The sequence below is a fragment of the Astyanax mexicanus genome, chromosome 2, assembly GCF_023375975.1.
Source record: "Astyanax mexicanus isolate ESR-SI-001 chromosome 2, AstMex3_surface, whole genome shotgun sequence".
Taxonomy (NCBI): Eukaryota; Metazoa; Chordata; class Actinopteri; order Characiformes; family Acestrorhamphidae; genus Astyanax; species Astyanax mexicanus.
Genome location: NC_064409.1, coordinates 37,910,337 through 38,040,664, shown reverse-complemented (window position 1 = coordinate 38,040,664; position 130,328 = coordinate 37,910,337). Strand labels below are relative to the sequence as shown.

At 38.1% G+C, this 130,328-nt stretch overlaps 4 protein-coding genes across 5 annotated transcripts; 1 reads left to right on the top strand and 3 right to left on the bottom strand.

Moving 5' to 3' along the window:
- Nucleotides 1-66,647: 66,647 nt before the first annotated feature.
- On the bottom strand, nt 66,648-69,024 carry LOC125799152 (uncharacterized). Its single transcript, XM_049475210.1, has 2 exons — nt 67,388-69,024; nt 66,648-67,246 (listed from the first exon to the last, which is right to left on the bottom strand). The coding sequence occupies exons 1-2, from the start codon at nt 67,970-67,972 to the stop codon at nt 67,070-67,072; spliced, it is 762 nt and encodes a 253-aa protein (XP_049331167.1). The 5' UTR covers nt 67,973-69,024; the 3' UTR covers nt 66,648-67,069.
- Nucleotides 69,025-70,780: 1,756 nt separating this feature from the next.
- Nucleotides 70,781-113,001, bottom strand: gas2l3 (growth arrest-specific 2 like 3). 2 transcript variants are annotated; one of them, XM_022671705.2, is made up of 9 exons: nt 112,829-113,001; nt 97,572-97,627; nt 88,051-88,228; nt 84,239-84,357; nt 84,006-84,144; nt 80,804-80,867; nt 79,561-79,699; nt 78,286-78,393; nt 70,781-74,068 (listed from the first exon to the last, which is right to left on the bottom strand). In XM_022671705.2, exons 2-9 carry the CDS (start codon nt 97,593-97,595, stop codon nt 72,758-72,760), a joined length of 2,082 nt encoding a protein of 693 aa, XP_022527426.2. In that variant the 5' UTR covers nt 97,596-97,627; nt 112,829-113,001; the 3' UTR covers nt 70,781-72,757. The 2 variants fall into 2 exon arrangements, with proteins under 2 accessions (XP_022527426.2, XP_022527427.2); XM_022671706.2 differs by lacking the exon at nt 112,829-113,001 and adding an exon at nt 99,153-99,383.
- A 6,475-nt stretch (nt 113,002-119,476) lies between these two features.
- Nucleotides 119,477-125,316, top strand: fgfr1op2 (FGFR1 oncogene partner 2). Its single transcript, XM_007233678.4, has 6 exons — nt 119,477-119,585; nt 119,965-120,101; nt 121,811-121,928; nt 122,484-122,626; nt 123,113-123,226; nt 124,381-125,316. The coding sequence occupies exons 2-6, from the start codon at nt 119,967-119,969 to the stop codon at nt 124,516-124,518; spliced, it is 648 nt and encodes a 215-aa protein (XP_007233740.1). The 5' UTR covers nt 119,477-119,585; nt 119,965-119,966; the 3' UTR covers nt 124,519-125,316.
- Nucleotides 125,317-126,414: 1,098 nt separating this feature from the next.
- LOC103032172 (fibrous sheath-interacting protein 2) lies at nt 126,415-129,847 on the bottom strand. Its single transcript, XM_049475054.1, has 9 exons — nt 129,757-129,847; nt 129,324-129,448; nt 128,991-129,137; nt 128,761-128,847; nt 128,323-128,565; nt 127,972-128,088; nt 127,624-127,764; nt 126,992-127,081; nt 126,415-126,546 (listed from the first exon to the last, which is right to left on the bottom strand). Exons 1-9 carry the CDS (start codon nt 129,761-129,763, stop codon nt 126,415-126,417), a joined length of 1,089 nt encoding a protein of 362 aa, XP_049331011.1. The 5' UTR covers nt 129,764-129,847.
- Nucleotides 129,848-130,328: the final 481 nt, after the last annotated feature.

The following is a 130,328-nucleotide window of genomic DNA, read 5'->3' as shown; positions in this document are numbered from 1 at the left end:
CTCTGGGTTGTGAATGTGTTGATCTATCGAGATTTTATTACACTGTGTTGACTCATTGATGTACTTTTACTCTTTTCTAATATACATCTATTAATTTTTGTTCATTTTATATATCTGTAATGCTGAAACTATTTTTCAAGTAAACTTTAATATATTTTTAATTCTAAGCTCTGACTCATTGGTCATCATTTCATGTTCTGAGATTTCTCACATCCGAGTTTTATCTAAGTCATGCTGTGGTAAATTACTCTACAGCTTTTGGTGTTTCCGCCCGGTTGTGATTTAAAAAAAAAATGCTGCTTTGGGCCTGAAATTTATGGACCTTCATGACCAACTGCTGTGTAAGGTAGGTTACATTTAATTAAGTAATATCTAGGGGTGTCACGATTCTCTAAATCCTCGATTCGATTTCATTTTCGATTTGAGGGTCACGATTCGATTCGATTCTCGATTTTCTTGTTTTTTAGGGTTCAAGCACCGAAGGTGCGTAGAACCCTATTGTTTTTGCTAAGATTTTTCTTATTATTATTATTAGGGGTTCGAGCACGTAGTGCTAGAAACCCTATTGTAATTGTTCTGATTATTATTAGGGGTTCGAGCACGTAGTGCTAGAAACCCTATTGTAATTGTTCTGATTATTATTATTATTATTATTAGGGGTTCGAGCACGTAGTGCTAGAAACCCTATTGTAATTGTTCTGATTATTAGGGGTTCGAGCACGTAGTGCTAGAAACCCTATTGTAATTGTTCTGATTATTATTATTATTATTATTATTATTATTATAGTTCTTATTCTTTTTCTGCCATAGAAGTGATTGGGCAGAAGAAACCGTAAGGCCTACAGGGCTGAGACTTGGTCATATGGTAGTACTTCTCACCGCTACTCAGATTCAAAAGATGAGCCCGATCGGCCTCAAGGGGGCGCTATGGCGAAGGTCAACGCGTTTGGCCTCGTAACTCCTACGCCCTGATAACTAGAGCAAAAATTCTTGCATTATATGATTCCTTGGTTAATGGCAAATCAAAAAGGTCAATAGAACCACTAAGCTCCGCCCACTTAGATTTTTTGCTATTTAGCATAATATGCAAAACCTACTTTTGAGAACTTGTCCTAGGGTCATTGACCAATCCTGTCACATTTGGTGTCAAACAACTCAGCAGAGTCCCAACCTCAATAATTATCGAAAAAATTGTGAAATTTGTAAACAATATGGCCGCCATATGCAAATTAATCTTACCGTGGCACACCCAAATTTACTCTAACAGCTGTAACTTTTGAATGCTTAAACCGACACTAATGCCACTTTAGACCTATGATGCCAACATGATTCTGAGGTAGCCCGTCAATCTATGTAGACATACGCCCCCAGGGGGCGGAGCCAAAGCTAAAAATCTGTTTCTCAGGAATCGTACAAGCTATGAAGCTCTCCTTTGGCATGTATCATCTGTGGCCTATGTCCTAATGTTTTACAGAAGGAAAATTTGATATGCAAATTTTTGCGATCGTTATTAGCCAATCAGATTCCAGAAAGCTTTTGACATGCTAAACAATGACCAATCCGGTCGATACTTATACCCTACATGTATCTCAGGGCCTTCTATCATCCATTAAAATATGGCGTTGATTGGCCTCAAGGGGGCGCTATAGCAGAAAATCAGTTATATCTAAAGGTACAAGTGGCCTAGGCTTGTTATTATTTTTTATTTGTATACTTTGCTGTAGCCTTTACAACTTTGTAATTACATGTTTTTATCAAAAATGCAAAGATTTTCATCAGTGGCCAAAAGAGTAAAAATGGCTCTTTTCGAACTTGTCTTTAAGTCCTCAATCAATCAAAACAAATTTGGTCTTGATGCGATCTTGAGACCCTGTAGGTAAATAATTATCGAACACATCTTGACATTTACACTATTTGAGGCCCATTAACCTTGAAGAAACATGTACGTGAAAGCCTTTTCAGAGTTATTTGGCCAAAACTCTGTCAAAATTTAAAACATGCCAAAACTGTTGAAGCTACTAATTAACAATGACATTTGAAGCACATTTGCCAAGTATGAGCCAAATAAGTCTTCAGTAGGCTCTACAGTGATAAAATAACTATTTTCAATTTATTCTATTTATCGCTATTTTCCAACCTAAATGGACAGAAGACAGGAACCTTTCACCCTATCAACACACAAATTTATACACATATATAGACTGATAATCTGATCTTGATTGCAAATTTTCAGCCAAATCGGACATGTTTTGCCTCTACAACGGCTGGAAAACTACAGCGATTTTGTAGGCCTCAAGCCTGTATTATCGCTTTTTTCAAATCTAAATGGAGAGAAGTCAGGAACCTTTGACCCTATCGACACAGAAATTGACATACATATATAGACTGATATTGTGATCTTGATTGCAAATTTTGAGCCAAATCAGATATTTTTTGCCTCTAATATGGCCAAAGAGCAATAGCCATTTTGTAGGCCTTAAGCCTGTATTATCACTTTTTTCAAACCTAAATGGTCAGAAGTCAGGAACCTTTGACCCTATCAACACACAAATTTACATACATGTATATACAGACCACTTGACCATGAGTACCAATTTGGAGCCCAATCGGACTTTTCTTCTCTTTTTAATAAATAGAAACACACTGATAGGGAATGTTCTGTCTTTCTGATAGAGTGATAGATTTCCAGCAGGTTATATGTGGTCTCTTGCTGCGCTCTGGTGGTCATTTGGTGAAACAGCTACAGGTGAATTATTCTAAATTAAAGCTCTGCTGAACTTACTCAATCTTGCTTGTCTTGCTTGATTGAACATATTTATCCTTCTTGTTCATGCTGGTCAGCCGCCTGGGTCATTCTTGTTTATGCTCCACCCACTTAATATTTTTTTTAAATTTGCATAATATGCAAAACCTACTTTTGAGATCTTGTCCTTGGATCCTTGACCAATCATGACATGTTTGGTGTCAAACAGTTCAGCAGAGCTTACTACTCAATAATTATTTAAAAAATCTTTACATTTATAAACAATATGGCCGCCATATGCAAATGAGTTCTACCATGGTGCAGTAAAATGTCTTTAACACTTATAACTTTTGAATGCTTAACCTGACACTAATACCACTTCAGTCCTTTGATCATTACATGATTCTCAGATACCCTGTCAGTATAAGTAGACATACACCCCCCCCAGGGGGCGGGGCCAATGCTCGATAGCTGTTTCTCTAGAACCATACAAGCTATCAAGGTCATCCTAGCCAATTATCATCTATGGCCCATGCACTAATGGTACACCAAATGAAAATTTGATATGGACACTTTTGTGGTCACTATTAGCCAATCACATTCCAGCAAGCTTTTAACAGGCGGAATGTTAATCAGGTCAAAACTTATATACTATATACGGGTTATTTATATGCCCTTTTTATGCCTTGTGTTTTTTCAATTTAAGAACTGAATTTGTTTCACCAAATGCCCACTAGGGTGCAGTAAGACACCACATAAAACCTGATGAACACTACAGCTCAATTTATCAATGCTTTTCAACTAGTTTACTCACACCACTCATCTAGCATTGCCATTATGGTCTTTATGGTCACGCTGGTCACCCAGCTTGGTTATGCTGGCCATCCAGCTTGGTCATGCTGGCCATTCACATTGGTCATTATGGTCCTGCTGGTCATTCAGCTTTGTCCTCATAGTAATGGTGGTCTTCCAGCTTGGTCATACTGGCCAACCACCTTTGCCATGCTGGTCATCCAGTTTGGTCATTATGGTCTTCCAGCTTGGTCAATATGGTCAACAAGTTTGTCATCCAGATTAGTCATGCTGGTAATCTAGCTTGGTCTTCACGGTCATGCTGGTCATCCTCATCCAGTTTGGCGATGCCGGTCAACCGGCAACATGTTTTAAGCCTAACTGGCCTCCAGGGGTCTCTTTGCCTGTAACGCTCGAACCCCGTAAATCGCCGCTTGCGGCTATATTTATTATTATTATTATAGTTCTTATTCTTTTTCTGCCATAGAAGTGATTGGGCAGAAGAAACCGTAAGGCCTACAGGGCTGAGACTTGGTCATATGGTAGTACTTCTCACCGCTACTCAGATTCAAAAGATGAGCCCGATCGGCCTCAAGGGGGCGCTATGGCGAAGGTCAACGCGTTTGGCCTCGTTACTCCTACGCCCTGATAGCTAGAGCAAAAATTCTTGCATTATATGATTCCTTGGTTAATGGCAAATCAAAAAGGTCAATAGAACCACTAAGCTCCGCCCACTTAGATTTTTTGCTATTTAGCATAATATGCAAAACCTACTTTTGAGAACTTGTCCTAGGGTCATTGACCAATCCTGTCATATTTGGTGTCAAACAACTCAGCAGAGTCCCAACCTCAATAATTATCGAAAAAATTGAGAAATTTTTAAACAATATGGCTGCCATATGCAAATTAATCTTACCGTGGCACACCCAAATTTACTCTAACAGCTGTAACTTTTGAATGCTTAAACCTACACTAATGCCACTTTACAACTTTGATGCCAACATGATTCTGAGGTAGCCCGTCAATCTGTGTAGACATACGCCCCCAGGGGGCGGAGCCAAAGCTAAAAATCGGTTTCTCAGGAACCGTACAAGCTATGAAGCTCTCCTTTGGCATGTATCATCTATGGCCTATGTCCTAATGTTTTACAGAAGGAAAATTTGATATGCAAATTTTTGCGATGGTTATTAGCCAATCAGATTCCAGCAAGCTTTTGACAGGCTAAACAATGACCAATCAGGACGATACTTATACCCTACATGTATCTCAGGGCCTTCTATCATCCATTAAAATATGGCGTTGATTGGCCTCAAGGGGGCGCTATAGCAGAAAATCAGTTATATCTAAAGGTACAAGTGGCCTAGGCTTGTTATTCTTTTTTAGTTGTATACTTTGCTGTAGCCTTTACAACTTTGTAATTACATATTTTTACCAAAAATGCAAAGATTTTCATCAGTGGCCAAAAGAGTAAAAATTGCTCTTTTCGAACTTGTCTTTAAGTCTTTAATCAATCAAAACAAATTTGGTCTTGATGCAATCTTGAGACCCTGTAGGTAAATAATTATCAAAAAAATCTTGACATTTTAACTATTTGAGGCCCATAAACCTTGATCAAACATGTACGTGAAAGCCTTTTCAGAGTTATTTGGCCAAAACTCTGTCAAAGTTTAAAACATGCCAAAACTGTTGAAGCTACTAATTAACAACGACATTTGAAGTACATGTGCCAAGTATGAGCCAAATAAGTCTTCAGTAGGCTCTACAGTGCAAAAATAACTATTTTCAATATATTCTATTTATCGCTATTTTCCAACCTAAATGGACAGAAGACAGGAACCTTTCACCCTATCAACACACAAATTTATAGACATATATAGACTGATAATCTGATCTTGATTGCAAATTTTCAGCCAAATCGGACTTGTTTTGCCTCTACAACGGCTGGAAAACTACAGCGATTTTGTAGGCCTCAAGCCTGTATTATCGCTTTTTTCAAATCTAAATGGACAGAAGTCAGGTACCTTTGACCCTATTGACACAGAAATTGACATACATATATAGACTGATATTGTGATCCTGATTGCAAATTTTGAGCCAAATCAGATATTTTTTGCCTCTAATATGGCCAAAGAGCAACAGCCATTTTGTAGGTCATAAGCCTGTATTATCACTTTTTTCAAACCTAAATGGTCAGAAGTCAGGCACCTTTGACCCTATCAACACACAAATTTACATACATGTATATACAGACCACTTGATCATGAGTACCAATTTGGAGCCAAATCAGATATTTTTTGCCTCTAATATGGCCAAAGAGCAACAGCCATTTTGTAGGCCATAAGCCTGTATTATCACTTTTTTCAAACCTAAATGGTCAGAAGTCAGTAACCTTTGACCCTATCAACACACAAATTTACATACATGTATATACAGACCACTTGATCATGAGTACCAATTTGGAGCCCAATCGGACTTTTCTTCTCTTTTTAATAAATAGAAACACACTGATAGGGAATGTTCTGTCTTACTTATAGAGTGATAGATTTCCAGCAGGTTATATGTGGTCTCTTGCTGCGCTCTGGTGGTCATTTGGTGAAACAGCTACAGGTGAATTATTCTAAATTAAAGCTCTGCTGAACTTATTCAATCTTGCTTGTCTTGCTTAATTGAACATATTTATCCTTCTTGTTCATGATGGTCAGCCACCTGGGTCATTCTTGTTTATGCTCCACCCACTTAATTTTTTTTTAAATTTGCATAATATGCAAAACCTACTTTTGAGATCTTGTCCTTGGATCCTTGACCAATCATGACATGTTTGGTGTCAAACAGTTCAGCAGAGCTTACTCCTCAATAATTATTAAAAAAATCTTTACATTTATAAACAATATGGCCGCCATATGCAAATGAGTTCTACCATGGTGCAGTAAAATGTCTTTAACACTTATAACTTTTGAATGCTTAACCTGACACTAATACCACTTCAGTCCTTAGATCATTACATGATTCTCAGATACCCTGTCAGTTTAAGTAGACATACACCCCCAGGGGGCGGGGCCAATGCTCGATAGCTGTTTCTCTAGAAGCATACAAGCTATCAAGGTCATCCTAGCCAATTATCATCTATGGCCCATGCACTAATGGTACACCAAATGAAAATTTGATATGGACACTTTTGTGGTCACTATTAGCCAATCACATTCCAGCAAGCTTTTAACAGGCGGAATGTTAATCAGGTCAAAACTTATATACTATATACGGGTTATTTATATGCCCTTTTTATGCCTTGTGTTTTTTCAATTTAAGAACTGAATTTGTTTCACCAAATGCCCACTAGAGTGCAGTAAGACACCACATAAAACCTGATGAACACTACAGCTCAATTTATCAATGCTTTTCAACTAGTTTACTCACACCACTCATCTAGCATTGCCATTATGGTCTTTATGGTCACGCTGGTCACCCAGCTTGGTTATGCTGGCCATCCAGCTTGGTCATGCTGGCCATTCACATTGGTCATTATGGTCCTGCTGGTCATTCAGCTTTGTCCTCATAGTAATGGTGGTCTTCCAGCTTGGTCATACTGGCCAACCACCTTTGCCATGCTGGTCATCCAGTTTGGTCATTATGGTCTTCCAGCTTGGTCAATATGGTCAACAAGTTTGTCATCCAGATTAGTCATGCTGGTAATCTAGCTTGGTCTTCACGGTCATGCTGGTCATCCTCATCCAGTTTGGCGATGCCGGTCAACCGGCAACATGTTTTAAGCCTAACTGGCCTCCAGGGGTCTCTTTGCCTGTAACGCTCGAACCCCGTAAATCGCCGCTTGCGGCTATATTTAGGGGTTCGAGCACGTAGTGCTAGAAACCCTATTGTAATTGTTCTGATTATTATTATTATTATTATTATTATTATTATTATTCTTATTCTTTTTCTGCCATAGAAGTGATCGGGCAGAAGAAACCGTAAGGCCTACAGGGCTGAGACTTGGTCATATGGTAGTACTTCTCACCGCTACTCAGATTCAAAAGATGAGCCCGATCGGCCTCAAGGGGGCGCTATGGCGAAGGTCAACGCGTTAGGCCTCGTAACTGCCACGCCCTGATAGCTAGAGCAAAAATTCTTGCATTATATGATTCCTTGGTTAATGGCAAATCAAAAAGGTCAATAGAACCACTAAGCTCCGCCCACTTAGATTTTTTGCTATTTAGCATAATATGCAAAACCTACTTTTGAGAACTTGTCCTAGGGTCATTGACCAATCCTGTCATATTTGGTGTCAAACAACTCAGCAGAGTCCCAACCTCAATAATTATCAAAAAAATTGTGAAATTTGTAAACAATATGGCCGCCATATGCAAATTAATCTTACCGTGGCACACCCAAATTTACTCTAACAGCTGTAACTTTTGAATGCTTAAACCTACACTAATGCCACTTTACAACTTTGATGCCAACATGATTCTGAGGTAGCCCGTCAATCTGTGTAGACATACGCCCCCAGGGGGCGGAGCCAAAGCTAAAAATCTGTTTCTCAGGAACCGTACAAGCTATGAAGCTCTCCTTTGGCATGTATCATCTATGGCCTATGTCCTAATGTTTTACAGAAGGAAAATTTGATATGCAAATTTTTGCGATCGTTATTAGCCAATCAGTTTCCAGCAAGCTTTTGACATGCTAAACAATGACCAATCAGGACGATACTTATACCCTACATGTATCTCAGGGCCTTCTATCATCCATTAAAATATGGCGTTGATTGGCCTCAAGGGGGCGCTATAGCAGAAAATCAGTTATATCTAAAGGTACAAGTGGCCTAAGCTTGTTATTCTTTTTTAGTTGTATACTTTGCTGTAGCCTTTACAACTTTGTAATTACATGTATTTACCAAAAATGGAAAGATTTTCATCAGTGGCCAAAAGAGTAAAAATTGCTCTTTTCGAACTTGTCTTTAAGTCCTTAATCAATCAAAACAAATTTGGTCTTGATGCAATCTTGAGACCCTGTAGGTAAATAATTATCAAAAAAATCTTGACATTTTAACTATTTGAGGCCCATAAACCTTGATCAAACATGTACGTGAAAGCCTTTTCAGAGTTATTTGGCCAAAACTCTGTCAAAGTTTAAAACATGCCAAAACTGTTGAAGCTACTAATTAACAATGACATTTGAAGCACATTTGCCAAGTATGAGCCAAATAAGTCTTCAGTAGGCTCTACAGTGAAAAAATAACTATTTTCAATTTATTCTATTTATCGCTATTTTCCAACCTAAATGGACAGAAGACAGGAACCTTTCACCCTATCAACACACAAATTTATACACATATATAGACTGATAATCTGATCTTGATTGCAAATTTTCAGCCAAATCGGACATGTTTTGCCTCTACAACGGCTGGAAAACTACAGCGATTTTGTAGGCCTCAAGCCTGTATTATCGCTTTTTTCAAACCTAAATGGACATAAGTCAGGAACCTTTGACCCTATCGACACAGAAATTGACATACATATATAGACTGATATTGTGATCTTGATTGCAAATTTTGAGCCAAAACAGATATTTTTTGCCTCTAATATGGCCAAAGAGCAACAGCCATTTTGTAGGCCATAAGCCTGTATTATCGCTTTTTTCAAACCTAAATGGACAGAAGTCAGGAACCTTTGACCCTATCAACACACAAATTTACACACATATATATGCAGACCACTTAATCATGAGTACCAATTTGGAGCCCAATCGGACTTTTCTTCTCTTTTTAATAAATAGAAACACACTGATAGGGAATGTTCTGTCTTACTTATAGAGTGATAGATTTCCAGCAGGTTATATGTGGTCTCTTGCTGCGCTCTGGTGGTCATTTGGTGAAACAGCTACATTTGAATTATTCTAAATTAAAGCTCTGCTGAACTTATTTAATCATTTTTGTCTTGCTTAATTGAACATATTTATCCTTCTTGGTCATGCTAGTCAGCCACCTGGGTCATTCTTATTTATGCTCCACCCACTTAATTTTTTTTTAATTTGCATAATATGCAAAACCTACTTTTGAGATCTTGTCTTTGCCTCCTTGACCAATCATGACATGTTTGGAGTCAAACAGTTCAGCAGAGCTTACTCCTCAATAATTATAAAAAAAATCTTTACATTTATAAACAATATGGCCGCCATATGCAAATTAGTTTTACCATGGTGCAGTAAAATGTCTTTAACACTTATAACTTTTGAATGCTTAACCTGACACTAATACCACTTCAGTCCTTTGATCATTACATGATTCTCAGATACCCTGTGAGTTTAAGTAGACATACACACCCCCAGGGGGCGGGGCCAATGCTCGATAGCTGTTTCTCTACAACCATACAAGCTATCAAGGTCATCCTTGCCAATTATCATCTATGGCCCATGCACTAATGGTACACCAAATGAAAATTTGATATGGACACTTTTGTGGTCACTATTAGCCAAACACATTCCAGGAAGCTTTTAACAGGCGGAATGTTAATCAGGTCAAAACTTATATACTATATACGGGTTATTTATATGCCCTTTTTATGCCTTGTGATTTTTCAATTGAAGAACTGAATTTGTTTCACCAAATGCCCACTAGAGTGCAGTAAGACACCACATAAAACCTGATGAACACTACAGCTCAATTTATCAATGCTTTTCAACTAGTTTACTCACACCACTCATCTAGCATTGCCATTATGGTCTTTATGGTCATGCTGGTCACCCAGCTTGGTTATGCTGGCCATCCAGCTTGGTCATGCTGGCCATTCACATTGGTCATTATGGTCCTGCTGGTCATTCAGCTTTGTCCTCATAGTAATGGTGGTCTTCCAGCTTGGTCATACTGGCCAACCACCTTTGCCATGCTGGTCATCCAGTTTGGTCATTATGGTCTTCCAGCTTGGTCAATATGGTCAACAAGTTTGTCATCCAGATTAGTCATGCTGGGAATCTAGCTTGGTCTTCACGGTCATGCTGGTCATCCTCATCCAGTTTGGCGATGCCGGTCAACCGGCAACATGTTTTAAGCCTAACTGGCCTCCAGGGGTCTCTTTGCCTGTAACGCTCGAACCCCGTAAATCGCCGCTTGCGGCTATATTTAGGGGTTCGAGCACGTAGTGCTAGAAACCCTATTGTAATTGTTCTGATTATTATTATTATTATTATTATTATTATTATTATTCTTATTCTTTTTCTGCCATAGAAGTGATTGGGCAGAAGAAACCGTAAGGCCTACAGGGCTGAGACTTGGTCATATGGTAGTACTTCTCACCGCTACTCAGATTCAAAAGATGAGCCCGATCGGCCTCAAGGGGGCGCTATGGCGAAGGTCAACGCGTTTGGCCTCGTAACTCCCACACTCTGATAGCTAGAGCAAAAATTCTTGCATTATATGATTCCTTGGTTAATGGCAAATCAAAAAGGTCAATAGAACCACTAAGCTCCGCCCACTTAGATTTTTTGCTATTTAGCATAATATGCAAAACCTACTTTTGAGAACTTGTCCTAGGGTCATTGACCAATCCTGCCATATTTGGTGTCAAACAACTCAGCAGAGTCCCAACCTTAATAATTATCGAAAAAATTGTGAAATTTGTAAACAATATGGCCGCCATATGCAAATTAATCTTACCGTAGCACACCCAAATTTACTCTAACAGCTGTAACTTTTGAATGCTTAAACCTACACTAATGCCACTTTAGACCTTTGATGTCAACATGATTGTGAGGTAGTGTGTCAATCTGTGTAGACATACGCCTCCAGGGGGCGGAGCCAAAGCTAAAAATCTGTTTCTCAGGAACCGTACAAGCTACGAAGCTCTCCTTTGGCATGTATCATCTATGGCCTATGTTCTAATGTTTCACAGAAGGAAAATTTGATATGCAAATGTTTGCGATCGCTATTAGCCAATCAGCTTCCAGCAAGCTTTTGACAGGCTAAACAATCACCAATCAGGACGATACTTATACCCTACATGTATATGAGGGCCTTCTATCATCCATTAAAATATGGCGTTGATTGGCCTCAAGGGGGCGCAATAGCAGAAAACCAGTTATATCTAAAGGTACAAGTGGCCTAGGCTTGTTATTCTTTTTGAATTGTATACTTTGCTTTAGCCTTTACAACTTTGTAATTACATGTATTTACCAAAAATGCAAAGATTTTCATCAGTGGCCAAAAGAGTAAAAATTGCTCTTTTCGAACTTGTCTTTAAGTCCTTAATCAATCAAAACAAATTTGGTCTTGATGCAATCTTGAGACCCTGTAGGTAAATAATTATCAAAAAAATCTTGACATTTTAACTATTTGAGGCCCATAAACCTTGATGAAACATGTACGTGAAAGCCTTTTCAGAGTTATTTGGCCAAAACTCTGTCAAAGTTTAAAACATGCCAAAACTGTTGAAGCTACTAATTAACAATGACATTTGAAGCACATGTGCCAAGTATGAGCCAAATAAGTCTTCAGTAGGCTCTACAGTGAAAAAATAACTATTTTCAGTTTATTCTATTTATCGCTATTTTCCAACCTAAATGGACAGAAGACAGGAACCTTTCACCCTATCAACACACAAATTTATACACATATATAGACTGATAATCTGATCTTGATTGCAAATTTTCAGCCAAATCGGACATGTTTTGCCTCTACAACGGCTGGAAAACTACAGCAATTTTGTAGGCCTCAAGCCTGTATTATCGCTTTTTTCAAATCTAAATGGACAGAAGTCAGGAACCTTTGACCCTATTGACACAGAAATTGACATACATATATAGACTGATATTGTGATCCTGATTGCAAATTTTGAGCCAAATCAGATATTTTTTGCCTCTAATATGGCCAAAGAGCAACAGCCATTTTGTAGGCCATAAGCCTGTATTATCACTTTTTTCAAACCTAAATGGTCAGAAGTCAGGAACCTTTGACCCTATCAACACACAAATTTACATACATGTATATACAGACCACTTGATCATGAGTACCAATTTGGAGCCCAATCGGACTTTTCTTCTCTTTTTAATAAATAGAAACACACTGATAGGGAATGTTCTGTCTTACTTATAGAGTGATAGATTTCCAGCAGGTTATATGTGGTCTCTTGCTGCGCTCTGGTGGTCATTTGGTGAAACAGTTACAGTTGAATTATTCTAAATAAAAGCTCTGCTGAACTTATTTAATCTTGCTTGTCTTGCTTAATTGAACATATTTATCCTTCTTGTTCATGCTGGTCAGCTGCCTGGGTCATTCTTGTTTATGCTCCACCCAATTAATTTTTTTTTAAATTTGCATAATATGCAAAACCTACTTTTGAGATCTTGTCCTTGGATCCTTGTCCAATCATGACATGTTTGGTGTCAAACAGTTCAGCAGAGCTTACTCCTCAATAATTATTAAAAAAATCTTTACATTTATAAACAATATGGCCGCCATATGCAAATGAGTTCTACCATGGTGCAGTAAAATGTCTTTAACACTTATAACTTTTGAATGCTTAACCTGACACTAATACCACTTCAGTCCTTTGATCATTACATGATTCTCAGATACCCTGTCAGTTTAAGTAGACATACACCCCCCCCAGGGGGCAGGGCCAATGCTCGATAGCTGTTTCTCTAGAACCATACAAGCTATCAAGGTCATCCTAGCCAATTATCATCTATGGCCCATGCACTAATGGTACACCAAATGAAAATTTGATATGGACACTTTTGTGGTCACTATTAGCCAATCACATTCCAGCAAGCTTTTAACAGGCGGAATGTTAATCAGGTCAAAACCTATATACTATATACGGGTTATTTATATGCCCTTTTTATGCCTTGTGTTTTTTGAATTTAAGAACTGAATTTGTTTCACCAAATGCGCACTAGAGTGCAGTAAGACACCACATAAAACCTGATGAACACTACAGCTCAATTTATCAATGCTTTTCAACTAGTTTACTCACACCACTCATCTAGCATTGCCATTATGGTCTTTATGGTCACGCTGGTCACCCAGCTTGGTTATGCTGGCCATCCAGCTTGGTCATGCTGGCCATTCACATTGGTCATTATGGTCCTGCTGGTCATTCAGCTTTGTCCTCATAGTAATGGTGGTCTTCCAGCTTGGTCATACTGGCCAACCACCTTTGCCATGCTGGTCATCCAGTTTGGTCATTATGGTCTTCCAGCTTGGTCAATATGGTCAACAAGTTTGTCATCCAGATTAGTCATGCTGGTAATCTAGCTTTGTCTTCACTGTCATGCTGGTCATCCTCATCCAGTTTGGCGATGCCGGTCAACCGGCAACATGTTTTAAGCCTAACTGGCCTCCAGGGGTCTCTTTGCCTGTAACGCTCGAACCCCGTAAATCGCCGCTTGCGGCTATATTTATTATTATTCTTATTCTTTTTCTGCCATAGAAGTGATCGGGCAGAAGAAACCGTAAGGCCTACAGGGCTGAGACTTGGTCATATGGTAGTACTTCTCACCGCTACTCAGATTCAAAAGATGAGCCCGATCGGCCTCAAGGGGGCGCTATGGCGAAGGTCAACGCGTTAGGCCTCGTAACTGCCACGCCCTGATAGCTAGAGCAAAAATTCTTGCATTATATGATTCCTTGGTTAATGGCAAATCAAAAAGGTCAATAGAACCACTAAGCTCCGCCCACTTAGATTTTTTGCTATTTAGCATAATATGCAAAACCTACTTTTGAGAACTTGTCCTAGGGTCATTGACCAATCCTGTCATATTTGGTGTCAAACAACTCAGCAGAGTCCCAACCTCAATAATTATCAAAAAAATTGTGAAATTTGTAAACAATATGGCCGCCATATGCAAATTAATCTTACCGTGGCACACCCAAATTTACTCTAACAGCTGTAACTTTTGAATGCTTAAACCTACACTAATGCCACTTTAGACCTTTGATGCCAACATGATTCTGAGGTAGCCCGTCAATCTGTGTAGACATACGCCCCCAGGGGGCGGAGCCAAAGCTAAAAATCTGTTTCTCAGGAACCGTACAAGCTATGAAGCTCTCCTTTGGCATGTATCATCTATGGCCTATGTCCTAATGTTTTACAGAAGGAAAATTTGATATGCAAATTTTTGCGATCGTTATTAGCCAATCAGTTTCCAGCAAGCTTTTGACATGCTAAACAATGACCAATCAGGACGATACTTATACCCTACATGTATCTCAGGGCCTTCTATCATCCATTAAAATATGGCGTTGATTGGCCTCAAGGGGGCGCTATAGCAGAAAATCAGTTATATCTAAAGGTACAAGTGGCCTAGGCTTGTTATTCTTTTTTAGTTGTATACTTTGCTGTAGCCTTTACAACTTTGTAATTACATGTATTTACCAAAAATGCAAAGATTTTCATCAGTGGCCAAAAGAGTAAAAATTGCTCTTTTCGAACTTGTCTTTAAGTCCTTAATCAATCAAAATAACTTTGGTCTTGATGCAATCTTGAGACCCTGTAGGTAAATAATTATCAAAAAAATCTTGACATTTTAACTATTTGAGGCCCATAAACCTTGATCAAACATGTACGTGAAAGCCTTTTCAGAGTTATTTGGCCAAAACTCTGTCAAAGTTTAAAACATGCCAAAACTGTTGAAGCTACTAATTAACAATGACATTTGAAGCACATTTGCCAAGTATGAGCCAAATAAGTCTTCAGTAGGCTCTACAGTGAAAAAATAACTATTTTCAATTTATTCTATTTATCGCTATTTTCCAACCTAAATGGACAGAAGACAGGAACCTTTCACCCTATCAACACACAAATTTATACACATATATAGGCTGATAATCTGATCTTGATTGCAAATTTTCAGCCAAATCGGACATGTTTTGCCTCTACAACGGCTGGAAAACTACAGCGATTTTGTAGGCCTCAAGCCTGTATTATCGCTTTTTTCAAACCTAAATGGACATAAGTCTGGAACCTTTGACCCTATCGACACAGAAATTGACATACATATAAAGACTGATATTGTGATCTTGATTGCAAATTTTGAGCCAAATCAGATATTTTTTGCCTCTAATATGGCCAAAGAGCAACAGCCATTTTGTAGGCCATAAGCCTGTATTATCGCTTTTTTCAAACCTAAATGGTCAGAAGTCAGGAACCTTTGACCCTATCAACACACAAATTTACACACATATATATGCAGACCACTTGATCATGAGTACCAATTTGGAGCCCAATCGGACTTTTCTTCTCTTTTTAATAAATAGAAACACACTGATAGGGAATGTTCTGTCTTTCTGATAGAGTGATAGATTTCCAGCAGGTTATATGTGGTCTCTTGCTGCGCTCTGGTGGTCATTTGGTGAAACAGCTACAGGTGAATTATTCTAAATTAAAGCTCTGCTGAACTTATTCAATCTTGCTTGTCTTGCTTAATTGAACATATTTATCCTTCTTGTTCATGCTGCTCAGCCGCCTGGGTCATTCTTGTTTATGCTCCACCCACTTAATTTTTTTTTAAATTTGCATAATATGCAAAACCTACTTTTGAGATCTTGTCCTTTGATCCTTGACCAATCATGACATGTTTGGTGTCAAACAGTTCAGCAGAGCTTACTCCTCAATAATTATTAAAAAAATATTTACATTTATAAACAATATGGCCGCCATATGCAAATGAGTTCTACCATGGTGCAGTAAAATGTCTTTAACACTTATAACTTTTGAATGCTTAACCTGACACTAATACCACTTCAGTCCTTTGATCATTACATGATTCTCAGATACCCTGTCAGTTTAAGTAGACATACACCCCCCCAGGGGGCGGGGCCAATGCTCGATAGCTGTTTCTCTAGAACCATACAAGCTATCAAGGTCATCCTAGCCAATTATCATCTATGGCCCATGCACTAATGGTACACCAAATGAAAATTTGATATGGACACTTTTGTGGTCACTATTAGCCAATCACATTCCAGCAAGCTTTTAACAGGCGGAATGTTAATCAGGTCAAAACTTATATACTATATACGGGTTATTTATATGCCCTTTTTATGCCTTGTGTTTTTTCAATTTAAGAACTGAATTTGTTTCACCAAATGCCCACTAGAGTGCAGTAAGAGACCACATAAAACCTGATGAACACTACAGCTCAATTTATCAATGCTTTTCAACTAGTTTACTCACACCACTCATCTAGCATTGCCATTATGGTCTTTATGGTCACGCTGGTCACCCAGCTTGGTTATGCTGGCCATCCAGCTTGGTCATGCTGGCCATTCACATTGGTCATTATGGTCCTGCTGGTCATTCAGCTTTGTCCTCATAGTGATGGTGGTCTTCCAGCTTGGTCATACTGGCCAACCACCTTTGCCATGCTGGTCATCCAGTTTGGTCATTATGGTCTTCCAGCTTGGTCAATATGGTCAACAAGTTTGTCATTCAGATTAGTCATGCTGGTAATCTAGTTTAGTCTTCACGGTCATGCTGGTCAACCGGCAACATGTTTTAAGCCTAACTGGCCTCCAGGGGTCTCTTTGCCTGTAACGCTCGAACCCCGTAAATCGCAGCTTGCGGCTATATTGGTATTTATAATCGCTTCCCCTGCTTTTTCTGACCTAGAAGTGATTGCACAGATCAAACCGTAAGGCCTAGAGAGCTGAGACTTGATCATATGGTAGTACTTTAGACCCCTACTCAGCCGAATGACATGAGTCCCGATCGGCCTCAAGGGGGCGCTATGGCGAAGGTCAACGCGTTAGGCCTTGTAACTACCACGCCCTGATAGCTAGAGAAAAATTTTTTGCACTATATGATTCCTTGGTTAATTGCAAATCAAAAAGGTCAATAGAACCACTAAGCTCCGCCCACTTAGATTTTTTGCTATTTAGCATAATATGCAAAACCTACTTTTGAGAACTTGTCCTAGGGTCATTGACCAATCCTATCATATTTGGTGTCAAACAACTCAGCAGAGTCCCAACCTCAATAATTATCGAAAAAATTGTGAAATTTGTAAACAATATGGCCGCCATATGCAAATTAAGCTTACCGTGGCACACCCAAATTTACTCTAACAGCTGTAACTTTTGAATGCTTTAACCTACACTAATACCACTTTAGACCTTTGATGTCAACATGATTCTGAGGTAGACCGTCAATCTGTGTAGACATACGCCCCCAGGGGGCGGAGCCAAAGCTAAAAATCAGTTTCTCAGGAACCGTACAAGCTATGAAGCTCTCCTTTGGCATGTATCATCTATGGCCTATGTCCTAATGTTTTACAGAAGGAAAATTTGATATGCAAATTTTTGCGATCGTTATTAGCCAATCAGTTTCCAGCAAGCTTTTGACAGGCTAAACAATGACCAATCAGGACGATACTTATACCCTACATGTATCTCAGGGCCTTCTATCATCCATTAAAATATGGCGTTGATTGGCCTCAAGGGGGCGCTATAGCAGAAAATCAGTTATATCTAAAGGTACAAGTGGCCTAAGCTTGTTATTCTTTTTTAGTTGTATACATTGCTATAGCCTTTACAACTTTGTAATTACATATGTTTACCAAAAATGCAAAGATTTTCATCAGTGGCCAAAAGAGTAAAAATTGCTCTTTTCGAACTTGTCTTTAAGTCCTTAATCAATCAAAACAAATTTGGTCTTGATGCAATCTTGAGACCCTGTAGGTAAATAATTATCAAAAAAATCTTGACATTTTAACTATTTGAGGCCCATAAACCTTGATCAAACATGTACGTGAAAGCCTTTTCAGAGTTATTTGGCCAAAACTCTGTCAAAGTTTAAAACATGCCAAAACTGTTGAAGCTACTAATTAACAATGACATTTGAAGTACATGTGTCAAGTATGAGCCAAATAAGTCTTCAGTAGGCTCTACAGTGAAAAAATAACTATTTTCAATTTATTCTATTTATCGCTATTTTCCAACCTAAATGGACAGAAGACTGGAAACTTTCACCCTATCAACACACAAATTTATACACATATATAGACTGATAATCTGATCTTGATTTCAAATTTTCAGCCAAATCGGACATGTTTTGCCTCTACAACGGCTGGAAAACTACAGCGATTTTGTAGGCCTCAAGCCTGTATTATCGCTTTTTTCAAATCTAAATGGACAGAAGTCAGGAACCTTTGACCCTATCAACACACAAATTTACATACATGTATATACAGACCACTTGATCATGAGTACCAATTTGGAGCCCAATCTGACTTTTCTTCTCTTTTTAATAAATAGAAACACACTGATAGGGAATGTTCTGTCTTACTTATAGAGTGATAGATTTCCAGCAGGTTATATATGGTCTCTTGCTGCGCTCTGGTGGTCATTTGGTGAAACAGCTACAGGTGAATTATTCTAAATTAAAGCTCTGCTGAACTTATTCAATCTTGCTTGTCTTGCTTAATTGAACATATTTATCCTTCTTGTTCATGCTGGTCAGCCGCCTGGGTCATTCTTGTTTATGCTCCACCCACTTAATTTTTTTAAATTTGCATAATATGCAAAACCTACTTTTGAGATCTTGTCCTTGGATCCTTGACCAATCATGAAATGTTTGGTGTCAAACAGTTCAGCAGAGCTTACTCCTCAATAATTATAAAAAAAATCTTTACATTTATAAACAATATGGCCGCCATATGCAAATGAGTTCTACCATGGTGCAGTAAAATGTCTTTAACACTTATAACTTTTGAATGCTTAACCTGACACTAATACCATTTCAGTAATTTGATCATTACATGATTCTCAGATACCCTGTCAGTTCAAGTAGACATACACCCCCCAGGGGGCGGGGCCAATGCTCGATAGCTGTTTCTCTAGAAGCATACAAGCTATCAAGGTCATCCTAGCCAATTATCATCTATGGCCCATGCACTAATGGTACACCAAATGAAAATTTGATATGGACACTTTTGTGGTCACTATTAGCCAATCACATTCCAGCAAGCTTTTAACAGGCGGAATGTTAATCAGGTCAAAACTTATATACTATATACGGGTTATTTATATGCCCTTTTTATGCCTTGTGTTTTTTCAATTTAAGAACTGAATTTGTTTCACCAAATGCCCACTAGAGTGCAGTAAGACACCACATAAAACCTGATGAACACTACAGCTCAATTTATCAATGCTTTTCAACTAGTTTACTCACACCACTCATCTAGCATTGCCATTATGGTCTTTATGGTCACGCTGGTCACCCAGCTTGGTTATGCTGGCCATCCAGCTTGGTCATGCTGGCCATTCACATTGGTCATTATGGTCCTGCTGGTCATTCAGCTTTGTCCTCATAGTAATGGTGGTCTTCCAGCTTGGTCATACTGGCCAACCACCTTTGCCATGCTGGTCATCCAGTTTGGTCATTATGGTCTTCCAGCTTGGTCAATATGGTCAACAAGTTTGTCATCCAGATTAGTCATGCTGGTAATCTAGCTTGGTCTTCACGGTCATGCTGGTCATCCTCATCCAGTTTGGCGATGCCGGTCAACCGGCAACATGTTTTAAGCCTAACTGGCCTCCAGGGGTCTCTTTGCCTGTAACGCTCGAACCCCGTAAATCGCCGCTTGCGGCTATATTTATTAGGGGTTCGAGCACGTAGTGCTAGAAACCCTATTGTAATTGTTCTGATTATTATTATTATTATTATTATTATTATTATTATTCTTATTCTTTTTCTGCCATAGAAGTGATTGGGCAGAAGAAACCGTAAGGCCTACAGGGCTGAGACTTGGTCATATGGTAGTACTTCTCACCGCTACTCAGATTCAAAAGATGAGCCCGATCGGCCTCAAGGGGGCGCTATGGCGAAGGTCAACGCGTTTGGCCTCGTAACTCCCACACTCTGATAGCTAGAGCAAAAATTCTTGCATTATATGATTCCTTGGTTAATGGCAAATCAAAAAGGTCAATAGAACCACTAAGCTCCGCCCACTTAGATTTTTTGCTATTTAGCATAATATGCAAAACCTACTTTTGAGAACTTGTCCTAGGGTCATTGACCAATCCTGCCATATTTGGTGTCAAACAACTCAGCAGAGTCCCAACCTTAATAATTATCGAAAAAATTGTGAAATTTGTAAACAATATGGCCGCCATATGCAAATTAATCTTACCGTAGCACACCCAAATTTACTCTAACAGCTGTAACTTTTGAATGCTTAAACCTACACTAATGCCACTTTAGACCTTTGATGTCAACATGATTGTGAGGTAGTGTGTCAATCTGTGTAGACATACGCCTCCAGGGGGCGGAGCCAAAGCTAAAAATCTGTTTCTCAGGAACCGTACAAGCTACGAAGCTCTCCTTTGGCATGTATCATCTATGGCCTATGTTCTAATGTTTCACAGAAGGAAAATTTGATATGCAAATGTTTGCGATCGCTATTAGCCAATCAGCTTCCAGCAAGCTTTTGACAGGCTAAACAATCACCAATCAGGACGATACTTATACCCTACATGTATATGAGGGCCTTCTATCATCCATTAAAATATGGCGTTGATTGGCCTCAAGGGGGCGCAATAGCAGAAAACCAGTTATATCTAAAGGTACAAGTGGCCTAGGCTTGTTATTCTTTTTGAATTGTATACTTTGCTTTAGCCTTTACAACTTTGTAATTACATGTATTTACCAAAAATGCAAAGATTTTCATCAGTGGCCAAAAGAGTAAAAATTGCTCTTTTCGAACTTGTCTTTAAGTCCTTAATCAATCAAAACAAATTTGGTCTTGATGCAATCTTGAGACCCTGTAGGTAAATAATTATCAAAAAAATCTTGACATTTTAACTATTTGAGGCCCATAAACCTTGATGAAACATGTACGTGAAAGCCTTTTCAGAGTTATTTGGCCAAAACTCTGTCAAAGTTTAAAACATGCCAAAACTGTTGAAGCTACTAATTAACAATGACATTTGAAGCACATGTGCCAAGTATGAGCCAAATAAGTCTTCAGTAGGCTCTACAGTGAAAAAATAACTATTTTCAGTTTATTCTATTTATCGCTATTTTCCAACCTAAATGGACAGAAGACAGGAACCTTTCACCCTATCAACACACAAATTTATACACATATATAGACTGATAATCTGATCTTGATTGCAAATTTTCAGCCAAATCGGACATGTTTTGCCTCTACAACGGCTGGAAAACTACAGCAATTTTGTAGGCCTCAAGCCTGTATTATCGCTTTTTTCAAATCTAAATGGACAGAAGTCAGGAACCTTTGACCCTATTGACACAGAAATTGACATACATATATAGACTGATATTGTGATCCTGATTGCAAATTTTGAGCCAAATCAGATATTTTTTGCCTCTAATATGGCCAAAGAGCAACAGCCATTTTGTAGGCCATAAGCCTGTATTATCACTTTTTTCAAACCTAAATGGTCAGAAGTCAGGAACCTTTGACCCTATCAACACACAAATTTACATACATGTATATACAGACCACTTGATCATGAGTACCAATTTGGAGCCCAATCGGACTTTTCTTCTCTTTTTAATAAATAGAAACACACTGATAGGGAATGTTCTGTCTTACTTATAGAGTGATAGATTTCCAGCAGGTTATATGTGGTCTCTTGCTGCGCTCTGGTGGTCATTTGGTGAAACAGTTACAGTTGAATTATTCTAAATAAAAGCTCTGCTGAACTTATTTAATCTTGCTTGTCTTGCTTAATTGAACATATTTATCCTTCTTGTTCATGCTGGTCAGCTGCCTGGGTCATTCTTGTTTATGCTCCACCCAATTAATTTTTTTTTAAATTTGCATAATATGCAAAACCTACTTTTGAGATCTTGTCCTTGGATCCTTGTCCAATCATGACATGTTTGGTGTCAAACAGTTCAGCAGAGCTTACTCCTCAATAATTATTAAAAAAATCTTTACATTTATAAACAATATGGCCGCCATATGCAAATGAGTTCTACCATGGTGCAGTAAAATGTCTTTAACACTTATAACTTTTGAATGCTTAACCTGACACTAATACCACTTCAGTCCTTTGATCATTACATGATTCTCAGATACCCTGTCAGTTTAAGTAGACATACACCCCCCCCAGGGGGCAGGGCCAATGCTCGATAGCTGTTTCTCTAGAACCATACAAGCTATCAAGGTCATCCTAGCCAATTATCATCTATGGCCCATGCACTAATGGTACACCAAATGAAAATTTGATATGGACACTTTTGTGGTCACTATTAGCCAATCACATTCCAGCAAGCTTTTAACAGGCGGAATGTTAATCAGGTCAAAACCTATATACTATATACGGGTTATTTATATGCCCTTTTTATGCCTTGTGTTTTTTGAATTTAAGAACTGAATTTGTTTCACCAAATGCGCACTAGAGTGCAGTAAGACACCACATAAAACCTGATGAACACTACAGCTCAATTTATCAATGCTTTTCAACTAGTTTACTCACACCACTCATCTAGCATTGCCATTATGGTCTTTATGGTCACGCTGGTCACCCAGCTTGGTTATGCTGGCCATCCAGCTTGGTCATGCTGGCCATTCACATTGGTCATTATGGTCCTGCTGGTCATTCAGCTTTGTCCTCATAGTAATGGTGGTCTTCCAGCTTGGTCATACTGGCCAACCACCTTTGCCATGCTGGTCATCCAGTTTGGTCATTATGGTCTTCCAGCTTGGTCAATATGGTCAACAAGTTTGTCATCCAGATTAGTCATGCTGGTAATCTAGCTTTGTCTTCACTGTCATGCTGGTCATCCTCATCCAGTTTGGCGATGCCGGTCAACCGGCAACATGTTTTAAGCCTAACTGGCCTCCAGGGGTCTCTTTGCCTGTAACGCTCGAACCCCGTAAATCGCCGCTTGCGGCTATATTTATTATTATTCTTATTCTTTTTCTGCCATAGAAGTGATCGGGCAGAAGAAACCGTAAGGCCTACAGGGCTGAGACTTGGTCATATGGTAGTACTTCTCACCGCTACTCAGATTCAAAAGATGAGCCCGATCGGCCTCAAGGGGGCGCTATGGCGAAGGTCAACGCGTTAGGCCTCGTAACTGCCACGCCCTGATAGCTAGAGCAAAAATTCTTGCATTATATGATTCCTTGGTTAATGGCAAATCAAAAAGGTCAATAGAACCACTAAGCTCCGCCCACTTAGATTTTTTGCTATTTAGCATAATATGCAAAACCTACTTTTGAGAACTTGTCCTAGGGTCATTGACCAATCCTGTCATATTTGGTGTCAAACAACTCAGCAGAGTCCCAACCTCAATAATTATCAAAAAAATTGTGAAATTTGTAAACAATATGGCCGCCATATGCAAATTAATCTTACCGTGGCACACCCAAATTTACTCTAACAGCTGTAACTTTTGAATGCTTAAACCTACACTAATGCCACTTTAGACCTTTGATGCCAACATGATTCTGAGGTAGCCCGTCAATCTGTGTAGACATACGCCCCCAGGGGGCGGAGCCAAAGCTAAAAATCTGTTTCTCAGGAACCGTACAAGCTATGAAGCTCTCCTTTGGCATGTATCATCTATGGCCTATGTCCTAATGTTTTACAGAAGGAAAATTTGATATGCAAATTTTTGCGATCGTTATTAGCCAATCAGTTTCCAGCAAGCTTTTGACATGCTAAACAATGACCAATCAGGACGATACTTATACCCTACATGTATCTCAGGGCCTTCTATCATCCATTAAAATATGGCGTTGATTGGCCTCAAGGGGGCGCTATAGCAGAAAATCAGTTATATCTAAAGGTACAAGTGGCCTAGGCTTGTTATTCTTTTTTAGTTGTATACTTTGCTGTAGCCTTTACAACTTTGTAATTACATGTATTTACCAAAAATGCAAAGATTTTCATCAGTGGCCAAAAGAGTAAAAATTGCTCTTTTCGAACTTGTCTTTAAGTCCTTAATCAATCAAAATAACTTTGGTCTTGATGCAATCTTGAGACCCTGTAGGTAAATAATTATCAAAAAAATCTTGACATTTTAACTATTTGAGGCCCATAAACCTTGATCAAACATGTACGTGAAAGCCTTTTCAGAGTTATTTGGCCAAAACTCTGTCAAAGTTTAAAACATGCCAAAACTGTTGAAGCTACTAATTAACAATGACATTTGAAGCACATTTGCCAAGTATGAGCCAAATAAGTCTTCAGTAGGCTCTACAGTGAAAAAATAACTATTTTCAATTTATTCTATTTATCGCTATTTTCCAACCTAAATGGACAGAAGACAGGAACCTTTCACCCTATCAACACACAAATTTATACACATATATAGGCTGATAATCTGATCTTGATTGCAAATTTTCAGCCAAATCGGACATGTTTTGCCTCTACAACGGCTGGAAAACTACAGCGATTTTGTAGGCCTCAAGCCTGTATTATCGCTTTTTTCAAACCTAAATGGACATAAGTCTGGAACCTTTGACCCTATCGACACAGAAATTGACATACATATAAAGACTGATATTGTGATCTTGATTGCAAATTTTGAGCCAAATCAGATATTTTTTGCCTCTAATATGGCCAAAGAGCAACAGCCATTTTGTAGGCCATAAGCCTGTATTATCGCTTTTTTCAAACCTAAATGGTCAGAAGTCAGGAACCTTTGACCCTATCAACACACAAATTTACACACATATATATGCAGACCACTTGATCATGAGTACCAATTTGGAGCCCAATCGGACTTTTCTTCTCTTTTTAATAAATAGAAACACACTGATAGGGAATGTTCTGTCTTTCTGATAGAGTGATAGATTTCCAGCAGGTTATATGTGGTCTCTTGCTGCGCTCTGGTGGTCATTTGGTGAAACAGCTACAGGTGAATTATTCTAAATTAAAGCTCTGCTGAACTTATTCAATCTTGCTTGTCTTGCTTAATTGAACATATTTATCCTTCTTGTTCATGCTGCTCAGCCGCCTGGGTCATTCTTGTTTATGCTCCACCCACTTAATTTTTTTTTAAATTTGCATAATATGCAAAACCTACTTTTGAGATCTTGTCCTTTGATCCTTGACCAATCATGACATGTTTGGTGTCAAACAGTTCAGCAGAGCTTACTCCTCAATAATTATTAAAAAAATATTTACATTTATAAACAATATGGCCGCCATATGCAAATGAGTTCTACCATGGTGCAGTAAAATGTCTTTAACACTTATAACTTTTGAATGCTTAACCTGACACTAATACCACTTCAGTCCTTTGATCATTACATGATTCTCAGATACCCTGTCAGTTTAAGTAGACATACACCCCCCCAGGGGGCGGGGCCAATGCTCGATAGCTGTTTCTCTAGAACCATACAAGCTATCAAGGTCATCCTAGCCAATTATCATCTATGGCCCATGCACTAATGGTACACCAAATGAAAATTTGATATGGACACTTTTGTGGTCACTATTAGCCAATCACATTCCAGCAAGCTTTTAACAGGCGGAATGTTAATCAGGTCAAAACTTATATACTATATACGGGTTATTTATATGCCCTTTTTATGCCTTGTGTTTTTTCAATTTAAGAACTGAATTTGTTTCACCAAATGCCCACTAGAGTGCAGTAAGAGACCACATAAAACCTGATGAACACTACAGCTCAATTTATCAATGCTTTTCAACTAGTTTACTCACACCACTCATCTAGCATTGCCATTATGGTCTTTATGGTCACGCTGGTCACCCAGCTTGGTTATGCTGGCCATCCAGCTTGGTCATGCTGGCCATTCACATTGGTCATTATGGTCCTGCTGGTCATTCAGCTTTGTCCTCATAGTGATGGTGGTCTTCCAGCTTGGTCATACTGGCCAACCACCTTTGCCATGCTGGTCATCCAGTTTGGTCATTATGGTCTTCCAGCTTGGTCAATATGGTCAACAAGTTTGTCATTCAGATTAGTCATGCTGGTAATCTAGTTTAGTCTTCACGGTCATGCTGGTCAACCGGCAACATGTTTTAAGCCTAACTGGCCTCCAGGGGTCTCTTTGCCTGTAACGCTCGAACCCCGTAAATCGCAGCTTGCGGCTATATTTAGGGGTTCGAGCACGTAGTGCTAGAAACCCTATTGTAATTGTTCTGATTATTATTATTATTAGGGGTTCGAGCACGTAGTGCTAGAAACCCTATTGTAATTGTTCTGATTATTATTATTATTATTATTATTATTATTATTATTAGGGGTTCGAGCACGTAGTGCTAGAAACCCTATTGTAATTGTTCTGATTATTATTATTATTATTATTATTATTATTATTATTATTAGGGGTTCGAGCACGTAGTGCTAGAAACCCTATTGTAATTGTTCTGATTATTAGGGGTTCGAGCACGTAGTGCTAGAAACCCTATTGTAATTGTTCTGATTATTATTAGGGGTTCGAGCACGTAGTGCTAGAAACCCTATTGTAATTGTTCTGATTATTATTATTATTATTATTATTATTATTATTATTCTTATTCTTTTTCTGCCATAGAAGTGATCGGGCAGAAGAAACCGTAAGGCCTACAGGGCTGAGACTTGGTCATATGGTAGTACTTCTCACCGCTACTCAGATTCAAAAGATGAGCCCGATCGGCCTCAAGGGGGCGCTATGGCGAAGGTCAACGCGTTAGGCCTCGTAACTGCCACGCCCTGATAGCTAGAGCAAAAATTCTTGCATTATATGATTCCTTGGTTAATGGCAAATCAAAAAGGTCAATAGAACCACTAAGCTCCGCCCACTTAGATTTTTTGCTATTTAGCATAATATGCAAAACCTACTTTTGAGAACTTGTCCTAGGGTCATTGACCAATCCTGTCATATTTGGTGTCAAACAACTCAGCAGAGTCCCAACCTCAATAATTATCAAAAAAATTGTGAAATTTGTAAACAATATGGCCGCCATATGCAAATTAATCTTACCGTGGCACACCCAAATTTACTCTAACAGCTGTAACTTTTGAATGCTTAAACCTACACTAATGCCACTTTAGACCGTTGATGCCAACATGATTCTGAGGTAGCCCGTCAATCTGTGTAGACATACGCCCCCAGGGGGCGGAGCCAAAGCTAAAAATCTGTTTCTCAGGAACCGTACAAGCTATGAAGCTCTCCTTTGGCATGTATCATCTATGGCCTATGTCCTAATGTTTTACAGAAGGAAAATTTGATATGCAAATTTTTGCGATCGTTATTAGCCAATAAGTTTCCAGCAAGCTTTTGACATGCTAACCAATGACCAATCAGGACGATACTTATACCCTACATGTATCTCAGGGCCTTCTATCATCCATTAAAATATGGCGTTGATTGGCCTCAAGGGGGCTCTATAGCAGAAAATCAGTTATATCTAAAGGTACAAGTGGCCTAGGCTTGTTATTCTTTTTTAGTTGTATACTTTGCTGTAGCCTTTACAACTTTGTAATTACATATGTTTACCAAAAATGCAAAGATTTTCATCAGTGGCCAAAAGAGTAAAAATTGCTCTTTTCGAACTTGTCTTTAAGTCCTTAATCAATCAAAACAAATTTGGTCTTGATGCAATCTTGAGACCCTGTAGGTAAATAATTATCAAAAAAATCTTGACATTTTAACTATTTGAGGCCCATAAACCTTGATCAAACATGTACGTGAAAGCCTTTTCAGAGTTATTTGGCCAAAACTCTGTCAAAGTTTAAAACATGCCAAAACTGTTGAAGCTACTAATTAACAATGACATTTGAAGCACATGTGCCAAGTATGAGCCAAATAAGTCTTCAGTAGGCTCTACAGAGACAAATTAACTATTTTCAATTTATTCTATTTATCGCTATTTTCCAACCTAAATGGACAGAAGACAGGAACCTTTCACCCTATCAACACACAAATTTATACACATATATAGACTGATAATCTGATCTTGATTGCAAATTTTCAGCCAAATCGGACATGTTTTGCTTCTACAACGGCTGGAAAACTACAGCGATTTTGTAGGCCTCAAGCCTGTATTATCGCTTTTTTCAAACCTAAATGGACAGAAGTCAGGAACCTTTGACCCTATTGACACAGAAATTGACATACATATATAGACTGATATTGTGATCTTGATTGCAAATTTTGAGCCAAATCAGATATTTTTTGCCTCTAATATGGCCAAAGAGCAACAGCCATTTTGTAGGCCATAAGCCTGTATTATCGCTTTTTTCAAGCCTAAATGGACAGAAGTCAGGAACCTTTGACCCTATCAACACACAAATTTACACACATATATATACAGACCACTTGATCATGAGAACCAATTTTGAGCCCAATCAGACTTTTCCTCTCTTTGTAATAAATAGAAACACACTGATAGGGAATGTTCTGTCTTACTTATAGAGTGATAGATTTCCAGCAGGTTATATGTGGTCTCTTGCTGCGCTCTGGTGGTCATTTGGTGAAACAGCTACAGGTGAATTATTCTAAATTAAAGCTCTGCTGAACTTATTTAATCTTGCTTGTCTTGCTTAATTGAACATATTTATCCTTCTTGGTCATGCTACTCAGCCACCTGGGTCATTCTTGTTTATGTTCCACCCACTTAATTTTTTTTTTATTTGCATAATATGCAAAACTTACTTTTGAGATCTTGTCCTTGGATCCTTGACCAATCATGACATGTTTGGTGTCAAACAGTTCAGCAGAGCTTACTCCTCAATAATTATTAAAAAAATCTTTACATTTTCAAACAATATGGCCGCCATATGCAAATGAGTTCTACCATGGTGCAGTAAAATGTCTTTAACACTTATAACTTTTGAATGCTTAACCTGACACTAATACCACTTCAGTCCTTTGATCATTACATGATTCTCAGATACCCTGTCAGTTTAAGTAGACATACACCCCTACGGGGCGGGGCCGATGCTCGATAGCTGTTTCTCTAGAACCATACAAGCTATCAAGGTCATCCTAGCCAATTATCATCTATGGCCCATGCACTAATGGTACACCAAATGAAAATTTGATATGGACACTTTTGTGGTCACTATTAGCCAATCACATTCCAGCAAGCTTTTAACAGGCGGAATGTTAATCAGGTCAAAACTTATATACTATATACGGGTTATTTATATGCCCTTTTTATGCCTTGTGTTTTTTCAATTTAAGAACTGAATTTGTTTCACCAAATGCGCACTAGAGTGCAGTAAGACACCACATAAAACCTGATGAACACTACAGCTCAATTTATCAATGCTTTTCAACTAGTTTACTCACACCACTCATCTAGCATTGCCATTATGGTCTTTATGGTCACGCTGGTCACCCAGCTTGGTTATGCTGGCCATCCAGCTTGGTCATGCTGGCCATTCACATTGGTCATTATGGTCCTGCTGGTCATTCAGCTTTGTCCTCATAGTAATGGTGGTCTTCCAGCTTGGTCATACTGGCCAACCACCTTTGCCATGCTGGTCATCAGTTTGGTCATTATGGTCTTCCAGCTTGGTCAATATGGTCAACAAGTTTGTCATCCAGATTAGTCATGCTGGTAATCTAGCTTGGTCTTCACGGTCATGCTGGTCATCCTCACCCAGTTTGGCGATGCCGGTCAACCGGCAACATGTTTTAAGCCTAACTGGCCTCCAGGGGTCTCTTTGCCTGTAACGCTCGAACCCTGTAAATCGCCGCTTGCGGCTATATTTATTATTATTATTATAGTTCTTATTCTTTTTCTGCCATAGAAGTGATTGGGCAGAAGAAACCGTAAGGCCTACAGGGCTGAGATTTGGTCATATGGTAGTACTTCTCACCGCTACTCAGATTCAAAAGATGAGCCCGATCGGCCTCAAGGGGGCGCTATGGCGAAGGTCAACGCGTTTGGCCTCGTAACTCCTACGCCCTGATAGCTAGAGCAAACATTCTTGCATTATATGATTCCTTGGTTAATGGCAAATCAAAAAGGTCAATAGAACCACTAAGCTCCGCCCACTTAGATTTTTTGCTATTTAGCATAATATGCAAAACCTACTTTTGAGAACTTGTCCTAGGGTCATTGACCAATCCTGTCATATTTGGTGTCAAACAACTCAGCAGAGTCCCAAGCTCAATAATTATCGAAACAATTGAGAATTTTTTAAACAATATGGCCGCCATATGCAAATTAATCTTACCGTGGCACACCCAAATTTACTCTAACAGCTGTAACTTTTGAATGCTTAAACCTACACTAATGCCACTTTACAACTTTGATGCCAACATGATTCTGAGGTAGCCCGTCAATCTGTGTAGACATACGCCCCCAGGGGGCGGAGCCAAAGCTAAAAATCTGTTTCTCAGGAACCGTACAAGCTATGAAGCTCTCCTTTGGCATGTATCATCTATGGCCTATGTCCTAATGTTTTACAAAAGGAAAATGTGATATGCAAATTTTTGCGATCGTTATTAGCCAATCAGTTTCCAGCAAGCTTTTGACATGCTAAACAATGACCAATCAGGACGATACTTATACCCTACATGTATCTCAGGGCCTTCTATCATCCGTTAAAATATGGCGTTGATTGGCCTCAAGGGGGCGCTATAGCAGAAAATCAGTTATATCTAAAGGTACAAGTGGCCTAGGCTTGTTATTCTTTTTTATTTGTATACTTTGCTGTAGCCTTTACAACTTTGTAATTACATGTATTTACCAAAAATGCAAAGATTTTCATCAGTGGCCAAAAGAGTAAAAATTGCTCTTTTCGAACTTGTCTTTAAGTCCTTAATCAATCAAAATAACTTTGGTCTTGATGCAATCTTGAGACCCTGTAGGTAAATAATTATCAAAAAAATCTTGACATTTTAACTATTTGAGGCCCATAAACCTTGATCAAACATGTACGTGAAAGCCTTTTCAGAGTTATTTGGCCAAAACTCTGTCAAAGTTTAAAACATGCCAAAACTGTTGAAGCTACTAATTAACAATGACATTTGAAGCACATTTGCCAAGTATGAGCCAAATAAGTCTTCAGTAGGCTCTACAGTGAAAAAATAACTATTTTCAATTTATTCTATTTATCGCTATTTTCCAACCTAAATGGACAGAAGACAGGAACCTTTCACCCTATCAACACACACATTTATACACATATATAGACTGATAATCTGATCTTGATTGCAAATTTTCAGCCAAATCGGACATGTTTTCCCTCTACAACGGCTGGAAAACTACAGCGATTTTGTAGGCCTCAAGCCTGTATTATCGCTTTTTTCAAACCTAAATGGACATAAGTCAGGAACCTTTGACCCTATCGACACAGAAATTGACATACATATATAGACTGATATTGTGATCTTGATTGCAAATTTTGAGCCAAATCAGATATTTTTTGCCTCTAATATGGCCAAAGAGCAACAGCCATTTTGTAGGCCATAAGCCTGTATTATCGCTTTTTTCAAACCTAAATGGACAGAAGTCAGGAATCTTTGACCCTATCAACACACAAATTTACACACATATATATGCAGACCACTTGATCATGAGTACCAATTTGGAGCCCAATCGGACTTTTCTTCTCTTTTTAATAAATAGAAACACACTGATAGGGAATGTTCTGTCTTACTTATAGAGTGATAGATTTCCAGCAGGTTATATGTGGTCTCTTGCTGCGCTCTGGTGGTCATTTGGTGAAACAGCTACATTTGAATTATTCTAAATTAAAGCTCTGCTGAACTTATTTAATCGTTTTTGTTTTACTTAATTGAACATATTTATCCTTCTTGGTCATGCTAGTCAGCCACCTGAGTCATTCTTATTTATGCTCCATCCACTTAATTTTTTTTTAATTTGCATAATATGCAAAACCTACTTTTGAGATCTTGTCTTTGCCTCCTTGACCAATCATGACATGTTTGGTGTCAAACAGTTCAGCAGAGCTTACTCCTCAATAATTATTAAAAAAACCTTTACATTTATAAACAATATGGCCGCCATATGCAAATGAGTTCTACCATGGTGCAGTAAAATGTCTTTAACACTTATAACTTTTGAATGCTTAACCTGACACTAATACCACTTCAGTCCTTTGATCATTACATGATTCTCAGATACCCTGTGAGTTTAAGTAGACATACACCCCCCCAGGGGGCGGGGCCAATGCTCGATAGCTGTTTCTCTAGAACCATACAAGCTATCAAGGTCGTCCTTGCCAATTATCATCTATGGCCCATGCACTAATGGTACACCAAATGAAAATTTGATATGGACACTTTTGTGGTCACTATTAGCCAATCGCATTCCACCAAGCTTTTAACAGGCAGAATGTTAATCAGGTCAAAACTTATATACTATATACGGGTTATTTATATGCCCTTTTTATGCCTTGTGTTTTTTCAATTTAAGAACTGAATTTGTTTCACCAAATGCCCACTAGAGTGCAGTAAGAGACCACATAAAACCTGATGAACACTACAGCTCAATTTATCAATGCTTTTCAACTAGTTTACTCACACCACTCATCTAGCATTGCCATTATGGTCTTTATGGTCACGCTGGTCACCCAGCTTGGTTATGCTGGCCATCCAGCTTGGTCATGCTGGCCATTCACATTGGTCATTATGGTCCTGCTGGTCATTCAGCTTTGTCCTCATAGTAATGGTGGTCTTCCAGCTTGGTCATACTGGCCAACCACCTTTGCCATGCTGATCATCCAGTTTGGTCATTATGGTCTTCCAGCTTGGTCAATATGGTCAACAAGTTTGTCATCCAGATTAGTCATGCTGGTAATCTATCTTGGTCTTCACGGTCATGCTGGTCATCCTCATCCAGTTTGGCGATGCCGGTCAAGCGGCAACATGTTTTAAGCCTAACTGGCCTCCAGGGGTCTCTTTGCCTGTAACGCTCGAACCCCGTAAATCGCCGCTTGCGGCTATATTTATTATTATTATTATAGTTCTTATTCTTTTTCTGCCATAGAAGTGATTGGGCAGAAGAAACCGTAAGGCCTACAGGGCTGAGACTTGGTCATATGGTAGTACTTCTCACCGCTACTCAGATTCAAAAGATGAGCCCGATCGGCCTCAAGGGGGCGTTATGGCGAAGGTCAACGCGTTTGGCCTCGTAACTCCCACGCCCTGATAGCTAGAGCAAAAATTCTTGCATTATATGATTCCTTGGTTAATGGCAAATCAAAAAGGTCAATAGAACCACTAAGCTCCGCCCACTTAGATTTTTTGCTATTTAGCATAATATGCAAAACCTACTTTTGAGAACTTGTCCTAGGGTCATTGACCAATCCTGTCATGTTTAGTGTCAAACAACTCAGCAGAGTCCCAACCTCAATAATTATCGAAAAAATTGTGAAATTTGTAAACAATATGGCCGCCATATGCAAATTAATCTTACCGTGGCACACCCAAATTTACTTTAACAGCTGTAACTTTTGAATGCTTAAACCGACACTAATGCCACTTTAGACCTATGATGCCAACATGATTCTGAGGAAGCATGTCAATCTGTGTAGACATACGCCCCCAGGGGGCGGAGCCAAAGCTAAAAATATGTTTCTCAGGAACCGTACAAGCTATGAAGCTCTCCTTTGGCAAGTATCATCTATGGCCTATGTCCTAATGTTTTACAGAAGGAAAATTTGATATGCAAATTTTTGCGATCGTTATTAGCCAATCAGATTCAATCAAGCTTTTGACATGCTAAACAATGACCAATGAGGACGATACTTATACCCTACATGTATCTCAGGGCCTTCTATCATCCATTAAAATATGGCGTTGATTGGCCTCAAGGGGGCGCTATAGCAGAAAATCAGTTATATCTAAAGGTACAAGTGGCCTGGGCTTGTTATTCTTTTTTAGTTGTATACTTTGCTGTAGCCTTTACAACTTTGTAATTACATGTGTTTACCAAAAATGCAAAGATTTTCATCAGTGGCCAAAAGAGTAAAAATTGCTCTTTTCGAACTTGTCTTTAAGTCCTTAATCAATCAAAACAAATTTGGTCTTCATGCAATCTTTAGACCCTGTAGGTAAATAATTATCAAAAAAATCTTGACATTTTAACTATTTGAGGCCCATAAACCTTGATCAAACATGTACGTGAAAGCCTTTTCAGAGTTATTTGGCAAAAACTCTGTCAAAGTTTAAAACATGCCAAAACTGTTGAAGCTACTAATTAACAATGACATTTGAAGCACATGTGCCAAGTATGAGCCAAATAAGTCTTCAGTAGGCTCTACAGTGAAAAAATAACTATTTTCAATTTATTCTATTTATCGCTATTTTCCAACCTAAATGGACAGAAGACAGGAACCTTTCACCGTATCAACACACAAATTTATACACATATATAGACTGATAATCTGATCTTGATTGCAAATTTTCAGCCAAATCGGACATGTTTTGCCTCTACAACGGCTGGAAAACTACAGCGATTTTGTAGGCCTCAAGCCTGTATTATCGCTTTTTTTCAAATCTAAATGGACAGAAGTCAGGAACCTTTGATCCTATCGACACAGAAATTGACATACATATATAGACTGATATTGTGATCTTGATTGCAAATTTTGAGCCAAATCAGATATTGTTTGCCTCTAATATGGCCAAAGAGCAACAGCCATTTTGTAGGCCATAAGCCTGTATTATCGCTTTATTCAAGCCTAAATGGACAGAAGTCAGGAACCTTTGACCCTATCAACACACAAATTTACACACATATATATGCAGACCACTTGATCATGAGTACCAATTTGGAGCCCAATCGGTCTTTTCTTCTCTTTTTAATAAATAAAAAAACACACTGATAGGGAATGTTCTGTCTTTCTGATAGAGTGATAGATTTCCAGCAGGTTATATGTGGTCTCTTGCTGCGCTCTGGTGGTCATTTGGTGAAACAGCTACAGGTGAATTATTCTAAATTAAAGCTCTGCTGAACTTATTCAATCTTGCTTGTCTTGCTTAATTGAACATATTTATCCTTCTTGTTCATGCTGGTCAGCCGCCTGGGTCATTCTTGTTTATGCTCCACCCACTTAATTTTTTTTTAAATTTGCATAATATGCAAAACCTACTTTTGAGATCTTGTCCTTGGATCCTTGACCAATCATGACATGTTTGGTGTCAAACAGTTCAGCAGAGCTTACTCCTCAATAATTATTAAAAAAATCTTTACATTTATAAACAATATGGCCACCATATGCAAATGAGTTCTACCATGGTGCAGTAAAATGTCTTTAACACTTATAACTTTTGAATGCTTAACCTGACACTAAGACCACTTCAGTCCTTTGATCATTACATGATTCTCAGATACCCTGTCACTTTAAGTAGACATACACCCCCCCAGGGGGCGGGGCCAATGCTCGATAGCTGTTTCTCTAGAACCATACAAGCTATCAAGGTCATCCTAGCCAATTATCATCTATGGCCCATGCACTAATGGTACACCAAATGAAAATTTGATATGGACACTTTTGTGGTCACTATTAGCCAATCACATTCCAGCAAGCTTTTAACAGGCGGAATGTTAATCAGGTCAAAACTTATATACTATATACGGGTTATTTATATGCCCTTTTTATGCCTTGTGTTTTTTCAATTTAAGAACTGAATTTGTTTCACCAAATGCGCACTAGAGTGCAGTAAGACACCACATAAAACCTGATGAACACTACAGCTCAATTTATCAATGCTTTTCAACTAGTTTACTCACACCACTCATCTAGCATTGCCATTATGGTCTTTATGGTCACGCTGGTCACCCAGCTTGGTTATGCTGGCCATCCAGCTTGGTCATGCTGGCCATTCACATTGGTCATTATGGTCCTGCTGGTCATTCAGCTTTGTCCTCATAGTAATGGTGGTCTTCCAGCTTGGTCATACTGGCCAACCACCTTTGCCATGCTGGTCATCAGTTTGGTCATTATGGTCTTCCAGCTTGGTCAATATGGTCAACAAGTTTGTCATCCAGATTAGTCATGCTGGTAATCTAGCTTGGTCTTCACGGTCATGCTGGTCATCCTCACCCAGTTTGGCGATGCCGGTCAACCGGCAACATGTTTTAAGCCTAACTGGCCTCCAGGGGTCTCTTTGCCTGTAACGCTCGAACCCCGTAAATCGCCGCTTGCGGCTATATTTATTATTATTATTATTATTATTATAGTTCTTATTCTTTTTCTGCCATAGAAGTGATTGGGCAGAAGAAACCGTAAGGCCTACAGGGCTGAGACTTGGTCATATGGTAGTACTTCTCACCGCTACTCAGATTCAAAAGATGAGCCCGATCGGCCTCAAGGGGGCGCTATGGCGAAGGTCAACGCGTTTTGCCTCGTAACTCCTACGCCCTGATAGCTAGAGCAAAAATTCTTGCATTATATGATTCCTTGGTTAATGGCAAATCAAAAAGGTTAATAGAACCACTAAGCTCCGCCCACTTAGATTTTTTGCTATTTAGCATAATATGCAAAACCTACTTTTGAGAACTTGTCCTAGGGTCATTGACCAATCCTGTCATATTTGGTGTCAAACAACTCATCAGAGTCCCAAGCTCAATAATTATCGAAAAAATTGAGAATTTTTTAAACAATATGGCCGCCATATGCAAATTAATCTTACCGTGGCACACCCAAATTTACTTTAACAGCTGTAACTTTTGAATGCTTAAACCGACACTAATGCCACTTTAGTCCTATGATGCCAACATGATTCTGAGGTAGCCCGTCAATCTGTGTAGACATACGCCCCCAGGGGGCGGAGCCAAAGCTAAAAATCTGTTTCTCAGGAACCGTACAAGCTATGAAGCTCTCCTTTGGCATGTATCATCTATGGCCTATGTCCTAATGTTTTACAGAAGGAAAATTTGATATGCAAATTTTTGCAATCGTTATTAGCCAATCAGATTCCAGCAAGCTTTTGACAGGCTAAACAATGACCAATCAGGACGATACTTATACCCTACATGTATCTCAGGGCCTTCTATCATCCATTAAAATATGGCGTTGATTGGCCTCAAGGGGGCGCTATAGCAGAAAATCAGTTATATCTAAAGGTACAAGTGGCCTAGGCTTGTTATTCTTTTTTATTTGTATACTTTGCTGTAGCCTTTACAACTTTGTAATTACATATGTTTACCAAAAATGCAAAGAATTTCATCAGTGGCCAAAAGAGTAAAAATTGCTCTTTTCGAACTTGTCTTTAAGTCCTTAATCAATCAAAACAAATTTGATCTTGATGCAATCGTGAGACCCTGTAGGTAAATAATTATCAAAAAAATCTTGACATTTTAACTATTTGAGGCCCATAAACCTTGATCAAACATGTACGTGAAAGCCTTTTCAGAGTTATTTGGCCAAAACTCTGTCAAAGTTTAAAACATGCCAAAACTGTTGAAGATACTAATTAACAATGACATTTGAAGTACATGTGCCAAGTATGAGCCAAATAAGTCTTCAGTAGGCTCTACAGTGAAAAAATAACTATTTTCAATTTATTCTATTTATCGCTATTTTCCAACCTAAATGGACAGAAGACAGGAACCTTTCACCCTATCAACACACAAATTTATACACATATATAGACTGATAATCTGATCTTGATTGCAAATTTTCAGCCAAATCGGACATGTTTTGCCTCTACAACGGCTGGAAAACTACAGCGATTTTGTAGGCCTCAAGCCTGTATTATCGCTTTTTTCAAATCTAAATGGATAGAAGTCAGGAACCTTTGACCCTATTGACACAGAAATTGACATACATATATAGACTGATATTGTGATCCTGATTGCAAATTTTGAGCCAAATCAGATATTTTTGGCCTCTAATATGGCCAAAGAGCAACAGCCATTTTGTAGGCCATAAGCCTGTATCATCACTTTTTTCAAACCTAAATGGTCAGAAGTCAGGAACCTTTGACCCTATCAACACACAAATTTACATACATGTATATACAGACCACTTGATCATGAGTACCAATTTGGAGCCCAATCGGACTTTTCTTCTCTTTTTAATAAATAGAAACACACTGATAGGGAATGTTCTGTCTTTCTGATAGAGTGATAGATTTCCAGCAGGTTATATGTGGTCTCTTGCTGCGCTCTGGTGGTCATTTGGTGAAACAGCTACAGGTGAATTATTCTAAATTAAAGCTCTGCTGAACTTATTCAATCTTGCTTGTCTTGCTTAATTGAACATATTTATCCTTCTTGTTCATGCTGGTCAGCCGCCTGGGTCATTCTTGTTTATGCTCCACCCACTTAATTTTTTTTAAAATTTGCATAATATGCAAAACCTACTTTTGAGATCTTGTCCTTGGATCCTTGACCAATCATGACATGTTTGGTGTCAAACAGTTCAGCAGAGCTTACTCCTCAATAATTATTAAAAAAATCTTTACATTTATAAACAATATGGCCGCCATATGCAAATGAGTTCTACCATGGTGCAGTAAAATGCCTTTAACACTTATAACTTTTGAATGCTTAACCTGACACTAATACCACTTCAGTCCTTTGATCATTACATGATTCTCAGATACCCTGTCAGTTTAAGTAGACATACACCCCCCCAGGGGGCGGGGCCAATGCTCGATAGCTGTTTCTCTAGAACCATACAAGCTATCAAGGTCATCCTAGCCAATTATCATCTATGGCCCATGCACTAATGGTACACCAAATGAAAATTTGATATGGACACTTTTGTGGTCACTATTAGCCAATCACATTCCAGCAAGCTTTTAACAGGCGGAATGTTAATCAGGTCAAAACTTATATACTATATACGGGTTATTTATATGCCCTTTTTATGCCTTGTGTTTTTTCAATTTAAGAACTGAATTTGTTTCACCAAATGCCCACTAGAGTGCAGTAAGACACCACATAAAACCTGATGAACACTACAGCTCAATTTATCAATGCTTTTCAACTAGTTTACTCACACCACTCATCTAGCATTGCCGTTATGGTCTTTATGGTCACGCTGGTCACCCAGCTTGGTTATGCTGGCCATCCAGCTTGGTCATGCTGGCCATTCACATTGGTCATTATGGTCCTGCTGGTCATTCAGCTTTGTCCTCATAGTAATGGTGGTCTTCCAGCTTGGTCATACTGGCCAACCACCTTTGCCATGCTGGTCATCCAGTTTGGTCATTATGGTCTTCCAGCTTGGTCAATATGGTCAACAAGTTTGTCATCCAGATTAGTCATGCTGGTAATCTAGCTTGGTCTTCACGGTCATGCTGGTCATCCTCATCCAGTTTGGCGATGCCGGTCAACCGGCAACATGTTTTAAGCCTAACTGGCCTCCAGGGGTCTCTTTGCCTGTAACGCTCGAACCCCGTAAATCGCCGCTTGCGGCTATATTTATTATTAGGGGTTCGAGCACGTAGTGCTAGAAACCCTATTGTAATTGTTCTGATTATTATTATTATTATTATTATTATTATTATAGTTCTTATTCTTTTTCTGCCATAGAAGTGATTGGGCAGAAGAAACCGTAAGGCCTACAGGGCTGAGACTTGGTCATATGGTAGTACTTCTCACCGCTACTCAGATTCAAAAGATGAGCCCGATCGGCCTCAAGGGGGCGCTATGGCAAAGGTCAACGCGTTTGGCCTCGTAACTCCTACGCCCTGATAGCTAGAGCAAAAATTCTTGCATTATATGATTCCTTGGTTAATGGCAAATCAAAAAGGTCAATAGAACCACTAAGCTCCGCCCACTTAGATTTTTTGCTATTTAGCATAATATGCAAAACCTACTTTTGAGAACTTGTCCTAGGGTCATTGACCAATCCTGTCATATTTGGTGTCAAACAACTCAGCAGAGTCCCAACCTCAATAATTATCGAAAAAATTGTGAAATTTGTAAACAATATGGCCGCCATATGCAAATTAATCTTACCGTGGCACACCCAAATTTACTCTAACAGCTGTAACTTTTGAATGCTTAAACCTACACTAATGCCACTTTACAAGTTTGATGCCAACATGATTCTGAGGTAGCCCGTCAATCTGTGTAGACATACGCCCCCAGGGGGCGGAGCCAAAGCTAAAAATCTGTTTCTCAGGAACCCTACAAGCTATGAAGCTCTCCTTTGGCATGTATCATCTATGGCCTATGTCCTAATGTTTTACAGAAGGAAAATTTGATATGCAAATTTTTGCGATCGTTATTAGCCAATCAAATTCCAGCAAGCTTTTGACAGGCTAAACAATGACCAATCAGGACGATACTTATACCCTACATGTATCTCAGGGCCTTCTATCATCCATTAAAATATGGCGTTGATTGGCCTCAAGGGGGCGCTATAGCAGAAAATCAGTTATATCTAAAGGTACAAGTGGCCTAGGCTTGTTATTCTTTTTTAGTTGTATACGATGCTGTAGCCTTTACAACTTTGTAATTACATATGTTTACCAAAAATGCAAATATTTTCATCAGTGGCCAAAAGAGTAAAAATTGCTCTTTTCGAACTTGTCTTTAAGTCCTTAATCAATCAAAACAAATTTGGTCTTGATGCAATCTTGAGACCCTGTAGGTAAATAATTATCAAAAAAATCTTGACATTTTAACTATTTGAGGCCCATAAACCTTGATCATACATGTACGTGAAAGCCTTTTCAGAGTTATTTGGCCAAAACTCTGTCAAAGTTTAAAACATGCCAAAACTGTTGAAGCTACTAATTAACAATGACATTTGAAGCACATGTACCAAGTATGAGCCAAATACGTCTTCAGTAGGCTCTACAGTGAAAAAATAACTATTTTCAATTTATTCTATTTATCGCTATTTTCCAACCTAAATGGACAGAAGACAGGAACCTTTCACCCTATCAACACACAAATTTATACACGTATATAGACTGATAATCTGATCTTGATTGCAAATTTTCAGCCAAATCGGACATGTTCTGCCTCTACAACGGCTGGAAAACTACAGCGATTTTGTAGGCCTCAAGCCTGTATTATCGCTTTTTTCAAATCTAAATGGACAGAAGTCAGGAACCTTTGACCCTATCGACACAGAAATTGACATACATATATAGACTGATATTGTGATCCTGATTGCAAATTTTGAGCCAAATCAGATATTTTTTGCCTCTAATATGGACAAAGAGCAACAGCCATTTTGTAGGCCATAAGCCTGTATTATCGCTTTTTTCAAGCCTAAATGGACAGAAGTCAGGAACCTTTGACCCTATCAACACACAAATTTACAAACATATATATACAGACCACTTGATCATGAGTACCAATTTGGAGCCCAATCGGACTTTTCTTCTCTTTTTAATAAATAGAAACACACTGATAGGGAATGTTCTGTCTTACTTATAGAGTGATAGATTTCCAGCAGGTTATATGTGGTCTCTTGCTGCGCTCTGGTGGTCATTTGGTGAAACAGTTACAGTTGAATTATTCTAAATAAAAGCTCTGCTGAACTTATTTAATCTTGCTTGTCTTGCTTAATTGAACATCTGTATCCTTCTTGGTCATGCTGGTCAGCCACCTGGGTCATTCTTGTTTATGCTCCACCCAATTTTTTATTTTTTATTTGCATAATATGCAAAACCTACTTTTGAGAACTTGTCTTTGCCTCCTTGTCCAATCATGACATGTTTGGTGTCAAACAGTTCAGCAGAGCTTACTCCTCAATAATTATTAAACAAAATCTTTACATTTATAAACAATATGGCCGCCATATGCAAATTAGTTTTTCCATGGTGCAGTAAAATGTCTTTAACACTTATAACTTTTGAATGCTTAACCTGACACTAATACCACTTCAGTCCTTTGATCATTACATGACTCTCAGATACCCTGTCAGTGTAAGTAGACATACACCCCCAGGGGGCGGAGCCAATGCTCGATAGCTGTTTCTCTAGAACCATACAAGCTATCAAGGTCATCCTTGCCAATTATCATCTATGGCCCATGCACTAATGGTACACCAAAGGAAATGTTGATACATTTTTGTGGTCACTATTAGCCAATCACTTCCAGCAAGCTTTTGACAGGCTGAATGTTAATCAGGTAAAAACGTATACACCATATGTGAGTTATTTATATGTGGCCTTTTCATGCCTCACCACTAGGCTCCCATCAGGATTAATGTGGTTTGTATTTTTCAATTTAAGAACTGATGTTGTTTCACCAAATGCCCACTAGAGTGCAGTAAGACACCACATAAAACCTGATGAACACTACAGCTCAATTTATCAATGCTTTTCAACTAGTTTACTCACACCACTCATCTAGCCTTGCCATTATGGTCTTTATGCTCACGCTGGTCACCCAGCTTGGTTATGCTGGCCATCCAGCTTGGTCATGCTGGCCATTCACATTGGTCATTATGGTCCTGCTGGTCATTCAGCTTTGTCCTCATAGTAATGGTGGTCTTCCAGCTTGGTCATACTGGCCAACCACCTTTGCCATGTTGGTCATCCAGTTTGGTCATTATGGTCTTCCAGCTTGGTCAATATGGTCAACAAGTTTGTCATCCAGATTAGTCATGCTGGGAATCTAGCTTGGTCTTCACGGTCATGCTGGTCATCCTCATCCAGTTTGGCGATGCCGGTCAACCGGCAACATGTTTTAAGCCTAACTGGCCTCCAGAGGTCTCTTTGCCTGTAACGCTCGAACCCCGTAAATCGCCGCTTGCGGCTATATTTATTATTATAGTTCTTATTCTTTTTCTGCCATAGAAGTGATTGGGCAGAAGAAACCGTAAGGCCTACAGGGCTGAGACTTGGTCATATGGTAGTACTTCTCACCGCTACTCAGATTCAAAAGATGAGCCCGATCGGCCTCAAGGGGGCGCTATGGCGAAGGTCAACGCGTTTGGCCTCGTAACTCCTACGCCTTGATAGCTAGACCAAAAATTCTTGCATTATATGATTCCGTGGTTAATGGCAAATCAAAAAGGTCAATAGAACCACTAAGCTCCGCCCACTTAGATTTTTTGCTATTTAGCATAATATGCAAAACCTACTTTTGAGAACTTGTCCTAGGGTCATTGACCAATCCTGTCATATTTGGTGTCAAACAACTCAGCAGAGTCCCAACCTCAATAATTATCGAAAAAATTGAGAAATTTTTAAACAATATGGCCGCCATATGCAAATTAATCTTACCGTGGCACACCCAAATTTACTCTAACAGCTGTAACTTTTGAATGCTTAAACCTACACTAATGCCACTTTACAACGTTGATGCCAACATGATTCTGAGGTACCCCGTCAATCTGTGTAGACATACGCCCCCAGGGGGCGGAGCCAAAGCTAAAAATCTGTTTCTCAGGAACCGTACAAGCTATGAAGCTTTCCTTTGGCATGTATCATCTATGGCCTATGTCCTAATGTTTTACAGAAGGAAAATTTGATATGCAAATTTTTGCGATGGTTATTAGCCAATCAGATTCCAGCAAGCTTTTGACAGGCTAAACAATGACCAATCAGGACGATACTTATACCCTACATGTATCTCAGGGCCTTCTATCATCCATTAAAATATGGCGTTGATTGGCCTCAAGGGGGCGCTATAGCAGAAAATCAGTTATATCTAAAGGTACAAGTGGCCTAGGCTTGTTATTCTTTTTTAGTTGTATACTTTGCTGTAGCCTTTACAACTTTGTAATTACATATTTTTACCAAAAATGCAAAGATTTTCATCAGTGGCCAAAAGAGTAAAAATTGCTCTTTTCGAACTTGTCTTTAAGTCTTTAATCAATCAAAACAAATTTGGTCTTGATGCAATCTTGAGACGCTGTAGGTAAATAATTATCAAAAAAATCTTGACATTTTAACTATTTGAGGCCCATAAACCTTGATCAAACATGTACGTGAAAGCCTTTTCAGAGTTATTTGGCCAAAACTCTGTCAAAGTTTAAAACATGCCAAAACTGTTGAAGCTACTAATTAACAATGACATTTGAAGCACATGTGCCAAGTATGAGCCAAATAAGTCTTCAGTAGGCTCTACAGTGAAAAAATAACTATTTTCAATTTATTCTATTTATCGCTATTTTCCAACCTAAATGGACAGAAGACAGGAACCTTTCACCCTATCAACACACAAATGTATACACATATATAGACTGATAATCTGATCTTGATTGCAAATTTTCAGCCAAATCGGACTTGTTTTGCCTCTACAACGGCTGGAAAACTACAGCGATTTTGTAGGCCTCAAGCCTGTATTATCGCTTTTTTCAAATCTAAATGGACAGAAGTCAGGAACCTTTGACCCTATCGACACAGAAATTGACATACATATATAGACTGATATTGTGATCCTGATTGCAAATTTTGAGCCAAAACAGATATTTTTTGCCTCTAATATGGCCAAAGAGCAACAGCCATTTTGTAGGCCATAAGCCTGTATTATCGCTTTTTTCAAACCTAAATGGACAGAAGTCAGGAACCTTTGACCCTATCAACACACAAATTTACACACATATATATGCAGACCACTTGATCATGAGTACCAATTTGGAGCCCAATCGGACTTTTCTTCTCTTTTTAATAAATAGAAACACACTGATAGGGAATGTTCTGTCTTCCTGATAGAGTGATAGATTTCCAGCAGGTTATATGTGGTCTCTTGCTGCACTCTGGTGGTCATTTGGTGAAACAGCTACAGGTGAATTATTCTAAATTAAAGCTCTGCTGAACTTATTCAATCTTGCTTGTCTTGCTTAATTGAACATATTTATCCTTCTTGTTCATGCTGGTCAGCCGCCTGGGTCATTCTTGTTTATGTTCCACCCACTTAATTTTTTTTTTATTTGCATAATATGCAAAACTTACTTTTGAGATCTTGTCCTTGGCTCCTTGACCAATCATGACATGTTTGGTATCAAACAGTTCAGCAGAGCTTACTCCTCAATAATTATTAAAAAAGTCTTTACATTTATAAACAATATGGCCATATGCAAATGAGTTCTACCATGGTGCAGTAAAATGTCTTTAACACTTATAACTTTTGAATGCTTAACCTGACACTAATACCACTTCAGTCCTTTGATCATTACATGATTCTCAGATAACCTGTCAGTTTAAGTAGACATACACCCCCCCCAGGGGGCGGAGCCAATGCTCGATAGCTGTTTCTCTAGAACCATACAAGCTATCAAGGTCATCCTAGCCAATTATCATCTATGGCCCATGCAATAATGGTACACCAAATGAAAATTTGATATGGACACTTTTGTGGTCACTATTAGCCAATCACATTCCAGCAAGCTTTTAACAGGCGGAATGTTAATCAGGTCAAAACTTATATACTATATACGGGTTATTTATATGCCCTTTTTATGCCTTGTGTTTTTTCAATTTAAGAACTGAATTTGTTTCACCAAATGCGCACTAGAGTGCAGTAAGACACCACATAAAACCTGATGAACACTACAGCTCAATTTATCAATGCTTTTCAACTAGTTTACTCACACCACTCATCTAGCATTGCCATTATGGTCTTTATGGTCACGCTGGTCACCCAGCTTGGTTATCCAGTTTGGTGATGACGGTCAACCAGCAACAGGTTTTAAGCCTAACTGGCCTCCAGGGGCCTCTTTGCCTGTGACGCTCGAACCCCGTAAATCGCCGCTTGCGGCTATATTGGTATTTATAATCGCTTCCCCTTCTTTTTCTGACCTAGAAGTGATTGCACAGACCAAACCGTAAGGCCTAGAGAGCTGAGACTTGGTCATATGGTAGTAGTTTAGACCCCTACTCAGAAGCATGCTATGAGTCCCGATCGGCCTCAAGGGGGCGATATGGCGGAGGTCAACGCGTTAGGCCTCGTAACTCCCACGCCCTGATAGCTAGAGCAAAAATTCTTTCGTTATATGATTCCTTGGTTAATGGCAAATCAAAAAGGTCAATAGAATCACTAAGCTCCGCCCACTTAGATTTTTTGCTATTTAGCATAATATGCAAAACCTACTTTTGAGAACTTGTCCTAAATTCATTGACCAATTCTGACATGTTTGGTGTCAAACAACTCAGCAGAGTCCCATCCTCAATAATTATCGAAAAAAATGTGAAATTTTTAAACAATATGGCCGCCATATGCAAATTGATCTTACCGTGGCACACCTAAATTTACTTTAACAGCTGTAACTTTTGAATGCTTAAACCGACACTAATGCCACTTTAGATTTTTGATGCCAACATGATTCTGAGGTAACCTGTCAATCTGTGTAGACATACGCCCCCAGGGGGCGGAGCCAAAGCTAAAAATCTGTTTCTCAGGAACCGTACAAGCTATGAAGCTCTCCTTTGGCATGTATCATCTATGGTCTATGTCCTAGTGTGTCACCCAAGGAAAATTTGATATGCAAATTTTTGTGATCGCTATTAGCCAATCAGTTTCCAGCAAGCTTTTGACAGGCTAAACAATGATCAATCAGGACGATACTTGTACACTACATGTATCTGAGGGCCTTATATCATCTATTAAAATATGGCGTTAATTAGCCTCAAGGGGGCGCTATAGCAGAAAATCAGTTATATCTAAAGGTACAAGTGGCCTAGGCTTGTTATTCTTTTTGATTTGTATACTTTGCTGTAGCCTTTACAACTTTGTGATTACATGTGTTTACCAAAAATGCAAAGATTTTCATCAGTGGCCAAAAGAGTAAAAATGGCTCTTTTCGAACTTGTCTTTAAGTCTTCAATCAATCAAAACAAATTTGGTCTTGATGCAATCTTGAGACCCTTTAGGTAAATAATTATCGAAAAAATCTTGACATTTTAACTATTTCAGGCCCATAAACCTTGAACAAACATCTACGTGAAAGCCTTTTCAGAGTTATTTGGCCAAAGCTCTGTCAAAGTTTTAAACATGCCAAAACTGTTGAAGCTACTAATTAACAATGACATTTCAAGCACATGTGCCAAGTATGAGCCAAATAAGTCTTCAGTAGGCTCTACAGTGACAAATTAACTATTTTCAATTTATTCTATTTATCGCTATTTTCAAACCTAAATGGACAGAAGACAGGAACCTTTCACCCTATCAACACACAAATTTATACTCATATATAGACTGATAATCTGATCTTGATTGCAAATTTTCAGCCAAATCGGACATGTTTTGCCTCTACAACGGCAGGAAAACTACAGCGATTTTGTAGGCCTCAAGCCTGTATTATCGCTTTTTTCAAACCTAAATGGACAGAAGACAGGAACCTTTGACCCTATCAACACAGAAATTTACATACATGTATAGACTGATATTGTGATCTTGATTGCAAATTTTGAGCCAAATCGGATATAATTTGCCACTGACATGGCGAAATAGCAACAGAGATTTTGCAGGCCTCAAGCCTGTATTATCGCTTTTTTCAAACCTAAATGGTCAGAAGTCAGGAACCTTTGACCCTATCAACACACACATTTACACACATATATATACAGACCACTTGATCATGACTACCAATTTATCAATGCATTTCAACTAGTTTAATCACACCACTCATCTAGCATTGTAATTATGATCTTTATGGTCAGTCTGGTCACCTAGCTTGGTTGTGCTGCTCATCCAGCTAGGTCATTCTGGTCATTCACATTGGTCATTATGGTCCTGCTGGTCATTCAGCTCTGTCATCATAGCAATGCTGGTCATCCAGCTTGGTCATACTGGCAAACCACCTTTGCCATGCTGGTCATCCAGTTTGGTGATGCCGGTCAACCGGCAACATGTTTTAAGCCTAACTGGCCTCCAGGGGCCTCTTTGCCTGTGACGCTCGAACCCCGTAAATCGCCGCTTGCGGCTATATTTATTATTATTATTATTATTATTATTATAGTTCTTATTCTTTTTCTGCCATAGAAGTGATTGGGCAGAAGAAACCGTAAGGCCTACAGGGCTGAGACTTGGTCATATGGTAGTACTTCTCACCGCTACTCAGATTCAAAAGATGAGCCCGATCGGCCTCTAGGGGGCGCTATGGCGAAGGTCAACGCGTTTGTCCCCGTAACTCCTACGCCCTGATAGCTAGACCAAAAATTCTTGCATTATATGATTCCTTGGTTAATAGCAAATCAAAAAGGTCAATAGAACCACTAAGCTCCGCCCACTTAGATTTTTTGCTATTTAGCATAATATGCAAAACCTACTTTTGAGAACTTGTCCTAGGGTCATTGACCAATCCTGTCATATTTGGTGTCAAACAACTCAGCAGAGTCCCAACCTCAATAATTATCGAAAAAATTGTGAAATTTATAAACAATATGGCCGCCATATGCAAATTAATCTTACCGTGGCACACCCAAATTTACTCTAACAGCTGTAACTTTTGAATGCTTAAACCTACACTAATGCCACTTTACAACTTTGATGCCAACATGATTCTGAGGTAGCCCGTCAATCTGTGTAGACATACGCCCCCAGGGGGCGGAGCCAAAGCTAAAAATCTGTTTCTCAGGAACCGTACAAGCTATGAAGCTCTCCTTCGGCATGTATCATCGATGGCCTATGTCCTAATGTTTTACAGAAGGAAAATTTGATATGCAAATTTTTGCGATAGTTATTAGCCAATCAGATTCCAGCAAGCTTTTGACATGCTAAACAATGACCAATCAGGACGATACTTATACCCTACATGTATCTCAGGGCCTTCTATCATCCCTTAAAATATGGCGTTGATTGGCCTCAAGGGGGCGCTATTACAGAAAATCAGTTATATCTAAAGGTACCAGTGGCCTAGGCTTGTTAGTCTTTTTTAATTGTATACTTTGCTGTATCCTTTACAACTTTGTAATTACATGTGTTTACCAAAAAATGCAAAGATTTTCATCAGTGGCCAAAAGAGTAAAAATTGCTCTTTTCGAACTTGTCTTTAAGTCCTCAATCAATCAAAACAAATTTGGTCTTGATGCAATCTTGAGACCCTGTAGGTAAATAATTATCAAAAAAATCTTGACATTTTAACTATTTGAGGCCCATAAACCTTGATCAAACATGTACGTGAAAGCCTTTTCAGAGTTATTTGGCCAAAACTCTGTCAAAGTTTAAAACATGCCAAAACTGTTGAAGCTACTAATTAACAATGACAATTGAAGTACATGTGCCAAGTATGAGCCAAATAAGTCTTCAGTAGGCTCTACAGTGAAAAAATAACTATTTTCAATTTATTCTATTTATCGCTATTTTCCAACCTAAATGGACAGAAGACAGGAACCTTTCACCCTATCAACAGACAAATTTATACACATATATAGACTGATAATCTGAGCTTGATTGCAAATTTTCAGCCAAATCGGACATGTTTTGCCTCTACAACGGCTGGAAAACTACAGCGATTTTGTAGGCCTCAAGCCTGTATTATCGCTTTTTTCAAATCTAAATGGACAGAAGTCAGGAACCTTTGACCCTATTGACACAGAAATTGACATACATATATAGACTGATATTGTGATCCTGACTGCAAATTTTGAGCCAAATCAGATATTTTTTGCCTCTAATATGGCCAAAGAGCAACAGCCATTTTGTAGGCCATAAGCCTGTATTATCACTTTTTTCAAACCTAAATGGTCAGAAGTCAGGAACCTTTGACCCTATCAACACACAAATTTACATACATGTATATACAGACCACTTGATCATGAGTACCAATTTGGAGCCCAATCGGACTTTTCTTCTCTTTTTAATAAATAGAAACACACTGATAGGGAATGTTCTGTCTTTCTGATAGAGTGATAGATTTCCAGCAGGTTATATGTGGTCTCTTGCTGCGCTCTGGTGGTCATTTGGTGAAACAGCTACAGGTGAATTATTCTAAATTAAAGCTCTGCTGAACTTATTCAATCTTGCTTGTCTTGCTTAATTGAACATATTTATCCTTCTTGTTCATGCTGGTCAGCCGCCAGGGTCATTCTTGTTTATGCTCCACCCACTTAATTTTTTTTAAAATTTGCATAATATGCAAAACCTACTTTTGAGATCTTGTCCTTGGATCCTTGACCAATCATGACATGTTTGGTGTCAAACAGTGCAGCAGAGCTTACTCCTCAATAATTATTAAAAAAATCTTTACATTTATAAACAATATGGCCGCCATATGCAAATGAGTTCTACCACAGTGCAGTAAAATGTCTTTAACACTTATAACTTTTGAATGCTTAACCTGACACTAATACCACTTCAGTCCTTTGATCATTACATGATTCTCAGATACCCTGTCAGTTTAAGTAGACATACACCCCCCCCAGGGGGCGGAGCCAATGCTCGATAGCTGTTTCTCTAGAACCATACAAGCTATTAAGGTCGTCCTTGCCAATTATCATCTATGGCCCATGCACTAATGGTACACCAAATGAAAATTTGATATGGACACTTTTGTAGTCACTATTAGCCAATCACATTCCAGCAAGCTTTTAACAGGCTGAATGTTAATCAGGTCAAAACTTATGTACTATTATTGATATTATTGGTTATTAATATGTGCCCTTGTCATGCCTCACTGCTAGGCTCTCCGAATGCCCACTAGAGTGCAGCAAGAGACCCCATAAAACCTGCTGAACACTACAGCTCAATTTATCAATGCATTTCAACTAGTTTTCTCACACCACTCATCTAGCATTGTCATTATGGTCTTTATGGTCACGCTGGTCACCTAGCTTGGTTATGCTGCCCATCCAGCTAGGTCATTCTGGTCATTCACATTGGTCATTATGGTCCTGCTGGTCATTCAGCTTTGTCATCATAGCAATGCTGGTCATCCAGCTTGGTCATACTGGCCAAACACCTTTGCCATGCTGGTCATCCAGTTTGGTGATGCCAGTCAACCAGCAACATGTTTTAAGCCTAACTGGCCTCCAGGGGCCTCTTTGTCTGTAACGCTCGAACCCCGTAAATCGCCGCTTGCGGCTATATTTATTATTATTATAGTTCTTATTCTTTTTCTGCCATAGAAGTGATTGGGCAGAAGAAACCGTAAGGCCTACAGGGCTGAGACTTGGTCATATGGTAGTACTTCTCACCGCTACTCAGATTCAAAAGATGAGCCCGATCGGCCTCAAGGGGGCGCTATGGCGAAGGTCAACGCGTTTGGCCTCGTTACTCCTACGCCCTGATAGCTAGAGCAAAAATTCTTGCATTATATGATTCCTTGGTTAATGGCAAATCAAAAAGGTCAATAGAACCACTAAGCTCCGCCCACTTAGATTTTTTGCTATTTAGCATAATATGCAAAACCTACTTTTGAGAACTTGTCCTAGGGTCATTGACCAATCCTGTCATATTTGGTGTCAAACAACTCAGCAGAGTCCCAACCTCAATAATTATCGAAAAAATTTAGAAATTTTTAAACAATATGGCTGCCATATGCAAATTAATCTTACCGTGGCACACCCAAATTTACTCTAACAGCTGTAACTTTTTAATGCTTAAACCTACACTAATGCCACTTTACAACTTTGATGCCAACATGATTCTGAGGTAGTCCGTCAATCTGTGTAGACATACGCCCCCAGGGGGCGGAGCCAAAGCTAAAAATCTGTTTCTCAGGAACCGTACAAGCTATGAAGCTCTCCTTTGGCATGTATCATCTATGGCCTATGTCCTAATGTTTTACAGAAGGAAAATTTGATATGCAAATTTTTGCGATGGTTATTAGCCAATCAGATTCCAGCAAGCTTTTGACAGGCTAAACAATGACCAATCAGGACGATACTTATACCCTACATGTATCTCAGGGCCTTCTATCATCCATTAAAATATGGCGTTGATTGGCCTCAAGGGGGCGCTATAGCAGAAAATCAGTTATATCTAAAGGTACAAGTGGCCTAGGCTTGTTATTCTTTTTTAGTTGTATACTTTGCTGTAGCCTTTACAACTTTGTAATTACAAATTTTTACCAAAAATGCAAAGATTTTCATCAGTGGCCAAAAGAGTAAAAATTGCTCTTTTCGAACTTGTCTTTAAGTCTTTAATCAATCAAAACAAATTTGGTCTTGATGCAATCTTGAGACCCTGTAGGTAAATAATTATCAAAAAAATCTTGACATTTTAACTATTTGAGGCCCATAAACCTTGATCAAACATGTACGTGAAAGCCTTTTCAGAGTTATTTGGCCAAAACTCTGTCAAAGTTTAAAACATGCCAAAACTGTTGAAGCTACTAATTAACAATGACATTTGAAGTACATGTGCCAAGTATGAGCCAAATAAGTCTTCAGTAGGCTCTACAGTGCAAAAATAACTATTTTCAATATATTCTATTTATCGCTATTTTCCAACCTAAATGGACAGAAGACAGGAACCTTTCACCCTATCAACACACAAATTTATAGACATATATAGACTGATAATCTGATCTTGATTGCAAATTTTCAGCCAAATCGGACTTGTTTTGCCTCTACAACGGCTGGAAAACTACAGCGATTTTGTAGGCCTCAAGCCTGTATTATCGCTTTTTTCAAATCTAAATGGACAGAAGTCAGGAACCTTTGACCCTATTGACACAGAAATTGACATACATATATAGACTGATATTGTGATCCTGATTGCAAATTTTGAGCCAAATCAGATATTGTTTGCCTCTAATATGGCCAAAGAGCAACAGCCATTTTGTAGGCCATAAGCCTGTATTATCACTTTTTTCAAACCTAAATGGTCAGAAGTCAGGAACCTTTGACCCTATCAACACACACACATACATGTATATACAGACCACTTGATCATGAGTACCAATTTGGAGCCCAATCAGACTTTTCGTCTCTTTTTAATAAATAGAAACACACTGATAGGGAATGTTCTGTCTTTCTGATAGAGTGATAGATTTCCAGCAGGTTATATGTGGTCTCTTGCTGCGCTCTGGTGGTCATTTGGTGAAACAGCTACAGGTGAATTATTCTAAATTAAAGCTCTGCTGAACTTATTCAATCTTGCTTGTCTTGCTTAATTGAACATATTTATCCTTCTTGTTCATGCTGGTCAGCCGCCTGGGTCATTCTTGTTTATGCTCTACCCACTTATTTTTTTTTAAATTTGCATAATATGCAAAACCTACTTTTGAGATCTTGTCCTTGGATCCTTGACCAATCATGACATGTTTGGTGTCAAACAGTTCAGCAGAGCTTACTCCTCAATAATTATTTAAAAAATCTTTACATTTATAAACAATATGGCCGCCATATGCAAATGAGTTCTACCATGGTGCAGTAAAATGTCTTTAACACTTATAACTTTTGAATGCTTAACCTGACACTAATACCACTTCAGTCCTTTGATCATTACATGATTCTCAGATACCCTGTCAGTTTAAGTAGACATACACCCCCCCAGGGGGCGGGGCCAATGCTCGATAGCTGTTTCTCTAGAACCATACAAGCTATCAAGGTCATCCTAGCCAATTATCATCTATGGCCCATGCACTAATGGTACACCAAATGAAAATTTGATATGGACACTTTTGTGGTCACTATTAGCCAATCACATTCCAGCAAGCTTTTAACAGGCGGAATGTTAATCAGGTCAAAACTTATTCACTATATACGGGTTATTTATATGCCCTTTTTATGCCTTGTGTTTTTTCAATTTAAGAACTGAATTTATTTCACCAAATGCCCACTAGAGTGCAGTAAGACACCACATAAAACCTGATGAACACTACAGCTCGATTTATCAATGCTTTTCAACTAGTTTACTCACACCACTCATCTAGCATTGCCATTATGGTCTTTATGGTCACGCTGGTCACCCAGCTTGGTTATGCTGGCCATCCAGCTTGGTCATGCTGGCCATTCACATTGGTCATTATGGTCCTGCTGGTCATTCAGCTTTGTCCTCATAGTAATGGTGGTCTTCCAGCTTGGTCATACTGGCCAACCACCTTTGCCATGCTGGTCATCCAGTTTGGTCATTATGGTCTTCCAGCTTGGTCAATATGGTCAACAAGTTTGTCATCCAGATTAGTCATGCTGGTAATCTAGCTTGGTCTTCACGGTCATGCTGGTCATCCTCATCCAGTTTGGCGATGCCGGTCAACCGGCAACATGTTTTAAGCCTAACTGGCCTCCAGGGGTCTCTTTGCCTGTAACGCTCGAACCCCGTAAATCGCCGCTTGCGGCTATATTTATTATTATTATTATTCTTTTTCTCCTGAAAAAACAGTTGTGCAGCCTAAACCGTAAGTCATAGAGAAATGAAACTTGGTAGGTAGATGTAGGATCAGTGCATCTCGGTGGACAACAAAAATGGCACCGATTGGTCAAGTGGTGGCGCTATAAACAAGGAAATTCATTTTTCATAATTTTCTCAATAACTCAAAAACCATAAGACCTACATTCAAAATTCTTTTTTTGATGGATTCCTTGGGTCAATACCAACAACTTTCCAATTTGGACCATGCACTTCCGTCTATATAGATTTTTTGCTAATTTGCATAATATGCAAAACCTACTTTTGCAAACTAGTCCTAGGAATTTTGACCAATCCTGGCATGTTTGGTATCAAAACACTCGTGAGAGCATGTGCTTCAATATTCATTAAGAAAAAGTTGAAATATGTCAACAATATGGCCGCCATATGCAAATTAGTCCTTCCAGATATATGCCCCATTCACTTCAAGAGGTAAATTTGGAGCACTGTTTCTCAGCAACCGTGCAACCTAGCAAGTTGAAACTTTGCATGCAGAATCTATCATACAGCCTCTAAAGGATGTTCAAAGGGCAACTTAATCAATCAACATGGCTGAACACCATCAGCCAATCAGCATTCAGCAGACATTTTGGCAGGCTGAATGTTGCCCAATCTGGATGATATTTGGCAGTTATGTTCAGGTGGAGACACTGTAGTGACCTGCAAAGTGCTGAAACAATCCGCCCACTGGGGGGCGCTGTTCCAAAAAAACGAGTATATGTCAATCATGCTGTACTATTTTGACATCTAATTGTTTTTGCCATATTTAGTACAGTGGCTCTGACAAATTTCTCAATACAACTATGTTTAAAAAGTGCTTTGTTCATTCATAATTGCTAATTGTTTGAAAATAGCTATATTGAAACTACTCTCTGGATATTTGGCCTATCACCTCCATTTCAGTCTTGCTGCACACTGTAGAGTCTCTAGGTAAATGTTCATTAAAAACATTTGTGAAAATTTCACATACAATACTCTCCAGGCATCAAGCAATCTGTGCGTCCTTGGAATTTCTAACCTAAATTGCTGTAACTCTGCAGTATTTGCTGTAATCTCACAATGTTAAAGACCTCTGTACAATATCACTCTGATGAAGCGCCATTTAATACAGAACTAGATTAAGAATAACTTGACATTACATGTCATATCAGAACATTCACTCCTTTGTGCCTCTTCTCAACATTAATAACAGGTGAAAGACTTTTGATCATTTCTAAATGTGACAGAATGTCTCCAATTGTGTTAGACCTTCTTACACATCACCATCCTATGCTCTAGTAGGCACCATTGTGCTAGTTGGTGCTTGATGAAGCGCCATTTAATTCAGAACTAGATTTATAATAACTTCGTAATTACATGTCATATCAGAACATTCACTCCTTTGTGTTAATTTAAACTTGTTTGGTCAAACATTTCAGCTTGTTCTGCAAAGGTTCAGAGGTCAATCTGAATACCACTTTGTGAACATTCTGGTTGAAGCCACCTGATCAATACCAATAACTTGTAGACACCTTTTGACTAGTTCTAACTCACTTAATGAATATCCTACAAAGTTCACTAGATTTACATGTGAATTTAAGCACTGATCAGGTTGAAAGGCCTCTGCTCAACATTAATAACAGGTGAAAAACTTGATAATTTCTAAATGTGACAGGGCATCTCCAATCATATTAGACCTTCTTACACATCACCATTCAATGCTCCAGTAGGCACCATTGTGCAAGTTGGTGCTTGAACCCGATGATTGCCGCTTGCGGCTATATTTTTATTTGTTTCTTATTAAGCCATGCCCATGACTATCTTATCTAATTCCCATACGTGATTAAATCACACACATGGCTTAATTATTTTATTTCTGCTTCTTACTATATCATGGTCACAACTTATTTTATTGACAAATGCCATAATGTAGCAGTTTACCTTTAACTAACAGCTTTGAAACCATTGTCTCTTTTTAAAACTGAATGTGGAGCTGACTTCATGCTTTGCTCCCTACACTGTCTCACTTCATGATGAAGTGAATTAAAATGCTTCAGTACTTCCTGATGTCCCTTTCTCACCGCTATGAGAGTTTGTTTATATTTCCATCAAAATTTTCACCCAATATAATAGGAGGCTAGATTCCTATAGTTTTGATTCTGACAGGACTGGTCCCTTCCTGCCTCAGAATCCTGTCTGAGTACATTTTTTAAGTTTCAAACATTGCCATTTTTGATACTACATTGACATGTAATAAATGAATAGCACCATCATCATTGCCACTCTGGACATGAAGTGCCGGCTACTGCACTTTGCTACTCAGGAGAAGTTGGCAGTATAGCGCATGTAAAAACTCAAGTCATATTTTTGTATACAGTGGATTGCGTTGCAAGTATTTATACCGCTTGAACTTTTTACATTTTGTGACCTTATAATCAGTGTTGGACACGTTAATTTGAAAAAGTAATTAGTTATAGTTACTCGTGACTTCTCCAAAAAAGTAACTGAGTTACTAACGGAGTTAACTGCGGTCAAGCCAGCCCCCACTTCAAAACGCTTGGTCAAACTAGCCCCCACGCTGTTTCTCAGAGCGCGCATACACTGAACATTGCGGTAAGCGTGAGAAGGAACACGTTTCAAAATAAAAGTCCCCCCCCTAATATCAAGACATTATGCTGTGGAGTGGTATTAAAATGAATCCACATGATATCACATGTTATGTCTGATATCACATGTCAATTTCATGTAGTCCTGGTAGTACACAAAATAAAAGCCCTGTAAATTATAACAATTGTTATTTTAATAATAATAATAATAATAATAATAATAATAAAAATACTTGTATGTGTCACTCACTTAATAACAGGGCATTATAATGTGTCATTTCAAAATAAAGGCCATTTAAATTATAACAATCTTTTATTTTACCACAATGTTTAGACTGTTATTAAAAGAAATCTGTCTGATATCACAGGTCAATTCCATATAGTCCTGATAGTACACCACTTGTATGTTTCACTCACTTAATATCAGAACATTTTGATGTGTTTTGATGTGTTTACGTGACAGTGCCGCGAGACAGTGTCACGTGGACCCCCTAGTGGTGCAGGCCAGTTACTGCAGTGGCATGCTGTGTCACGGGACAGTGTACTGTGCTGTGACGTTTTACGTGACAGTGCCGCGAGACAGTGTCACGTGCACCCCCTAGTGGTGCAGGCCAGTTACTGCAGTGGCATACTTTACATAGCAGTCAGACAGTGACAGTGGGACCTGACAGCGTTATTTACACTTGCAGCGCGTAAAAAAGTGTTGTGAAGTGGAAACGGCTCTGTACCTAGCTGAGCCAGGCTGTTACTTCTGATTTCAAATCAAGGACGGCTGCTGTGCTTTTGACTGTTAATATTGCGAGTTAAATCAGCTGCTTAAATCGCATGACAATATGTGAAGTTCATAGGATATTCATTCAGACAGTCATACTATAATAGCAGCTGTACTTGACCATTTGCTCTTAAGAGTTCTAAAAGTTCAAATGTATCTTATTCATTTATAGTATACTATTACATTATTGTGCTATTTAAACTACTAATCACTACTCATTATTTAATAACTACTTGTATTTACTGTACTGTTTTATTCAGTTTAAACTGCATATACTATAGTATTCTTAATTGATTTTTAAATTACTCAAATTTACATTTGAGTACATGCGCCACTAGAGGACTTTTAAGATAAAAGCATGTCTGCCGTTTCTGGCACATGACAGCATTAATTAATCAGAGAGCATGTAATAATAGTATATATATATTTTTTATGAACTGAAACACTTATATATGTATCATGTATATTTACATGTAAACTCACATGTGCTACATCATTATGTCATTGTCATAAGTTTATAAGATATTATTAAGTTATTATTTTAGAAAAGAAAAAATCAGAGCATGTAATACATCCGAATGAAATGTACAGGACAATTATTATTACATTATTTAAATTGTATAACACCCATTGCAGAATAAAAATGGTTAATATAAAGTATTTATCATTCTACTGCAAAATTAATGCTCTCTATTTATTTACACGTAGCACCGTCACATCCATGTAAAGTATGCCACTGCAGTAACTGGCGTGCACCACTAGGGGGTGCACGTGACACTGTCTCGCGGCACTGTCATGTAAAACGTCACAGCACAGTACACTGTCCTGTGACACAGCATGCCACTGCAGTAACTGGCCTGCACCACTAGGGGGTGCACGTGACACTGTCTCGCGGCACTGTCACGTAAAACGTCACGGTACAGTACAATGAAGGCTGTAACCCCCCCTCCAAACGCGGAGGCGTTCACGTGCGCCCAGAGCTAGGTGATTACATTTTTCATTTTTATTATAGTTTAATTTTATTTATTTATTTATTTTTTCTGTTCAGTAAGTTTTTAGGATGGGCTTGCTAGTTTTTATTAGTTTTCACACATCTCATCAGAGAGATCAATCTAAGAAACGTGAGAGAGAAAGAGAGAGAGAGAGATTTGCCTGTTCTGGTATGAGCTACTCACAGGTAAAGGTTCTCACACACTGTATCTCCTGTTTCTCTTTCATCTGCCTCACACGCATATTGTAATCCCATAATTCTGCAGTTTCTCAGTGTTTTCTGTCGTATTTTGCGCGAGCGCTTTACACAAGAACTAACGGACCACGAGGTGCCGCGCGCTCGGCACAACACCGCCCGATGTACAACTCCGCTGTACAACAGCGCTTATAAATAAATTAAACACGCAAATTAGGGTATTCTATCAGTAATTTCAGTTCGTTTAAGTTATGTTTTTTTCCTTTTAATTACCATTTTTATTAGATTCAGTTAACACAAATGTTTTCGCTATTTTGTTCGCTTTAGTGAACAATAATAATTGATTACTTAGCAACATTGTGATTATCACACCAGAGCTTTATATAAAATAAAAATAGGAGCCCGATTTCGGGTCGGTCCTCGGGTCAGGTCAGGTTCTGGCAGAGAATCTAAGCTCTAAAAGAGAAAGCAGCAGCACCACAAGAACCGGAGCAGCTAAAAAGAGCTTAATGTCCTTAATTCGGAGCTTGGGCTGTCCACGGCAATCACTGAATTTATTAGAGCACGCAAATCGTCACAATTGTGCCTCACTTCACCACGCCAACACACAGGCACAGCGGCCAGAAGCTCAAGTTCACCGGACAGAGGAAGGGTTAACCAGGGCAAAGCAAAGTTAAAAAAAAAAAAAAAAAAAAGTTAATAGAGCGGCTAAAGTAACGTGCAGTAACGGGGTGTCGGAAATGGTAACGGCGTTATAGTTACAGTCAGAGTAATTAGTTAGATTACTCGTTACTGAAAAAAGTAACGGCGTTAGTAACGCCGTTAGTTTTAACGCCGTTACTCCCAACACTGCTTATAACCACAAACTTAAATATGTTTTATTGAAATATTCTGTGATAGACCATCACAATGTGTCACATAATTGTGAAGTGGATTGAAAATGATACACGTTTTTTAAACTTTTAATAGAATAAAAATCTGAAAATTGTGATGCACAAAAGTATTCAGCCCGTCCATATCAATACCTAGTAGAGCCAACTTTTGCTGCAATTGCTGCAAGCAGTGTTACTTTTCTGCACATATCACCTTGCATTTAGGTCAAAAATTTCAAATTTGGTCTCATCTAACGACAGAACCTTCTTTCACATGTTTGCTGACTCCTACATGGCTTGTGGCAAACTGCTTATGGCACATGCTCTCCTTGCTGGATCTGCTAGTTTGGGTGGGCCGCTATGTCTTGGTATGTTTGCAGTTGTAGAGCACTTTTTTCATTTTTGGATGATGGATTGAACAGTGCTTCTTGGGATGCTTTATCTCTGACCTGTCTGGTGAATTTCTTGGTCATTATGATGCTGTTTGTTCACTAGTGTGCTCTAACAAACCGCTGAGGTCTTCACAGAACAGCTGTATTTATACTGAAACTAAATTACACACAGCTGAAGGCAATGGATTGCACTGGATTTTAGTTGCGGATTTCAGAGTTACACTTTTCATATTTTTATTTGATAAAAATGTATCATGTTTAATTTCTGTTCCACTTCACAATTATGTGCTACTTTTTTGTTGGTCTATCACTTCAAATCTCAATAAAACACATTCAAGTATGGTGACAAAATATTAAAATGTTGAAGGGGTATGAATACATTTGCAAGTCATTGTATAGTAATACACCATATCAGTCCACATGTTCCTTTTATTTTCAGTGCTGGTCTCCAAGCTTATCCAGAAATGTCTAGGAATAAAAGAAACATCAGTTTTTGCATGATGGATGTTGCCCTAAACTTGCTAAGCTAAGTTACAATAATCACATATTGTCACTGAACACATGAATTTATCCTAATGGTAATATTATTTGTGTGTGTGTGTGTGTGTGTGTGTTTTAATGCTTATTTAAAAAGCACTGAACCTTGGGGAAATATGATGCTTCTAATTATAACTACAGTTGGGAATTTTAATCCAATATTATACCCATATATACATCTCACTACGGTGGCCGAGAAAGCCCAGCGCAGTGCAAATTGAAAAGCGCTGCAAAAGCACAAAACACATCCATCAAAATTACAACACAGGCGCAGCAAATAGAAAAACGCGCTGCAAAAAGAAAAACGCGCTGCAAATAGAACCACAATACAACGGAAGTGAGTCACAACACAACGGAATTTTCCCGGGGGACCTTAAAAGATGCTGTACCAGCTGTATACAAAGGACAATAAGTGGCAAACAAGCTTCTGAAAAGTAAGTTATGTTTATTACCTGTGATTACCACGGTTGTGTGCATATTATTAAAAGTTCTGCTTCACAAAACGCCTTGTTTGCCACTTATTGTCCTTTGTACACATAGTGAAGTCCGAGACGTTACTGAAGACGCAGCTTAGCTGGTACAGCATCTTTTAAGGTCCCCCGGGAAAATTCCGTTGTGTTGTGACTCACTTCCGTTGTGTTGTGGTTCTATTTGCAGCGCGTTTTTCTATTTGCTGCGCCTGTGTTGTAATTTTGATGGATGTGTTTTGTGCTTTTGCAGCGCTTTTCAATTTGCACTGCGTTGGGCTTTCTCGGCCACCGTATCTCACAATACAATGATATCACAATACTGTGATTCCCCAATACTCAATATACATCAAGATAATTCTCTACAGTATTTCATGTAATCTGTATTACTGAAAATGATAAAATATTTATTAACTTATTAATTATTAATAAGCAAATACCAAGAATTATGGATTTATTGGTGTCAGTTTTACACAATTTGACAACCAATATTCTTCACCGCAAGTTTAACCTCTTCATCTGATTAGCGCCACCTCCTGGAGTAATGAAGCAGTAACTTTTCTAAATCAAACCGAGGGAGCGGGTATAGTTGGTTTTTACGGTCTGGAGAGTGTAATAATACATTTTTAAAAAAGATTTACTCTGAAATTACACGTTATTACAAATATTGAGGAACATTAATCTTTTTTTTGTCATGTCTACAAGACGCTTGCTGCATGTTCATTAATTATTAAAATAATTTCACTTAATACAGTCCATATTTAGAGGTAAAGCGTAACCTATCCAACTGTTAAAATAACAAGGTGAATAAAGTAATTTTAGAAAAAACAAAATGTATCTTTTTCAACAGAACACCATAAACAATTTGAAATGTTCGCAACTCTAGATCAACCGAATGCCAGCTTTCACCTAAATCGTCCACGCTGTCACTGTCAACCCTGTCATGCAGCTTGCCATGAGAATGTGGACACACATGCAAGTAAAATATTGAGTGATTAAGCTGTTAAAATATAATTCTTGTTTACCTTAAAGTCTTATAAAAATGATACCAAAAAACGTATTTGAAAGTGGTCAAAGAAAGACACACTATTCTGATAATCAGTTTATTGAGAAGTCATATTGCAGATGAGTCACTAGGTGGCAGTGTTGTATTAAAATCTATTAAGAGAAAGAACATTCACTTACAGCTGGTAGTTTTGGCCACTGCTGCCGGGTAAATAATGTTTGGTTGATTTTAATAGTGAAAATAATTAAACAAATCCAGTCGATCTCAGCTGTTCATTTGCTTCATTTTATACACATACAAAATAAACGTTAATATAACATGCATAAAGTATGGCAAATCTTATTACTTTTCTCAATGTGTGAAATTCAGCAAATAAATGGATTAAATAAATGTCATATATAGAAGTGTTAAATATTTATTAACTTACGTTTAACTTTAAATCACAACCCAAATCAGAAACACAGTGTTTCTCACATTATATTGTTAATTTTGTTTGATTGCAAACAGTATTCACCCCAGTATTTTATGTTTTGTCGGCTCAACTATTTGAACACTCTGCGACTTTGCAAATTCTCCCACTTAGAAATCATAGAGGGGTCTAAAATTTTGATCCTAGGTGCATGTCTGCTCTAAGAGACATAGCCTAGCAGCAGGAATTTTTTCTCCCATTTCTCCACACAGATCTTCTACAGATTAGCCGGGTTTCTGGGCTGTTGCTGAGAAACATGGAGTATGAGCTTTCTCCAAAGATTTTCTATATGGGTTTAGGTCTGGGGACTGGCTAGGCCACTTCAGAACCTTGATATACCTCATATGGAGCCACTCCTTGGTTATCCTGGCTTTGCTTTGGGTCATTGTCATGTTGGAAGACCCAGCCTTGACCCATCTTTAAGCTCCTTGGCAATTGCCCCGTAGCCATTTCCAGCCATGTGGAGGTCTACAATTTACATCTACATCTCGCGGCACTGTCATGTAAAACGTCACAGCACAGTACACTGTCCTGTGACACAGCATGCCACTGCAGTAACTGGCCTGCACCACTAGGGGGTGCACGTGACACTGTCTCGCGGCACTGTCACGTAAAACGTCACGGTACAGTACAATGAAGAGCCACTCCTTGGTTATCCTGGCTTTGCTTTGGGTCATTGTCATGTTGGAAGACCCAGCCTTGACCCATCTTTAAGCTCCTTGGCAATTGCCCCGTAGCCATTTCCAGCCATGTGGAGGTCTACAATTTACATCTACATTGTGATTTCCAGATGTTTTTTTTTTTAGATTATGTCTGTCACAGTGGACATGCACCTAAGATAAACATTTCAGACCCCTCCATTATTTCAAATTTGGAGAACTTGCAAAGTCGCGGGGTGTGCAAACACTTGTTTTCCATTCCTTCATTTCAGGCCTTTCCAAAAAAAAAGAAAAAAAAAGAAAGTTGGGACGGTAAAGCATTTACCACATCTACCGATCTTGCCATTCCTTCTCACAGCAGTTAAAAGTTCATTGTCCTGTTAAAAAACCATACCCTATACTGGTGAACTAGCTGGTAAACCATCCACCTTTACCAACATAATATGCAGATTGCATTTGAGGTTGGCCACCCAGCTTGATGATGTTGGTCACACTGGTAGACAAGACTGGTCTTGCTGGTCAACCAATATGGACCAGCTTAGTTTATACAATGCTGGAAAACAGTTCATTTAGCTGAACCAAATGGATCAGCCTGAGTAAGCCACAAGTTGGTATTAACTGGGTGGGCAGGTGGTGTTAAAGATATGGCTAATGAGTGTTAGTTGTTCATTTACTACTCAAGGAACCATAGACAGAATAATAACAGACATTTTATTAATTATTTATTCTTACTTTAAAATCACACTAAAAGCCACAGCACTTAATAAATCCGGTGTAAAATGTGTTGCTTAAAATATCTTTATAATATTCATGCATTTCATGCATCCATGGAATTAATTTAGCAGGCGGTTCCCCGATTCTGTCAAATTATTGACTTAATTCCAAGATGGTGGAACCTGAAGAACTATCTGAATAACTGTGTATAAACAGTCCTTTAAAATATACTATCTTTGTACTTTTACTGCCTTGTTTTGAATGTCTGGGTTCCTTAACTCTAGCATTGTAAGGCTGTACACTGTAAAAAATGTGAACAGTGTTTACTTAAAAAAATTATGGCAACAAAGTGACATGTAATATAATTGAGTAGATTTTAATTAGTCAAACTTAAAAAATATTGAATAAATTAACTAAATTTAAGCAAAAAAAAATAAGCAAAGGCTAATAAAAGCAGCAGAATAAAATGTGTTGGATTTAGTAATAGCATGGCAATTTTTGAGTTAATGTAACTCAAAAATATTTATTAAACCCAAACTAATTAATTATGGAAAGTATATTAATATTTATTAAGAAGCTGGAGAAAATTAATTTATATTTACTCAGTATCTGTAGAAAATTGATTAACATTTACTAATGATCTGTGTGAAATTGATATAAGCTTACTAAATGCCTGAGTATAAATTATTTGGATTTACTAAATAAAATAAAATAATTTATACTTTTACTTACTATACTTTTTATAATTATTTATTTAGACACATATACACTGCAAATCATATTCCTCTGTACATTAAGTAAATTTTTATTCTAGATCTACTCAGATTTACCAAAAATCTACCAAAAATCATGTCTTGTTGGTGCCATGGCTTAATTAATTATATTAACAGGTTATCATGGAATAAAACTGTAGATATACAACAGCACTGTAACATAGACTGACAATCTGTGTCCTTCATGTTGATAAGGGTTCACTTGGAATGTTACAAATAAGGCCCAATAAAAATTTAACAACTGCTCTCTCCACATCACTTGTGGTTAAAACTTCCTCGTAAGATTTTTTATAGTTTTTTTTTCTATGTTTGCAAGTTCTGATCCTGTTGGGGCAAAAAAACCCAATATTTTTAGATTTCAAAGCATTTTTATTTCTTACAAAACTCGTAATACAATCACTGATTGAAAACTGCAGAGCCATGCCAGTAAAAGACAACTAAAAATCAGACCATTTATCGTTCTTCTTTTTTACCTTGCTAAAATTGGATTATTCACAATGTACAGCTGTCCGTACCAAAATTAAATAAAAAACAAAGACTCTTCCCGCAAATGTGTATGATTATTTGGACTGCAAGAAACATCTGAGATTAACTAAGCAAGCTGGCAAATTGAACAATGAAGCTTGAATTTAACAAAAACGTGTGCATTTAACAAAGCTTTAGTTTTAAGTTTTGAGAGACACAAAAATTCTTCCACTCGGTAAGTATCCCTTTTCTTAAGCTATTCGATTTTTCTTGAGGCTAATCACTTTTTGAGAGTCTTGTTCACACAATGCTATCACAACGCTTATGAACATTTGTCTGTGCCAATATAAAATCAAAAACATGAAGCCTCATTAGTATGGTTATTTGGACTACAAGGAACATGTGATTAACTAAGGAATTAATTAAACATAACAGTCAAACATGTAACAATGTAAAGAAAAGTAGTGACTCTCAAAACTTTTACACCCTACACATCCCTTTTCTTAAGCTAGTAGCTGGTAGCTCTTCAAGTCCACTTTCTTAAGCTAGTAGCTTATTCTTGAGGCTATTCACTTTTGGAGAGAGCTTTAAACAGTCCAGTTCAAGGAGGAGTTTTTGAAAGACTTCGAATGTGTACCTGAGCTCCTTGGGATAAGTAAGATCCACTGCATATGCAAATCCAACAAGCATGGAGCAAGCCCTTGCAAAGTTACCCAGAGCAGTCAGAACTTTCACACCATCTACCACAAAACCAAAGTCTGCAGTACCCTCTGTTTCCGTCTTGATTTTGTAGATTTTCATCTTTTGTACTGCAAGGTCCTGTGACACACTGTCTCCATCAGCATCCTGAAACAGCCAAAGCAGAAGGTCCCATTTCTGAACATCCCTGGGCCTCAAGTTGCTAATTTCTGAGTTTGGACATTTTTATAATTCTTAATAATGGCACGTATATCAATTACAAATTTAGAACTAAATAGTTCAATAGTAAAAAAAAATAAACTTTTATGGGTTAGCTTAAGTCTTTTTACATGTATATCAACTTACCTCATACTCTTTTAAGAGCTGATCTGTCGATTCCCCGAGGTACACCATCAAGCACCGAATGACAACTTCTCTGGTCATGTTAATGATCATGTTAATCATGTTAAGGATGGCTGGGAGCCTGAAATGATAACAATCCTTATTCTTCATTATCATATGCTGTTGTTATTTTACAGTAAAAATGAAAGAACACACAATAACACAATTGTAAAAAAAAAAAAATCAGCATATGGACTATATTAATGTTAAACAAATGTCTATCAAGGATCCTTTATGTGGTTTATGATCACTTTCTATCACTGTAGCAGGCTCAACCTCAAAGGACCTACATGCATACCCATTTGGCTGGTGTCCCTGACACGGAAGGCATATGCATACATAGATTACCCAAACACAGCTTTAATATACTCCAAAAAAATACTTACCAGATGCCCCACATTAACCATTCGGCAACTAAGTTTTGTATAAACTATATAATTTCATGCCGAAGAGTTAACCAATTTGCAAATTATATTTCTCCAGTTTAAGTTAGTTATTAACAAACTGAGAAGTAATTGAAGGATACCTTGTGTAGGATAGCTTTTAACCTCAACCCTTGGGCTCCACCCTTGGAATGGAAGAGTGCCAGAAGCTTTGGAGTATATTCATCCAGCTTGGACATGAACTTTGATTCAAGGTGCACTGTTGTGATTCTGTGAAACTCATCCTGGAGCTGAAAGACAAACAATAGAATTAGAACCTCAAATAGTACAATTAGAAATATTGTTTTTAGAATGTTTTTAACTGCTGTCGTTATACATGGACTATGAATATATTTTAACAACATGCAAGTCTAAGCAACACTGGAACTCACATGAGATGCCTTAAACAGAGCAGGCCATCTGGTTTTAATGTCTTCTATGCTGGGTGTCTGGTTGATGATTTCGTGTCTTCTGTGCGCAAATGTTTTGGCCATTTTTTCTTTTATTAGTGTGGCATTGTCCCTTTTCTTTAATTCAGTGAGCAACTCAATCCTTTCGTTTTCTTGACTTTCTTCGTCCTCTCTTGCTGGGTAAGGGGGCAGGTAGTTTACCTCTGCTTTCCTGGGTTTTTTTTTTACGTTCTTTGCAGACTTCTGATCAGCAGGCCTCTTGTGCTTTACCGCATTGCATATCACCTCAGGAACACCAAAGCCTCGAAGTTTGGTGCGATAATTGGCCATCTTGTATTTGATGCTTTGTTGCCAGCCATAGTAACCAGAGAAGGAGCCAGGTTCCTTGAGGCAAGGATATTTCTGAACCAGTACTTCAGCAACATCACAGATCTGGGCACTTGACGGATAGGCTGTATATGAATATACAGTTTCAGCCAATTTCTCTAGTATGTCTGCCTTGACCTTTGAGGTAGTTAGAAGTGTTCCGTTCTTCTTGCAATCTTCAACGGCTCTTTTAAGGTACATCTCAGTTTCATATGCAAACTGTGGAATGGGGAACTGCTTTGGCCATGGCTGACATCGTTCTGTGGAACTTCGCCTAGAAAGAATAATGGTGTCATGGGAAGAAGAGGATTCACCAGATGGCTCTGCAAATGATGTAGTCGACTCTTCACAAGATGCAGACTCACAGTCAGTTGATGGTTGACCAGAGGTACTGCCGAAACTTTCATCAACTGGATACAAGTTAAGAAGAATTGGGGCAGTGTGAACAACCTTTATGGTGTCTTTGTGTTTAATTTGATCACTTTTATTCAGGGTAAAGTAATCTTCAAATTCTGAGTCCAGATACTGAAGACTGAAGTCATTAGAAATTCCAAAGGTCTCCTTTACAACAGCTTGCAGCTCCTACATAGTGTGCGGGATTCCCGATGGAAGAACCAATTTTTCAATTCGATCATCAATTATTACTCTGAGTTTTGCCTCCATCTCTGTAAATATACACAAGTTCAAAAGCATCACAAGCAGAAACCAACAGATACGACCAGACATACAATGCAAAATTTGAGGAAGAGACTGCAATTATTAAATTAGAATAATTAGATTTTTTTGTTTTATTACAATGAACTAATAATTAAAAATATATATAATTATCTCAATAAATTATATTTCTTGACTGTCTCTAAATGCCTTTGTATTTTTTATAATGCCATTTTAATATTTAAATAATTGTCTGTATCATATTACATTTCATAATGCATTTGTTTCCTTAAATATTTACATTTTATATTGTGAATATTTTATTTTTCCTTTTAAAGAATGCTCTTCTTAATTAAAAACTAATCTCAACAGAATCCCAATTAGGAATTTAATGAATTCCAACCACCAAGGAGGTAACAGGAGCTAAAACTGGATCTTCTATGTTGCAAGTTTTATCAAATGGTGCTCATGCTACAACTGTGTATTTCACAAGATTTAGGTGCCACTATCAATACATTCAAGACTCATCTCAAATTCATGACGAAATCAAACTGTGAGAATACATAATACTAGAAACATGCAATAAACAGAAACATGCAACTTAATCAAAAATTATCTAATTTGACTGTTAAATGTAATTATTCATTCATTAATTTAAACAATGATATACAATTATTTAGTTGCCTATTGGACTTAGATTTGAATTACCACATTTTGTGGACTATAAGGCGCACTTATACTCCTTCAAGCCTAGCCTGCTAGTGCTACAAGACAGCTTATATGAAGTCTATCAAACAGACTCTTGCTTTCAAAGCAAAATGCTTGCTTTCCTTTTTATAATTTTTAAAGATAACAGGTATACTGTAAATGTGTCACAGAGGCTGCTCAACTTTAGCCAGCTGGTGTTAGGAGCTAAAGAAAACCAGATAGTTTGTTTTGGAGCCAGCAATAGCTTCCACCTTGTATCTATCAGAGGCTAGCTGGGCTGAAAGTGTGAGTGAAAATTTGAGCTGACCACCATTTTAGTCCATGCCATGCTTCTAAGCATGAAATATAATATAAAAACTACAAAGCAATCACTATGAAGCTAAATTATTTGACTTACAGCAGAGCTATAACATTAATTAATATTTTAAAAAGGTCTTACCGTTTTCAGTTGGAGGACAAAAAGTTGGAGGACAGCAGCTCAAAACATGGTGTCTGGAGTCCATGAGGTGAAAAGTGGGCGGAAGTGTAAGCTAATTGAAAACAACAACCTCCTAATGAGTAAAATCTGTCAATTTTCTGTATCCTTGAAGTAACCAATAAAATTTAAGTAAATTTTACTCAATGTGTCACAGTTAATTTTATTAAAGCAAAATTGTGTAAAATACAATTAATAAACACATTACATTTGTTGAATTAGACTCAATTTGATTTTTAACTACATATATCATTTTTTATTATGTATTGGTAACTTTTAATTATTTAGTAAATATTAATTAACCCCAGTCCCACTTTTTACAGTGTAAGGAGCATCGGGTTAAAGTGCTGTATTTCAGAATGCTGGGGGCAAGCGAATATGGGCTATTCATTCACTTATCATGTTTCATTTCACACCAAGTCCATTTCACACTGGACTTCTCCTTTAACCCCAATAATTCATCCACACATTTTAGTAGCTCACAAACTTGAATGCAGTGGTAGTCAATATCCTCCAAATCGTTCCAAACGCCAGCTGCTTTTCTCGGCTGTTTATAAAGGGTCCTTCACTGGAGGCCACTGCACATGAGGAATGAAGAAAGATTTCTCAGGAATGCTGATAGAGGTTGGTGTCTGGCTATGAAATCATAATTACTAGCAGAAAAAAGGCAAAGGGTGCTCTACGAAATATTACAGACGCTACTCACAAAAGGACTGAATCATTGAGACTCATTCAAAAGTGCCAATTTGTGTTGAATCTGGAGAAAGCACTTGTTACATTACATTACATTACATTATATTTGGCAGACATTTTGTCCAAAGCGACTTACAATAGTGAAGTACAAAAATAATAGAAGTTAAAGGTAAAAACATCTTTACATAGGGCCTAAAAGAGGTCAAAAGGAAATAATTGGATAGAGAAAGAAAGGAGAGGAAGAAGGAAATAAGAAACGAAGAAAAAGATTTCCAGGGGTTGTTTGGCCACAATGACAATTAGGATGTTTAAAGTAAAATAGGTAAAGACATTTAACCTCAAGAGAACTGTAACAACTGTTACACATGGTGGTGGTAGCATCTCCCACCCAATTGTCCATCACCAGAACTGTACTTAATAGTACTTAATACAATCCAAAGAATACAAAGAAGTTTTACAAATGAGCTTTAACAACACTGTTTCCAAAGAACAGATAATTTTATTTAATGCAACACAAGAGTGATTTACACATATATACAAACACAAACACATTAGAAAGACTACATTCAAACCAACGACTGTAAAGTGCTGTTAAAAATAAATCTGAACTAGTTCACTCATACCTTGAGAGACAAGAACTTGTAACACCATATAAGTAAGGGCCAGTTAAAAAAAACAAAAACGAAAAAAAATGAAAAAAGCAAATCACGTTTGGCGTAAGCTGCAAATTAACTGTATAAAAACATAATTGTGACAATGTGTTATTGCTTGAAGCAGTTGATTAAAAAAATGAACAGAAATATGGGCTTGACTCAATCAGTAGTACATGTGGTGATTTGTGTGCATGTCTAGAGGTAGGTCCTATCTTCATGACTAGCTAGATGGCTAACCATGATTTCTGCATAAGCTCAACTGTATTAGATCACAAAGTTACTACTTCAAAAAATAAATTAAAGGAAACACTTACTCTAGCCCATACAGGTAAGGCACATACAAACTAAATAACCAAACCCATACATGTTCTCTCTAAAAACCCACATACCACCCCTATAGTTCTATAGTGTTCTATAGTGCTCCTTGCATTTTTTGTTCAGGGAAACCTGCCTTTGGTTATTATAGCAGCACAAGAGGAAGACAATAGGTCCAATAGGTGCTTTATATTAAAGGGGTTTGCAACCTGGAACAGTAATTACAGTAGTTGCGTTCATTAGCTGCGTCTAGGCTGCAGTCCTGGTAGGACTGTGTAGACTGTGTGCTTGAGGTACTGAGAGCCTCAAAACTTGTCCTTTTTATTTCTTCTTATAATTTATTTATAAATAATATTAAAGCATTTTAATATGAACTCAATTTTAAACAATTATTGTGGTGCTCTACGTGTGCAAACAATTGTGGGAAACACAAGGGCTGCAAAGGATACATCAGTTGCATCCATAAAATCCCTACAATCGTCAGCTTCATTTCTCAGATATATTATTATGAAGGGATCTTTTTATGATGAAGTAGCTGAAAAATGCAGCTAACCTCGGCTGCAGCCTAGACTTTGGAACGCAGCTCACTTTCATCTGTTACTTGACATCATGACAATTATTTAGTCAGCAGTCTGTATGCACTCGACATGCAACCATGGTCCATATGGAAACTATATGTAAATGTATATTTTTATTCATAATTGTTTTAGTTTTTCTTCAGTTTGTTAGAAATGTACAAACTACTGAGTATCGTAGTGAAGCCAATACAAAAATGTGTGCAGTGTTGTGCAGAATCACTGATTAATGAATCAAAATGAGCCTATCCAACAACTATATACCATATACCAACAATTTTACCCTTTTTGGGAAAAATCTTTGCTTTTTTTCTTTACTTTTCTCTTTATTATCAGAATACATTAAGTGCCTTCAGGAATAGCGAGATCAGTCTAAATAAAGCACATATTATATATTATTTAATATAAAAAAAGATAGAATATCTGATTTCTCTCAAATGGAAAAAAACTGTTGATACATGGTATTCTGTTGGAACAGCTCAATTACACAGCTTCACTTCAACAGTTAATGCCTAAATTGACTCTGAATGAACTGAATGTAAAATGAGTTAGACTGATATTAAACCAGATCAAGTAACAAGATGCAGGCCTCGTTCTCAGCTGTTCACTAAAGAACAGTGTGGAGGACGTTTCACGTTTTAGTTTCTAAAATAGAAGAGACATCATTTCCTGACCCTTTTTTATATGGCACATATAAAAAAACACATCAAATAAATTATAAAACATGTACAACTTCAACAGACATTTGGAACCGAAATACCATCTTAAAACCGTACTGCGTTCAAGATACAAGCCTTAAGCCTTAAGTATCTCACAGCAAAGTGCTACACCTATGGAAGGCCAAAGAGAACCCTCCAGGTAAAAACTACCACCGAAGCAGGAACGAAGGAAAAACGCCACTGTCTGCACATATTTAGCTCTTCAGCTTCTTCTTCTTACTGTTCATCTCAAAGTAGGGCTCTTCTCTAGGTTTGGGATCTGCAGTCCGGGGCGTTTGTTTCTGGCTGGCAGTTCTCGGGTTGGGTTTCGCTGCTTTGTTCGGAGCAGGGTTTGTTTTGGGTAGGGCTTTATTGCTGGTTTGTGGTTTTCTGCTTGTGACGTGAACGGACTGGAGGGATGGAACGGACGGCGCGGGTTTTGTGCTGGGGGGCTGTGTGGATGCCACAGTGCGTGGGGCTCCTTTACCCACTCCAACCGGCCCTGCTGGAGGAGCTTTGGTCCTGGAGATCTGAGGGGCTCTAGAGGAAGGTGTGGGAGCTCGGGAGGAGGGGGTGGAGCTTTGTGCTTTAGGGTCTTTTGAGTCTTTAGAGTTTACCTGTGCTTTAGAAGTGAATGGTGCTTTAGTGCTGGCAGGTGCTGGAGAGATCTTGGCCTCTCTGAGGGGTTTCGCCAGGCCTGCTGGTCGAGGGGAGACGGGTCGTGCCTTTCTGCTGTCTGTCTGGTGACGAGCAGCAGGGGAGGGGGGGCGTCTCTGAGCGAGACGTGAGCGCAGAGGGGCGTGAGGTGGACGTCCATCACGTTGTGGAGGTTTCTGAGAGATGGAGGGGCACTGGGTGGAGGAGGGTTTGGGCTGTTTGCAGGTGGGCTCTGGGCAGACGGGACTGCGAGGCTGGGAGGGATTCGCACGTGGACGAAGCTTCAGTCTGGAGGAGGCAAGCGGAGCTTTCTGCGACGTCCCACATGGAACAACTGGAGAGGGCTGGGGCAAAGGGCTTCTCTTTGGAGTGGGAGAGGGGAGTGGGGTGGTCTTGGGAGAGGGAAGGGGGGTGGTCTTGGGAGAGGGAGTGGGCATATGAAGAGTCTTTTTAAGAGCTGCTGCTGCTGCAGCTTTCCTGGGCAGAGATGGGGTGGAGGCAGGCGACTGGGTATAACCTCGTGGTGTAGCAGAGCCAGAGGCAGGCATACCGGGTTTGGAGGTAGTGACAGAGCAGGAGGATGAGGATGAAGAGGATGTGGACGAGGAAGATGATGAGGCTGCTGAAGCAGCAGCAGCGGCAGCAGAGGGGAGGAGGTTAACAGCAGCGAGGGGGTCCATGGTGGGTGGCTGGGCGGCTTGAGCGCTGAGGGCGGTGCTCTGGGCGGACGAGCCTTTCTGATAAGCTAGAATCTTCTGCTCCAGAGTGGTGAACTGCAGCACACGACCAGGGTCATACTTCAACAAGAACCCCTTCAGAGTGTCCCAGCCCCCGCCTACACGCACCATCACATGCTTTCCATGTAGCATCTGCATAAAGAAAAAAAAGAGAGAGAAAAAGCAGAAAGAATAAATGTTGATAGTTTGGATGCTATTGGACAGTTATATAAACAAACAGTATAAACTAATAGTTAGGGCTGAGCAATATGACAATATTTTGTCATCTCTCTGCTTAAGGAACACTGAGCAGCTGACCCTTTCATTACATAAATGTGCAAATCTTTACCAACAATAGTGAAGTTATTTTTAAGTCATTTTAACAGTCATTTTAAACACAGTGTTCACATAATTTAAATAGAGCTCAGTAGGCTGTGGGATATGGAAGGTTTTTCTGAGGCCTGAGCCTGAATCCATTTAGTCACACTCTTTAAATCACAGACTAAAGTCATATGCTCAAGTCATCAAGACATTTTGGGACACGGTCAAATCTGTTGTACCCCAAGGGGTGTTTCAAATTGTGCAGCCCACCACACATCAGTCCCATGGTCTATATCCGATGGAGTGTGTTTAGCTTTTGTATACTTTTCTCCTGCTCTCTCTACAATTCCACAGGAGAAAATATGCACTTCTTACTATTCAATGGAAGTCAATGTACAAAGATTTTATGCCAAGTCATTTTAGAACATTTCTGTAGGTCCTTTCATCATGACATTTGGACACAATGTAAAGAAGAACTGATAGTTTTCAAGTATGTTAAAATGAGAAAGGGAATTAAAGTAGAATGTATTCTATATGAGACAGCTTCCTCTAATGGCTAGTATCTCTCTTGTATAGTACTGACTCGCTGTCAATAGGAAGAGAAGATTTAAGCCCTTTCACCCATACATTAAAGTTAGATCTGAACATTGCATGCTAATCATACTTAGTTTTAGCTGGAATATTAGCAGTAATGTTGTAGTGGTGTGTAGTGTAGTGTTCTCAAACTCAAGTGACCTGGGGGACACCAGACAGGAAGTATGCTCTAAGGGGACCAGAGCTTTCAAAATTGTCAGTTAAAAAGAGTCTGTTTAAAAGTAAATCTGTGTGTACTGCACAATGTACAGCTCCTGGAATGTGTCCTAATTCAAATTCTGCATTATAATAGTAGTTTATCAGTCTCCTTTAATTAGGGCCCTAATCACAGATATATATAAATATACATATATTTATAACCAGTAGAGAAACATCTGATGATCTGCGGTTCTGAGGTCATTAACTAAAGACTTGAATGAACTGTAGCCATAATCCACATATCTATATAATCCAACCAGCACAGTTTATTTGAAGCATTTTATTTTATTTTGGCTTTATTAGAAGTTTTAAATAAATGTAATTACTAAATATCTGAATTACTTTAATATCTGCATCTCAATTTTAAGTGTTTTTAATAGGACTGGTATATTTGAGTATTACAGAGCAACATATTTCAGCTATTAATTTATTAATAATGTATTAGAGTGTAGTAACTCTTTAAAATGCATTTAAGTAGCCTAGAACCTGCTGAAAATAACCTCCGGCATGTGCAATTGTTTTGCAATTTTGAGGCAAATAAAAGGGCAGCCATAAACAAATAAGTAACATTTATTTTATTTATTTATTTGCTTCTAAATTTCAATGCTAAAATTCAACTAAACCGTAACAGCAAGTCATTTAATTATTTTTATGCTCCAACAACACTATTGTAATTACAATTTTGATAAAAAGAATAAAAAAATAAAAAGTGAAAACAGAAAAAGGACCCTATTAAATCAGTCATTTAATTCTCTGATAAGTGTGTCCATGATTATGTCCACTAAATCCTCGTACTTTGATACACAGAAAGCCATCAGACAACTTTCAGATCCTTTCAGCCACAGTGTTCATGGTGAGATTTGAGTTTCTGAATAAACTCTTATTTTCTGGGTACAGGATATGAGCAGCCTGAGGCAGGCAGTCTTTCACAGCCTGTCCCCTGCAGAACCTTATTATTCTGCTCTGAGAAAAAAGTTTTCCTGCAGGGATCAAACTGAGCACTGAGTTACAGGACTTGTAGCTTGCATACTGAGCTTCCTGTTTAGTTTGTGTTTTGCCACTTGTGAGTTAGTCTAAGCGATGCTTTCTTGCTGTGAAAGGGCAAAGCTAAATGTACATTAAATGTGCTGCCATCAGACTGGCTTTATCTCGGATAACTGGATAAAAATATTTTAAAATGTAATTGTGATTGCCTTAGAACTAGATGGAAAAACAGGTTAAAAAGTCTGATTCAAAATACAGTACCAGTCAAAAGTTTAGACACACCTCTTCTCATTCTATGTGTTTCTTTCTTTTTATGATTTTTTACGTTTAAATTTAGTAGGGGTGCGACAAGACAATATTGGTTCACGAGACATGAACGAGATTTTAAAAATACATATTTTTAAATAAAATATTTATATATGATAAAAAATATTTTATTTGACTGAAAAACTGCAGATGAGTTAAAAAAATGTAAAAGTAATCCTGTAATGGAGGTCAATACATTTTCACTGAATGAATTATAATGAATTATGCATGATTTATTGGTTTAACCATAAACCCAATAACTTCTGATCTGCTGTATGATCTCACATGAGTCTCTTCAGACCTTAAACCACTGTCAGAATCCCCCCTTGAGAGTTCTATACAAACCTGGCAACATGAATGAATCTCAACACTGTGCAATAACTGCTTACTGTAAAACTTAAACATAACTTTTTAAACTACCATTGTTTTCTTTCTGTTGCTCAGAAAAAAAGAGCTTGTTTACCTCTTGGTTTATCAGGCATTCTGAACACGTGTTCAGCAGTTATTTAACAGTGTGTGTACGCACTTACAGACCTAAGACTGTTGAGCACATGCACTTAAACAGACTAGATTGGCTTTGCTGGATTAGTATAATGGTTGTCAATGGGATCTCCAGGGCAGTGTGCCAACCAAGGACACATTGATACTTATGCTAAAATAAGGTTTCAGACCCCTTCTTAGTTTATAATACTGTTAGATTCTAAAAATAACCACTATGACTTTCAGGCATTAAGTAAGTCCTGCCTTTTGGCCTGTGGCAGGGGGGAGGGGAGGGGGGAGTGGTGTTCAATTTGTGAATGATATACAATTAAAAGAGAAGCAGGAGAAATATTAGAGGATTTCTTTGCATTTGTACACTGGCAGACTTCAGCCTAACAGTATTAGTCCCTTTTAGAGGTAATCTATGGGTGTGGGAACAAAAAACTAAACGTTCTTGTATTAAGAAATGGAAACAGGAGTGGACCTAATGGTATTTTCACTACACTTGTAGATATACGTAAAGTGTCTAGTTATAGAATGCCAATATTGATCAAATGAATACTTTAAATACTTGTTACAACAGCTTTCTGTGTTGTAACACAAGCTTTGGTCATTTGAAATAAAACAGCACAGCATTATGTTTTACATTGATTGATTGCACTTTACAGTACTTATTCAGCATTCTCACTCTTTAAAGGAAAACACTTTCCAGGACTTTACAAAATAAATAATGATTTTCATTTATGAAAACATGAAAATAAAATGAGTGTATTAAAAGCATCTCAATATAAATTGTATAAAAGTAACTGAATGTACTATTTAATACCTACCTAGTACAAATTTTGTTCCATAAGATGAAAGACCCTCTACAAATCAGCTGGCATTTAATTAGTGGCTCAACAGTTCTTTTTTCCCCTCAATATTCCTAATTTTCCTAAAGTTTTTTTTCCAGGTTTAACAGAATGCATGGGAGCCAAGTTTCCCTTACATTGTGGACCAGTTCTTTATTTCTTCCATACTTTTAATATGTTATATTTTAGTTATATTATTATCATCTATATATATAAATTGTATACAGATTATTAGTTTATTTTTTTTTTTACATTTTCTCTTTTGTTTTTATCTTTTTGCTTCATTTGATGACTGAACAGCCATCTAAGCATGTTGCTGCTAGTTAGGGTTAGGTAACTATGTGACAAATAAACTTTGATTTAACATGATTTTGAAGAGTGTAATGCCTGTTTAGTGTATGTACTTTAATTCAATAATTAAAAAAATCCATTTAATTCAGCTACAGAATGGAAGCTTTGTACATTTTAGTCATTCAGTGAACTCTGTTAAATAATATTGTATCCGGGAATGTGGGTATGTGGAGGAAATCGTGTTAAGGACAGTTGGAGATAGGGAAGAATTTTTTAGCTGTTAAGGATTTTGGGGGCTGGTGCTCCAACATCAAACAAACAATTTAAAAACACATTATGTCTTACCCTTATGAAGAGGATCTTATCCCCCAGCCTGTATCGTCCCTCAGCCAAATACTCGATGGAGAACTTCTGAGAGCAGTTACAGGGAGGATCATCTGAGTCAGCTTGGTCCTGAAAGTACATAGAGGCAAATGTAAGAAGCAATTTTTGACTTTTTTTTTTTTTTATAATAGTCCTGAATACATTTTAGGCCCTTTTATACATTAAATACTACATTTCTTAAAAAAAAAAAAGCACACTTTACATTCTTTTGCTTAGAACTTAAGAGTGTGTATACATGTGGTCAAATCCAAAATAAACAATATGAACACAAGAACTCCCAAAACCCTGGAGTAGCTCAGTAATTGGGAATTGAGAACAACTGTGGGAAAACAGAGATGTGATCATAGACTTGTGTATTATGAGTGTTGGTTAAATGTGTTAGCACTGAACACTCAAAGTGTATTTCTCAGTCATAAGATCAAATCACATGAGGGTTTCACTCTAAACAGGGGGGCTGTTTATTCAACAAATGAAAACAAACCGAATCAAATTAACTACGCAATAAAGTGGGTCAACTTTAATCCTACGCAGATGTTGAATGTTTAGAGAGATCCTGGTCAGGACAAAGGTGATGACCTCATATTTATGTTCTCAGACAAACAGAATTTAGTTAATAAAGTCTGGTATACTTGCATTATATCATGTTTATACACATGCTGCTCCTGAACACAAATGTACAGAGAAAAAAAAAAAAGAGACCACTTAAAAATGATAAGTTTCTTAGATTTGACCAAATTGAAAACCTCTGAAATATAATCAAGAGGAAGATGGATGATCAAATGCCATCAAACCAATCTGAACTGCTTGAATTTTTGCACCAGGAGTGGCACAAAGTTATCCAAAAGCAGTGTGTATGACTGGTGGAGGAGAACATGCCAAGATGCATGAAAACTGTGATTAAAAACCAGGGTTATTCCACCAAATACTGATTTCATAAAACTTTATGAATAAGAATTTATTTTCTTTGCATTATTTGAGGTCTGAAAGCTCTGCATCTTTTTGTTATTTCAGCCATTTCTCATTTTCTGCAAATAAATGCTCTAAATGACATTATTATTATTTGGAATTTGGGAGAAATGTTGTCCGTAGTTTTTAGAATAAAACAACAATGTTCAGTTTAATTAAACATATACCTATAAATAGAACAATCAGAGAAACTGATTCAGAAACTGAAGTGGTCTCTTAATTTTTTCCATTTATGACTGTTTATTTATACTGACAGACAAGAGTACTCACTGAATGGTAGAGACCTCCGTGCTGGCAGCACACAGTGAAGGTTTTGACTGGTGGGGCGGGGTCTCTGGTCATTAGCATAGACTCCTCTAGTTCAATCTCTTTCTCCAGTTTCACCAGCACAGGCGGTTCAATGCCATACCTAAGATCACATTACCACAAATTACAACAAAGCACAAACAAAAGAACTGCAGAACCTCTTATTAACCAGCTAAACAGCATTCCTTTCTACAGTGCTCGGGAAAGACCTGATCCACTTACGGGACACAACAGACACCAAGGCTGAACACTGACCCAAACCCAGACTAAAGACTCAGCAGGCTGCTTCCAGGATCTCACAAACTGCCTCCTGCTGTAACAAGTTCCACTGATCTACTGACTCACCCAGTAAACTCAGTATAGCCGGGAAAACAAATGATACGGCAAAATGGGTCTTGTTTAAAGGCTCCAAAGAGTGATTTTTTTTAGTACTGTAAATTATTCTTAGATGCACGAATAATGTAAATTTTGTTGGGGTGATAAATGCTTAAAAATGCTAGTTTATTTAAAAAGTCTAGTTTTAATATTTTGTCTAATTCTGATTTCCTGACATACCATACAGTGCACTCTTTCTGTACCAGGAAGCAATTACAAAATTCCAAATGCAGTGTTACAGTGTTGCTGTAGCTTGTTGAAGCGATTGTAACTTTATAGTTGGTCTGGCATTTAGCCAAGCACCTGCAAGCTTTAACAGACTCTCTGGCATCATGTATTCTGTCCTCCTCTAGGTATCTAGCTCTTTAAACGAAACCTCTTTAGGTTCCCTAAAATGCATGGTGTTCTCCTGGCATACTGGTTAGCACTTAGTCATTTTATTTTCGCTTGCATATTTTTTAAGTAGATAGAAAGGAGTGTGTAAAGTGAGAGTGTGTAAATTATGAGCCTATAGAATATAAAGACTATAATGTAACAGTTTTGGGATTTTAAAACCTGTTTATAGCTCCGTTGAGGATATACTGAATAGAAACTTAAGAATTGAGAGCTTATTAGTTTGTTACTCCAGTGTACCAATGACTAATTGTTCGATTATGCCAAAATAAAATAAAAATTCTGGTTTAAAAAAAAAAAAAAAAAAAAAAAAATTATATAAACATCACTCTCTCATCACACTTAGAAGAGGAAGAAACAAAAATATGAAACATGGCATGTCCAACAATTGTCCTGTTTAAGATCGAAAGAATATTTCTATTTAAGATAATTCACTTACTTGGAGATGACGCGTCCGAGCTCCAGCAAACAGAGACACACCTGCCGAGGATCTTTGTGTAGAACTGTAAAAAAAAAAGGGAGGAAAATAAATTAACACAATCATGTAATCTGCCATGTTAAACTGTATTTAAAAATAGCAACAAAAATAAACTAATCTGACAAGGTACTAACAGCAACTTCTTTTTTTATATACAGTATGAGAAGTTAAGTGTCTTAAATTCAGTGTTTTTTACTACTGTAAAAGAAAAAATTGTAAAACAAAACAGATTGTTATATTTTAGAGTCCAAAGTAGCACCTCTTGCTGAGATGACGGCTTTGCACATCTTGGCTGGATTTTCTCAGTCAGATTTATGAGGTAAGGTAACAGCTTTCCTGAACTTATTAAGAGTTAATTAATTTAATTTCTTGTACTCTTAATGTGTTTGAGAGCATCAGTTGTAAAGTTGTGAAGAGGTAGAGTGAAAAGCTCTATTTGAGTAATGTTCTAATACATATTATAGGAAGTACTACTCAACTAGGTAAAGGAAAAATACTTTACAAAATAAAGGTCAGTCAATCCAAAATATTTCTAGAACTTGCAGTCATATAGACGATCAAACTTTGATGAAACTGGCTCTCATCAGAATCACCCCCCGGAAAGGAAGACCAAGAATTACCTCTGTCAGAGTTTCCAGCCTCAGAAACCACAAGTTAACAGCACCCCAGATAAGAGCACCTTAATGCTTCACAGAGTATTTTGGTTTGTTTAACACGTAATTCCTTATGTGTTCCTCCATAGTCTGAATGACTTCTGTATTAATTTACAATGTAGGAATTAAATTGAATGAGAGGGTGTGTCCAAACTAGTGACTAACCCTAACAGACTTCTTATTTACAGTACCAATCCAAACTATTGCACAAGGTAAGAATAAGGAGGAAATCATATATCAGTGTTTATGTTCCTCATATTCCTGCAGTGGATTTTATCATCAGCTGATCAGCATAATGACAACCAATCTACAGCCAATAATCTCTAATTACACACAGTGTGAGAAGAATGAGGCATGATTATCATGTAGCACAGTGAGGTCTGGGAGAACATGGAGCACTCAGGTTAATTGACCGAAGCCTCCATCCCACAGAATCATTAAGAGTGGGGTTTAAACCGTAGCTGGGGACATGCAGGGGGCTTAGACGACGACCGTCTTACAGAAAGCAGCGAGAGCTTAGCCTCAGCAGCATCATGCCCGTTTGAACCGATTACAGCTTCCATTAGAACAACATAATTAGCTCAGAGGGTGACACACGACTACGACACAAGTATTAGGACATGCAAAGCAGTGATGTACAGCATGTCTAGTTGACCCCAAATCTGTACAAGACTTTGAGAAGCAAACAAGGGCAAGCAGGTCAGTTTAATATAAAAGTTTAAACTACAAGACATCTAGAAAAAGACACAACTGTGGTATTTAATTATTATACACTTTAAACACACATAACCTCGATCATTTTTATTTACTTCAATTTTGCCCACTGTGCTTACTTGGTGAGAGGAGCCCATTAAATGAGAATGATCTAGTATACTGACTTTTTTATTTGTTTAATGTTTGATCTATTTAGGATATTTAATATTTAATTCAAAAGCAAAAATATTATTTGTTTAAAATCGTTTCTTTAATCATTATATCAGTGGCATATAATGATGATCTTAAAACGACAATAATATGATTCATCACCTAACTTCACGTTACAGTTTTTCCTTGGTTGCTTTGGAGCACCTCACATCAGAATTGAAGTTCTCAAAACCAGTTGTTAAATCTTCGCATCATCTAGTTACTAGTGCATATCACAGAAGCCATTTCTCATTTATTTTACACAAACAGCAGATTATTTTGTACAACTGTCTGCTGGTTCCCATTATCGACTGCTTCTGTCCTGCAGATCACAATATATTTTACTTTACTCTGGCTCACCCACTAGAACAGATAGCCATTAGTTCACTGCATACGTCCTTACATTCAAATTAGGTAAACTTGTTGTCAGAGCCTGTAAAGCAGATTTTATACATTTCTATTAGATTGTTTCTGGTAAATATCTCCTGAATTGATTTTTAGTTTTTAAATAGCAAAAAATAAAATAAAATGCATTTGGGATATACACAGACATGCCAAAAGTCAAGAGACAGAAATTAGCATCATGTCCCATGGATGCTGAAGAACACTGCATTGACCTGTGTGATATGCATGTGGGACTTTCTGAATTGAAAGTGGATATGATTACTTTGGCTACGTTTACATTAACACGCTGAAGTAACCATTTTTTTGCTCAATTTGGCTCAGATCTGATTTTCTTATGGCTGTGTGAACGTGCCAAATCTGATTTTTTCAAATCAGATTTGAGTCACTTTCGTATGTGGTCCTAAATCAGATATGTATACGATCCATGGACATGTGACACAATTGTGAACAGTCAAATCAGAATTTATGCTTCTTTTTTCTTTTACGCATGCGTTACGTGCTTTCTCTTGTATCCACACATCTCTTGGTGCTGCTGTGCAGCTATATCTGCAAAAACAGCAAAAGCAAACCGCCTGACCTTTTTTTTTTTACCTCCTCAACCTGAACATGAACTTCAGACCAGCTGTTTACTCTCCACTCCAGCTCAGATTTGAAAAATATGGCTGGTAATGTGAACGTAGCCTATGAGACAGTTGTCTGATTGCACAGACACTTCTTGCCAGATGCTGATGGTCACAATCATTACTACTTACTAAACTGTCCATTGTGGGCGGTAATGCCTTCTATCATCTTACTCTGCTAATTCACGTCACCTTGCCCTGAACAAGCTGGCCAGCATCATTCGAAATGTAAAATATAACAAATCATACAGGTGTGGGCATTCCCAAGCCGTCCTTCTGAGCAAAAAAACACTGTAATAACACAGAACCAGTTATTACATTTCAAAATACTAAGGATTTTACCAATTCCCTTATAGATTTAAACAACCTGTGATTTCCTTTAGACATGCTCATCTGCCCGTCAAAATTTTTTGTGCATAGCCAATTTAAGATGATTTGGGCAGGAGATGGAAAAAGCTGAATTCCAAATATGTACATAAATGTTTGCATTTTCAAATGAAGCCCCTTTGCTTAGTTTATTGACTAAACAGACAAAAGCAAAGTTAAATAAATTGAGTATTTATATTGTGCGTCATCACTTACCCAAGCCCTCCGACTCAAACAAGTATGTGTCGTCTATCCCAATTTGCCGGCACCAAGACAGGAAGTTTGCTGTGTTGTCCCGTGCAAAAAACGACCTTGGAGAAGCATCTTTCTTAAATGCCACTTTCTTCATAGGAAACTGTAATAAATTAAATAGAGAAATGTAAGAGAAAACAGAAGAAAGAACAATTGCTTCTATTGTTTCTACTATTGCATTCGGCTATAAAACTGACCTGCTTCTTGTCTGAGAGACAGTCCTCGGGAATTTTGCTTTGCAAAATCCCAACAAGTCGGCACAGCTTCGCCCCGTTGTTCAGCTCCTCCATGAAGTGCTCAGCTCTTACCTCTTCTCCTAAAGAGGAAGAGACAGCATGTGAGAGAAAGAGAGAGATCAGTCATGAGTGATGAGAGAGCATGTTTAGTTCATGAGACAAAGCCACGAATCAGAGCATGAATCAAATTTCAGCACCCTGCCAAAAACAGAATGCAAATACTGAAGCACAACACAACATAACATAAGCTATTTCATAATTCACTTGTCAAAATGTCCTTAAACACTAAATGTTTAATATAATGCTAGTATTAATTGATATGATTAATTACTCACTACTAAGGGTGTAATGGTATGTGTACTCGTACAAAGCTGCTGCAATTCAGTGTGCACAGTTGCATTAGGCTACAGCAGTAAAGTGGTTTAATCCAATTTTTATCACTATCTTTTTAATGTGACTGACATCTCAAAGCTCCTAAACTGATGCCCAGGTGTTAAAGCAAAACGCTTCACGAAAAGTTTCAGTTTCAGTTTCATTTTCCATCACAGAAGCTAAGTAGGAGTTCCGGTGGCTGACAGCTAGGATTATCATTGAGAATGTATTTAAGCACAGTGTAAAAAGGTCATGTATTTCAGCCTTTAAGACTCCTGCTTTTTAGATACCAAATTAAAGGGCCAATTATTATTTTGCAGTTTTCCTCGATTTTTGAGTGATCGGCTGACAGCGCATAGGTGAGGGCCGGGCTGGTGATGTCACGGGTCTATATACGTATATATACACAGTACAGGCCAAAAGTTTGGACACGCCTTCTCATTCAAAGCGTTTTCTTACATTGTAGATTCTCACTGAAGGCTTTAAAACTTTGAATGAACACATGTGGAGTTATGTACTTAACAAAAAATAGAGAGCGAGAGAGAGAGAGAGAGAGAGAGAGAGAGAGAGAGAGAGAGAGAGAGAGAGAATAAAGCTCTTTGACCGGGTCTGAGCTAGAAGTTCAGAGAACGCCGTTCAATCGTTCAGCCAGACAACAGATCAGTGCGTTGGATCGGGGCCGGGCAGATTACAGTAAAAGTAGGGGTCAAACTTGGTGCCTTAATTAACTTATGTTAAAAAAATAGTAATGCATTACTGATTCCTAATTAACAGCGTGCGTTAACGCTTTAATGTTGACAGCCCCAATATATTTTTTTCAATATCATGCAGCCTTATACACTACAGTGCAGGTAATCTTTTTAGCTGTTAATTAATTAATTATTATCTCTTCATTAAAGCTATACACAGAAATTCTATGTGGAAGTCGTATACAAACCAGTGAACAGGTCTCCAAACTATGTGTTTTGTTTCCCCACACAGGGATTAGTCTTGTACTAGTCTTGGACTGCCAACCATTTAGAATAAATATTTTTCACTAATTTAAGAGTATAATTCTAAGACAAGGCTTAATTCCCGTCTAGAAAACTACCCCTAATGTTTCACTTTAGACAATGTCTCTGATTTATTCACTCTGATAAAAAACAAAGACCAAAACAAAAAAATAAAATAAAATTGCAGCCAACTATTTCATCAGCTCTCTTCAAACAGAAACAAGAACTAACTCGCCTAGAAAATACATCATTCCAAAATAAAGCAAAGGTTTGCACATTAATCTCATTTTTATAATGTCATTCATTTCAAACTCAGTGTATTGGATTACAGGGAGAGAGACAGAGCCAGCCACAACAAGTCTGAACTCAGTCTGAGTGAACTGAGTGAACTCAATGTTTTGACTCTTATCCTCACATATAAGAAGCTCTTCTGCTTCTTCTTCATTCCTTCAACCAATCGTTAATTATCTGCTTTAGTCTAAATTGAGAGCAACATTAAAATGCAGCTGTAAGCAAAGCCAGTAAACCAAGTAAACCAAGGAGCGGCGCTAGAGAAATGAACCTCATGCGGAAGCATCCTCTATAGAAACCACAGAAAGCACATACACTGTGAACTGGCTCATTTGAACATTAGGATACTTCAACCTCAGGTTGTATTCAGTTGCAGCAGCTTTTGTTGACCTGTACTAAAATATGGGAGTATAAGCAGTCAGCCATGTAAAGGGGATTATCTGGAATGGGAAACTCCTTCTATTATTTCTACTTCTCTAAGCTTTCACATTATACAGAGACGGATCAGCTTGCCTTTTGTTCAGCATGTAAGAAATATGTTAGTGCAGTTTTATAAAAGGATCTGTACACGTGAGCAAATTCCAGGTCTGCTGTCCCTGTCCTACTCTTACCATAAACTACACAATTTTTCTTTAAAATTCTCAAGTCTTTCTACTATTTTATTTTACACACTGCCTTGTTTTCCCCGTTCATTGCTTTCGAATGGATTGACAGTTAATTGTAATTTGGCTTTTCTTTTTATGCAAGAAAAGCCTGTGTTTATTTATAAATAAAAGACTGGCACAATCAAATGTGCACCAGTTGCTTGAACCTTTGATTTTTTTGTTACATTATTTTAGATGCACAATACGAAAAAATAAATAAATAAATAAATAAAAATCTGTGCTCATTTTTCATTGCCTGTCAAACAAAAGCTGATTATATCTGCCTAATATTATTTATTTTACTTTCATAGTAGACACATGGAGTGCAATATTAATATTGTGACATGTTGGATCACTGATTTCCTAAAATTTCTAGAGAAAATATCACAATACATAACCACATAAATTGTAAAAAAAAAAAAAATATTGCAATGTCAATTTCTTTTCCAGTGTAGTTGTTAGTCAGACTAAACACTTTTAACATTCTTTTTACCCATTATATATTATAGATTGATGTAAGGTAAGTTAAGTAAATAAATAAACTGTAATTTTGGAAAAAACATTTTATTTTAGTCAAATTATGTACACATATTTCTCTCCTGAAAACTGTTTATTTGGGTGAGTAAAGCACTTCCGTTTATGTATAGTAAGCTTAGATTTCCAGATTTTCATTAAGCAGCAGCATAAGCAACAATACTGCCGGACAGCGCTACACTGAGGAACCCTAAGTGTTAAGCTAGGGTTATAATAGCCAGAGGTTTGTCCCACGTAGCTTGTTTTAACATGGAAAACATGCAGACTACAGTCTGATATATTCACCTCTCAACGGCAAAAGAGCAAGCACTTAGCGCGGTTAGGGGGTAATGCTAACGTTGTTCCAGCAGTGCTAGCCAGGGTTAGCAGCAGATTAAAGTGCAACTCCTGTATAACGCTGTACTTCAGTGGAGTGGCTTCACTGCTCCTTCCAACCTGACTGGTACAATTCATAGATAAAGTGCACTGGATTATAATGCTCACTGATTTAAGTGCACCTTACATGTCCAAAATCTCATTTTGAGATGCCCATCTATTATAAATAAGGCAACAGATCTATGGAAGTGTTTATATTTGTCAGCTTTTGTTTGATTTTGTTTAAAACCCTGGTGTGGTTGCTCTTTAGTTGCGGTTCGTTAAGTGTGAATGCTGCCTTTTAAACTCTGGTGTGCACCATGCAAAAAGTACTGAAGACAGTCTTACAGATTATTGGCCCATAAAAACATAAAATTTAACAGATTATCGATAGGTGGGGCAAATAAAGAGAAGAGCTACTGTTGTGTTATGTTTGGGGGATTCTGATGTAAAGTGGGACAATACTTGAGTGAGCCTTTGACCCTAAAAGTCTACAGTACCACCTGTGTAAGCAGTTCCTAGACTTAAATTTCTCATGCTTGAAACTAATTTTGTATGAAATCAGAGATTTATATCTCCATATTACCAAGCATTCCAGTGAGCCAGATCGCAAGGTCCTCCTGCATGGGGAATAGTGTAGCTTCATGGCGTACTGTAAGCCACTGGTCATACTGGAAGACATCCGCCAAGCCAGGTCCATGCCGGGGTATCAGGGGGCTGCGGGGGCTTTGTAGCGGCGACTCAAACTTCTCCCCAAACCAAGCCTACAAAGAGAAAAATGTAGAGAAGAACACAATCAGACACAATAAGTCAAGCTTTTTCAGGCTTGAGCAGCAAATGTTTTGAATTTGCCTGTTTTTTTAGTTTTTTTTTTATAAAAGGATTAAACCACCTCAGGACATTCTGTACACTAAAGCACAGAAGGCTGCTGCAAAACAAATGAGTCATGTGTGTGCAGGAAAAGCTTAGGGTTGTTTGTAGGAAGCTTTCCTTTATGCTGGAGTTCCCAGGATGCTAGAAGTTGAGCTGAACTGGAGCTCAGCACTGTGGGACATCTCCTCGTCTCTAACCTGTCAATGCTCATATAGTCCCAGCATTTGATAAGAGGAGAAGGGGCAAAAAAATACCACTCTGTCATTCTCTCTTTACAAGGAGCGTTCCCATTCCACAGCCTGCTTTTAAGAGTTGGGTTAGCAAAACACACAAACCCGACCAAAGACTGACAATAATTACCCTAGCATTCATTTAACAAATACCCCTTGGAGTTTATCCCAGACACTTTCATATTTCAACGTGATTCAGCTTCATGTTTCTACCAAACAATGGCATTTAGGTCTTTTAGATGAGGGAAAAAAATTACTAAGTCCTTTAGTCCTTTCACGTTCAAACAAAACAAACCACAAAAACGTGCAGCACTGGAAACTCGAATCCAATCCAACAATGGATTCTCACACAGAGCACTTGATCTTCCTCTTTCTAATCAGCTTTAGAGTGCTCACTCTAACGTGAAAACTCAGTGCAATGAAGAAAAAAAAACAATACTGCAAACTTCTAAAAAAAAAAAAAAAAAAAAAAAAAAAAAAAACCATTTAGGATTCACTGAATATTTGGCCATCTTAATTACTAATCAAAAAACTAATCAAAAATAGCAAATGTGTTCAGCTAAATACATCAAAACCCTGAATAATTTACAACAAACAATGATTGATTTATTTTAGTTTTTTTACTGTTTTTACTGTTAGCATCACAGATTGCCTTAACCCAGAAGAGGCTGAATGAAGTGTCTGTTAACATTGTAGCTAAATCACTGTAACTCAGCCGAGGTCGACTGGTGTGTTAGTTAGCATTGCAGCTTTTAACCTGACTAAGCATGCCTGTTAGCTTTGCAGCTATACAGTCCCATCTCACTCGAGGTCGGCTGTAGCTTTTAACACTGCGTCTTTTAGCCTGGCTGTGCACAGCAGTTAGCATTACGATTAAACTACTCTAATCCAGCCAAAGCTGACTGCTGTGTATTTTAGCAGTGTGGTGCTTAACCTGGCTGAGCCATGTTTTTAGCATTCTGGCTAAGTGCTCTAACCCAACTGAGGCTAACTACTGTGTCTGTTAGCCTTGCAGCATTTAACCTTGCTGTTAGCATTGCGGCTAAACAGTTCTAACTGTTCTAGCAGCCAAGGTTGACTGCTGAGTTAACGGCAATTTATTTTTCTGTGTCAAGTTTAGGCGTTGCCTACAGCATAGCCTGCATGAGCACTCTACGCAGCAGAGTGAATTTATACATCTCTGTTCATGCCTCCATGACCAATCACAGCTGCTGCTGTGTGTATATGGCAGGCTATGGTGTAAGGTCCGCGTCTACGTGTAGGAAACCTGGCTCAGCGCAACAGTTAGCACTGTGGCTAAACTACTCAACTGAGGCTTACTGTAAAACTCTGAGTGGTACAGTGGGGACTAAGGCGCTTCCACTATGATCGGAAGTGGTTTGTTTGAAAAAAAGGAGTCCTGAGGGAGCACAATTGCCCATGTTCTCTCTCTGGATGGGTAGAAGGAGGTCAAGTTGGTCAACACTAGGCATTCATTAGCTGATGTATTGGAGCCATATGCACATTTGATGCAGAAAGAGGAAGACATACCAAATAAGGGGATATGGAAAATAGTAGTATTAATGAAATGCAGCCTTAAACTAACCTGATCATAGTATTACCCAATGTTAACCAGCTTAGCCTACCTGATGATTCAGTGAAGACTGGCCACCTCGTGAGATAATTTTTCCCTTTTTTTGTGTGTGTAAAAGTAAGAGAACAAAACCTTTCGATGCATTGTTACTTTTGTCATGTTTCTGGTCAAGTGTCATCAAAAGACCCACAAGGCACGATATAGAGGTATAGAGTGTATCTATTAATCAGTGCGGGTAAAACACATTAGCAAATTAAAAGACGAAAGAAGAGTTAGAGAACTTCTAATTGAGTTCATTAGCAGATTATGTGCACAATGTAATCTGCTAATGAACCCCAACACACAATAAGATTAAAGTGGCTGATTAGCTTGTTATTCCACCTGCAGCATTTTCTTGTGCTGCTTACTGGAATCCCGAACAGTCATTATTAGCATGGGCACGTGCGTAATCGTGATATTTTCCCACATCACATTTTTCTCTCACGTTTGATGCTCTGAGGCACAGCAGCAGTCTTTCACAACTGGGCAGAGACTCACTGCGCATGTGACTGCTCATCATGCCCCTCCCTCAAACCGCCTCAGAGCTATTCTCACAAACAGGCTGAACTGTCTGAACTAAGAGTTTAGGACAGAATGCTACTGGCATGTTTGATGCATAAAAAAAACTGTTTACTGACTTACTGTCTGTCTGCAGTCATTTTATCCATTTAAAAATCAAGCTAAAAAAGGAAAGTGTGTGTGTACCTGTAAGTGTATGCATGCAGGTGTTTGTGGAGACACCAGGTGCAGGAGGCTCACTAGCAATAGCAATTCACACTGATCACACCAGGAGTTTTATTACACAGTCAGAACAAAACACAAAAGCTTCACTCGAAAATGGAAATCTCTCTCTCACTCAACTGTAATGGAGAAGGAAACTATTCAGATACTCCTCCAGACCCTCCCTCTGTTTCCCAAACACACACATATCCCAAAACCAGGGAGTGGCTGTAACTTGACAATACCCTGGTCTGCATTACTGTGAATGTGCAGAACTGCTCCTTCCAAGTCTTTCAGTTAAGATCCTGCCAGAAGGCACCAGTCCTCAAATAAGCCCCTTTTACACATGGAAAGTAAGGAGTATGTGTAAATTAGAGATGCACCAATGCTGGTATCCAATATTACACATGTAAATATCAACTAATGCCAATATTTACATTTATACCTCACAGAGAGACTGGACACTGTGGTCTAACTTTTAAATGACATTTAGGTTTTCTACCAAATGAACACAAACAATATAATTAAGAGAGTTTATTGAGAAATTTGTTTTCACATTTATTTAGATGGTCCTAACATTGATTGGTCAAAGTTTTTTTAATTGACAGGTTAAATAAAACAATATATATATATATATATATATATATATATATATATATATATATATATATACACACACACATACACATATACACATACATACATACATATATATACATACATACATATATACATATAGATAAAAAAATTTAAATCTTCCCTGGTGGGTTTTTTCCAAAAAGGTCCTTCATGTTATTTTCGTGATAGTAAAGTTTTCTTATATCTTTATGGGCTGGACAGTCGATGAGGATGTGTTTTATAGTTAGTGGGGTGTTACAAGATTGACAAGATGGTATTTCAGTGTTTGTTAAAAGGTGTCCATGTGTTATTTTTGAGTGGCCTATACAGCATCTTGTGTAAACTGTCTGATCTGATCTTGAGTTGTGTTTGAAGGTTGTCCGTCTTAACAAAGGTTGAATTTCATGTAGTTTACTGACCATAGAATGGAGATACTAGTTTTTCATTGTACAGTGATGATATGTTGTAGCAATATGTAAGAACTTCCAAAATTTAACATTAATTTTTTTTTTTAATTTAAAAAAAAAATTAATAAAAAAATAAAAAACACACACACCATAAAAACGCTTTTTACCTTCGGCCTCTAAAACATCCCTACAGTCTCCAGTCTGTCAACAGGACAGATCTTAGAGAGGATAGTGTAGTGGGATTTTGGAGTAGTGGTCATTTCCTGAGTTAAATGTTCTTCGCTCATGGATGGTTTAACTTGGCCAGCTGTTTGCTAGGTGCCTTAGCCAACTTTGCAACTCAAGTTACAAACATTGCAGAGATGATTGTCTGCATCAGGTTTGGAAAAATGTAGCCGCACTTGAGACTGCTTTCATCTCCCCACTGCCCCATTCAATTTGACAAGAATCGGTACTCTGTAATTTGGTCAGTACCCTCAAAATACAGACTTCAGTATGCAAACCCTGTACTCAGCATTACCCAGATCATGCCAGCTTTCTAGTACAAAGACAATCTCATTCTGTGTGTGTGCTTGTGCTTATTTATTGGTATATGCTTACAGTATTACAGTATATGCTTGGTATATGCTTACAGTACAGTGTGGTTCCTTTGTGGAGCTATTTTAGAAATGTGAGAACATTCTATTATAAAGCCCAAACAGTTGCTCCAAACATCTGGTCACAATGGGGACACATTTTAAAAACAAATTTAGTGAACTAAATGTGAACAAAATCTAGTCAAAGTATATCCAAATACCAACTGGACAGAAAATATGTGGTTAATGCCAGGTGTCATACAAAACACTTCCTGTACTGAGAACACATACAAAACTGGAAATATCTTGCTATATGCTACACGTGTGGAAGGGAAACTAGTTTTTGGACATATTCTGGAGTCCACTTGTGAAAATGGCTATAAAGTATGTAGTGCTGTAAGTCATTACCCTTCCTTAAAGAGACAGTCTGTAAATTTTGGGCGCACAGAATAAGGCGTTGGTTTAAAAAAAATAAAAATAAAAATTATATATATATATAAAAAGTCAAACCAGCGCTGCATGGTAATCTCATGGTAATTCTCTTCTGAAAACTGTTTTTTTGAATGAGTAAAACGTTTCAGTTTATTTACAGTAAGCTAAGATTTCCAATATTTTCAACAGCGAGGTTAGCAGCAGTGCTAGCCAGGGTTAGCAGCGTTTAGCACTAGTAAATGCCACCTAAAACAGCACTACACTGAGTGTTCTGGTAACCCAGTGTTCTTTCAGCTAGCGGTTTATCGTAGTAGCTTGTTTTAACACAGTAAACACACAGACTACAGTCTGATAATACTCTGAACAGCAAAAGAACTAGCACTGCGGTTAGAACTGCTGCTTTATCAAACAATAACAATATTCGCACACAACATGAATCCTTTAAGGCTTTCACGAATGCTACTTCACGAAAGCATATGCCCGACATGCTCGTTCTCACCACTCTGCAAAGCATGAGATCATGGTTGGAATAATAAAGGCTTTTAACCTAAAGCTGCGAATGAAAACTGACAGCAGCAACTGGTATGACGCATCAGAAACAACAGGACAAAAAGCCTAAGCAGTGTTTCCACATCAAGCTTAGCTCAGATTAAGAGGGAAGGGGGAGGTCTGGGTTAAATTCTTCTGCACTAATAATATATGCTCAACTTCCACTCGTGCGCAACAATTTAGACGCTTTTCTACACAGCAGTAATAAATGAGGCCCCAGGCAGATGCTGGCTCACAACCCCATCCTCTATGTGGTAAGATTACACATGCACGATCGGGCACACATGGCACGTACACATTACATAATAAACTGTGCACACATGTTCTATAGGCTGCACTACGTATGTCTTTGGATGTTATAGTGAGTGGAAATAAATAAATTGAGCATTAAAAAGAATGGATGGACACTTCAATACACATCACTTGAACTGCAAAGCTATGAGTATTTCAGTAAAGTACAAATTACACTTTCTTAATAACAAAAAGTCAGTTTCTAAGTATTGGCAAGATATAAAAATAAAACCTTTCATATTTTACAATGAAACAGGTCTAAAACACAGCCCCACAGAACATGAGAATAAACCCTGTTTTGCTAGTGTTAACATCTGAGCTGCTTTGGGAAAAGAGAACAGTGTGTTTTTGAGGGTTTCCAACTACCCCGTGGGACACCAGTCAGGACTGAATTTTATTTGTTTACTGTGAGCACCACACGACACCACAAAGTGTAATTCCAGTGAAAAGTCATAGTAAATTAAAAACTCACGAAATGTTAGAAGCAGTAGTCCATGTAATCTATGGTTAGGACGCAGTGAATTGCAAAACAAACACAAATATGCAATGATGATGACCAGAGATTAAATTTTAAAATATACGTAAAAAAATAAAAATAAAATAAAAATACTGCAGTAGGGTAAAGCAACACAACATATACTTTTCCTCAATTCTAGAACACCGTAAAATACAGTACTTCCTAAAATGATTGCAATTAATTTGGCAAAAGTAATTTTTTTTGCCTTTAATTTGAATCTACCCTATTAGGATAATTGCCTATGTGACTTAAGCTAATTTTTAATGTCCAAGTCATAATAAAAGATTACTTATTTTTATACTTTTACAATTTTAATAACTTTCCAAGATGGCAACTACCTTCCCTGAACCCCAATTAGTAAGTGATGAGAATTTTACTATAATATAAATTTCACTTCTTATTAATAAAGGCTATCGGCTATAAATATTGCATAGTATATATAGTTTAGATATATTATTAAGTTTTAGTCTGCAAAATAGGTTCACAAAAATCCTCTACAATTTTCAGCTGTTAAAATTAAGTTTTCTGTCTTTCAATCAATATTTTACATTTTTTTAATTAAGACTGATAATTGTTTCTGGTTGGTTATACTCATGGACTGTATGAAAAACTATCCTCTTAAACCAGTGCTCATTTTTAAATAGCCATAACAACTGTCATATGTTTTTGTGTTCCTGAAAACATGAGTAGTAGTATTGAGTAGTCAATATGTTTATTCACTAAGTAAATGATGATTGTTTTTTTTTAATTAAGACAGAAATAACTAAAGACAGATCTAAAGAACAATATTGCTATCTACAATCATTTTAACTATTTATTAAAACGTTGATGAAAGTGATACAGTACTGCAAAAAACATTGTCACACTATTCTGAGGTTTGTTAACACCCCTAGTGGTTAGAATACAGGATTGTTTCATAATAAAATTCTTTGTAGCATTTACTGGCAGTCACAAAAAGATGTCAGGATCTATATGCTAGGTAACCAATATCTGTCAATAATTTTTAGACCAGGAATGCAATCAGTCCAGAATTGAGAAAGTCCTCAAAATCAGATCATTATACATGTTTTAAGTGTTGCTACAGTGTGCTGAATGTTGTTTGAAATATGTTTTCACATATATCACACAAGACCATTAACAACACTAACTGGATCCTCCTCTCAAAAGTACACCACACAGTTCAGTACACTGAGTACAAGACCAATTATACTCTCTTTTCCCAGCCAATATTGGATGTGGAAACACCAGGGACAGAATCTAGTAATGTCCTGATCACAGGGACACTTTGGTTGGGTGTGCCACTTAGGAGCCACTTATTTAACACCCTTTTAATAAGTGTGCTCAGCTATTTCAGCTACTCCCAACCACCACCAAACAGGTACAAAAGAGACATGCAATCTTTGCAGACAAACCCCAGCAATGGAAACGTCTTGAAACAACTACATCCCAGCCACAATGCAATGGGCCACACAAGCTCATAGAAGTGGTGGAGTTTAGTGGGTAAGAACACTGTTCTTCCCGGGGCTAACAATGGTTTGATTCCTACTTCAGGCATGACGTTCTATTCTTAATAGAGTTCTTTGGCAAAACTCCTAACTCTGCGTTTACCTACCTGTGCAATAGTATTGTGATTGCACTGTTACCGTAGACAACGCATCATCATATCATCATGAGAAGCCCTGTGATTCCCACCCCTAACGCCCATTGCCAAGCAGGGTCTGGAGTGATGTACCAGTGGAGTGGATAGCCATTGGTCTCTGAAGCAGTAAAATCAATGATGACAGTGACAAAGCATGCTTCACCATCTGGCAGTCTAATGAAAAACTGAGCTTGGCAGATACACTAGAACACTACCTGCCCGAATGCACAGTGTAAACCCTTAAAAATATTTTAACGCTTCGGTATAAAATGACTTTTTATGGGCATTAGGCTTGTTCGATGTAGCAGTTTAAAGAACACCTCTCCAGTTCTACTGTGACCGTGACCTCACAAACAAATGGGATCCCTCAACAAATGGTTTATGGGGTTCAACGAACGGAAAGCTGAGCCCTGACCCCAATCCCAACCAATAACACCTTTAGGATGAAATGGACTTGACTAGGCCTCATAACTCATTAGTGTGTGACCTCAATAATGAGCATGTGTGAATTTAAGAGAAACCTTCAAATCCATCTAACAAACACAAAACATCATCTGGAAAGCATTCTGTCATGTACAGTACTGTGCAAAAGGTTTAGGCACTTGTAAAACCTCACTGTGTTTAATAGAACATCTCCAGAATTCTTCTGATGGGAGTCTGCTCTTTGCTCTTCAAACTAGCATATTTTTTTACATTTATTTTTACATTGCTTAATTAGTTGTAAGCTGGATTGCAATGTCTACGTATTAAAGAATTTGTATCTTAAACAAAATTGTTGGTTGTGTGACACAGTTTCTATTACTCAAATGGGATTTTTGCCAATGTTCTGTCCAAGCCAGTCCAACCCAACTACAAAAGAACAAATTTGTAGGTGTGGCATTCATGACATGGTTAACTGTTCAATCTTGTCTCAACAGCGTTGTTGATTTGACATGTTTTCCTTAGTACAGAGTAGGACTGCACAATACTGGAGAAACAGACATTGGATTGCTATAATTTATATTTCAGCAATGTACATGTTCACCAGATTTCACTAGAAGTAAATTATCAAAACATGTTGTTATGTTAAGAACGAAATTTGTAGATACAGAATTTGAGTAAAATTAAAGAATATATTTTTTACTTATGGTAGATAAATAATAAGAAATCAGAGCAGTACAAAGCTCCATTGTGTAAGGCTAAATTACTGAACAAACTCTGAGATGAAGTATTTGGTAGGTCAAAATAGCTTTTCTGCATTGATCGCTCAAAAAAACAGCGGTTAGTAGATTGCAAATTTCCATGACTTGTCCAAAACCTTCTGGGTATTTTTATTTTTCCAAAACTTATCCAGGCCTGGAAATTGCTCTTTTGAAATTCCATGACTTTTCCAGGTTTTTCATGACCTTACAAACCCTGTGTAATGGGACTATTGTTTATGTGATGACAATGCTGAAACTATATATTGTACAGCCCTAGTAGAGTCTCTGTCAAGAAAAAAACAGTACAATACGGACAAAAGTGAAGGCATTGTGTCTAATGATAGCTCTGTCGTCATAAAGTATACTGCATGTTTAAGGGACTTCCTCTTGTCATTTTTCTCATCATAACATTGCCTTATTTCGCATTTGATTTTTTGAGAAATTGCTAAAAAATATATCTTACCTGTAGGCTAGCCTGCACTGCCATCACTGTGATCAGGAGCGCTTTACCTCTTCATTCTGAAACACAACACAAGAGCAAGAATCAGCCAGTGAAAGAGAGAAAGAGGGGGTTCTATCAGTGTGTGTAGCCAACCCAGCCTGAAATCACACACTCAAGTCTGTTCTACGTACACACACTGTGGGTTTACTGAAGAATGTGTGTGACCAAACAGCACAGCTCCAACATGCCTCCACAAAGTTTAACCATATGGCCATGACTGGCCAGAGTCTGTCAGTCAGAAAGGATTCTTATGCAACCAGCAGCAGCAGTGTGCAATAGAAAAGCCCCGTTTCCTGTGGTTCTGGAAGTATGTCATTCCATCCATCCACTGGGAATCCCAGCGGTCTGAAACAGCTATAGAACAGTGTGTGTTGCAGTGTGTGAATGTTTTATTCCAGCCAGGCACTTCACAAGACACAGACCATAAGCATTTTTCTAAGAAAGACACTAAACTAAAGTAAACACACTGCATCCTCCCCGTGGATTAAAACAGTTCAGTCAACATCGGCACAGCTGAGGAAACAAAGCAGGGTGCGCACACACACGCAAGCACACTCACACACACACACACACAGTAGGTGGGAATGGGGGGACAATAATAAAAAAAAAGGCCTAATGTTAAAAAAAAAATCCAAAATAATAAAGCAGCTTCAAAAAGGACAGTATTTGACTAAATCACAATTAATTTCCTTATTTTCTCACAAAGCATATTAAGGGTATATTTACTGCTTAAAGTATGCTGACTTAACTGTACATTTAATTACAAAAGAGTGTAATTAGTCCTGTTTTTAACAAAAACACAGAATGAAAATCTGTACTATGCATGGAAGAGTATTTAAATGGCAATTTAGAAGAATATGCCACTGCTGATGCATTTTGTCTGTGTCAAAACACTGTTAAATATTATGTATCATTAAAAATAACTTTACATATTGTGGTATTATATTTTTTTAACCATATTGCACAAATTTCAGAAAGTGTTTCAAAATTGAAATATTTAGCAATATTTTAGGGTTTTTCTGCAATAATGATATTCTTGGAACTATGATGAAACAATGGAAAAATATTATATTATTTTAAGAAGATACTACGGCAACAAAATGTTATACCTCTTAAAAGTTTTATTTAGTATACACATAACAGTAAAAGTAAACATACAGTAAAAGTAAAACAAATCTGTACATGTGTATTTTGTATATAAGATTTTATGTAAAAAAAAAAAAGAATAATAAAATAAAATAATAATAAAAATAATAGTAATAATACATTTAACAAAATAAATAATGTAACACAAAAATACCACAAAACAAAAGAGGAGAATGCAGAAAATAAACTTCAAACAAAACACTACAAAAATAAAACCGTTACAGGTTTACAGTAGACAGCAAAACATTTAAAAATAGACTTTCCAGAAAAATTACTTAATTACTTATTATAATAATAAAAACTATTATCACAATATGATATGACACACCCCTACATGGCATCATCCGACAGTCCAGACAAAATAAGAACAGCTTACTGAAAACAACACAGGCTCACCTGAGCAGCTCAAGCAGACAAAAGACTCCTTCCCACATGTGGAGAATGAGTGAAGACACGTCTGTGTAAACACATAGCCTGTATGCAAATCAGTATCTCCACTACAGTCCAAACTAGAGAGCAGCACAGCTAGCGGTCCAAACGTCAGGTCAGCTGCCCGTCACGGTCCTCAGAGCGACTGGGCAAGAGAACGAGTGAGTGAGCGGGACAGCGAATGAGTGCATGTAGAGAGGAGGAGGAGGAGGAGGAGGAGGAGGAGAAGAGAGAGAGAGAGAGAGAGAGAGAGAGAGAGAGAGAGATGAAGGGAGAGAAGAAGGAGGGGTGAGCGACGAGGGGGCTGAATAATGAAGAGGCTCAGCTGAGCACAGACCTAACCCTGCCGGTCCGGGCCAGCCGTTTACAATGCTCCTATTGTTACACACTTTACACACTTGCACACACATCCACACACACACACACACACACATCCACACACACACACACACACACACACACACACACACACACATTACCAAGCAGGTTCACATGAAACAGGGGCTTAAGCCCACAGTAATAAACACTATTGCATTAACAAAACACAAAAAGACTGATGATATCATCTAAAAATTATGAGTTTCTTTAATTTAACCCAATTAAAAACCTCTGGAATATAATCAAGAGGAAGCTGCAAGATCACAAGCCATCAAACCAAGCAGAACTGCTTGAATTTTGGAACCAGTAGTGGCACAAAGTTATCCAAAAGCAGTGTGTAAGACTGGTGGAGGAGAACATGCGAAGACGCATTAAAAACTGTGATTAAAAACCAGGGTTATTCCACCAAACATTGATTTCTGAACCCCTAAAACTTAATGAATATGAACATGTTTTCTTTGCATTTTTGAGGTCTGAAAGCTCTGCATCTTTTTTTTAACCATTTCTCATTTTCTGCACATAAATGCTCTTAATGACAATATTTGTATTTGGAATTTGGGAGAAATGTTGTCCGAAGTTTCTAGAATAAAACAACAATGATCATTTTACTCAAACATATACCTTTAAATAGAACAATCAGAGAAACTGATTCAGAAACTGAACTGGTCTGTATATATAGTATATAAACAGGGTTCACCACAACTCTTTATAGTTAGGGCAATAGGCATCTTGACAACAATTGCCCATAATTTGCCCACATAGGCCTATTCTGTTTCATTAAGCTATATGCAATTCACTTCTTAAAGTTTCTTATCAAGGCTACTGTGTCATGTGTCATGGCTCTCTGTCTCTCTGCTATGTTTGAGAACTGCTGTTGCAAGGCTGTTGCCCACCACCCTGACTAATTCATTTTCTGTGGGAAAATTCTGTACAAGTTCTCATAGCAACATAGAAACAGAAAAAGAACTGAAATAAAAGCTGTAAATAACTCACACTGTATTACCTGGGTGTAGCAGCAGAGAGAGCTCTTTACACTGCAGACTGTGATCATGTGACATAACTAGGCTGGAGGCAGAGTGATGTAGAGGTCCACAGAGAGTGATTGCACACACCAAACTACTTCTTATTTTAAAATGACTGCCGCCAAGCCGAGTGCCTTTAAGAAGAAAACCCTTTAAGGAGTTAAAAAACCTAATTTATTTACTATGTTCCACATCAATATCGATATATTGCACATTGCATTTTTGGTCCATATTGTACACTTCTAATGTAGACAGAACAAAATAGGGATAAAAAAGATAAAAAGTCACAGAGAACGAAAGAAGAAAGAAAAGAGTGAGAGAGAAAGAGTCAGAGTGTGAGAGAGAGCATAAGAGCAAGTGAGAAAGAGCGTGAGAGTGTGTGTGAGAGAGAGAGTCTGACAGAGAGAGAATTATGAGTCCAGGATGGGGGTGGACACAATGGAGTCTCAAAGGCTGTTTTTCAGTCTGTTGGGTTGGTGTTGAGCTTCAAGCCCACTAAATGTCATGCAGCAGAGGAAAACGGGGTGGAGAGGGAAAAAAAAGTGGAGAATAAAACAAAACTTCAGTTTATGTCGCAGCTGGTCAAGTGGGCAGTGTAAAGGCCATGCCACGACCTGATGCCTTGGGCAGGACGCCGCTAAATTCTCCAGAGGGCTCTCTCACACACAAACACACAGGCACACTTACAGTGGGGGCATTCCTGCCTCACAAGCGGGGCAGGACCTCAGCACAGAAAAATGCCAGCCTCCATTCAAGAGCCAACGGTCAGGGCGAGCGGAAAGTGTCTGTCAGTAACGGCCACAATGCTCAGCCACACAGGGCGACTCCCGCTGAGAAAGAGCACAGCTCTGGCAGTTTTCACTACATGATCATAAATGGTGTCTGGAGTTTCCTTCTCCATTTTAATACTCATGAATCATAAGGCTATTGTAGGTTTATGACATTTCCTGATGATATTTTTCACAGCATAAATACAAAAGTACATTCTTTATAGTAGAGCATAAACCATTAGTCTCTTCATTTATACAGATTTACATAATACAACCCAATGTGTCTAATGAAATAAAACAAACAGCAATCTGCAAAAAGATAGTGAATTGGCATCAGGGTTGATCCATGCATATTTAATTGTATTGACCATTTTGAAAAAGAACATCTTACTCCTGGGCTCCCCCTGCTGTCAGGAAGTGGAATGCATGCTTTGAGCCACTACTAAAAAACACACTTTTCTGGACAAGCTGACAGATACAAAACTGTCAGTGAAAGTGAAAGAAAAATGTTGACTGATGCAGTAGAGTAATATTGCACAACTTAACACAAATATGACTAATTAAGCAGTGTTCTGCAGTTCTCACAAGTAGTGTTTTTACTTTACAAGCCACATTGCTCAAATACGTTTTTTTTAATCAGATCAGATTTGGCCGTCTTGATGGTTCACATTCACAAATGTTAGTGACCTCTATCTGTGTGTAATGTGAACGAATCTTGTCTCTAAAACATCTCGCATGCGCACATTGATACGTGTATAAATGTCACTTCTTCCCAAACAACAGAAAACGTCATATTTGAGACCCTTTACAATGGTGAAATAGATGTGTTAGCAGCTCATATGTGGAGCATCTTTTGCTCAAATGTAGAGCAAACAGCTGGTCTGAAGTAAATGTTCAGGTCGAGGAGGAGAAAAAAGGTCTGGCGGTTTGCTTTTGCTGTTTTTACAGCTATAGCTTGACAGCTGCACCAAGAGATGTCTGGGTACAATAGAGAAGCATGTAGCGCATACATAAAAGCAAAAAGATGCATGAATTCCGATTTGACCGTTCACAATTATGTTAGCTATAGTCTAGGTTTGATTTGCATGTTATTAGGGGATAGGCTTAGGAGTATTTTTAATAGGAGCTGTAGTCTTGTTTTCCCCCCCTGCCCCGACTTCTCTTTTTAGTCTCTACTTATTCTTCATCACCCACTGTTATTACTTCAGTTTTTTTTTTACATCTGACAATGTACACGTATTTCAAAGGCATTCTTGCTTTAACATCTTATTTCAATGCATTAAATCATGTTGGATTGTACAAGATGATGTTTAGCATGGATTCAGCATAAAATGGTCCTTCCAGTCAGGACACCATTACCAGATATAGGATCCCATACAATCTAACACAACCTCCCGCTGTCAGTGGAGATCCTCTACAGAAAATCCACTTTAGTCAACTCGCACACGGCCAGTATCTGTAACAGACTAAACCTACTCATTTTCGTCTTGCTCTAAAACAGGACAGAACCACGTAAGCCCCTTGAGAGAGCAGAACGCCAGACTTTCTTGACTTTTACTGAACAGATGAGGCAGCATGCATGCCACTCAGACTACAATGAGTGCTAATGTTGTAATCCTGCGATAATGAACGTCTGCATGAGCTACAGTCCAGATTTGGGATTTTAATTAAACGCGGAGACGCTGGCGTGAGTGGCCTGGAGAGTAAACACGGAGGGGGATGAGCGGAGGGCAGCGCCCACATGCTCCTCATGCAGGTCATTCAGCGCAGGCTCCGTAATCGCCTAAGAGGATCACTGCTCCACACATGTCCCGACGGGCTCCTTCGCGTCACCCGCAGACGGGAGTCAGCACGTGGCACATGCGTGTGTGTTAATGGTTGAGTGCATGCACCAGTGGCTTACACATGGGTCCCAAAATCACCCCTCTCTGTCAGTCCTGATAGAGAAACCCCTCCTTTCTTATTGTGGCCTCCCTTTGTTGATAGATTCGTCTTTGTGTGTGTGCTTAATTAACCTGTCAGTTATTTTCATTAGGGCTTCCCCTGCCCCCCAGGCACACACACACACACACACACACACACACACACAATTAGCGGGGCCAAGAGACCCGGGACGCTCAATGGTGTCCTTCAGGACCCCCCCACCCCCTGTTTCCTCAAGGAAAGCCCCTCTTAAAGACCAGTATGATGGGGACCCAGCTGCTACCTAGAGAGCTCAGCTCTGGTAATCTATACTCAGCAGCTGAGCTACTTGGTCTAGCAAAAGAAAAAGGGAACAAGAACATTAAGCCGAAATTCTATTTTTTGTCCTTCCTTTTGTCCACTTTTAGCATTTTCATTCTCTGACTCAGAATAACTTGCCATTCATTTGTAACCATTTTTTTCATTTCCAACCTCTCTATCCTTTAGATATAAACAGACCATTTCCGTTACTGTGCCTTTAAGGCCAATATATGCAAATGACTCTGATTGACCGTCTTTTATTGTCCCTCATTCAAAAAGCAGTCAGCCTGAAACAATCCTTATAGAGTCAGCATAAATGGGTTAAACTGAAATAGGTGAATATTTGCAAACATGCTGAATAATTTCCATAATTTGGCATTGGTTAAACAAGGAATAAAAAAAGGAAATCATGCATAATAAAGCTATAAATCTCCTTTTGTGACCCAGCATATATTATAAATAAAGCCAGTTTAAAACATACAATGTGTGCTTTACTGGCTGAAGGTGCATGATCCCCCAAGATTGCCAATGTAATCACAAGAGAGACACTCAGCTCTCGTTGACACGAAATTTAATGGCATCCAATTAAAGAAAAAAGGTTTTGCTCTGCATTTGCTGTAGGGATATACAATGACACTGGAATTATATCGGCCTATTGTATTTGTCAATAATTTTTTTGTAAATCAGTCAATATGGCCAATATTTTAAACCAATACTTGCCGACATATTTAATATATGCAGGAAAATCACAAATAACAGGAACGAATTGCCATACTATTCCTAACGCTGTTAGCTCCTTTCTGACGAGATGAGCCTGGCTGGCTTCTGCGTTGCCTGTGGGTGGTCATGAGCCAAGGTGGACGAGGACATGAATTCACGAGTTGACGTAGACACGGTGAGTAACAGTTTCATGTGCAGCATGCATATATAACTCAGAGAGACCTATAGAATTTCACAAAGAACAAGAAAAAGTGGATTTTAGCGGAATGAGACCTTTGAGCAGACCTCTCTTCCCTCAAGTATTTAACCATCCAAAAGCTAGGAGTTTAAGTTTTTAAATAAAGCTTTAAAAAACACACCAATTTCTTAACAATTCTGCTTTTCCATGATATGAGCCCTTTAATGCACAGAGCACACAATGAAGCCTTTCATTAAGGCTCAGTGGAGCAGCTTAAATTATGCAAAGAAGGCCAAACATTAGCAAGTGTGAACTCTGATCAAAGTGAGGGCTGACACGTTTACTTCTCCAAACAGTGAAGAGGGCAAAGCCGCAACACAATAGAACAAGAGTGGAGAAGTCAAATTCTTCAGGTTCACCAAGAGCATCGGGGTTTAAAGGTCCTCCACTGACTGCAGTAACCAAGGGTAATCCCACAGAGACAGAGACAGAGAGAGAGAGAGAGAGAGTGGGGGGAGACGAAATTACTGATGCCACCATCACCTGGAAACCAAACAGCAATCGTTGTCGTGGCAATGCTGGTTTGTTTTGTCTCACGTAATGAAAAAGCCTATACGTCCTATACTGCAACAATCACCAGCATAATAGACTACAACTGCCCCGGCATCTATTGTTTGTGTGCCCCTCTCAGTCGTCAGCTGGTGGGTCATTAATAAACGAGCAGTAATCCAAGATTCGCAATAAACACCAGCATGGAGTACAGACAACACTACACACACATATGGCTGAGAGAGGCTTTAAATACATTAAGCCTTCCATTCATTCATTCACACCGGGGTTTTTCCCATTTCACCCATGTTCTACAGTCCACAGTCTTGTGGTGTTTAACAGATGGACTTTAAGCTGGCAATCTTTGGTGCATTATTAATAGAACACTTCAAACTGAGTCATATTTAGTCCTTATTAAACAAAAACACCCACTATTCGTTTAAATCAAGACACAAACTTAATTTTAAAGATTGTGAGTAAGGGTTGGCAATACCACAAAAATAACATGCCACAAATAGGCCTGTCACAATAACTATTTGTGTATGGACATTCTTTATATAGACCCAGAAATAACTGCTATTTTATAATAAGTTTAATTTGATGGCATTGAAGTAATGATTAAAATCAGATCAATGCAATTACACATCTGATAGCAAAGAACATTGAATACATTACATTTTTAGAAAAGCAACCTTAAAATAACACTTATTTTTAACATTGCCTAATAGGCACTGATTAACGCTGAAATTCTGATATTAAAAACAAAGTTCATTAAAATGTTTTGTCTAGGCACCGAGTGGTCCAGCGGCCTAAAGCGCTGCCACTATGAGCGGGGCGTCGCAGGTTTGAATCTCCGCTCATGCAGCTTTGCCATCAGCTGCCGGCACTCAGAGGGAGCACAATTGGCCTTGCTCACTCTGGGTGGGTAGATGGCGTTCTCTCCCCACATCACTCCTAGGGTGGCGTCCGTCGCTGCGCTTTCCTCCGAGCGTGCTGGCTGCTCGGCAATGCAGCATCAGCAGCAGCTCGAAAAGAAGCGGTGGCTGATTTCACATGTATCAGAGGAAGCGTGTGTTAGTCTTCACTTCACAATAATTCTTAAAAACGTTATATACTGACCAGCCCTTCTTTGGACAAACCTCAGCTAGAAAGAGTCAGCTCATTTAGCAGATCATTATACCCTAATAACTAGGAACATCTTGTTTGCTGGTAAAAGTACAGCTTACTATTAATTTTTATATAATTTGAATCTGATGGTTTTGCTTTAAATTGTGTTAAAATATATTGATGAATGAACCAAACGACATGACAAAGCATAGAACAAAAGTTCCCTATTAAGATTTTTAGTAATAGTACACACAGTCATTTAGACCTGGGCACAAATAGCTTGTGCCTTAAACTATTGTTTCATGAAGCACATATTGAAGTTATAAAATACATAAGTAACTACAGATAACCACAACATACTGAGAAAATGACATTCCAATGTGCTTTATAACAACAATTAATGTATCATCATATTGTCCAGCCCTCACTTACTTTATTTAGAGTGTGTAAAGAGGTGTGATGTTTTTCTGAACATGGAAATGCAAGTCTTTTGAGCTAGCTCACTCATATCTGTGAAGGTCTATGAAGGTACAGTAGAGGGAAACACCTGCTGCTCTTTCTCCTCCTGTGGGGAAGGAAGCAGGAATCGAGGAGCCTCGACCTTTACTGACAATAATAAGGTGGAGAATAAATCTGAAGTATTAACTTATTACAGACTAATCTGATTTACCCTTGGAAACAGTGTAGGCCTTGTTAACAGTAAAACAACAACAAAAGCAGCTACATCAGCAGCATGCAAAAAAACACAGTTTAACAGAGTGAATGACAGAAGAAATTTGGAGAAAATTGGTGGACTCCACCTGTGGTTACGAGGCTGAAGTTGGTTTGATATTCGCAGCTCCAGATTCGTTTGGCTCGATATTCGCAGCCTCGTATTCCCCGGCTGAAGTTGGTTTGATATTCGCAGCTGCCGCTTCACTGAACCACCGTGAACTAAAGGGAGCGTTCACAAACACCCGCTGTTTATATTAAACACCTCACAGATCAACACTGAAGGAGATAGAATGAAGAAAAGCAGTACAGCTGTTAATGAACAATGTAAATATACAATATATTATTAAATATAATTTTATATACACGACCTTTCATCAATTATTTTCTCCAGTTTTACTTACAACATGAATTTGCTGTTCTAGTGTAATTCATTCATTTCCTGAGTAAAAAATATCTGAAATAGAGATTTAGCCTCCTACTTTCAAGAAAACCTGGCATTATCCTGTCCGGAGCTAATTGTATATTGTAAAATATTTATTTTAACTACTGAATTTATAATTATATATTATAATAAATAATAAAAATATATATTTAATACAATTATATTTTAAAAGCCATTGCGCTCAAAAAATATGAGGCAGATGTTCAAGTGTGATTTTGAAAGACTTTTTCATCTTGGGCCAGAACAAATACACATCAGATGAAGAGAACTACTCTCCCACTTTGAGGAAAACCTGGAATTAGCCTGGCCCAAGCTGATTTTATACTTTAAAATGAACTGGCAACATAGCATACCAATCCATAATGCACAATTTTTTTATGTAAAGCTGATGTTCTAGTGTAATTTTGAAGGACTTTTTCATCTTGGGCCAGACCAAATAGACATGATCTAAAGAGTACTAGTCTTCTACTTTAAGAAAAACCTGGAAATAGCCTGGCCCAAGCTGATTTTATACTTTAAAATTAACTGGCAACATGGCCTACCGATCCATAATGCACAAAAAAATTGAATATAAAGCTGATGTTCTAGTGTGATTTTGAAGGACTTTTTAATCTTGGGCCAGACCAAATACACATGATCTGAAGAGTACTAGTCTTCTACTTTAAGGAAGACCTGGAAATAGCTTGGCCCAAGCTGATTTTATACTTTAAAATGAACTGGCAACATGGAATACCGATCCATAATGCACAATTTTTTTATGTAAAGCTGATGTTCCAGTGTGATTTTGAAGGACTTTTTCATATTGGGCCAGACCAAATACACATGATCTAAAGAGTACTAGTCTTCTACTTTAAGGAAAACCTGGAATTAGCCTGGCCCAAGCTGATTTTATACTTTAAAATGAACTGGCAACATGGTATAACGAGACATTTTGCACAAAAAAGCCACTGTTCCAGTACAATTCTGAAGAATTTTTTAATCTTGGGCCAGAACAAATACACATGATCTGAAGAGTACTAGTCTTCTACTTTAAGGAAAACTTGGAATTAGCCTGGCCCGAGCTGATTTTATCCTTTAAAATGAATTGGCAACATGACATGAAAGCCATTTTGCACAGAAATAATGAATATAAAGCATTGATTTTGAGAATACCAGAACTCTTCATCTGATGTGTATTTGGTCTGAAAAAAAAGTCCAAAATCATACTGGAATATCAGCTTTAAATAATATTTTTTTTGTGCTGCCATGTTGCCAATTAATTGTGCAGTCTAAAATCAGCTCGGGCCAGGCAAATCCCCAAATTTCCTTAAAGTAGAAGACTAGTACTCTTTAGATCATGTGTATTTGGTCTGGCCCAATATGAAAAAGTCCTTCAAAATCACACTAGAACATCAGCTTTACATAAAAAAAATTGTGCTTTATGGCTCGTTATACCATGTAGCCAGTTCATTTTAAAGTATAAAATCAGCTCGGGCCAGGCTAATTCCAGGTTTTCCTTAAAGTAGAAGACTAGTACTCTTTAGATCATGTGTATTTGTTCTGGCCCAAGATTAAAAAGTCCTTCAAAATCACACTAGAACATCAGCTTTATATTACATTTTTTTGTGCATTATGGATCGGTAGGCCATGTTGCCAGTTAATTTTAAAGTATAAAATCAGCTCAGGCCAGGCTAATTCCAGGTTTTCCTTGAAGAAGAAGACTAGTACTCTTCAGATCATGTGTATTTGGTCTGGCACAATATGAAAAAGTCCTTCAAAATCACACTGGAACATCAGCTTTAAATAAAAAAATTGTGCATTATGGATCGGTATTCCATGTTGCCAGTTAATTTTAAAGTATAAAATCAGCCTGGGCCAAGCTATTTCCAGGTTTTCCTTAAAGTAGAAGACTAGTACTCTTTAGATCATGTGTATTTGTTCTGGCCCAAGATTAAAAAGTCCTTCAAAATCACACTAGAACATCAGCTTTATATTAAATTTTTTTGTGCATTATGGATCGGTATTCCATGTTGCCAGTTCATTTTAAAGTATAAAATCAGCTTGGGCCAGGCTATTTCCAGGTTTTCCTTAAAGTAGAAGACTAGTACTCTTTAGATCATGTGTATGTATTCTGGCCCAAGATTAAAAAAATCTTCAAAATTGTACTGGAACAGTGGCTTTTTGTGCAAAATGGCTCGTTATACCATGTTGCCAATTCATTTTAAAGTATAAAATCAGCTCGGGCCAGGCTATTTCCAGGTTTTCCTTAAAGTAGAAGACTAGTACTCTTTAGATCATGTGTATTTGGTCTGGCCCAAGATTAAAAAGTCCTTCAAAATCACACTAGAACATCAGCTTTACATAAAAAAAATTGTGCATTATGGGTCGTTATACCATGTTGCCAGTTCATTTTAAAGTATAAAATCAGCTTGGGCCAGGCTAATTCCAGGTTTTCCTTAAAGTAGAAGACTAGTACTCTTTAGATCATGTGTATTTGGTCTGGCCCAAGATTAAAAAATCCTTCAAAATCACACTAGAACATCAGCTTTATATTTAATTTTTTTGTGCATTATGGATCGGTAGGCCATGTTGCCAGTTCATTTTAAAGTATAAAATCAGCTTGGGCCAGGCTAATTCCAGGCTTTCCCTAAAGTAGAAGACTAGTACTCTTTAGATCATGTGTATTTGGTCTGGCCCAATATGAAAAAGTCCTTCAAAATCACACTGGAACATCAGCTTTACATAAAAAAAATTGTGCATTATGGATCGGTATGCTATGTGGCCAGTTCATTTTAAAGTATAAAATCAGCTTGGTCCAGGCTATTTCCAGGTTTTTCTTAAAGTATAAGACTAGTACTCTTCAGATCATGTGTATTTGTTCTGGCCCAAGATTAAAAAGTCCTTCAAAATCACACTAGAACATCAGCTTTATATTCAATTTTTTTGTGCATTATGGATCGGTAGGCCATGTTGCCAGTTAATTTTAAAGTATAAAATCAGCTTGGTCCAGGCTAATTCCAGGTTTTCCTTAAAGTAGAAGACTAGTTCTCTTCAGATCATGTGTATTTGGTCTGGCCCAAGATTAAAAAATCCTTCAAAATCACACTAGAACATCAGCTTTATATTTAATTTTTTTGTGCATTATGGATCGGTAGGCCATGTTGCCAGTTCATTTTAAAGTATAAAATCAGCTTGGGCCAGGCTAATTCCAGGCTTTCCCTAAAGTAGAAGACTAGTACTCTTTAGATCATGTGTATTTGGTCTGGCCCAATATGAAAAAGTCCTTCAAAATCACACTGGAACATCAGCTTTACATAAAAAAAATTGTGCATTATGGATCGGTATGCTATGTTGCCAGTTCATTTTAAAGTATAAAATCAGCTTGGTCCAGGCTATTTCCAGGTTTTTCTTAAAGTATAAGACTAGTACTCTTCAGATCATGTGTATTTGTTCTGGCCCAAGATTAAAAAGTCCTTCAAAATCACACTAGAACATCAGCTTTATATTCAATTTTTTTGTGCATTATGGATCGGTAGGCCATGTTGCCAGTTAATTTTAAAGTATAAAATCAGCTTGGTCCAGGCTAATTCCAGGTTTTTCTTAAAGTATAAGACTAGTACTCTTCAGATCATGTGTATTTGGTCTGGCCCAAGATGAAAAAGCCCTTCAAAATCACACTGGAACATCAGCTTTACATAAAGAAAAATTGTGCTTTATGGATCGGTATTCCATGTTGCCAGTTCATTTTAAAGTATAAAATCAGCTTGGGCCAGGCTATTTCCAGGTTTTTCTTAAAGTATAAGACTAGTACTCTTCAGATCATGTGTATTTGGTCTGGCCCAAGATGAAAAAGTCCTTCAAAATTACACTAGAACATCAGCTTTACATAAAAAAAATTGTGCATTATGCATTGGTATGTTATGTTGCCAGTTAATTTTAAAGTATAAAATCAGCTCGGGCCAGGCTAATTCCAGGTTTTCCTCAAAGTGGGAGAGTAGTTCTCTTCATCTGATGTGTATGTGTTCTGGCCCAAGATGAAAAAGTCTTTCAAAGTTTGCCAGTTCATTTTAAAGTATAAAATCAGCTCGGGCCAGGCTAATTCCAGGTTTTTCTTAAAGTAGAAGACTAGTACTCTTCAGATCATGTGTATTTGTTCTGGCCCAACATGAAAAAGTTCTTCAAAATCACACTTGAACATCTGCCTCATATTTTTTGAGCGCAATGGCTTTTAAAATATAATTTTATTAAATATATATTTAATTATTTATTGTAATATATAATTATAAATTCAGTAATTAAATAAATATTTTACAATATACAAAATTACATTTAATACGATATTGTATATTTACATTGTTCATTAACAGCTGTACTGCTTTTCTTCATTCTATCTCCTTCAGTGTTGATCTGTGAGGTGTTTAATATAAACAGCGGGTGTTGGTGAACGCTCCCTTTAGTTCACGGTGGTTCAGTGAAGCGGCAGCTGCGAATATCAAACCAACTTCAGCCGGGGAATACGAGGCTGCGAATATCGAGCCAAACGAATCTGGAGCTGCGAATATCAAACCAACTTCAGCCTCGTCCTGTGGTTGTAGTTAACTAGGATTTATGATAACCTAGTGTTTATGTACTTCACCAAACTGAGAAACGCTGCTCGTCAGTTAAACGTGATAAATGTGCTTTGAAAAAATGTGTAAACACTGTATTTAAGATAACGACACTGTTAAAGAGCTAAATAACTAACATAGTTAGCTAGGTTTACTAACTTAGCTAAGTAATTTAGCTTTCTCTGGGACTGCAGGTTAACATTTTAACTGTTTATAGCTAAATAACCACTTGGCATTAGCTAACCAAGCCAAGTTAAAAGTCGTGTTGAACAATTTAGGGCTGGGTGATATGACCCTTAAATAATACCACGATATTTCATGGTATTTTCAGGATAACAATACTCTTGGCATAATATGAATAAATACTAAATAAAAAAAATCAAGAATACACTACCGCAACAAAACGAAAATTACATTGTAGTATTGCATACAATATGATATGGCACACCCCTAACTGAGATATTTTAAAATACAGGAATTTTATCAGATTTGTAACAGAAGTAAATATCCATATATCCAGGATTAAAGTAAAATAAATTACACTGGACAGATATAATCTGTTTCTAGTAAAAACAAGTAAATAGCCTGATGTGATAATTAGGGGTGGGTGATATGGCACGATATGTCAGGGTATAATATCGTTCACGATTTAAGAATAGCGGCGATATTATTGCGTACGATACGATACGGCACACCCCTATAACCGTTTAAACAGAATGTGTTAGATTTGTCTGCATGAGAAGCAATAAATACTACAAGCTCAAACTTCTTTATCATTATATTTTCCAGAGTTATTCTCCAGCTGGTCAGAGAGCGAGTCATGCATTAGTCATGGCATCTCAGAGCAGCATTCCCCAGCTCAGTGGTGAACTGATCCAGCAGAAGTCAGTGATAATCGTGGGTTTCTCATGTATTGAGGCAGAGCTCGTCCTCAGGAACAGCACGCTCACTTACCGCAGTCACACATCGGTGTTCAGGAGCGACCCGCGCGGATAACTCAGCCCGAGGCTGCTCTGTTCACTGGGCGGAATCCTCTCCGGTCGCCTCGCTGTTATGATGGAGCTCGGCGTGGACAGACATCAGCTCAGCACTCACCCCAAACTTTCCCCCTGCCGTCCACAAACTCAGCGTGGGCTGAATCCTCCTTCATTACCCGCCCGTATTCCGACAGACCCCGCCTCATGTGTAGTGATTGGCTAGTAGTCCATAGACGCGCCCCTACTCCCATTCAGTCCACAGCGACACCAATCAGAGCCGCTGTACTGCCAGCCAATCCAAGTGCAGGAAGGCGGGGCGTTTCTCCAATACGGGTGTGTAACAGAATCGCGTGGAAAATTCAGTTGAGCTGGGAATGTTGTTCGAACCGACCAATCACAGCGCGGCCACGAGCTCTCCACTGAGCGAGGCGGGAAACACAGAGCGGAGGGACGCGCGAGGGCGGAGCTCGCGGAAAAGGAGAGAGTGAGTAATGAGGGTAAACATGAGAAGTCAAGGAAACAGAGAGGAGAAAACACACATTTAAAAACATAGAAATATCCCCTAAACCTGCTACAAGTGACCAGTGCTAATTCAGACTATATTTAAAGCTTTGTTTATTGAGTTTTTAAAGTACTTACAACATAAGTATTCTCATAACTTGCACAGTACAAATGCACAACTATGCATCAAGGATTAATGATAAAGTAATAGGTCAAAGTACAAAGAACCAAGAATTGAGTCAACTGAAGCAAAAACAGGTGCTGTGGTGTTGTTAACTAAATGATGGATGTTTGCTATGATGTTGCCATGATCTCCCAGGTGGTTGCTGTGGTGTTACTTATAAAGGTAAATCAAGTGAAATTACCATGATAGTAACATCTGCTTTCTCTTTTGAATGCAGTAAAGGATCACCACAAAAACATTCAATAGTATACAACTATAAATAAGGTAACAATGTTATCTGTCCACAGGCCTCTCAGCTCCCATCGACTTCCCACCGAAACACCCCTCACTTTGTACACTGCCCACTTAACTCCCAAAGGGGCCCCTTAGCCATTCACAGGCCCACCCCTGCAAAAATGAAATGAACAGCAAGCCCCCCAAAGCCATTTGTAAATGACTTCACACCACATACTGTTGCTGTTTAAAAAACTGCATCTCCATTTTCATTTTAATTATTTTATTTTTTTTAACATTTTTTCACACAGTCCTGAAGTTACCCTTTACATCATGTAAATGCAGGCTAGACAAAAAATCTTTTTATATTAACTTTTGCCTTTTTCTGTAATACTGTTGACAGCAATATTATAGTACACATCCTCTGACCAAAATGTGCAAAGTTTACTGATGTCAATTAATTAAAAAAAAATAATAATCACAACAATTTCTTTTTGCTGCTTAATATATAAAATCTTAATAATTAATATTTAAATGCAAATAAAATAATCAATGTTAGATCAGCAAAATGGAATTATATTTAAATTATTCATCTCATAAAATGTGTTGTTATATGATTAATCATGAATTTATTTTAAAATTTTAAAAGGGACAAATCTGGAGCATTTTATTTTTTCCAAATTTATTACATGTGTTACATGCTAACACTGACAGCACTAAAAGAAACACAATCACTGGTTAGGATAACAGCATACTTGCTGAGGAATGGAAATCTTAACATGAACATTGCCAATAAAATCTATTCTAAAGTCTATTTATTGCTGTTTATTATCCAGTTTAAAGTATGAATATGAGTTCACAAACAATTTCAACTGTCTGACTGAGCAACACTAATTAACTTATAGCATGCAGAACAGAATCCATAAGAGATCATAAATGTTGCATTAGAAGTGTTTTCAGAAGCAAAGCAAAGACAGGAAGGGATGCAAAGGAAAAGAGCCTCTGAAGACACTTCTGCCTGGTAACCTCATGAGACCGTAGCTGGATCTCATATCTTTAATTGCTGCCTCCTCAATTCTTTCATCTGTCCTTCAGTCTGTGACCTGCAAACTGATCAAAGTCCACCATCTTTAAGGATGTAGCAATTCATTAATAATTTGTCACACATGTCCTATGTTTTTATTTATTTATTGCTGTGGTTACTGTCATCCATTTTTGCAAATGCAATGGTATCCAAATGATTTGTTTCAGAGATTAGTGTATTATTTTTGTTTTGTGCAATTTTATAGAGTGGAAAAAAGAAAAAACACCAGGCAAGTGTTTGAGTACCCAAGACATTTAAGCTCCTAAATAACTTTTACAATGGTTTGAAAATTTAAGTCAGTTCACAGCCATTGATAGGAAAAATAACAACAATCCAAATTTTTGTATACATTTGTTGACTCAAATCTTCCCTAAAATCAGCAGCCATGGGCCCCTCTAAGCAGCTGCCTAGATGCCCACAAAGCTGGATAATGCTATAAAAGGAGAGCAAAGTATTTTTAACCTTGTAATATTTGTAATGTAATTAAGATAAATGTTCTTGCATCGACATGAGACAATTCAGCACACAAGAACTATAAAATAAACCTGATTCATGATGCTAAACACAGCATGGTCTCAACATCCAAAATGCATTACCACAAAAGATGCAAGCAGAAGGTTTTGTCATGGCCCTCACTGCCTCTTAATCTAAACCTTTTGGAAATTAGGACACATAGGTCACTTCACTATTCACACTAGAACTAGGCAATCAAAATTACTTTTAGCATCAACAGTGCTGAAAGAACATTTACCATCTGAACATTTGATTACAGAGTAGTGATGTTTTTTTAATCCCATTTTCTCACTAATTTACAAGACCAATTACCCAACCCACTCTTTTGGACTTCTCATATCACTAGTGATGCCCAACACAAGGAGGGTTGCCACTACTAATGCATTTTGTTTGCATGTGAAATTATGATAATAATAATAATAATGTATTTTGAAAATGTCTTTAAATATAATGATACAATATTGTTTTTCCATATCGTCCAACCCTCCTTTCTGACTTGTTTTATTGTCTGATATTGTACAGTACACTTCCAGCACACACAAATTGCAATGATCTGATTAGATGTGACAGGATCTGCTGTTTCTGAACAGAGATGTTTTCTACAGCATGTACCCTAGTCAAGCAAATAGACTGTATGCTTTACGTTTTTCAAAAGTCTGTATAAAATACACTTCTATTACATCCAGTGCAGTTCTTCTGTAAAGAGTAGCAGTGAGTAATGGTTAAGAGTTTCACCCTTTCTCTTGTTTTAGACATGCAATCTATCTATGAGGCCGTGTTTTAAAAGCAGCTTTAAAAAGCAGCTTAACACATTTCTGCACTCTTAGTCCTTCTTAATTGCTCTAAGCAGAACAAATCATTGGAACAAGAGGCCCATTTAGCTTAAGGCAGAATACGTAACAGCAAACCAAACACTATTCTTTAGAATTAATGAGAAAAATCTACATTTTTTTTACAAGCAACATGAGTTTAACTAGGAAATTTTCATATTTATTTGAGTGCTGATAATGGTTAAACAGGGGTAATGGAGGCTCTCAGATGGCAATGACTGTGTTAACTAGAGAATGGAAGATTACAGAAAGACTGTTCTGTAGAGATTTAACTGTGTCAGGAGTGTCATAATTAGGGGAGGATTTGTTTACGTACAGCTCAAATCTGATTATCCCGATCAGGGTCATTCAGTGGACTACACCCACAGCTCCTCCAACACTGAGTCTGTAATAAAGATCCATGTTACAGAATGTATTATTCCTATTTTAAACTGGGTCAAACTGGAGGTTTTAGAACCATTTCTTACACACTATTGAGCCAACCAAAAAAGTGTTTTAAGCAAAGCACCACACACTCACTCTGTGCAGTGTGATATTGTTAGCTATGTGTTTTTTGCTGTGGGGTAGTCTCATGATTGTCTACAGGTGCTGGTCAACGAATTAGAATAATTTGAAATAGTGCAATCATGAAATTCTTTGAATGCATTTTTTGTGCAGAAAGCAAATCAGGTGTTCACCGCACCTGTCCTACTCGTTAGACTAATCACAGAACTCGTTACCTGGAAAAAAATTTGCTCAGCTGAGCTTTCCAAAAGGCCCATTTAGGCCATTTAACTGTGACACTGTTGTTTTATTGAATTAGAATAATGGAGAAACCGTTTCATTGAATTAGAATAATTTTTATTATAATTACAATCATCACTTTCTCAGTATTTTGTGGCTGCCCCCTTGGCTTGTATGACTGCCTGAAGTCTCCGCGGCATCGATTTGACCAGCTTGTCGCAAGTTTCCGCACTCACAGCTTCCCAGGCAGTGGCGATGTTCTGCTTCAGTTGGTCCAGCGTAGTAGGCTTTCTGTCGTGAATTTTCCGCTTGACGATGGCCCAAAGGTTTTCAATGACATTGAGGTCAGGCGAGTTGGCCGGCCATGCCAAAACTTCAAGCTGTTTTTTAGTGAACCAATCTTTGGTCAACTTTGCCGCATGAGCCGGTGCAAGATCCTGTTGAAATATGAAGTCTTCTTCGCCGAACTGTTCCTCAACAGTCGGAATCAGGAACGTTTCCAGAACATCTTGATATACGGCAGCATTGACAGTCTTCTTGAGGAAGCAGAGTTTCCCTACACCTCGAGCGGACATGCATCCCCAGACCATAACGCTCTGGGGAAACTTGACGGATCTTTTCACGCACTCGTGGTTGTAGGTTTCGCCACCACGACGCCAGACACGAGGACCTTGGTCACCGAAGGAGATGCAGAAGCGTGATTCGTCACTGAAGACCACTTTCTGCCAGTCTTCAGCAGTCCACTCGCCGTGTTCTTTGGCCCACTTCAGCCGTTTCTCCATTTGTTTCTTGTTCAGCATCAGTTTTACTGCTGGAACGCGAGATTTGAAGGCGAGTTCGCGCAGACGACGGTAAGTGGTTGATCTGGAGACGTCAGCGCCGGTCTGCTTGGTCCACAAGTCGGTGAGCTCGGAAGTGGACTTGAACCGATTGCTGACTGCGATCTTTCTCAGCTGCTTGTTGTCGCGAGCAGAAGTTTTTCGGACGCCGGAACAGTTGGTGCGCTTGCTGCAGTTTTTCTTGAGAGCTTTGCAGACGGAAGACTGGCTGATGCCGAGCTGCTCAGCAATTTTAGTTTGGGTCAAGCCTTGTTGGCGAAGGGCTTGAATTTGAGCCACTATTCCGGTTGAGAGGTCGCGCTGCTTACCCATGATTGATTTTACAACTTAGAAATTCTACTCAACCCTGACTTTATACTGCACAGTGAACACTCTTCACAGAAAACAAAAATTCGAGCATTTATTCTAATTCAATGAAACGGTTTCTCCATTATTCTAATTCAGTAAAACAACAGTGTCACAGTTAAATGGCCTAAATGGGCCTTTTGGAAAGCTCAGCTGAGCAAATTTTTTTCCAGGTAACGAGTTCTGTGAGTAGTCTAACGAGTAGGACAGGTGCGGTGAACACCTGATTTGCTTTCTGCACAAAAAATGCATTCAAAGAATTTCATGATTGCACTATTTCAAATTATTCTAATTCGTTGACCAGCACCTGTACTTTTAGATGCACTTCTTGAGTAAAATGATGAATTTTAAAGCTTAGTTGTTTTCTAAAGAACAGACTGGTTGCAGTAGTGTAAAAAAGTATTTGCCCTCTTCATGATTTCTCATTTTTTGCAGTTTTGTCACTCTTAAATGTTTTAAATTATCAAAGTAATTCAAATAATAATCAAAGACAACCCAAGTAAACAAAACAAGTAACAAGTAAACATCGAGGCCTAATTAATGCCACACCTGATCTCAATCGAGAAATCACTTAAATAGAACCTGCCTTACAAAGCAAAGTAGACCAAAAGATACTCCAAAGCTAGACATCATACCAATATCCAAAGAAATTAAGGAACAAATGAGAAAGAAATTAATTAAGATCTATCAGTCTAGAAAAGGTTATAAAGCCATTTCTACAGTTTTGGGAATCACAAATAGCAAAAACATGGAACAGTGGCGAATCTTCCCAGGAGTGTCTGACAACTAAAATTACCCCAAGAGTGCAGCGACAACTCATCCAAGAGGTCACAAAAGACCCCACAAAAACATCCATAGACTGCAGGCCTCACACAAATTCCAAATAAAAAAAATCATTTAGAGCATTCATTTGCAGAAAATGAGAAATGGCTTTAATAACAAAAATGCAGAGCTTTCAGACCTCAAATAATACAAAGAAAACAAGTTCATATTCATAAAGATTTAAGTACAGAAATCAATATTTGGTGGAATAACTCTGGGTTTTAATCACAGTTTTCATGCATTTTGGCATGTTCTCCCCCACCAGTCTTAGACACTGCTTTTGGATAACTTTATGCCACACCTGGTGCAAAAATTCAAGCATTTCTGCTTGGTTTGATGGCTTGTGATCATCCATCTTCTTCTTGATTATATTCCAAAGGTTTGCAATTTGGTAAAATCAAAGAAACTCATCATTTTTAAGTGGTCTCTTACTGTATTTATTTCAGAGCTGAGTTTGCTATGAGTTGAACCAGTGAGACTGTATATAATAAGGGTTTAATCATTTACACACAGCCGCCCCCCAGTGGTCCTCTGTGGCATCACATGAGTGACTAAAACAGCCTACGTTACCCAGAATGCTTTGCTATTCCGACATTGGAGATGCAATCACAGGAAGTGTAGCTAAACTAAAGCGAAGAAACTGAACTAGCTGATATTTAGACCGTGTTTCTGGTTGCAGGGTATGTATTTTATTTATGTCTATCGCAGTGATATCGCAGTTGTAATGCAGTTCACAGTATATCTCAGCTCAGTTCTGTACTGGATCTCAACATTCATAGCTAGTTAATAGCTAATGTTGTGTAGCTAACAGAGGGTTAGCTATCTGACTGACTACTGAGCTAACTGAACTGTCGGACTGTATTATCTGCTGATCAGGGTTCATTACTTAGTTAACATTAGGTTAGATAGAGAGTCAGCGGGCTACAGCCCCACTGACCGCTGCTCAGTGTTCCCTGTGTGAACCCTGAAGCTGCTGTGTCTCCTGGTTTTGAGCTCCTGCTGGTATAGTTATGTTGTTGTTGGTATGATTATATGATAACCTTGCTGTGGTGTCCTCAGGAATGGCTTGCTCTCTGGAGAAGGTGCTGTCAGACGCCAGGTCTCTGGTGGAGAGGCTTCGAGACCACGATAATGCTGCAGAGATCCTCATCGAGCAGACCACCCTGCTGAACAAACGGGTGGAGGCTATGAAGCAGGTATACACAGCTTAATACAGCTAAACCCCCCCTCTCTGATCCTCCTCAGCTAGATATGAGAGTGAAATGATAATTAATGCTTAATTTAGTACAAGGGTTCTCAAGCCCGGTCATGATGACCCCACACTTCACATTTTGGTTCTTACCCTCGTTTACTAACTGAATTCATTAATTGAATTCATTAATTGACAAGAAAAAGTATCAAAAGTATTCACATTCAATACAAGGTTTAAAAATACTAATGTAGAAGTTGAAGTATCAACTCAAGCTTTTACTCAAGTAAAAGTGTAAAAGTCAAAGTAATGTAAAGGAAAAAAGATGCCATTAAGGACAAAAGCTTAGGCCGAACCACAGGAGCCTATAGTGCACCCAAACACATTTTTCTAAAAGCCATAATGATTATAATGTTATTTTAAAAGTTAATGTTGAAAAATATTGGATGCACTAGGCTGGATGGTATCATTGGGCCAATGAAAAACGTACCCTACACTGTGCCAATTTTTTTTTTGATGAACGGACCAATAGAAATACTTAAGAATGACCAGAAATAAACTCATTTACATTGACTTTCATTGAAAGTTTGCAAGTTTTTTCTCTCTCCTGTAAAGTTGCTATTTTGAAGATACTTGTTTTTCATTCTCAGTGACAATATGTGCCCAATGAAAATGAATGCATTTTAGTAAAATGTAAATAAATTATTGAAGCTTAGTCAGGACATTTCATGCAAGTTCTCTTGTGTCTCTTCCACAGATCATCTTCATATTAGGCTACATACGCCTGCTATATTCTTGCTGGATTGTAACATGACGTGTGGAGGTCATGTCGCATTTGCGTATAAACCAGTAGAGAACCTGTCAGAATGGTTTATTTTTATAGTTTTCATCCAACCACAATTTAACTCACTATATCCGGATGGAGAGATTTATCTGGATAGTGTTTTATGGAATGAAATAGAAGTAATAAGGCTATTTTAAAATGTGAGGAGTAGAAAGTTTAGATAACTATGTGGAAATGTAAGAGTAGAAGTAAAACGTTGACTGAAAAAGAATTACTCCAGTAAAGAATAGATAGCCAAAATCTATACTTAAGTAATGAAACAAAGTATTTGTTCTTCGTTAATTGAAATATCTGCCGAGAAGCTCTTCCTGAAGTGTTAGACACAGTTGTGGTAGGTGAGTTAAAGTTCACATAGATTAGTTATAGACATGGCTGTGAAGGCAGTATTTAGATCACAGTTATTGATTATACCCAGATTTGGTAAGCTATTGAGGGGCGTGTGAGCAAGGTTCTAAATCCTTACTGCTCTGAACTGCATAGATGGGTTACAGGCACACATTCTGCCAGGATGCAAGGAAGACCTTTACAAAAGCCTAATGTTTACTTGCTCTACCCCTACTACAACTTCTTTTAATGTGTTTTTGGGGTCACCAGCTTGTTAGAGTTGAAATCATCTATTCTTCATTCCAAATTGTGCAGCCTCAAAGCATGATGCTTCCACCACCATGCTTAACAGTTGGTACTGTGTTCTTCTTGTTTAGTCAAGTTAGTTGTTTACAATGAAGCCGATATGTCATTGACTTCAGACAGTGTATGTGTAACTTCTCTGAATGTTTACATTCAGATATATACATTCAGATATATTTTTAAAATGTATGTCAAGGCAAGTAAAACACGATTGAAACAGAAATGTTCTTTTCTGCTTTGTTTAGTATCAGGAGGAAATAGAGGCACTGAACCAAGTGGCGAGACATCGACCACGATCAACTCTAGTCATGAGCATTCAGCATGAAAACCGACAAATAAGGGAACTCCAGCAGGAAAATAAAGGTAAGTTTCTGTGCAGAATAATAAATATAACTAACACACAACTAAACAAATATTTAATTTGGTCAACAAATCCAGGAAAGAGACTAGATGTTGCATCAGAGCACCAGCATCTCACAATAAAACAAATGATTTGTGTTTTGCTCTTCCTTTAAGTTTAAGTTTCCCCTCTATATGCTCTCAGAGGCCCAGAAGGCCCAGAATAAGCAAAGTGGCTACTAAACACAGACAAACACAACAGAGAATTTCAAGTGACTTTATTTTGTACTGCACTCTGCAGTATTGCATGTACAGTGATGTGTGGGCAGTCACTGTCTTGTCTGAAGGGGTTACGTTTTCAAAGGGCAAGACGCACACATGAACACAAAGACCAGAGAACAACAACAACAACAACACACACACACACATGTGCAGGTGATGTGGCTTCATTTTAGCCGAGGACTACTGTACTCCACTTTATCTTAACATAGAAATGAGTTGTTCACTGCTATATTGATGTTTTTGGTGTTATATAGGTGATATTTCACCTTTTTAACGCTTACTTTTTTCTGTTTGTAGAGTTGCGTACTTCTTTAGAAGAGCACCAGTCGGCTCTAGAACTGATCATGAGTAAATACAGAGAGCAGGTGTTCCGCCTACTCATGGCCAGCAAGAGGGATGACCCTGCTATCGTAACACAGCTAAAAGAACAGCACACTAATGTAAGTACTCTAGAAACACACTCGCACCCTTTACATTGATAAAGTTATGTAACATGCAGCACTGTTTAAATTCTCTTTTTAGAAATGAGTTTTGCCTATGTATAGTTTCTTATGTAATAATGGCCTAGTGGTGTATAAATATATCCAAATATAAATGGAAAGTTGTAAAGATTTGTGTAACTAGCTATCGAGCAATAAATGTTATTGTATTTGTCAGAATACTAATCTGAGGGATTCTGGATACTAGTTTAATTATAAAATAATTCTTTAGCTCTCAGTCATAAAAACATTATTTACACTGTTAGTCTAGACACGCTTAACCTTTTTATTTTTATTGTTGTGACATATTAGTTATTTAATACGTAACATATCTTTAACCAAACTGATTTTATAGTATTCCAAATTTGTGAACTGTAGTGTACAATGTTAAAGTTACTGGACAGTTATATGAATGTTATGTTTGTGTATGTGTGTGTTCTTTTATAGGAGATGCAGGCACACATAGACAAGATAAACGAGATGGCTATAGTAATGAAGAAGGCCATTGAGGTGGATGAAGGCCGAGTGTGTGAAGATGAGGAGCGGATCAAACAGCTTGAGGTTAGATGACTGGGCCTAATCCTATTTCTCTTTTGTACCCCTATCCCTTGTTGTTAGCTACAAGGGGAAGAGGTGAAACCTTCCCCTAAGAATTGGGACAACCCTTTTAAGCACATGATACCAAAGTTCAGCAACGTAGCTGCTGGTTAACTAACTTTAGGTTATTGTGTCTCGTCAGAAAGGGGTGCAACAATTAATTATAATTGTCCATTCCTTAATTCCTCTGTTATGGATAGGGCTGGGAAATTCAATACCAAAAAGACACCGACTGAAATGTCTCGGTACCACCCAGTACCAAAAGGTAAAAAAAAAATGCGGTGCCTGTTTTCGATACTTTGCATGAAATGCGGCAAATAAGAAAAGCGCACAGCAAAAAAACAACCATTAGAGTGCACACACGCAAAGAAAGCGATCATTTAAATTGTCCACACACCACTGCTGCGCTCTTATTCACGCCGTCACTCCTTCTCTCTCGCTGACTCTGTCTCTCGACCAATCGCTCGCACTCTCTCTCTCTACCCTGAGATAATATAATATAGTAAAAAATGTCTGCCAGACCGAAACCAAACTACACTATTATTACTTTCCCCTTTACAATAATACTGGGAAATTCCATTATTTAAAATATGAATCATGATTCATTTTTTAAATTCTGACAGTTGGGTCGCCATCTTGCTAGTGAATTTTCATCTCTTGTGTGACTCTGAAAAATCTCCATTTAAAGGGTAGCCCTTAAAGCCCTCTACAGAGCGGAACGCATTTATAATGCTGCTTTCTCGCATCTGCACTGCTATGCAGTTTAAACTGCGAAGGCATAAATTGTCAGCAAACCAATCACAACGCGACACATTGTTACATTTCTAAAGAAGTGGGCATCAAGCTGCAGTGCAGGATATGGCGTACTGTCCATATCTACGCGTAGACTATGGCCCTAAATAAATAGGCCCTAACAATCCCCCCAACCCTTCCAGCCTAAGAAGAATTGACCAACTTCCCCTAGGCATGTATTCGCAAAACGGAGGGCTAAGGCTAAGGGGTGAAATAGGATTGGGCTTTACGTTCTGTTTTTCTACTCACAAACACAAGTACACACTCACAAGCATTTGTACACACAAGCCATAAGCCTGCTAAACAGTCCTTTTCTCTCTGTGTAGTTGGAGAACCGAGGTCTGCGGGAGTTGTTGGGGATCAGTCGAGAGGCCTTTCTGGTGCTGAAGAGAGAAGAAGCGTCTGAGAGCACGTCGCTGTCACCGCTCGTCTCCAGCACTGACTTGAGCATGAGGAAGAGCTAGAGTGCTCCCCAAACAATGGACTCTGCCTAACACTGAATTCAGTCCCAATGACATGCACACACAAACACACACACACACACACACACACTCACATGTGCAGTGCACAGCACTATTTAAATCTCCTCTGGAAGAGGAGGCTTCCAGCTTCTCTTGCCTGCATTCATGCAGGCTTATCATGTTGTAGATGGACCTGTACATTCATGCACATCTAGGTAGTTCTAAAGCACATCCTCTAGCCATATGGCCTTTGAAGCAGAGGCCATTACAGTCGTATTTATGATCTTAATATGATGACCCAGGCTCTTTGTCTTTGCAGAGTTATGTTCATTGAATGATTCTAAGCTTTATTTAGAGTTAGACTTGTATATTATAACGTGGTCACAGATGGCAGATATGATTATCCCCAGATAACATTTGGTTACTGAATAATTTACAAGCCTGTACGGTAAACATCAAAAAACAAAAACAGTTTGAGGGCCCACCCCATGCTAGTTTTGATCCTGTCTGTTTTGACTAGGTTAAGGCATATGGCCAGTGGGTTAACTCTGCACTGAGCAGAGTCCCCTTGTTATCTGATTAAGACGAGCAACTTGTATGAGTTTTGTAAATAAATGTTGACTGATGGCAAACAGCACATAAGACTTGCACTTGCTCAAGAGGACAGGTTCAGTCTTTGCTGTCGTGTGTGGTAGAGCTGCCTTTGGCACATGATACGCTGATGTTTTGTGAGTGATGTATGTATGGATGAAAGAATGTCTGAATTATTTGAAGTTTATTAAAATTGCCTTTACATTGTTATATTGTGTACATATATTGTGTCCTTTATTTAAAAAAAGGAAGCATAGAGTGATATGAAAATACTTTTGGCTCATTTTAATTATGCCTCCATAACTAACATAATTTACTTCTTACACAATTATTATATAATTGTGAACACAGCCAAGCAGTAGAACCAACTGAAAAGCAATTTAACTGCCACAAATTGTAGAGCATTTTTTGCCAGTTTTATGAACTATGTTGCTGACTAAAATGCAGACAAAAGAAATCTCACCACTTACCTTTTGGGGACGATCCCTGAATCGTTGAAATTGGTTTAAAAAAGGTCGTGTCATGGGGGTGGGTGATATGGCCTTAAAACAAATATCACAATATTTCGTGTTATTTCCGCGGTAACTATTAGGAGTGGGTGATATGGCTCGATATTTAGGGTATAATATAGTTCACAAAATTTAAAAATGTTGCCGATATTATTGCATATGATACAATATGGCACACCCCTAGTGTCATCTTGGCATGCTATTAATAGTTTATCTTGACTTAGTTATAATAAATTAACTTAAGTTGCATTTTAGTTTAATTTAAGCATACTATATTATTGACATAGGCCATTATCCTAAAAGTTTAGAATCAAATGATCTGAGCAACTGAGGGTGTAGGAGATTTTACCACAGGTGGCCATGCAGAATCATGAGGAGATTTAGGCTAAAAACATTTAGCAAAAAAAGTTATTTAAGGAAGGTGACGATATGCTAGACCACCAGTTGAAGTCTTTGATCCAGAGAAGCTACAGTGTGGTCAATCACAACACCAAATTCTGGAGAAAATGGTCCAGCACAATGTACAGCTCCACCAGACTAAGCTAGTTCTCATTACTAAAACTTTGCCTTTGCTGTTCACAGAAGAGTAGCCAGAAGCTAAACACAAAGAAGCTAGCGGTTGCTAAGCTAAAAGCTTAGTTTGCAGAGGTTCCATTTGGAAAAGCCCAGTCGTTGAAAGTGCTCTTTGGTTTAGTAGAACTGACAGAGAAATACAGCTAAAAACTGTGGAAAAAGCTCCATAGAGAAAGTTCCAACGCTATCTATCTGCTAAATGCTAAACATAGCAAATCAGGTCACCTCACATCTCACCATGTAGATAGCAAAATGACATTGATTTTTGATTGATTGGTTTTTCTGTTGTCTCAGGTGAGGTGACCTCCAACCTGGGACTGCAGGTATCAACTTCCTCCACAGGTTGTAGAGAAACCCTCTGCAAGAAGTTGTTGATAAATCGTAAAAAATAAGTATTTAAATATTTTGTTCTGCAATACTGTATCATTTTTCATGAACACAATATTGGATTTTAGTAATTAGTACACATCTAAAGATTTGGGTAATTCATTTAGTCTTGCGTTTAAACCCCGCCCACTGGGTAGCAGGGTTGTACTCTGTGTTCAGATCCCACTGTTCTGACTGGATAAAAAGTAAATTATTATTTTATTCAGATTTTATAAATATCAGAGCACTTCAGCTCTTTACTCTCTTTAGCCTACTGAGTAGGAGATGTACAGAAATCAAAGAAAAATTTTATTGACTGTTTGCTGCATATTTAATACTTGGTAATTGGATTTAAGGTATTTTAATTTAATTTAAAATTAAATTCAAGATGTTTTAAGGATCTGCATTTTTGTAAAGAATATTAATAGCTGACTTACCACGTCTGGAACAAGCAGCTCATTCTGTTTTGGTTTGATGGACTTCTGGTAGTCGACGTACTGGTGAAACTCCTTACGGGAGCACAGCACCTGAAAAAAAATGATAATTAATACTGTTGAATCTTCTAAAGTGGCCTTGAAGGGTTTAAAGTGTGGATTAAAGGCTTCATATTATGGAAAACTGATTTGCCCTCACTGTGGATTTTGTGAACACTGCTAATGTTTCAAAATGTACACTTTACTCCTCACATAATCATAATAAATGCTGCAAATGGACCTAAAGACGTGAGTGCTACATTTCTCAAACTGTGACCGAAATGGATAGCTAACCATTCATTAGCCTTGTGTTATACAGGGAGAATCAATCTAGCTTACTAAGTGAATTTAGACATTTCCTCATCCTCAAGTCATTGTGGGTATAGTTGGGCAAAATATATTGTGTAAAGTGATATTCAAAATCACTTTATAGAAAATAAAAAATAGACAATTACAAAAAATGGCTTAAAAAATAAAAAGTGCAACTAAATAGTAAACAGGGATCCACTTCCTCTCTCTAAAAAAACACATGGAAGTGTTTTAGTTCAGTAGGGAAAAGGCTGTATTGTAGCGCTGTGTAAATATAATCTACGTACATATCCATCCTCAGTAATTAAGCCCTGTTTAATGAGCTGCTTCCTTCTCCCAGGCTTGTTGAAGAACTTTTTCAGGTGTTTATCATGCAGGTTGTTGTCTGTCCAGTGGTCCTGTTGCATGTTAGGGTCTCTCTGATAGAGCTGTGAGAAGAATTCACACAATACATTTAATATCTGTGAGTTTCACACCTGCAGCAGCATTACTCTACCAACAAGAACCATCTCAAACACTGGAATATATAATCTTCTAAACTTTACACACTGCTTAGATGATTCGGACCAGAGAGAACTAGCTGTAGGTGTGAACGTCTGAATTAAGTTTAAAATACTTTCTATTCAGATACTTACACTCTCTCCAACTTTACCCCTGGAGTACTGCATGGAACACCCATCAGGCACAAACAGTTTTGTGCCTCTTGGTTTCTCCATTAGCCCCGAAATGTTAATTTGTTTCTTGATGAACATCTGAAAAGTGGAAAGGAAAACACAGGCCGGTTAAAAACAGTGCAGCTGTTGGAAAGGAAAAGTCTACACTGATTAAAAGCTCAATCTCCTGTTTAACCTGCTTTAAATATTGATATCAATAAATATCTCGTGTATCATGATACGTATCATTCTTGGAAATAAATAAAATAAAACTATTATATAAAAGAAGTTGCTGGTAATTAAATCTGTAGGAAACTGTATTTGCAAACTTACTTCAACTGAAGCATCGGCCTTGTTCTGAATGCTCTCCTCCTGCTGTTCCTCCTCCAGATCTATCAGCTTCAGCTCCTCAGAGCTCTGTAATAAATCCAGACTCAAATTGTTCACACAGTTATCATCAGGTTGAACCGTAAGTACAGATGAATCTAATGTGTGTGTCTGAATGTCTGAGCCTGGTTTAACGCGCTGCTCCTTTTTCTCCTCCTCCGGGTTTGTCTGGGTGATTTCTGGTGTTTCCTAAATGAGCAAGAACAAGAACCGTACCAAACACTTTTTTAACATGCAATCTAATTAGTTCATCCCAGATCTAGTCTAATTATCAACATAAATCATCAATTACTGAATCAGCAACACAGTGTAGCAGCTTATATAATATAACTGGCATATAATAGCACTAAATTGCAAATGCAGTAAAGAATAAAGCTGATGTACCTGTTGTTGAAGAGCCTTGTCCCTTTCTGAGTTGACAGTCTTTAGATAGTCTATGTACTGATTGAACTCCCTAATGGAGCACAGCACCTGAAATAAAAGGCTAGTTTTATTATGGATGTGCCTAAAGGGCAAAAAAATCACATGCAGTAAATGCTACAAGTGGGCCTAAGGATATGGGTTCTACGGTATACAGGTGGGTACTATGTAAAGTGTAAATTTAATGTATATACTTGTCCATCCTCAGTAATCAAGCCCCTGTCAATAAGAAGCTTCTTCCTCGCCGGTTTGTTGAAAAACTTCCTCAGGTGTATATCGTGCAGGCTGTTGTAGCTCCGAGGGTTCAGTTTCAGGTTGAACTCTGGTGAAGCTTGATAGAGCTGTAAGAAGAATATTCACACAATACATTAAATATCTGTGCAAGTAGTTCCAATCCTACTTGTTTAAACACTTGTTCATGTAATCTAATTAAGAACACTAGTGCTCTTTTCACCGTTTGGCCGGTGTAAATACTATAGATGTAAAATCTGAATTAAGTTCAGAGTACTTTCTATTTGGATACTTACAGCCTCTCCCACTTTACTCCGGGAGCACTGCACTAAACATCCTGCAGGGACAAACAGTTTTGTGCCCTCTGGTTTCTGCATTAGAGGTGAAAGGTCTACTTCCTCCTTGTCAGACTGTGTTAAATCTGGAAAGTGTAGAAAAAAAAAACACAGGCCGGTTAAAAACTGTACAGCTGTAGGAAAGAAAAAGTCTACACTGATTAAAAAAATCACTCTATTTAACCTGCCTAAAATACAGCATTATGTTCAGTACTGTAAACTCTAATTCACAACTCTTTTCTTTCAAGCATCTTTTCACCTCAATTTCCTGTTGCTTCTGCTCTAATCAACCCTTCATATTTAGCATTGCTATTGATCTTATATTTATTATTATTATTATTATTATTATTATTAACCCCTCTGTCCTTTAATTAACCCCTCGTTCCACACTTACCGTCCATCAGCTCCTCTGTTCCTGCAGATCTGACCGTCTCTCTCTCTCCTGACCTGCAGCAGAATGATCCGCTCTGACGGAGGAGCCTCAGTTAAGCGTGATGATGACATCAGCAGCAGCAGTGACGTCACCAACATTCCGCGTTCCAAACACACTACAGCAGCGCTACAGTTTATATATATTATATAGCATACTATAGTATAATATAATAATTATATATATATATTATATACAATATAACATATAATATTATGTTATAACATAACATAAAATAATGTAATATAAATCACTGCTGTGGGTGTTTATGAAACTAGTACATTTAACACTGTTTTAAGTTGTTTTCGCCTGTAATTGATTTAATGTAAGACCTGACCGTGTAAAGCCATAGATCTCTTATGAGTGAAGCTACTGTTAGCTTAGCGGGTTAGCTGATTCCTCTTTAGCCTTTAGCCGGATTTCCGAGCACCAAACGCGGCTGGTGCGCTAAACTAACCCCGCTGCGGCACTAGCAGCAGGTGGGACAGTGTAAAAGATTGAACTGTTAGGCGGAATAACTGTAGGTTAATCTGTAT

Excerpts from the sequence above, each read along its gene's own strand:
- LOC125799152 (XM_049475210.1), bottom strand. The coding sequence starts at position 67,972 with ATGTACCTTAAAAGAGCCGTTGAAGATTGCAAGAAGAACGGAACACTT. Across the intron at positions 67,247-67,387 it reads CTCTGTTTAAGGCATCTCAT|CTCCAGGATGAGTTTCACAG; the intron begins GTGAGTTCCAGT and ends TTTGTCTTTCAG.
- gas2l3 (XM_022671705.2), bottom strand. The coding sequence starts at position 97,595 with ATGGCAGTGCAGGCTAGCCTACAG. Across the intron at positions 84,358-88,050 it reads CTGGCTCACTGGAATGCTTG|GAGAAGAGGTAAGAGCTGAG; the intron begins GTAATATGGAGA and ends CTTCCTCTTTAG. Across the intron at positions 78,394-79,560 it reads ACGGAGGTCTCTACCATTCA|GACCAAGCTGACTCAGATGA; the intron begins GTGAGTACTCTT and ends ATGTACTTTCAG.
- fgfr1op2 (XM_007233678.4), top strand. The coding sequence starts at position 119,967 with ATGGCTTGCTCTCTGGAGAAGGTGCTGTCAGACGCCAGGTCTCTGGTG. Across the intron at positions 120,102-121,810 it reads GGGTGGAGGCTATGAAGCAG|TATCAGGAGGAAATAGAGGC; the intron begins GTATACACAGCT and ends TGCTTTGTTTAG. Across the intron at positions 123,227-124,380 it reads AGCGGATCAAACAGCTTGAG|TTGGAGAACCGAGGTCTGCG; the intron begins GTTAGATGACTG and ends CTCTCTGTGTAG.
- LOC103032172 (XM_049475054.1), bottom strand. Across the intron at positions 129,138-129,323 it reads GGAGTAAAGTGGGAGAGGCT|CTCTATCAAGCTTCACCAGA; the intron begins GTAAGTATCCAA and ends TTCTTCTTACAG. Across the intron at positions 126,547-126,991 it reads AGCTGCTTGTTCCAGACGTG|AGGGTTTCTCTACAACCTGT; the intron begins GTAAGTCAGCTA and ends AACTTCTTGCAG.